At 46.4% G+C, this 142,172-nt stretch overlaps 4 protein-coding genes across 15 annotated transcripts in view; 3 read left to right on the top strand and 1 right to left on the bottom strand.

The window, feature by feature from the left end:
• The first annotated feature begins 2,016 nt into the window (after positions 1 to 2,016).
• On the top strand, positions 2,017 to 20,656 carry GRHL3 (grainyhead like transcription factor 3). Of its 2 annotated transcripts, XM_045546004.1 has the most exons (15): positions 2,023 to 2,078; positions 3,518 to 3,863; positions 4,112 to 4,185; positions 4,650 to 4,803; positions 5,035 to 5,146; positions 6,362 to 6,456; positions 8,756 to 8,914; positions 9,282 to 9,360; positions 9,476 to 9,609; positions 11,183 to 11,217; positions 12,396 to 12,484; positions 13,232 to 13,317; positions 15,784 to 15,848; positions 19,728 to 19,838; positions 19,969 to 20,517. In XM_045546004.1, the coding sequence occupies exons 1-15, from the start codon at positions 2,035 to 2,037 to the stop codon at positions 20,009 to 20,011; spliced, it is 1,626 nt and encodes a 541-aa protein (XP_045401960.1). In that variant the 5' UTR covers positions 2,023 to 2,034; the 3' UTR covers positions 20,012 to 20,517. The 2 variants fall into 2 exon arrangements, with proteins under 2 accessions (XP_045401961.1, XP_045401960.1); XM_045546005.1 differs by having other exon boundaries at positions 2,017 to 2,078; positions 19,728 to 20,656.
• Positions 20,657 to 24,303: 3,647 nt separating this feature from the next.
• STPG1 (sperm tail PG-rich repeat containing 1) lies at positions 24,304 to 70,280 on the bottom strand. Of its 8 annotated transcripts, none has more exons than XM_045545997.1 (10): positions 70,100 to 70,280; positions 66,089 to 66,207; positions 62,784 to 62,921; positions 55,335 to 55,453; positions 46,742 to 46,843; positions 42,805 to 42,975; positions 38,367 to 38,475; positions 34,887 to 35,052; positions 26,355 to 26,545; positions 24,304 to 24,503 (listed from the first exon to the last, which is right to left on the bottom strand). In XM_045545997.1, exons 3-10 carry the CDS (start codon positions 62,851 to 62,853, stop codon positions 24,427 to 24,429), a joined length of 1,005 nt encoding a protein of 334 aa, XP_045401953.1. In that variant the 5' UTR covers positions 62,854 to 62,921; positions 66,089 to 66,207; positions 70,100 to 70,280; the 3' UTR covers positions 24,304 to 24,426. The 8 variants fall into 8 exon arrangements, with proteins under 8 accessions (XP_045401953.1, XP_045401952.1, XP_045401951.1 ...); XM_045545996.1 differs by lacking the exon at positions 70,100 to 70,280 and adding an exon at positions 68,507 to 68,595; XM_045545995.1 differs by lacking the exon at positions 70,100 to 70,280 and adding an exon at positions 68,410 to 68,500.
• Positions 69,853 to 118,140, top strand: NIPAL3 (NIPA like domain containing 3). Of its 4 annotated transcripts, XR_006733907.1 has the most exons (13): positions 69,853 to 69,969; positions 72,948 to 73,295; positions 86,878 to 86,946; positions 88,612 to 88,783; positions 92,391 to 92,450; positions 96,578 to 96,723; positions 99,562 to 99,658; positions 101,905 to 102,040; positions 103,925 to 104,013; positions 105,529 to 105,592; positions 107,941 to 108,035; positions 116,548 to 116,662; positions 117,487 to 118,140. XR_006733907.1 is itself a non-coding variant. In XM_045545993.1 (12 exons), exons 2-12 carry the CDS (start codon positions 73,203 to 73,205, stop codon positions 116,601 to 116,603), a joined length of 1,077 nt encoding a protein of 358 aa, XP_045401949.1. In that variant the 5' UTR covers positions 69,854 to 69,969; positions 72,948 to 73,202; the 3' UTR covers positions 116,604 to 117,439. The 4 variants fall into 4 exon arrangements, 3 of the variants coding, with proteins under 3 accessions (XP_045401949.1, XP_045401948.1, XP_045401950.1); XM_045545993.1 differs by lacking the exon at positions 117,487 to 118,140 and having other exon boundaries at positions 69,854 to 69,969; positions 116,548 to 117,439; XM_045545992.1 differs by lacking the exons at positions 116,548 to 116,662; positions 117,487 to 118,140 and adding an exon at positions 112,010 to 115,701 and having other exon boundaries at positions 69,863 to 69,969.
• A 16,170-nt stretch (positions 118,141 to 134,310) lies between these two features.
• The window catches only part of RCAN3 (RCAN family member 3), a 35,718-nt gene continuing 27,856 nt past the window's right edge, over positions 134,311 to 142,172 (top strand). The window contains exon 1 of the mRNA XM_045545990.1: positions 134,311 to 134,420. The gene's annotated coding sequence lies outside the window, so the exon portion shown is untranslated. The remainder of the gene's footprint in view (positions 134,421 to 142,172) is intronic.

Genomic DNA, 142,172 nt, shown 5'->3' with positions numbered 1-142,172 from the left:
GTTGAGATAACTGGCTCTGAACTTGAAGATTTAAAGCCACCTTGTAAATAAGCTCTTAAACTTACTAGCTCAAGAAGTATTTTATTTTTTATTCACTGTACCACAAGAAGGAAAGCAAGTGCTCTGCATGAATTCAGAGACCAAGGGAGGGCAGCAAAACATGGTTCCAGATAGGAAAAGGCCTCAAACAATCTGCCTGGCTTTGGTTGTCACCCTGGAGTGGTGTGGTTCCCCTACCCTACCTCCTGCCCAGGAGACTAGTAACATCCCGACAGTGTTCAGCCCAGGCTGATAGAAAAGGAATGTGAATGGCTGCCTCAGCTTGGGGCCATGGTAGGAGCCAGAATTCTAGGTCTGGGTTCAAATCCCAGCCTGGGATTTATAGGTTGATGTTGGAGCATAAAACAAAATCCAGCATCATCTCCCCTGGGCAAGAGGCCATTCCCAGGGCCAGAATGGTGGGGACAGGCTCTGAAGGGGACATCTGCAGTATTGGTTCTAGGGAAGAACAGTGTCTTGGTGAGATACACTGCCCTGCCCTCCCCATCCCACAGTATCCGGGATCCAGAGCAGCCCTGTGGGTAGTGAGGGCATGGTCTGATGGAGCAGAAAGAGCACTAAACCAGGAGTTTAGACCTAGTCCTGCCACAACATAGTGCTAAAGGCATCCACTTAATGTTTCTTACTGAATGCCTGGCACTGTGTCAGGCTCTTTCCCTTGTTCTCTCCCATGGGGAATGGTTAAGAGCCCAGGCTTTGGAGTTGCTAGACTGGATTAGAGTCCTGGTTCTGGCTTTATCAGCCTTAGGGACAAATGAGTTAGAAAGTTCTATGTTACAGCAATAGTGCAATTATAATCACAAAAGGGCACATATTTATATATTGCTCTCCATGTGCTAGATGCTGTTGTAAGCACTTCAAACAATTCCTGAGGTTGGTATTTCTATTATTATCTCTGTTTTTACAGATGAAGATATGTGATCCAGAGAGGTTAAGGTATTTGCACAAAGTCACACAGCTAGTACGTGGTTGGTCTAGAAATTGAACCCAAAAATCTGGATTCAGGGTCATGCTCCTAAGCACTAAGACAATAGTCTCTCTGAGTCTCAGTTTCCTCATCTGTATAATGGTGATAATATCAATAGGTAGAGTGGTTGTGAGGGTTAAATTAGAGACTAGAAGGCACTTGGCACAAGGCTCAGTACATACCACGTCCTCTATTAAAAAACATCGAGGGCCGGGCGAGGTGGCTCACGCCTGTAGTCCTAGCACTCTGGGAGGCCAAGGCGGGAGGATCGCTTGAACTCAGGAGTCCGAGACCAGACTGAGCAAGAGTGAGACCCTGTCTCTACTAAAAATAGAAAAGTAGCTGGGCAACTAAACATAGAAAAAATTAGCCGGGTGTGATGGTGTGTGCGTGTAATCCCAGCTACTCAGGAGCCTGAGGCAGGAGGATCACTTGAGCCCAAGAGTTTGAGGTTGCTGTGAGCTATGATGACACCACTTCACTCTACTCAGGGCAACAGAGTGAGACTCTGTCTCAATAACAACAACAGCAACAAAACCAAGGAAACTGAAAAATCTCTCTGGCGTGGCACTCTAGCCAGGGTGACAGAGTAACACTCTGTCTCAAAAAAAAAATCAAGTATTATTTTTATTAACATTCATAATCCCCCTGAAGTAAGTGCTAAAATTCCCCACTTGACACATGAAGAAACTGAGTCTCGGAGAGGTGTAGTCATTTACCCAAAGTCACAATGCCTTTTGAAGTGGCAAAGCTAAAACTCAAGCCAGGCCTGCCTGACCCCAAATTCCATGCTCCTTCTTTTCGCTCCCTAACTTGGGGCTCAGACTAATGATGGCTAGACCTCCTTCCAACGTGAAGGACTTGTGGGTTTTCTCCAAGGGACAGAGGTTGCTCCTTTGCCTGGCCGAAGCCCCAGGAAGGATTGAGGTTCCTACCAGCCAGATCTTAGCCAAGAGCCATACATAAATCCTTCCTTCCTCTCCTCTCAGGGCCCCAAGGAGAAGCGGATGCTGTCCTCCGGCACCGGGGGCAGGATGGACCAAGGAAAGAGGTGAGGCTTGCCAGCGCTACCCCTGCGTCTTTGCCCTGCACCCTCACCTCCTCCTCGGGGCTCTTAGCACAGCGTTACTTATCCATTAGGCACAGGGGGGCAGCGCCCAGGGCCCACAACACATTTTGGGGCCCATGAAAGTGTTTTAATTTCTTTTAAAATCCGAAGAAAAGATTAACATAATATTTATAATTAATTTATCAATATATTAATTTAAAAATTGATATAATGCAATTTAAAAGGTATTTTAAAATATTTTTGAAGGGGCCAGTGAAGCCAGAAAAGCCTAGGGCCCATGAAAGTTATAATGAAACTCTGCTAGAACACAAAACACACACACACACACACACACACACACACACACACACACACACACACACACGCCTGAGTTTACTGAAAACAGACTTCAAAGCCTTAGTAGTGGAAAAGCCCTGGAGGCAGCTTTTCTGTCCCTGCTCCAAAACCCTCCTCCCTGCAGCCTCTTGGGGAGGGGACATCTGGGTTCCCGTATTTCTTCCCCCAGCTTACGGGGCCTCTGCCTGGCATCAGAGCCTCGGGGCACCAATGTTCCTTTCCTTTAGAAAGCAGGCCAGGCCATGCTCATGGCTAGATGGGCACTGCAAGGACCTTGCCCTTCTTTTTCCACTCTCTTCTTCCTGGCCAATTGGGTGACCTCTCAAAAATGACGTGTAGGGCCTCTGGTGGGAAGCCTTCTGGGCCCCTGTCTGCCTTCCGGAAAATCCAAACTGCTAAGGCAGTTGTCGCAGCTCTTCTGGTAAGCCAGCACAGCGTGCAGCTGGCCCGGGGTCACTCCCCCTGCTGCCAGGAAGAGTGGGGGCCTTTCTCAGAACTAATTTTTAGAAATGTGATTAGCTCTTCTGATTACAAAAGCAATACCTGTTTCTTGCAAAAGATTCAAACTTAATACAAATGTATGAAGTAAAAAGTAAAATTTTCCTGTAATCCTATACCCCTGTCTACCTTAACCGCTTGGGGTTCATCTTTCCAGACCTTTTTCTAAACATATATTAACTGCACGCATAGATGCACACTGCCCCCGACCCTGTACGTACCCCCATGGCATGACTCAATACGGTTGTTTTGAAGTGGGAACATTTTGAAACAGGGACATTTGACTGTGGCTGAGAAGTAGATGACTAGACTTTGAGTTTTTTTTAATTAGCAAGTACTATAATGGCTAAATCAGATGTTTCCCCCTAACCCTGAGCCTGTACGTAGTCCCATTCTTGACACCCTCCTCCCTGTGACCCACTGGCCTGCTGCAGTGTCTTGCTTCACACATGCTGGGTGGGCCAAAACATTACATTGGATCAAAGAAGGTCAGAGTGTCGGGATGGGGTCCCCCAGGCTAGCCAAGGACACCCTCGTCCCCCAGAGAGAAGAAGTTTACTCACTCAGTCCTTCCTCTCTCTTTCCAGGCACTACCTTGGCATGGAATATGAGACAGACCTCACCCCCCTTGAGAGCCCCACACACCTCATGAAATTCCTAACGGAGAGTGTGTCCGGAGCCCCAGAGTACCCGGATCTACTCAAGAAGAATAACCTGATGAGCTTGGAGGGCGTCACGCCCACCCCTGGCAAGGCAGCCCCCCTCCCACCAGGCCCCAGCAAGCTGGAGGCTGGCTCTGTGGACAGCTACCTATTGCCCACCAGTGATATGTATGACAATGGCTCCCTCAACTCCTTGTTTGAGAGCATTCATGGGGTGCCTCCCACACAGCGCTGGCAGCCAGACAGCACCTTCAAAGATGACCCACAGGAGGTGAGAGCCCATCCTCGTACCACTCACAGCACGGATATGCTTATGCATGTGCAGGAGAGAAGATGGTGAAAAGGTCAGGGCTTTGGAATCCATGGAAGAAAGAGTCCTAGAGCTGAGGCAGAGCTGCCATGTACTATTGTCCAAGTTGTGTACTGCACAACCTGCGCAGCCTAATATGCAGCCCTGGGCTGAGGCCCCTGCAGCCTGACTGTGGCCCTTTATTCTCTTGTGATTTTGTTTCTCTGCAGTCACTGCTCTTCCCAGATATCCTGAAAACATCCCCAGAACCCCAGTGTCCAGAGGACTATCCCAGCCTCAAAAGGTAAGTTGGCGCCTCTGGATCCTTGGCCACCAGGGCACTGGGCTACAGACGGAGCCCCAAACTGTCCTCAAGCATGGCAGGCAAAATCACTGAATGAAAAATGGGGATAAGAGAAGGCTGATAAGAGAAGAGAGAATGATCTCCACATCCCTTTCCTGGGCTGTGTCAGGGAGCTCAGAGCTCAGCACCCTATTAGGGTTCTGAGCTAATGGTTCTATTGCCATTAGCTTCCCCTGTGGCTTTGTCACCCCTCAGGAGTCCCTCCAGTTTTCATTGGGCCCTCATTCAGCAGGATCTGGCTCAACAAAGCCATTAAATAGAACCTCCAAAATGTGGAAGCTGAGGCCCAAGGAAGTAAAGTGACTTACCAAGGTCACACAGCAAGCCCCTCACATAGCCGCAGGCTTCCTGCCCCACCTCGCCCTGGGAGCCCAGCCTCACTGTCCTCACCCTCTTCCCCACAGTGACTTTGAATACACGCTGGGCTCCCCCAAAGCCATCCACATCAAGTCAGGCGAGTCGCCCATGGCCTACCTCAACAAGGGCCAGTTCTACCCTGTCACCCTGCGGACCCCAGCAGGTGGCAAAGGTCTTGCCTTGTCCTCCAACAAAGTGAAGGTGCGTTGGCCCTGGAGCAGCTTGGGGAGAGGGTGGAATGGGGCAAGACACACCTGCTGATCGGGCCAGCCAGGGCCCCCAGGGAGACACTGTTGGATAATAGCCCGTTGCCATGGGGCAGGGAAACTGAGGCAAAGGGGCAGGGCCGCTGGACCTAGGCTCTGGGAAAGGATTGGGACTGCCTGGGTTTCTCCTGAGGCCGAGGGTGACAGTGACCGGCTATACTTGCAGAGTGTGGTGATGGTTGTCTTCGACAATGAGAAGGTCCCAGTGGAGCAGCTGCGGTTCTGGAAGCACTGGCATTCCCGGCAGCCCACCGCCAAGCAGCGGGTCATCGACGTGGGTGAGAGCCTGTGCCCCTCCCCGTCTCTCTCCTTCTCCCCCCACGCCAGCCAGGCCTCTTCCTTACTGCACCCTCTTCCCCAGCCCCCTGTGACCGCTGTCTCCAGGTCAAACACTGGGGGGTTTGCAGGGATTTGCATCTGTTGACTCTTTTCTGTATTGCTTTGAGATAAACAGGGCCCTGGGCACCCGGGCAGTGTCAGATAAATAGGCCCCTGAGATGCTGGGCTGTGCGTCCCCATCAGGGGGCCGCTGGAGACACAAAGGCACAAGATGGGGGGAGGGGATTTGGAAAGCCTGAGGCTCAGCCCAAGAGCCTTCTGCTCTGGGAGCTGGGACCCTCGGGCTCTGTCCACAGGTAGGGGGCAGAGGAAAGGCTCCCTGTGTGTCCCTGTCCTGAGCCCTGAAGCAGGTGGGAGGCTTAGCCTACTGTCAAGTCTTCAGCTCCTAGCTCTGTCACTCTCTTCCTGGTTATGTGACCTACGTCACCTCCCCTTCCTGAGCCTCAGTTTGTCCAAGTGTCAGACAGAATGACGCCAGCTCCGCTGCCTGCATGCAGTGCTGATTTCTGCTCCAGAGCCATGTGTGCTGGAGAACACGGGACAAATAAGGGACTATTCAGTGACCCATCTTAGGCCGGACAGCAGAGGACTTAGGAGTGTGGGTTCAGCAGCCTGACAGAGCTGAGCCCCAGCCCTAGCTGACTTTAATTAGCTGTGAGACATTAGGCGAATAACCAGACCTCTCTGAGCCTCAGTTTCCTCATGTGTAAACTGAGTATTGACAGCGGAGTTGTGAGGATTAACTGAGGGCTTGCGTGTTACAAATGCTCGGTGAAAGGAAGTTGCCAGTACTGCCACCTTCACAGCTGCCATTGCCACTTCTCCTGCCACTATTATGTTACTGTTCCTGCTGCTGCTGCTGCTGTATCTGGGAGAACTAAATCATAATCCCAGTGAAAAGTACAACCTCCTCCCAAAAGCGATCAGCCCAGTTGTGGCTTTGGGCAGATCTGCTTCCCAGGCTGGACCTGTTTTCCCATCTGCCATCCAGGGTACAACAGTCTCCCATTTTCCTCCCTGGATTGAAGTGTGGCTCTTGGGGGAAGGACGCACGCCCCTGCCTAGAGTGAGGCCCAGTTCCTAAATGCCTCCTCCCCGAAGTGCCCCCAAGTCCCTTCCCTCCTGACTCTCCTTCTGGTCTCCTGTGATTCCAGCTGACTGCAAAGAAAACTTCAACACGGTGCAGCACATTGAGGAGGTGGCCTATAATGCACTGTCCTTCGTGTGGAACGTGAACGAGGAGGCCAAGGTCAGTGCTGGTGGCAGCGTCTGGGATGGCACTGGGCTGCCCGGAATCCCCCATCCTGGGGACAAGGCTTGCCTGGGCCTGGGATTGTGGCATTTGCTCCATCCAAAGAGAGCACTCACGGAGGAGCCAGGGTACAGAGTAGGGTGGAAACAGGGCTCTGGGGCCAGACAGGCTGGGTGTGCATCCCAGTCCTCCCACTTACTGGTCTACGGTGTGAATTTTTGGACAAGTGCTTAGTCCCTCTGAGCCTCAGTTTTCCTGGCTGTAAAACAGGAGAGGAATCAAAGCACCATCTGATAGGTTGTCATGAGGATGAGGCGAGGAAGGTAAAAGGTAGAGCACATGCCTGGCACATAAACAGTGGCTGTGGGCATTAAATCAATCCACCCACTTACCAGATGGCAAAACTGAGCCTTGTGCAAGGTTGCACAGCAAGTCATTGACGGCACCCAGGTTTTCTGACTTCTAGGTCAGTGCAGAAGGTTGCAGGAGAGGTGCTAAGGAACCTGGTGAATGAGGCTCAAATCCCAGTGACCTCACTTCTCTGAGCCCACAAGATAGGAACAGTAATCTGCCTGCTAGGATTACGGTGAAGGTTCCACAAGACCATGCACGTCTTAGAGACCAGAACAGTGGCGGGCCCATCAGAGAGGCCCGAGAGACAGGGCCTCTGGCCATTTGTTCACACCGGTAGTTAAGCTGTGAAGATTCTTCCAGCCTTAGTGCTTGAGCCCAGCTCTGTCTTGGTTTCCTGCCTAGAGGGCTGGCATCATGGGAAGGGCACTGGTCTAGCAGTCGGGAGCCGGGTGACCTTGGGCCTGTCCTTTCTCCTCCCCGGCCCAGGCTTACCTCACCTGCCGGGCTGGGTCCAGCTCATCTGCAGGGCATTTCTGGCCTGGACGGCTGGGAAGCTGGCCCCTGCCTCCCTGCCTGCTTCGGGGGGCAGCGGGCTGCCCAGAGAGAGTGGAGGGGAGAGAGCTCTGACAACACAAAGGCAGGCACCAAGGCAGGGATTATTATTATTCAAACAGATGCCAGGGGCTGGAGGAGGAGCTGGGGCCTCCGGTTCAGGGCGGTGGGGAAGAGTTTCGTGGGAAGGGAGAGGTGGGTTTCGGTGGGGATTTTCTCACAGTCTCTTAAGCCCCCAGGCTTGAGTTTTCTCAGGTGCGGCTGAGCTGGGTGGGGGCTGCGGGAGGGCTGAGCTGGCGGAGGGGAGGTATGTCCGGCATGCGCCTGGGGGCCTGGCCCCCACAGCCGGGAAGGAAGGGGGTCTGCTCAGGCACCGCACCCCACCTCCTATTCGGGTGAGGGTCATTTCCAAGGGAAATGTCCCAAACACCAGGGCCCAGCCTGGAGGGGACGGTCCCATGGAACCCCATGGAGGGGGCCAGCAGGAAGACAGTCACCAGGTGACCTTGCCAGGGCCACCATCAGCTGTGCACAGGCTTTGGGGTGAGACTTGACTTCCAGCTGTCCCTCTCATGACAACAGCACATTAGGTGGTCTCCGTACCCTCACAGCCACACAGATAGGTTCCATTATCCCCACTTTCCAAATAAGGAGACCGAGGCTCAGTGAGGTTTAAAGGATTTGTCCAAAGCCACGCGGCTAGTGAGTGGCAGAGTCTGGGCGGCCTCACCTCCAGGCTCACTTTGTCAGCCCACCCGGCCTGACTCCCTGGGGGACTGTCCCTGCTCAGAGCCTCCATTTTCCCAGCTGTAAAGTGGGGGTGACCGGGAGAGCTCCCTCGCTGTGCATGGGTGGGATTGAATGTGTGGAAAGAACCTCTCGCTAGAGGGTCTGGCAATGCCTGGAGCGGGTGGGTGGGGCAGAGAGGGGCTGTGTCCTACCCTCTGAGTCTCGGGGCCAGCAGGAAAGTGGTCTCCAAAGCAGGGACAAGGGATTGGCCCTTTTCCACCTCCTTGCTCTGAGTTATAGAAAAATGAGGCTCTGGATTTTAAGCTCCTAAAGGACCCTTGATATCCTTCCCAGGGCCCCGGCCACTGGCTGCCCTTGCAGTCTAGGGGGAGCTGCACGCCCAGAGGTGGGGGGCTGGGTTTGAGCCTCGGTTCAGAACCCAGCTCTGCCACACACTGCTGTGTCACCTTGGGAAAGCTGCCCAACCTCTCTGAGCATCTGTTCCCCAACTGTAGAAGAGGGGTGGTGAAGCTTGTCTTCCAGGGGCCGCGTGAGGCTTAAGGGTGCTCACCAGGCACAGAGAAGCCTCAAACAGAGTTGTGGGATGGTGGGGCAGGAGACCTGGGCGGGCCACTTACCCAGCGCCTCCTTCCGTCCCCAGGTGTTCATCGGAGTCAACTGCCTGAGCACAGACTTCTCCTCACAGAAGGGGGTGAAGGGTGTCCCCCTGAACCTGCAGATTGATACCTATGACTGTGGCTCAGGCACTGAACGCCTGGTACACCGCGCTGTCTGCCAGATCAAGATCTTCTGTGACAAGGTGGCTGGGGCAGCAGGCCCTCCGCTGGGCCCTGGGAGGGACAGGAGCCAAGCCCCGACACTCGCCTCCTCCCAGCCACTCTGGGCGTGTCTGTCTGTCTCTGCTTCTCTTTCTGTCCCCACCACCACTCCTCCTCCTCTCTCCCTCTCTCCCTGCCCCTGGTCCCCATCTCTCTCCCTCTCCCCCTCTGTACTAACACCTCAGGCAGGCAGGGCTGGGCCAGGTGCTGGTACCTTCGTATTTGCTGGTCTCGCTCTTGGAGAAAAGCAGGACCAGAAGACTGGCCCATTAAGATGCAGAGCAGCGGCTGTGAATGTAGCCAGCCCCTCCCGGGCCTTTGGTGACCCCATCTCCTTCTCCCCCACAGGGAGCCGAGAGAAAGATGCGGGATGATGAGAGGAAGCAGTTCCGGAGGAAGGTCAAGTGTCCCGACTCCAGCAATAGCGGTCAGTGGGGATGGGCCAGAGACTGGCTGGGCTGGGCAGGGGTGAAGGGCGGGAGACTGGAGGGGCGAGGAGACTGCAGGGACCCCCGGGCACATCGGCTTCCTTTTCCCATCAGGCATCAAAGACTGCCTGCTGTCGGGCTTCAGGGGCAATGAGACCACCTACCTGCGGCCAGAGGCTGACCTGGAGACCCTGCCGGTGCTGTTCATCCCCAACGTGCACTTCTCCAGCCTGCAGCGCCCTGGAGGGGTGAGGGCCACGCGGCGGGTTGGAGGAGAGGCTGAGAGAGGGTCTGGTCCGGGCTGTGGCGGGGGGACCTGCCCTGGCACATAGCAGAAGGGAGCAACCCACCAGTTTCAAACTCAGTCAGTTCCAAAATGAAAATGCCTTTATTGAATCTGAGGGGACTAAATCATGTGTATATGGCCATGTAACTTCAGTGACCTTTGTGTTGAAAAGGAGAATGTTAATGAGGAAATGGACTTTATAGTCATAGAAATGTTCATGCTTAGGGCACACATGGAGGAAGTTCTGCTCTCTGAGCCCCAAATTCGATTGCAGTCTCACCGAATTATCACGACACCACTCGTGAGCGCTCACTGTGCGCCAGGCGCCATCTCCCTTAACCATCACCACGACCCTGTGGAGTCCATGATATTTTCTCCCTGGATCCGTGGGGTAGAAATAGAGGCACAGAGAAGTTAGGAAACCTCCTGAGACTACACAGCTGGTGGCAGAGCCAGGGTGTGGCCTGGCGCCCGGCTTCAGAACCTGCACCCCTGGCCGCCAAGCGGGCTGGGCCGAGCCCTTTGCTGCGTTGTCTCGCTTGCCCGTCACAGCCGGCCTAGGGCTGGGCTTGCTCCCTTTTCCTGGCCGGGTCCCACAGCAAGTCAGTGGCAGAGTCAGACCCCAGAGCCTGTCTCCTAGTTTGCTTCCGTTTGGAACAACCCGACCATTTCCTTGAGGGCACAGCTTGCTACTGTTTTGGCGGGAACGTTTGCAGAAACAGACCTTGGTGTACAAGATGTGTTTAGTGTATTGATTTAGGACAACGAGGTAGATTATGGAGCTGAAAAGAGCAGCCAGTGCTAATGTAGCTCTTGGCACAGCAGAGCACCTCCTACCCCGCCTCCTCTCCTCTCCATGCTGGAAGCAGCACCTCGGCCTCCACTGCACAGGGCCCTGTTAACCCTTCTCTCTGCTCCTGCCACCCTCAGGCCCCGAGCAGGGATGACCACTCAGGACTGAGGCACAGATTGACAGCTAATCCGTGGGGGAAGAGGAGGGACCGTCCCTGCACATGGGAGTCTGGGGGTGGGGAAGCCCAGGGCAGCAGCAGCAGAGAGCCGGGGTTTGAGGCCTGACTCTGCCTCCCCTCACCTCCCAGGACTGTCGATGACTGTACCAGACCACACAGTGCAGGCCACAGTAGTGTCAGAAAGAGCACCTCTTCCCTCATCCCCTTGGCCTCAGCTCTGACGCCTGGTCACCAGCTGCAGGACCAGCTGCAATCGCCAGCCCTTCTGGGCGTGCTGGGGCTCAGGCGGGCTCAGGTGGGCCCTGCTGCTCTGCCCACACAGCTTTCCTGCCTCCCATGTGTTCGCTGGGTCCCTGACTCATCCAGCTCGGGCTGGATGATTCCTCTCCACTCAGATCTCAGTTCACTTAAGGGAACTTGTATGAGTAAAATGGTCTAGAAAGACATCAAAACGCATCCTCTCCTCTCCCCACCAAAGAATGTTCCTCCCAGAAGCCTGCAGCTGCTGAGGGCTCCTCGCCTCTTCCTGCGTGTGACAAGAAAATGTTTTTCTCTTCATTGCAGGCTGTCCCCTCGGCAGGACCCAGTGGCTCCAGCAGGTACGGAGAGAAGGAGCGCAGCAGCCGAGGGCCACCCTCCCTGCCTGTGCCCCCTGCACCCCACCGCCCCCAGCCCCCCTGGCCCCCTTTGCCCCCAGCCAGGGCCTGGGGCCTGAGGAAGAAACCACCAGACTCTGCCCCCGGCCCCCAAGCTAGATCCACGCTCCTTTCTTGCTGAAACCGCCTGGGTTTTTATGAGTTTGTTTTATGTGAAAAGTTGGCGAATCTCTGGCGAGACAGCCGCCTGTAAAAGGGGAACGAAAAAGACTGCGATGGTGCAGATTCGAGACTGAGGAGAGAGCTGAGCTGCAGGACGTGGGGGTTAAGGCCCCATCTCCTTCCCCCAACACACGCCCACCGGACGCCCAGGAGGGGCCTAGGAAGGGTCTTGCATCCTTCCCTCTGCCAGCCACAGCCCTTGTGCCTTAACAGACCCTTGGCCTCTCTGAGCCTCAGCCTACAAACCCGTCAGAGGAGGAAACCAGCCTGGGGAACGAGAGGCAGCCCTGAGGGACCCTTGTGCATGGGAAGAGCTGTGTAAAGACTGAGTGTCTCAATCACCGTCTTCCCTGTAAACCTCATGTACTGGTCACGTGGTGTTTCACACCAAATCATGTCGCTTCTCACCTCACAGCAGCCCTGGTGAGCAGGGGCTGTTGCTCTACTCGATGGACGGGGAAACTGAGGCTCAGAGAAGCAAAGTGCCTTCTCGTCACACAGCTGTTAAGTCACAATGGCAGGACTGGAACCCACATCTGTCTTCTTCCAAAACCCACGATCCTTCCACCTCCTGCTGCCTCAAGCCCGACCAGATTCTCTCAGAAGAGAGCCATGTTGACGGTGATGACGGTCCACGTTCACTGTGGCCCGCCCATGTGTCACACGCTGTGCTGAGAGCAGCCCGTGCCACCTCCTCAGCCTCATGCAGCATTATGAACTGTTGTTGTCATCAGCTTATCATCACCTCATTTCATAGATGGGGTCGCTGGCAGGCTAGGGACTCACCCAGGTCACCAGCGAGTGTGTGGCGGGGCTGGGGGCACCTAGGCAGCCCAGCGGCAGACCCGCTGCTTCACGCCCGTCCCCCTGCTTTGCACCCACCCTCACCATTTCCAGGGCCCCCCAGACTCTGGGAGACCCCTGGGTTCCTCATCGGCCCCTCCCTGCCGTCCCCACAGGCCGCCTCTGAAGCGCACCTGCTCGCCCTTCGCTGAGGAGTTTGAGCCCCTGCCCTCCAAGCAGGCCAAGGAGGACGACCTTCAGAGAGGTAAGAGAGGTAGCAGAGCCCAGCCCGGCCCCCGCCTCCCACGGGACTATCCCAAAGCGCCCCCGGGGAGGGCACAGGGAGCTGCTTTGCTCTTCGGAGCTGGGTTTGGGCCAAGACTTGGAGTGGGGGTAACGCGGGCACCCGGCTCCCTGGGGAGAGAGCAAGGGCCATGCCAGGCAGCGGGCACGGGCACCAGGTTCGTGGTGCTGGCAAGTCCCCACACTTTCTCTAATGGGGGCGTGGGTGGGGTTTCAATGCCTGGCTTTCTAGCCTTGACTCTCTAAATCTGTGACTTCCTGTGGGGGAGGGGACACACCCAAACCTCTGGGGGCTGTAGCTGACCGTCAGGAAAGAACCAACCGGGAGCTGAGATCAAGAGCTTCTGGCAGCTGTGCGTTGAGCTTTGCACTGCACTTGGCGTTTCCAAATATTGTCATTAGTTCCCACAACAAGTCTATGAAATAGGGGGCAGAGCCCCCATTTTATGCATGAATAAAATGAAGCCCCGTGATGTTAAGTCACCTTTTCAAGGTCATCCACTGGCAGGTAGTAGAGTGCGGGGAGGCACACCCCCAAATCAGCAGCGTCTAAGAAGGTGTGTGGGACCTGCAGAGCCTCCCAGCTGGGTACAGACCTCAGCAGACGTTAATCCTGAATTACAGCAGTATCTTTAGCTTCCCCAGCCCCTGAGATGTTCCTGGGCACGTTATCCTCCGTGCACCCCTCAAAGCTGCCTCTGCCTTTCAGTTCTGTTGTATGTGCGGCGGGAGACCGAGGAAGTGTTTGACGCCCTCATGTTGAAGACCCCAGACCTGAAGGGGCTGAGGAATGCGGTAAGATGCCTTCCGGACCCTGCCTGCCCTGGCGACCCCCTCTGCACTCCCCGCTCCTCACCACACAGCTCTGATTTCCCACAGGAAGGGATCTTGGCTTGCTGGTGGCCTACCTGTCCCCCACCCTGCTTAGGGGGCCTGGGGGGCCCGGCTGGTGGGGGTGTGCCTCTGCGATGTTATCTGCCAGCCAGAACCCTGGCTCCACCCTGGGAGTCGCACACACCATAAATCCTCCTTAATCTGATGGCTGCTGTCTGACAGGCCAGGGCTTTTTGTTGGCTTTGCAAACCTGTTTCAGTTTTAATGGGAATGAAACCCAAAAGGCTGGGCCCCAGAGACGCTCTTTTTCTTTCCCAGGGGGCCTCATTCCTCCTGCTTGTGGTTGGCTGGGGGGCACTGGCTGGGGTGGCTGAAGGCGGCGTCTGGGCAAGGAAACCTTCCCCAACCCCCCAAACCACCAGAGAGCAGGAGAAACAGCCCAGCCCCGAACAAAACCCACAGCCAGCTTTGTGGCTCGGCCGAAAACTGAGCAAACAGCCTCCACCAGGCCCGGCCGTGCTTGGAGGCTGAACCACTCGGAAAGGCCAGATGGTGCCAACGTCTCAGGCTGGAGGAGGGAAAAGGAATCAAATAATCACATTAGCTACCTTTGGCTGAAGACCCACTATGTGCCAGGCGTTTGGCCAGGCACGCTGCACTTGCTTCCTCCTCATATTCTAACAACCCCTAAATGTGGGTGCCATTAGTCTCTCCTCGTTTCCCAGGAAACCGCCTCCAAGAGGTCAGATGACTTGCCAGGGTTCCTTGGCTTAAAGTGACAGAGCTGGGATCTCAGTGCAAGCTCTCTCCACTCTGCTGCGCTGTCCTGTCCTCTTTACATATCATCAGCCCTGCCTGGCATCAGCCCCAGGACATTGGGCCACAAAAAGCCATTAATGTCACTTGAATATAGACTCAGAATCTTCCGGTTGGACGGTACATTAAAGGGTCAGCTCCCCATCTGGTGCCTGAGCTCTCTCTAAAAGCTCTTCCAAGTGGGTGCCCACTCTTGATTTTTATATTCCAGGGTTGGAGAGCTCACTACCTCACGGGGCAGCCCATGCTGTCTTTGCACAATCTGTTCAATTTATGGTTAGAAAGTTCCTGAGTTCTTCCTTAGACTGACTTAAGATCTTCTTCCTGGTAGCTTCCAGCCACATCACCATTAAAATAAAACAAATGGTAGTCCAAGAACTTTTTCTCCCTGGAAGGATCTGTGTCAAGGCAGAGAATAACTGAGGCGCTGAACCTGATTGATCCTCTTCCTAAGAGGCCCAGAGAGGGCCACTTCCCCCTGAAACCGGTAGCCTGAGGTTCGCTGCGGCTGCAAGGCAGCCAGTCCTACTGAACACGGACATTACTGAGCTCTCACCCTGGGACAGGCACAGGGGCTGAGCCCTTTACATAATCATCCCCATTCATGTGCAGAACCACCCTGTGTGTACAAGCCATTGCTGTGCCCATTTTACAAATGAGGAAACTGAGGCTCACAGAAGTAAGGTGACCTGTTCAGAGTTCTGCACCTCCAGGTGGTACAGCTGGGACCAGAATGGACCCATCTGCCCCAGAGGACACTCCAGGGGCTCTGGGGAGAAACAGGCAGACTCTGGCCATGAGAGCTCAGGCAGGTCACTCAACAAGCCTTGGAGCTGCCGTCTCGCCATCTCTAGAATAAGCCCTCATATTCTGGGATGTGATTGAGTCAATTAACCTGGGGTCTATGCCTTGGGTGTGTGGCTTATCTTCTTCGAGCTCGGCATGCTCACCCATCAAATGAGATTAATAATTTCTGCCCAGAAGGGGGAAACACTTGGGTTACCCTCGTTGTAGCAGGGCAAGAAGCATCCCTGCTGCTCTGTCCCTAAAACAGTAATGGCCCCTTACTCAGGTCTCAGTGCATGCCAGGAGCTGTCCTAAGTATTTTGCATGGATCAGTTCATTTAATTCTTCCAGAAACCCTTTGAGGTCGGCACGATTACTGTCTCCACACATGGTTTGCACAAAGCCACCTAGCCAATAAATGGTGGCACCTTTAGCACTAGAACAATCCAAATGTCTGACAATAGGCAGAATATGGGAAATGGTAGATGCTTTTTAGGGTATTTTTCAGCCATGAAAATGCTGTTTGCCAAGTGTTTGTAGTGATATGCAAAGGCTTATAATATGATAAGTTTTAAATGTTACATAAAACTATGTGGAATATAAAAATATCTACACTCGTGGCCAAAAGACAGGAAAGCGTACCCCCGATGTTAATGCGTTTGTCTCTGGGAAACAGGATTATGGATGACTACAATTTTCTTCTTAATACTTTTCCATATATGGATATACTTTACTTTTATGATCAGGAAGTAAAAACTGATGGCATAAAAGATGTATAAATCCAGTTTGGGCAGCAAGCAATGAATTCTCTACCTTTCCTTCCAGATCTCTGAGAAGTATGGGTTCCCTGAAGAGAATATTTACAAAGTCTACAAGAAATGCAAGCGGGGGTAAGTGCCCGGTTCGTCCTCGCCCTTGCTGCCTGCTCGGTGCTGAGGAACGTTTGTACTTGGCCTTCGTGGAGAGGCTGAGGGGGCGTGGAGTTGGGGTAGAGAGTCCCCGGGTTAGGCCAGGACCCCCACCTGCAGAGACGTTGATCACTACTGGGAGGTAGGAGTGGGAGGGATGGAAGAGTCTTTATATGCGACCTCCTGGGGTGGAGGGGGAAGTGCAGGGTCACGTGTCAGGAGACCCAGGTTCAAGTCCCAAAGCCCCTGGAAAACCAAGCCATTTGATTATGACGATAATGATTATAGTGGCCACCGTTCACTTGCCCACTTACCATGCTTCGATACTGGGCCAAGGATATCCCATTTACAAACCAGGACACTGAGGCTCAGAGGTATAAGGAGCACTCAGGGGCAGGAGCAGTAGGGACAGGCACAGGCATAAAGGCCCGGCAAAGTTGCTACTGGCGGAGTTGGGGGCAGGAGGGGCGTGGCTGGCGATGAGTCTGGAAAGGGTGTTGAGATTGGGAGTTGTTTGGGGGAGCCCTGTCAGGGATGCACCTCGGGCCTCCTCCACCTTCAGGCTAGACGGGGCCGGAAGGAGTGAAGCCACGCCCTGCCGGGCTGCCCACCATGGGCTCCTGGGGACCACAGCCCCTTGGCCTCTGTGAGGAACAAACAGCTGGGAGAGGGCGAGGGTCCCATGGTCACTGCCCTGCAGGCTTCAGTCCCCTGGTGAGAGCCAGTGAGCTGGGCCTCTGCAGCCCTTAGTGACTAGGTCACTTCACCAGCCTGGCATGGGGCCCCCGGACAGTGAAGAATTGTCACTGCTGTTCCCAGCACAGAGGACCTGGGACAGGGCCCAGGAAATGTGCTCCTGGCACCTCTGCCCACAGCTCAGGTCCAAGCCTCCGCTCTGGACAGTCTCCACCTGCGCTTACTAGTAGCCCCTGCAAGGTGCTCGGCCACTTGCCCCACGGCTACAGTCTGTGGGTTTTCCTTTTTAGAAGACTGCAGAGCGAGGCAGGTTTTGTCCTCAAGCTGTGGCCCCACGTAACCACAGACCCAGCCCTTTCTCCCTCCTCCTCGGTTCCCACCCAGCCTCCCATAGAAGGCTGGGGTCGGGGAGGTGTCCGTCGCTGCAGCTCCTGGGAAGGGGTCCATTTGGTTTTAGTTGTAGACATGTCTAGAGTATTCTCTGTGTCTTTTTTTCCAAGTTTCAGTTTCAAACTGGGGCTCACATGCTCTCTGGAGCGGAATCCACATCATGGCCAAGGGCAGGCTCTGCTCTGCCCAGACAAGTCCAGCCCCACTCCCCACCCCCTGCCCCCCGTGCCAGTGCCCACGCCCCCCGGATCAGCGTGGCAGGCCTCCCCGACAAGTCCCACCCCAGGCTGGGCCGAGAGGCCGAGAAGTGCTTTTGGGTATGATGGGGGGGCGGTGTTGCTTACAAGGATGTCCTCCCACCCCAGCCCCACTGGCTGAGTGGCAAGAGGCTTTCCCTTAAGCCCTAGCCAGCTATTTAAGTCATAGTTACAATGCCTTCTATTTAGGGAGCACTTCCCACTCGCCAGGCTCTGGGCTCAATATCTCCCAGGCATCATCTTCCTGATCCTTTGAGCTGAGTGTCACATCTCTGTTCCTGCAGATAAGGAAGCTGAGGTCCCAAGTGGGTACAAGGTCATGAGTTAGTAGCTGGCAGAAGGCGGCCTCTGTGCACATCCGACTTTATCTCGCTCCCTGCTTGTCCCCTAACCGCTAAGCAGTGTGCAAATAGAGGCTGCAGCCAGGCGCCAGTTTATTTGCCCAGCGCCATGGCCCAGGGCATCGCTCACTGGCCCACACCCCACACACCCCCACAGCCATGGAAGCATCACCCCAGGGTTGTCCAAACGAGAATATTCCCCCAAACGCCTCTTAGGAGAGGACAGGCCAGTCCTCATCCGAGGAGCAGGAAATTCTAACCAGCAGCCTAGTTTATTTTCATAAAACCCTCCTGAAAGTCCTCGGGACAGCAGTAGATACAAGCAGCTTTACGAGCACACCGAGTGCTTGAAAAATTAACAAATACCTGTTGTTGCTGGCGGCTGGCCAGAGGCTCAATGCAACCCAGGACAGAGGGTAGCTAGACGCTGGGAAGTAGCAGCGGTTCCTGACAAGCCCCTGCCTTGCAGGGCCCAGTTGTCGTTGAGCTCCGAGGGGAGGGCTCTGTGGGCCTGTCTGGGATCCCTTGTGTGCAGGTGTGAGCTGGGGCCACTGGCAGCCCTGCTGGGGAGGGCGAGGGTGCCAGCTTTCAAGTTGGTGCACAGAACACACTTTCACAGTGCCTGGCACCTCAAAGCACCCAACAGATGCCACTGTAGGACACATTGACAAAGCGCCCACCCCTCTACCCTGTCCTGGTCTCCTCTGGTCTGTTCCCTTCCTCCAGCCCCCAGACAAAGATCCCTCTGGGAAGTGAAGGAGCTCCAGACAGGACCCGAGGAAGGGGGCCCTATAATCAAACATGGGCAGTCAGCACCCAGGCCTCTGGGAGCCTGAGCCCGGACCTTCCCTGAAAGCAGCAGCTGCTTGGCTGATGCCGGCAGAGACAGCGGGACGTAGGCCGTGGGCATCGGGCTCAGCGCTGTCTCCGCTGCCTCCCTCGTGGGGTCCTCATGAAAGCAGACCCCTGCCTGCCACTGCTGCCCCACTTAAAATAATCTCACCCTGTCTGAGCTGTCCCCCAGCCCTGTATTTTGCCTTCCTTATATTTTCCACTTCCTAACTTGTATTTACAGGGCTTTTTTTTTCTTATGAAAAATGATACAATGGAAAGAGGCAAAGGTCTAGATTCAAATCCCAGCTCTGCCATCTATTAACTGTGTGACCTTGGGCAAGTGACTTTGCTTCTTTGAACCTCAGCTTCCCCGTCTATGAACAGGAGTAATATGGCTATAAGGATTCATTCTCCCAGTCGCTACTAGATTCTAAACTCCTGGAGGGCAGGATCAGGTCTAACTCACCTCTATGTGGTCCTTGTTTTTGGAGCAAGGCCCTGCACCAGGGAAAGGCCTCAGCAAATGCTGGGGGATGAATCGGGGGGATAGAGAACAGGTGGTCGGATGGATGGTGGGTGGGTGGCTGGCTGGGCTAGTGGATGTACTCAACTCCATCAAAGCTCAGAAGACTTAGCAGAGAAGGGGCAAAGGGAAAGCTGATGTGATCACCTCAGGTCACATCTTGGTGGGTCCTTCATCAGGGGCAGCTCTTACAGGGTCGCCCTTTGGCATAAACTATGGCTTTGACTCCCTGCCAGGGACCATAGCCATGCAGGTTCTGTCTCTCGGGTTGGCCCAGGTCCTTGTCTAGGGAGTGTGGGGAGAGAGAGGGCCAAGCCCCGCACGCCTGTTGTACAATCCCCTGAGATTTTAGCTTCATGGGGATGGAGCCGAGAGGAGACTTGTGTGACACCTGCCTCTGGCTCAGGCAGGCATACCTGAGTGACACATCCTAGCCTCTTGTTGAACCTAAACCACTGCACCTCCTGGACTTGAACTTATACTCCATGTCTGAGACCTCAATGTGGCGACTAAGGGAGTGCTCCGTCTACCGCAGATCTGTATATCAGTTGCTCAAAAGTGTCCACGCTCAGGAGAGAGGCAGTCAGCATAGTAGCTGTGCTGTGGGAGCCAGCAGGGCTTGGCCATGAGGCATTGCGCCCTCCCCTGTAAAGGGGCACTGTGAATACCCACCGTGCAGGGTTGTTTTGAGGATCAAAGGATCAAAGTGTATGATGTGCCTGAAACGTTGCAGGTGCCCCCTTGATTTAACCATTACCGTCATCCTTGTGAAGGCAAGGGGGCCTGCCGTATTCCAACTGCATCTCCTCTTCTCTTCCAGAATCTTAGTCAACATGGACAACAACATTATTCAGCATTACAGCAACCACGTCGCCTTCCTGCTGGACATGGGGGAGATGGACGGCAAGATTCAGATCATCCTTAAGGAGCTGTAAGGCCCAAGCACCCGAGCCCACGGCCCCTTGGTATGGGCTCCCTGCAGGGCCCAGCTGGGAGGTGGCCCCACGCCACATACAACCTGTCCACATGCCTCAGTGCCATTACTTGAATGCCTTTCCCAGGGGAAGAGGCCCTGGCGTCACAAACCCACAGATCTCAGGCTGAGGAAGAGACCTTGGAGGCCTCCTGATCTGAACCCCCACGGCATGCTTGAACCTGCTCCTCAACTTCCTGCCAGTGCCTGCCCCTGCCGGACAGTGTCATCCTGGTTTCCTCCTCAAAAGACCCTTCTCTGCAGTGGCTTTCCCGTGGCAGAGGCACACCCTCCCTCCCTCCCGCTGCGACGCCAGCTGACTGGACTCTGGCCCGGCCCCCACTCTCCATCCTCCATCAACTTCAGACCAAGGATTTCTCACCCTTTGGTCAGTTAACGTGAAAACTCTTGATTTTCAGTGCAAGTGACTTTTGAAAGAAACTATGGTGGAAACAGCCTCTTTTCCACAGACTTCCTCAATGCACGATGTAAATAACAGAGCTGATTGGAACAAATGACTGTTGTGTAGACTGCTGCCTTGCCACTCACTGTTGTACACATTTCTTATTTACAATTTTCATTTATGTTATATATATATAAATATGTATTGTATATATGTGCAACATTTTATATTTTTCATGGATACATTTTTATCATTTCAAAAAATGTGTATTGCACATTTCTTGGACTATTTTTTTTAGCTGTTATGCAATTATGCATTTTGTATACTCCTATGGTATTTAGTAATAAAAGTCTACCCGTGTGTTACTTCACATGCTGCACGTGTGCCTTTCCTGAGAGGCTCCTGGGGAGAGGGGATGGGTGAGGCCTCTCCTCATTCTCTCTCCGCCACAGCTCTGTGCTGGGCACGGTTGCCCTGGACTGGAAGGTGACGGAAGAGCAGAGCACTTGTAGAACAGAGGTGCCCGCTCTGGAAGGTAGCAGAATCCCGATGCCCAGATCTTTGTCTTTGAATGTTGTGACTCCAGGATCATTGACTCTGGAGATGGCGTCCTGGGAAGGGCCCAGAATGAGCTTGCTGAGGTGAGGGCCTCACTGCTGCTGTGACACCACCCTCCATGTCAGAGTGAGGTGACGTGCGAAGGTGAAATGTCAGAGGAGTGCAGAGCGACAGCACAGTGCCAGGCGCACTGCAGGTGCTCAGCATGTGTTAGTCTGCCTCCTGCGCTTCCTGCCCAGCCTCCCTCCTGGAGCCAGCTGGGAGGCTGTAATTTGTGCTTCTCAGCCTTGACCGCCCACTGGAATTACCCAGGTAGCTTCCACCCCTTCTGCCCCACCTTCGCGCCCACTGCGCAAACCCCAGGCTGGTCTCGAACTCCTGGCCTCAAGCAGTCCTCCTGCCTCTGCCTCCCAGAGTGCCGGGATTACAAAGCAGGATGCACCAGGCCCAGCCAGAGAAAGGTGGTTAGGGGTACTATTTAAAGTCCCCCAGGTGATTACAATATGCAGGCAAGGCTCTAAGGAGGCCACAATTGCACAGGCCATGAAGCCTTTGTACCCTCTCAGCGTCCAACTGCACAGTGCACATGAGGACTTACAGGAGCCGGCGCCGAGCCTGCTGTGCAGCTCAGGGAAGCTCCTGCCCCGCACCAGCAAAGCCACATGTTTTCCCTCCTCCACCGCCACATAAAGAGACAAGGGCTGTGATGCCTAGAAAGGCCACTTGGACCCCAAGGAGAGCCCTGCGAGCCTTGAGGAAATTCAGCCTCGCCCTTAGAGAAAGTCAGGGAGAAGAGGGCAGCTCCTGAGCCTGGCAGCTGCCATCCAAGATTGCCTTTCACTCCAAAGAGTGAGAAGGTGAAAGGAGTAAAGGTAAGTAAAGGCCTTTCCAAACAGGTGGTGGCTTTGGAAAGGCAGCTGTTGGCTGGCGGAGAGAGCATTACCTGCCAGCAGGGAGCTTTCGCCAAGCAGACATATAGCTGATAAGTGAGGTCAGAAGGGGACAGATGAGGAAAGCAGGAGGGAGGGAATGAATGAATGAGTCAGAGAAGGAGGGGAGGGAGGGAAGGAAAAAATAAGTGAACAAGCAGATGGACGAACAACTGGACGACCAGAGGAAGAGCTGAACATTAAGAGCATGGATGAGACCCTCGCTACTCCAAGTGTGGCCCATGGACCAGCAGTGTCGCCATCACCTGGGAGCATGTTACAAATACAGACTCTCAGGCCCCCCCCACCTATGGAATCTGCATTTTAACAAGATATCCAAGTGAGTTGCATGCACATGAAAATGTGGGAAATACTTTATTAAATTATCAGTGTCTCCTAACCCTAGCTAGTTATACTACAATCACACCAAGAACTTTAATAAAGATAGCAATGCCTGGACCCTGCCTCGGATCAATTAAACCAGAGCTCTGGGGGTAGGGCCTCGGTGTGCTGTCTCCCTAACATGACCTGAGGTGACTGCAATGTCTAGCTGGCTTGAGAATCCCTGGGCTGGACAGAGCTGTGAGCAGCTTGTGACATCTTAAGAGTGGCTGGGTACAATCAAGGCAGACCACCTGGGCTCAGGACCTCAGCCCAGCCGTGTGGCCCACAGAACGTGGACCTGCCTGGCCAAGAGCAGCCCTGCTCTGCTCTCCCGGATCCCCCTTCTTGACCCCACCTGGAGGGGGCTGCTGAGACAGTCTTCCCTTGGCGAAGCCTGTCGCTGTCGTCTGATGCATTAGCACCAGCCCCTGCCCAGAGTGACCCCAGGGCCAGCTGCTTCCAGCCCAGTGGCTGTTAAGGTCACTAAGCAGACTCAGGGTCAGAGGGACCTAAGCACCAAGGCCTCAGGATCTGGCCCCATAGTCAAGAATCTGGGCCCAAACAAAGGTACAGCTTTAAGGTCAGCCTTGGATCTTCCAGAACTTCTAGCACCAAGATGAACAACCGATGGCCTGCAAAAGAATTTCCTTTTGCCCAAACAAAAACTTTAAATGGAAATATAGTTGTCAACATCCAAAATCAAGAGCTTTCATGTTTTACAGATTCTCCAGATTCCACTGAGAAATCTGCATGTGTGGGAACAAGGAGCCAGAGCTGTGCTGGAAGCCCCTGGCTGCAGCCACAGTCCGGAGTCCCCATCCCCGCCTGAGCTGTTCTGCTCAGTGCGCCGCCCGCCCAGCTCCTGGAAGCCTTTGACCTCACAGGCCCTGAATTCCAACCAGCCCTTCCTTTGGAGGAGACGCTAAGGACTCTGCAGACAGGAGCACGAGCTGTCTCTGCCTTCCAGTCCAGAACTCCGCACACTGTTCCAGGCAGGCTCACGTTCCAAAGCCACCCGGCCCTTGGGGGAATCTGAAGTTCACAAAAAGGCCACTTTTGTGTGAAGCAAGAATGCGATTTAATTGGATATGTGACGCCACCTTCTCCTTCCCTCTCCCTCACCCGCCCTCCCCAAAGGGAGAGCCAATCAGTGGCCAGTCCCAGGGGAAGGCCTGGGATGTGACATTCCCTGAGAGAAGTAAAGGCGAGAACTCAGGGGAGGGGAGAGGCTGAGGCAGGAGGGGAGAAGCACCAGAGGCTCCACTTACAAAAGCACAGACAACATGGCTGTTTGGGGAAGCTGGGGTGTCAGGGGTGGGGGATGAGAAGGGAAGGGGATGAGGAGGGAGGAGGACCAGGGGGTCGGAGGTCAGTTCTATTCCTTCTTGGTTCTTCGGGAATCTCTTCCTCTTGCTGAGGGTAAAGGATTTGGCAGGCCAGAAAAGATGCTTTAAAGATTGTGTCACACTCGGTCAATAAGTCTTTTTCTGACACTGGGGCAGGAGGTCGGGGTGGGACGGAGGCCAGGCTGGGAAGGGGAAAGGTCGGGGAAAGTGCGAGCCTGCAGGGCGGGGCACAGCGTGGCCTCCCTGCTCCTTTTCCAGGGCTCTGGCGCTCCCAGGGTCCTGTCCGCATGTGCTGCCCAACGCCACGCCAGTAAGCTGATGTGACCCACCTCTCCAGAGGCAGGTGATGGGTAAAAAGTGACCACGGTGACCGGTTTCCGTGTTCTTCCTGACGGTGAGACACCAAGGCTTAGTGCGGGACAAGAGGCCCAAGCAACCCCTTTGTGTCTCTGTCACAGGTGCCTCTAAGCCGTCCTGGCTCCTGGAACTCAAGGAGGCATCTGGAAGTCGGGGCCAGAGGGACGGGGCCGTGCCTGGGCCCCTGCCTGTGCTGTCCACTTCGCGGGCACGGCCGGGCCCAGAGCTCCGGCTCAGCCTCAGGCTTCTGGGCTGCGGACTGTCCTCGGAGGCTGCGCTTCAGGAGCCCCTTGTGTCTGTGGGGAGGAGTTGTGCCAGGAGCCAGCCTGGGAGCCGGGGGGCTCTGTCCACTCCTCCCTTCTGCTCAGGAAACCGCTGGACTCGGGGGTGGGGTGCAATCTGCAGGGGAAGCTCCACAAGGGCAGTGGCTCCAACGCCAGGTGGGGGTGTGGCCGAGCGGCCCAGCCTCAGCTCTCCCGCAGCGGCAGCACATTCTCCTAAGGAACGTCCTGGGGGAGCTGGGTGGGGTGGGCTGGTGGCCGGGCTCCCCCTGAGCTTGTGTGACATCACTACAACACTGGGATCCATTTGTTGTCCTCGTTGTAGAGGAAGGACTGCTTTCCTGGGAACTCTGGCTTGTAGGTGGCTGTGGGGGGAAAGGGAGCATTAAGACAGGAAAGGGCTTTGCCAGAGTCGCGGGCATCTACCCCAGAGTTGGAAAGGCCAGGGAGCCCTGTTCCAGCCGCTGTGTCTACTTTGCGGTAGGGAGAGGAAGGGACTGGTTCAAGGTTATGCGGCTCTTAACTGGCTGAGGCAGGACTCGAACTCTGGCTTCCGGCCTTTAACTCTTTCTTTAACAGAACAAAATTAGCATAACCATATTCTATGAAGTTTGAAAAACACATTGAGTAAAGCAATGTTCCTAAAGAAGCAAGGTGTTACCTTGGTGGGGTTCTGTTTTGTTTTAGTTTAGAAATTTCCAGAAGAGTGAAAGCCATGACAATTACAGACGTGGTTCTCTAGGAGATGAGCAGCCAGGACCAAGCAGGGCTTGGGAGCCAGAGCCCCAAGTGACCAGAAACCCTCATGTTGACACCGACTTGGTTCGTGAGGGTCCTGCACACGTGCTCCCCACCCAGGTGCTCAGGAAGCTGCTGGGGGAGCCCCGGGAGTCCAGGTATATCTGCGCCCAGTGGAAGCCGAGGAGGCAGATGCCTACACGGAGATGTGCCCGGAAGGCCCCCCAGGGAAGCCCATCTTGACGTGGGTGATCAGAGCAGCAGTAACTGCCCGTCCCTGTGTGCCAGGTGCCTGGCACCATGCGCAGCATAGAGAAGGCTTTCAGACAAAGCTTTTAGAGGATGGGGCCAAACAGGGTTGGACTAGGATCCCCATCTGTCCCTGGGCCTCCTGGAGCTCACCATTGTATGGGGAGTTTGCACGTTTGCTGGCCCAAACTGAGTTCTCCTGGACTGACCAGACGACCCCAGGTCAACCTGTGCAGTTTGTTGGTTCGATTATGGTACATCTGCAGGGCCCAGGCTACGAGAGTGATTCTCCCTGTGCAGTCTACTGTATGTGAGTCCCCCTGTGAGTGTGGAGGGGCGGGTGTCTCCCTACCAGGCTGCAGCCTCTGGGGGCAAGCACAGGGCCCAAGTCATCTCTGCTTCCCAGGGTGGGGGCACCATCACTGAAAGGTGGAGTGGAACTCGGTGGCCCTCATAGCTCTGCCTTCTTCCTCCCATGCCACCTGCCACATCTGTCAGTCCCCAGTGTCACCAGCTCTGGCCACTGTCAGGGAGTGGTAATAACTAAAGGGCTCCACAGAGAGCTACAAATAGGCCAGGAAGCACAGAGACCACCCAGCGGAGCGAGCAAGTCCCTCACGACACTACTCGCAGGTAGATCCCAGGGGTGACAGGGATCCCTGCTTAGGCTCCCCTGTAGGAAGGAGTGGAGCTAGATGGCTTGGAAGAGCCACTCCGTCCAGCAGTCCCTGGTTTGTCTCCTCGTGGACAAGGCACAGAGAGGGGAACACCTGGCACTCTGCCTGCCACTAAGTCACTGTGGGTCTGGGCCCAACCCGCTCTCCAGGCCTTCCCCGTCTGTAAAACGACTCGGCCACACTAGGCCAGTGGTTTAAAGGTTTTTAGGAGCCAGAACTTTTAGGACAATCTGACAAAGGCTATGGCCCCTTTCCCATAATGGCTGTGTGCAACTGCAGAGTCACAGTCCCGAGAGCCCGTCCTTGAGCCTCCTGGGTGTTGATGGTCCTCAGTTATGAATCCCCGGCCTGGATCATCTCTAAGGGCCCTTTTACCTTAAAAAACAAAACATTTTTATACTCTGAAAATGTGAGCTGATAACTCTTCTAAATCTACTTTCAGCCCTGTGACCTGTTTGGCAAACAGCCTATAAATCAGTGGCATTTGATGGCCCAGGAATGACAAACAATTCCAGATTTGCTTTTTACAATCATTTAAAACAATCCTCTGACCTGGGCCAGGCAGGCCTGGCTGGGACGGCGCCGCTGTCCACCGGCCGGTGTTGGACACAAACGATGCACTAGAGATGAAATGCTTGGGGGGGCCCTCGTAGTCCACGATCTCATACTGCCCAGGGCCCGGGAGAGGCGGCTTTGGGGGCAGAGACAACGGCTGGGCAGAGAAGTTTAGGATGGGGTTTTTCCTTCAGAAAAGACAAAATGGGAAGATATCACTAAAGCAGTCTGGGGAAAGGCCAGTTTTTAGACAGCCGAGGCCTGCACAGAGCTGAGCTGTCTGCGAGGGGACTGGACATAGCACCAGGAGGCCTGGGCAAAGCCCTAGCTCCACTGCCAGTGAGCTGGGGGGCCCTGGGCCTCAGTTTCCTCATCTGCACATGGCAATCATAATAGTACCGACCTTGCAGGCTTGTTGTAGGGTTAAGTGAGACGATGCACCTAAAACATGGTACTTAGGACAGGGTCCAGCACATGGTGAGAGCTAAGTGTGTCTTTTTTTTTTTTTTTTTTTTTTTTTTTGAGACAGAGTCTCACTTTGTTGCCCGGGCTAGAGTGAGTGCCGTGGCATCAGCCTAGCTCACAGCAACCTCAGACTCCTGGGTTTAAGCGATCCTACTGCCTCAGCCTCCCGAGTAGCTGGGACTACAGGCATGAGCCACCATGCCCAGCTAATTTTTTTTGTATATATATTTTTAGTTGGCCAGATAATTTCTTTCTATTTTTAGTAGAGACGGGGTCTCACTCTTGCTCAGGCTGGTCTCGAACTCCTGACCTCGAGCGATCCACCCGCCTCGGCCTCCCAGAGCTAGGATTACAGGCGTGAGCCACCGCGCCCGGCCCCCTAAGTGTGTCTTGTTGTACATGCTGTTGTGAGCTAATCAGGAATGGCAGGCAGCATTTATCTCACGTGCCGACTCCGATCACAGTAGAGCCTGGCTGGACCTCTGTGAAAACAACTGAGGCCTCACAAGGGTGCAGTGGGAAGAGGCCTTGGTGATCCACCTGCGATGCCTGCCATGGCCAGGGGCAAGGAATAGGCAGCCACATTCCAGGGATTTGCCAGCCCAAGACTAGTGGGTCTCTCGAGGCCATTCCAGCATTGACTTTGCAGAATCCTACTAAATGTCCTCCTGGCAAGGCAGGCGCAGGAGCGGAGAAGCACTGGGTTGCACATCAAGACACCTCTGTGTCAGACTTCCCACTTACGCTGCAATTGCTTGTTTTCAGCTCTGTCTGCCACCCTCTTCAGGAAAGGGAGTCTACTTTTTATCTCTAGTATTGAGAGATTAAATGAAAGAGAAATAGAACTCGTACTCAAGTCCTAGCTCTGTCCTAGCTCTGTCACTAATTCACTCTGGGCCTCAGTTTCCCCATCTGTAAAATGAGGGAGTTGGACAAGATGACCTCTGAGGTCCCTTCCAGCTGTGACCTTTCATCAGGCCTTGATTCAAAGTTTCCTGGGTTGCCAGGGAGTTCTGGGGCTGTTACAGGAGCCACGCTGCTCTCCCGACCACACCACACACAGGCTGCCTCCTCCTGCCTCTCACTCCAGGCCTCTTCCACCTCTCTCCAGAAGGGAAGGGAAGGTTCTCAGCACTGAACAGCCGAGGCAGCCTTCCCCCACCTGGGAGCCGGCCCATCCACACAGAGGGAGGGACCTGATTCCTGGCCACTGGGATGCCGCTGCCCTCTGGCCAGCACCTTCTTAAACCCAGATAGCTCAAAGGGACCCAGAGAAGTGTTATTCAATCGCCTTAGCTTGCTAAAGAAATTGGTGTCCAGAGAGACTAAGTAACTCATCGAGGTCACAGGGCAAGTTCACGGGAACGCAGCGTAACACTCAAGTCTCTGGTGCCTAGCAACTGGGAGAAAGCATGAGGGCAGAGGGGCCAGGGTTTGAGAGTCACACGTCTGAGTCTGAATTCTAGTCATACCACTTACTCGCTGTGAGACCTCCGACAAGCCCCTCGACATCTCTGTGCCTCAGTGTCAATGTATATAGCAAGGAGCAACGACACCCACTCTCCATAAGGGAGTTATGATGAACAGAGAAAAGGTATGTAAAGCACCTAGCATAGCCCCAGCACATAGTAGGTGTGCAGTAAAAGTAGTTATTATTCTTACAGTGATCTGTGCAGCACCACCATGTACTGCTTGGTGGCAGGGGAGCAACTGAGCCTCAGGAAAGATCTAGGGGCCCACTCACACCAGAGTCACCCTGAGGCAGGGGACACTCCCATTGTCAGGAGGACGTTGAAAGCCATCGTAAATCTGCTCGAGACTCACATCTTGTGATGGAGCAGCAGCTGGCTTGGATGCTTGCATTTAGAACAAAGGCACCCACAGGAAAGGGGGGAACGCTGCCTCCCTTCTCCCGTCCAATCTGCATGGAAGAACTGGTTACAGTGTGTGATCAGCAGCCTCTCCCCTTGTAAACGTAATGAAAGCTGGCTTCTCCTTGTTCTGGCTTGTGGCTCCCCCTTCAAAAAACCCCTAGACGTTTGATGAGTGTGCGGCTGGCATCATAAACAGACAGGTTTGATTCCTGGAAATCAGAGCTGGAATAAGCCAACCATGTATGAGGTCACCCTGTCATTGGTCTGGGCCACCCCAAGCCCAAGATTCCCACCCCACTCTTTGAGAAGACCGTGAGGTGTCTGCTTTCCTAGCTAGGGGCTGCCTGCACGAGGCGGGAGCATGCTGAGCTAACGTCTCACCAATGTTCTCCGCAAGAATGAGTTGGAGAGGTCCCTTGCCCTCCACGCCCTTGATGTGCCCAGGAGAGGCTTGGAACCTTCAGCTCAGCTCTGTGGATCTTTAGTGAGCACCAGCCACGTGTGCGGCTCTGTGCCAGGCATGCTTGGGAATCCAGAGTGTTCTCTGCTAAGATACAGACTTGAATGCCCTTGAGGGCCTGACAATCTACTGCTAGCCACAATCATGACTGGTGACAACTTAAGGCTTTGCACTCAGAGCTGCGTTTGAATCTCCACTTCCCCGCTCACCAGCTGTATGTCCTTAGAAAAGGCTCTTACCCTCCCTAGGCCTCAGTTTCTTCATCTGTAAAATGGTGGATAAAAATACCTGCCACCCAGGACTCTTAGGAAGTTAACAAGTGCTTCACTTGAAATATTTTTTTAACATGAAATCTGTTAGGATAGGTAAAAATTCTGTGCACTGAGGACACAGAAAGAGACAGGCAGACAGATAGATAAATTCCAACTGGGTGAATCCAGAAATCTAGCCTAGAAGAGAGAACATTTACCCTGAAAGGTAAGTGGAAAATCCTCAGGTGAGGGAACAGCAGGGGCAAAAGCATGGACGCGGGAAAAGCTGTAGCCTCCAGGGCAGGACAGGACATTGGGAGACAGAGGCTGAGCCACCTAGACTGCCTGCAAGCCTCCACCCACCCATGATTTCTGGGTTGTTCGCTTAGTTCCGACGCACCCCCCTTACAGACTCTGATGAGGAGTTAAAGGCAAAGCTCTATTATGGCCTCTCAGTCCAGCCTTACCTCCTCTGCACCCCTGCTCCCATTTTACCTTCCTGAAACAACCAACACTGTTCAGCAACTCCCTGCCTTTGCCCGTGCTGTTCCCTAGATCAGGAAAACCGACTTTCCATACAAACTCTGATTCATTCTTCACATTCCCATCTCCTTCAGAGAAACTGCTCTCCCCACCCACACCCCCACCCTGTCACCCCCCACCTGACTGCCTTGTATGTTCCCAGCATGTGGCTCGAGAGGGGAGCATGAGTTTTGGAGGCAGATGGACCTGGATTCCAAGCCCAGCTCCACCACCTCTGCCAGTCTGCACTTCCCTGCAAACTACCCACGCTGGGAGAGTGGGAAGGATGACACCAGGTGGTCTCTGTGAGAGCTCTCAGCTCAGCGTGTCTGGCCCCTCATACACACTGGCTGTTCTTCTTTTCTCTGCACTTAACACGTTAGATTCTCCATGGTTTTTACTTGCCTGGCTCTTTAAGGGAGGGGACTGTGTTTTATTCAGCTTTGAGGCCCCCAGCCCTATTCCGGGGACATTTGCTTAACTGTAGAGAAAAGCAGAGTTGTTGAAGCGAGAAGGGGAGCACGGGCACCTGAGGCCCCCCCGACAGTTTATCCTCACCCAGCGCCGGTCCCTCGGAGTAGAGGTGGGGCTGGCAAATCACAAATGTCAGGCCAGATCAAACCCAGGGCAGCCCATGGTGCATTGTGACCGGGCCTTTTATGAGCCTCATTGCTCAGTTATAAAAGCCAACCTGGTCCTGCCCCGTGGAAAGAAAACATCTATCAAAGCCTCTGAGTTGGCCACAACTGGATTAAGTGTGTTTGCAGCTTCCAATGTGGGCTGTTTGCAAATCGCCCAAGAATAATGAATGTCTCAGAGGACTCAGCAGGTCACCTGGGGAAGGCATCCGAGACCCTTGGGACACTCCCAGGCACAGATTCACTCTGCCTCAGGGATTCCCAGGGTCGGGAGGGATAAAGGGGCAATTTTTCTCATCATTAAAGGGCAGCCGATTGCCTCTGGGGTGGAATGCAGTATCTATTTAACAGGGTAGCGGTGACAGATTACAGCCGCTTGGGAAGAAGCATCCCATATCTAATTGAAAATCCCAGAGGAACTTAAGGTGGGTCCAACGTAATTACCCAAATTGGAGTGGGGCCAACAGGGCTTGATTCTTCAGCTCTGGCTGTGACAGGACGGCATGTCTGTGCAAATCCAGTGGCTTAAAAACTCCAGGAAGTAGACCAAGGGTTAGGAAGATGTCTCTGGGTGCTCCACCTCCTTGCTGGCGAGCGTGCGTTGGAAGGCATCACTAGGAGGAACTATTTTGATCTCCAAAACCCCTCCCCTGACTCACCCTAATTCACTGAGTCACCAGAGTGACGAATATTGAAGACCTCAAGAAGTGAAACCTTGGCTGACACTTCACTTCGCTTCTAAAGACACCCTAGAAGCTGATAAATCCTCTTAGCTTTAGAGTCAGCAAGGTGGCCGTAGCAAAGGAACACCCTGTGACGTGTTCTGCAGCTAAGGAGCTCAGAAATGCCGGTGCTCACGCCCGGCCTGCCCTGCAGCAGCCGCCCCACCCGCGGGGTGCTCGAGAACCATCAGTGAACACAGGACCGGCTCACGGGCTCTGATAAGAATACAAGTTACCAGGGAGTTATGTGGGTTACCTTCTTTTATCCTTGCAAACATATTATGAGGTGTTCTCATCCCAGTTCACCAAGGATGAATCTGAATTTCAGTTAAAGGACCTCCCTTCCCCCAGGCCCACGGGGCTGGTTTGCAGGAAGGTGGAGGTTCCACAGTGGCCTGACTTCAGAGCCTGTGTTAACCCACGACCCACGCTGCCTCTGTGGCCTCTCCAGGATGCGACAAGCACATTCCCTGACCCCCTGGTGGCCTTGCGAGCACTTTGGTCACATCACCCAACCTCTCACCTCTGGGCTTCACGTGTGTTGGTCAGTAACACGGGACTAACGACTCCAGCGAGAATTCACACCTGCCCTGATTCTTCCTGCGTCCTAAGCAGAGCCAGAAGACTCTCTGTGTAAGCTGCAACCCTACCCAGGAATGGGGGCCAAGCGATTCCAACACAAGACACGTGAGGGCAGACCTCCCATCATGTGGCACGTGCGCGAAGCCTGGTGGCTCCGGCTGCGTGTGTTTTGGAGAGACAGGCAGTGACAAGGCTCAGATTCTCCATCCCTGCTCCATGTAGCCCTGGATCACTAAAGAGGATCAGGTCTGATGTGCACAAAGTCTCATGACAGTTACATGTAGATGGGGAGGACACAATGCAGATATTCTCCAGGATCGAACACCCAGAACATGGGCCCCCACGTGGCTCTTGTCCCCCTCTTCCCTGCAGGGACACGGGAGGGAATGGAGCTGGAATTGGAGAGACTGGAGTTCAGATACTCCCTCAATGCTCCGATGATACTCAGCCATATTTTCTTTATATTTCACCATTTCCTACATTATTCAACAGAAACGGATGCTTTTTTAGAAGAGTCCAAAGTACACCAGTGTTAGCTTCTTACTGTTTAAATGAAATTACAGATTTCTCTGCCTCATCCTTCCCATGTCAATTTTAAAATATATAATTTAGACCTTGTCCGTAGGTCCAGGCTGGCTCCCTGTCACTGCCCCCGTGTGCTCCCCTGAATGCCATGGCAAGCAAACCTGGGGTCATGGTGGGTCAGAAATGGAAAGATGCCCTCCCCCCCTTTCACTCAGGGAGAAATGAAGGCCCAGAGAGGTGCTGAGAGAAGCCCGAGACCACAGAGCCAGTTACACAAACATCCTGCTCTAGAGCCTGGGGCACCATTCACTCATCTGGGTACACCTAAGTTAGGGAGATACTGGGTTAACCTTCTCAGAGCCTTTAATATGACTGTGTACACTGCAACACTCCCAGGGGCAGAGGGTTACTATGCAGTGCTTCCCAGACTTTATTAACTAAAGATCTTTTATGCATGTAGTGTCAACAGAGAGCCAGTAAGCCCCAGAAGTCCCCAGACATGCACCACCACTGCACTGCCACACTTGGAAAGACTGTCCCTTGGGATATGCATGGCTACACAACCTTGGGACCCACATGACCCAGCATTTCGTGCATGCTCCTCTGTCTTGCTCTGGCGTTGTTCAGGCTGAAGATACGGTGTCCTGCTCACCTGGGCACCCCTACAGCCTTCAGCACAGAACTGGAAACCTACAGAGCCTGTGACTGACAGATGCAAATACCATATGATGAGAATTATTTCAAACCACCTGGCCAAACTTGAGCAAAAGCCAAAAGACACTTCTATGGGTAAAGCAGTTAAAAACTGAGTGTTCTCCACTCTCCTACCTTATTTTGTCATTTTCCTTGAAGAAGCTTCCAGATTTGCACTGGGGGCTTGAACTGTTATGGCAAATAATGGCTATATCCTATATCCTAATATGTCTATAGGATACAGAATAATAACAGCTATAATAATAATAAGAGTAATATCTATTTTCAACTACTTTCTCATTTAAACCTCATAGAATTCCTGTACGATTCTTATCTCCACTTAATAACATGGAAACTGAGGCTCAGAGAAGACTCTGGAAGGGACAGGGCTGGGATTCATGCCCAGGTCTGCCAACCCCAGCCTCTGTCCTCTTAACCACTCTATTTCACTGGCAGAACAGGTACAAGGTTGCATGTGGAGTTGCCCCAAGTCATCCTGGAGGCAGGAAGTCCCAGGCGTTTGGAGAGAGCCTGTTCCTGGAGACTGGTCTGCCCCGTCCTCAGCCCTGCAGCCTGGGAAGGGGCAACCCGCAGAGCGCAAGTACGGAAGGGCAGAAGGGACTTACGTGGTAGACTCTACCTGAGGTCTGAATCCCTGCTCCAGATCCTAAGTTTGACTTGGCAGATTCACAACTTGCTCCTCTCTCTAACCCTGGCCCCTTGTCCTCAGCTGATGGTTGGACCATGCCCAATACTGCCAGCCTCCCTGGGTTGCCTGGACTTCTGACCCCCCGTGGCTATGGCCCCTGCCACTTGCCTGACCTCCCTGGAGGGACTGAGGTGGCTTTATGCTCAGTCCTAGCCCTGTTGGTCAGCCCTCCCCCCACCAATGGTCAGCCCTGCCTGGGGAAGCTATGCAGGGTTGGGAGCGTAGAGGGTGACAGGAGGACAGCTTAACTATGGTTAGTTTTAGAAATTCTAGAACCATTTGAAGAATAAATAAGCCCTGTGAGTTTCTGAGCCTCTCAGGTGAAAGTAACATTAAATATGCAGAATAGTAAAAATGGTAACACAAATCCTTGTCTTCAGTGTTAAAATCTGTGTTAATATTGAGTCCACATTTGTACCTAGTATATGCCAAACATACACTTTTAATTCTGAAAGCAATCTTATGAGGCATAAATTATCCCCGCTTTACAGATGAGGGCATGGAGGCTCAGAGAGGTTAGAACTCTACCCAAGGTCACACAGCATGAAAACAGCAGAGCTGAAGTACAAATCCAGCAGGTCTGACCAAAGTCTGGGCTTAAATCTTCATCAGTACAAAACTATGAGAGGTTCACTGCTTCTGTATATCCTGTTACCCCAGTGGAAGATTTTATGTTATAAAAATAAAATAACACCACCAGGAGAGTACAGCATCACGGAGAATGTGAAAAGATTCAGACAGTCCTGAGCTAATTCCCTAAAGGGAACCTCAAATCAGCTGTGTGAATTCAGGCAAATCAGCCTCACTGAAGCCCAGCTTCCTCCTCTATGAAGAAAGAATAATAATTCTAACAACAGGATTATTATGATTGAATGAGATTTTAAGTTCCTGGCACATAGCAGTTGCTCAATAAATACTATGCCTTCAACAGGTATTTATTGAGCACCTATTATGTGTCAACAAGGGCCCCTGGAGAGTGGCTCAGCACTGTGCCTCCCAAGCAGTGACACCCCTTCCTTTTCTATCCACATTGAGGTCATTCCCCAGAACCACCTTTCAAAAAAAAGATCAGAATAATTGGGACTCACGGGATAAGAGTCTTTTTTTCAACTTTGGTGCCATCATTTGGATTGTAATAACCGGGTCCTGGGCCTGTTGACGTCAATTTTAATCCACGGTTGGTTTTTGATTTAAAACAAGACATTAATATCTTTGGTGACTGCTTCACAAGGGAATCATCAACATTATAATGCCCTAAGCAGAAAGAAATTTTAAAACAGAATAAGGAACTCGTCTCAAATAAATAAAATGCAGTATCTTACCCCTAAGAATACACTTGATAGCCATAAGGCAATATCACTCCAATACGGCCAAATGGAAGGGCTGCCTGAAAGATACAAAAATAATGCTACTATTGAGAGAACATGTACCATGTGCATCACAGACTTGGATCATTCAGCCCTCACAGTAGCCTGGCAAGATGGGAATTATCACTTCCATTCTAAGCAACTAAGAAACTGGGACTCAGAGATAGTAAATAATGTGCCATCTGAACAAGGACTTAGACAACTCTCTCCACCTTTCTGAAGCCCAGCTTCCACCTATATAAACTAAGAATAATAATTCTTTCAACAGGGTTGTTATGATAGTTGCATAATATTTTAAGTTCCAGGCACACAGTGGTTGCTTTGTAAATGTTACACAATCAACAACTATTTACTGAGCTCTTACTGCGTGGAGACTGGTCAGCCTCCAAAGCCTATGCTTTCCCACCATGCCACATGCCCATCTCAAGAAACTGTGACAGAATAAAATTAATTTGTGCACAAAGCTTCAAGGAAGAAGACCAGTACCCGAGCTGGAGTGAGAAAGCGGTCTCACCCCTAAGTTGTCAGTAGCCCTGTAAGCAGGCAAACCAGCAATACTAGGCCAAAGCCTTGAAGGTGTCTGCACACTCTGACACAGGCTTCCCACTGCTCAGAAGTTAAGCAAATTATTCATCAGGATGAAAAAGTTCTAAGCACAAAGGTGTACACAACAGGAAGCTATAATGCGAGAAAGTATAAACAGCCTGAAGTCCAAGTTCAGAGGCAGAGTCATGGGAAATGCAGCCTGATCTGATGGAATGTCAGCTCTGACAGTGGTAAATAGGAAGACCATAGAGCCGCATGGAAATATTTTTTAAAACAGATATGAGTAAAAAAAGTAAAATAAATCCCAAAAGTCTACATGTACTATGATGACATCTATGTACAAATGGACACATCTGAATAAAAATAGATGGGAATCCAGAAAAGTAGGAACAATTACAGTAGCTGTGGCATCCTGACTGGGGAAAAGATTTCACATTTTTGAAACATTGTAAAGTTGATTTCGTTTTAAATAAAACTTACTTTTCATTGCAAAAGTACTGAAAACAACAATAGGTACATATGAGCAAGTTTTATTGAAATGATAATCTCCAATGATGGCAAAGGTGAGGAAAACAGGCATCCCATAAACAAGAGGATAAATTATTCTTGTGCTAAAGGGCAATTTGGTTACAAATATCAAAAACCTTAAATATTTTACATACCCTTTGACTTAGCAATTCCACTTGAAGCAATTTATATAAGAAAATAATCTTGACTGTACACAGATTGTTAGCTACAGGGATATTCATGTTGAGCTATTCATACAGTGATCAATTTAAAACAACCTAAATTTCTGAGGGCATTTGTTCCTTAATTATGGTACCATCATACAATGGAATACTATATATCCATTAAAATGATGTTCTAGAAGGATTTTTAACAACACAAAAAGATATTCCCAATATTTGCTTAAACTTTTAAAAAGCAGATGTCAGCAACATTTACAATATTGGTATACATCTCTCCTCTCTCTGTTTCTCTCTCTCTCATATATATATATGTGCCTTTCTGTTTCTCTCAAATATATATATATATTTTTTCCTACTAAAAACAGGTTAGAGCAACACTTGAATCACCAACTATGGAAAATAATGAAAAGCAAAAGCAAGCAATAAAAAGCGTTTGTGCTCCACCACCAGACAGCCAACTGCCAGGAAGCCCAGGGGTGGCCGTGGGGGAGGGATGGTGGTCATCTCCAGGTACCAGGTGTCAAGATGGATGGGCCTGGGCTCAAATCCAGCTGTGGGGCCCTGGGCTAGTCGCCTGCTTTATGTATCACTTTTGTCTATAAAATGGGGATAAACTAGTAATAACAACAGCTCACACTTTCTGAGCACATGACTATGTAGCGAGCACATGCTCCCTGGGGTTTTTGGAGCACTCAATGAGATCACGAATCAAAGCACCCAGGAGGAGCATAACAGATGTTAGTGCCCACCCTTGCCCTTCCTGCTTGTGTTACAAGGGGCTGAGGCCCCCTCAGGATCCTCCCAGGGTCGGGCAGCAGGCACATGTGGCTGGCTGTGGAGGTGCCCCCATCCCAGGGCTCACTGGTGGGGACTCTGGCCAAACCCCAGGGATGCCAGCTTTGTTCTTCTGTATAAACAAACAAGGTGGGGTTTTGCCCATGGGCTGATGCAAGGCAGGGGAGAGCCTCCTAATTAGTGCTGTTTTTGTTATTCAGCTTCAGATTGATTGTTTTACCTTTAATCTGGATTTACTGAAATCTGACATGCATTGCAATTTCATCCACACCCCCTCCAAGAGGTATGATTACAGAAGCAAACCTTCCCTACTCCTCCTCTTGGCTCTGGAGCCCAAGGCTGGGGGTGGTGGTGGTTGGGGACCCATTTGAGATGATGTAACACAAAGAGGGCTCCAGGATTGGAGGTCTGAGAGCACAGGAGAGGCGTAACATCTCTCCCCAAGGCCAGCAGGCTCGCTGCTGTGTACTCCTAGATCCTGGAGATTCCAGAAAACACAATGGAACGATGGGGAAACGGGCTCCTCTGGGCTCAGGTCTGCCATTTACTGGCTGTGACACACTGGGCAAGTCACTGCAACTCTCTGAGTCTCCCTTTCCCCATCTGAAAACCAGGGCTAAGTGTATGGACCTGTGAGACCGTGTGGAAAATACTCAGCACGGAGTGGTGTTTCGTGAACAGAGCTACCCTCCATCGTTTTAGGATCAGATGATGAAGTCACCTCTAGGTCTCGGGGAAAAGGAACACAGCAGCTGAATGTTGGGGGAGCAGGATGGACTGTCATACCCTCCAGCTCCCTCCCCACCAGTGGCCTGTGATGGCACCTGGGGTGTGTGAATTTGCACACTCCTGAGGTGAAAAGCCATGTCCCCACCTGGCTGCCCAGAGCATGTATGCCGGTTGGTCGTGAAAGGGGAGGCCAAGAAGGCTGCCTTGGGGCCCTGTCTAGAGCCTTGGGGCCCTGTCTAGAGCCAGCCGTTGTTCGCCTGGATGGGGAGAGCTGGTCTTCTCACTTGCTCCTCTTTGCTCAGTATCTGTCTCCTGCTCCTGCTCCCCCCACTCCCCAAGCCTAACTCCTTCCAGAGAAGCAGGCTGTGAAGAAATGGATGCCTCGCAAATCACATCTGGGGCACTGACCTTAGGTCAAGGCTAGGGCAAGGCAGCTGCTTACCTGGGGCAGGTCCTTTTTCAGGAACAGTGAAAAATCCTCTTTGGGTTTTTGACATAAATCCAGCTCGGGCACAGACGTTGTTTCTCTGCTTGCAGCAAGAGATAGAGGCCTGGAGGAAGAAAATACGCCCGATGTGCTCAGTGCCTTCCCTTTCTTTGTCTTTGTCATCATGCCTGGGCAAGTGGCAAATCTGGGTAAAAAAATCAGACTGAAACCTGTCCTTCTTAGAAAATGAACTGACATGAGCCAGAAAGGTCACACTGTGCCTTCACTGTCATCCCAGCTTGAGTGTTCTATGATTTGTGCTTCCCCAGCAAAAGCCTAGTGACCCAACAGGGCACAGAGGACAGTACCCAAAAGAGACAGCCTTGCAGACTCAGGCTCACTTCTGCGGAGGACAGGCCCTGCACAAGTTGTTTTCTCATCTGTAAAATGGATCTCCACTTGTGGCAGACTACTGCTGGGGATGGGGTGGCCAATAGAGATCATCTATAGGAAAGTGGCTTTTTTTTTTGAATTGTGTAATGCTACATGTGCACATTATTTTCATTATTTTTTCTACTATTTTTATTCTCTTTAGGACACTTAGTCCTACCTATCCCCATCCCAATCCCTTGGTACGTTCCTCACTGTTCAGTCCTTCTATAAGCACAGCATTTGGGCCACACAAGACAATCATATTATGTAAGATTGTCATCAGATTTGTAACCACTCCCTTGTCTCAACTTTTGGGGACTGACCAAAAATTAAGAATTTTGGCCTATCCACGCAACATACATTTGAGAGTGTCCGATGTGTTCGGAACTCTAGAAATAATAGGAAAAAAACCCCCTGAGATCATTCTTCTGTTACACATGAATCACAAATATTTTAAATGCCAATTTGCAGTCTCCTGTATTCATTGGATAACAGAGGCAATACAAATTGTACCTGTGATCGCTGGGAATATTTACTGAATGAGTAAAACTATTTGCTGGGGCCAGGATGGTTTGATTTTCCGTGATACTCCTTTGTCCAAAAAAAAAAAAAATGTTTCTTGAGAAATGCAGATGGTATTTTGATTTTGTGTTTACAAAGGTGGAGGAATTTAGCTTTTCCCAGGGTCCTAATGGCTAGACCGCATGCAGAGAGGGCAAACAAAGGGACCAGATGGGACAGGTTAATTACTGGGCATGGGGAGAGGAGCCAGGTTGCCAGAGAGAAGGTAATAACACAGTACCAGGGAAAAGGATTCGAATATAGAAGTGGAGGATCGTGGTAGCAAAGGCAGAGAAAGGCCTGGAGAGAGCTCAAAGCAGTGTGGCTAACAGGATTATCGCATTTCTACTCCTTGCTAGTTGACTCAACCATTGTTCTCCTGGTCTGAAAAAAAAGCCTCCTGTAGACAAAACAGTACTTCAGCTTTATTCTTCACCCAGACAGAAAAGCAACTGAAAAAGGGAGCATTTTTGATTACACTGAGTGTGTGTCACTGGAAGATTTCGTCATTAGATGAGGAAAATATTCAGCAGGTTAAAAAAGAAAGAAGCAGATTTATTGTATTGCCATGGAAAGAAATCCTAGATATAGTTAAGAAGGCAATGCAGGTGTACCAGGCACAGCATAATCCTAATTCTGGTGGAGGGATGGAGGGAAGGAGAGACTATGAAAGAAATTGCACCTGGTTTTTGGTAGTGGTTTGCTTTGGGGAGTAGAATTATAAGGGACTTCTTTCTAGTTCATGGGTTGCTCTAGCGCTTGAATATATTTTATGATGAGCCTGTATTACTTTTGGAGTCATATTAAAACAATAATGAACAAAAAACATGCACCTAAAATTGATCTATTGGCAGAAAGACAAAATTCTGACTTTGGAAATGGTAATTTCTAGATAAATAACTGTATACTACTGGGGAGTTATTCCTCTGATGCCATAAACATTTATTGCATGCTTACTGCATACCAGGACCTGTGCTGGGTGTTGGACACAGGAAGCTGAGTGAAGGAGCAGGCAGTGGGTTGGGGAAGCCAACACATGAAACTCTCATATGGCACCCTTCGGCTACACCAGGAGGATGCAGAGAGGGGAGTGCATGTGGACAGAGGCAGCACCTGTGTTTGTGTCCCAAGTAACCTGGTTCTCGCTCAAGAATGGCAAAGGGGCAGTAGCCAAGCACCTTCATTATCCCTTTCTCCAAACACACCTTGTCCTCTCTCCTGTTAGTGCAACAGTCTCCTCACTGGTTTTCCAGGAAAACTCTTAACCCACACTGCAGTCCATTCTCCACACAGCAGCTGGTGGGAGCTTTTTAAAAAAGTACATCAGAGCATGCCACCCCACACCTCCTACCCCCTCCTGGGCTTCCCAGTACACAGAGAACAAAATTCTAACTTCTTCCTGGGGTCTTTAGGACCCTGCTGCACAAACTGGCCGCTGCCTATCTACATGGCCCACCCCCTCCTCCCCTCTCCTCCTAGCTCATACTACACTAGTCACTTGACCTGCTTGTAGATCCTCATGGGTTAAGCTCCACGCTGTCCCAGGACCTCTACACATGCTGTTATACCAACTCTGGCACTTCCTTCAATCCTTGAGTCTCAGCCTCAGAACCTTCTTTTACCACCAAATCTAAAGTACAGGGTACTGCCAACCCCTTGGACCCCCACATATTCTCTCTCAGGCTCCAACTGTTTATCTCCCTCAAGGCTGACCACAGTTTGTAATTATGCTGTTTGTCTGTTTACTCATTCTTGTCTGAGTTCCCACCAAGTAGCAACAGGACCCATGATGGGAAGCCTGGCAGGGCCTGAACAGGGTGACTTCAATCATTCCCCAGCTTTCCATCGCAGCCACTCACCCGTGCCCACTGATGCGCAAATGATGCTTTCAATCCGGGTAACTCTGGGCAAATCCTTTCACCTCTCTGAGCCTTGGTTTCCTCTTCTATAAATTGGGAATAAGATAGTCCACTTCATAGATTCACTTGTGAGTATTGAATGTGATGAATACTTAACTCTTAGAGCAGCACCCAGTCATGAAGAGTGCTTCACCATCCTCATCGCCATTGTTATTTTCCAGCTCCGCCTGTCCCAGGGCAAGACTATAGAGGCTGTGCTGCTCATTGCAGCGGCCACAGGCCACATGCGGCTATTGACTCTGGAAATGCGGCTGGTCCAAAGCAAGATGTGATATACATATAAAATATACACTGGATTTTAAGGAATAGGTATGAGGAAAAGAATCTTCCTAAAATACCTAATTAATAATTTTTATACTGATTAGGTGTTGAAATGATAATATTTGGATCTACTGGGTTAAATAAAATGTATTATTAAAATTAATTTCACCTATTCCTTTTTCTTTAAATGTGGCTACTAGGAAATTTTAAATGACTTAGGTGGCTCCATTATATTTCTATGGACAGTACTGGCCTAGCAGGCATTATATCACTTTCAGCATGTTATAATTAATTGAATCAATCATAGGAAGTTGGCAGGATCTTCATAGTCAGAACAATAAATATTATTTATAAATATTATATGAGAAAAAGGAAATTGAAAATGAAGTATTCTAAGACCAAAACAGTTTGAAATATGGCATGATAACATTAATATCTTAAATACAATTCATATCTTATGCATTTCAGAGTGCTTTCACATGTGTGTCTCACTTGTTTCCTACAACCCTGTAGGGGAAATATAATTAATTCCATTTTACAGTTGTGGCTCAGGAGGTAACGTGACTTGTCCAAAGACAGCCCTACCAATCCACATGTATTGTGTCATCCTTGTGTGCCAGGTGCTGTGCTGAGCACTTGGCATAGATTATCTCATCTGATATCTGCATTAACACTATAAGATGGGCATATACCCCCATTTTACAGATCAATAAACCAAGTCCTGAAAAGGCTAAGGGACTTGCCCAAGGCCATATGGTTAGAAAGTGGCAAAATCAAAAGCTGAACCAAACCCTCCTGAATCTGTGTCTTAACTGTCCATACCGTTCTGCCTCAGCAAATACAAAGTGATCATAATTGGCAAAGCGCTACTGTTAAAAAACCAATTTTCTGCTATGGAAGGGTAAAAGATTATTTTCCCTAGGAGAACCTGAAAAGTAAATGAATAGTGTCTGCAGATAAAGTAGTAAATAATATACCCATTGTCACAGATGAGAAAACTGTGTCCCAGAAAGGTTGTATGACAGGAGTGGTTAGAATAAGTATTTCTCAGAGCAGTGGTCTTCCCATGGCCTCATACTGGCCTCCACGTTGCTCACGCTTCTCTCTGGCATCTGCAAATTCCCTAGCTGGCACAGCATTATGCACCCGTTGTGTAGTAAACAAATGCTAACTGGCTTGCCAATTGCATTAAAATGCTATTTCCCCAAGCTGCCCCTTCCTTCTATTTTAGTAAGCCATTCATTCGATCTGTATTTAGCAAGCATATGTGGGGTTCTTACATTGTAATGGTTTGGTGCAGGAGTTTCAGATTTGAGAACTTTTACGAAGCTTGGCAACTGGAACATGCTGGAACAGGAATTACTGAAGTCTTTCTTCGAAATAAAGTCTGATGGGATAGTGTACGCGTTAGCTGCAGGATATTTAGAAATGCTGGTATCCAACCGGGTGCGCTGTGAGGAGAAAGCCAAGGAATCAGCACTGTCCCATAATCCTGCGGCTCTGAAGGACAGATAGCAGAAAGATGGTGCCCAGCACCAGGTCTAAAAGTATTTTCTAAGAGGTGAAACTAGCAGGTCACAATGATAAACCGACCTCAGGCTTTGAGGATTCGCCCTTGGAAAATGCAAGTTCAAACCTGTACCAACTTCTGTAAACTAACTCAAATTATTCATCTTCTGTTTGGGACTTGGCAAAAATAATTTTGCCATAAACGCATTTCCACCCAATCCTGTTCCAGGCCATTTACACTTGACTCATCAGCTGTTGGGTAATTTATGTGATGGGAAGTTTTAGACTCTCTTCCCCTGTCCTAGGCTTTCCTTCTGAGTAAAACTTCACTTCTTGTTTCTAAGGCTAAAGGATCTGAAATGCCTAAACCGCACATCTGCTTCGAACATCTTAAGGGTGCTGTCCATGTGCCCCCACCCCCACCAAACTACTGTTTTCATAAAACCCTGCAATACTTTTGCTGTTTAACAGCACCAATCTCACTCCTTTCAGGAAGCTATGATAAACTATTTTCAGTTAAAAAAACAAACAGAATCAATGTTTGTCAAATGAACGGGGACAAAAGCCATAGAAACTTGGCGATAACATCGCTTTACCCTCAGATAGCATGGCAAGTATTGGAGCCTGATCAAGCAAAAAAATTCTCCTTATTTAATAGTCGAAAGCTTGAGAACATCGCCCCGGGTTTTCTCTGCTTCAGAGGGGCCAATAACTATGCAAGCACAGAGAGGGGCAGGCATGAGGGCCCCCACTTCCCTCTGTGCTTGGTGGTGATGGTCTCAACACCTGGTTTATGGACCACCAGGGGGATGTGAGTGAGTGCTCCACTAGAAGCAGGAGTGCTCTTGTCCAGAACCTGAATTGTTCAGAGCCTAACCTGGGTTCAAGTCCCAGCTCTGCCTCCTCCTAATTGTAAAGATTTGTTGATGTTGAACATACTTTGCCTTTGCATTCTGACTAACAGTTAACCAAGTTCTTTTCATGAGTGGTTGTGTATAATCCTCATAACAACCCTGAGTAGTGGATATTATCATTATCCCCACTTTACAGATGAGAAAACTGATCTTCCTCAGCTAATTAAGTGGTAGGGCCAGCATTCTCACCCAGGCAGTCTGCCTCCACTCTGATACGGATTACATACCCCATTCTAAAGAGGAATGGGTTGAGAGGCATGGCCCCAGAGTAATAGCAAGCTTATTTGATCACAGACTCTTTTCTGGTTTAGAACACCTATTAACATACATTTTGAGAAAAAAAATTATTCTAAAAAAATTCCTAATAGGGGCAAAATTTTATAAAGTATTGTAATAGTAGAATTAGTCTCAGAGTATAGCTAAAGCAACACTCACTCACCAACACTACACACCCCTTGGTTTACTTGCCAGGCCTGTGGTCTCCAATTTGGCCATACACAGGCATTTAGGAACCTCTCTCCAGCACATACCAACTTTTCCAGAACCCTCCCACCACCACGCAAATACAGAAAGGCCATCAAAGTCTCCACCCACCCGCCTCATTTCACTTCCTAGTCAGTCCTGTGGAAAACTCTGGAGCAAAGATTTGAAATACATTAATACAACTCTTTATATCATTTGGACTCAGAGACATGACAGGTCCTCTCAAAAGGTTGGGTATAATTGTTGCAACAGTTATCAGGAAGTTTCTAAAATTTATAGACCCACAGAAATTTTTGGTGAGCCTCACCCAGAATCATAATCTTCCTGGTCATTCTGATCTTTCTCTGATGATAGCTACTTTTAATTCCCTCAGAGTCTTGGGATCCGAAAGCAGAGGAGGTGCTATTAATAATATGAAAGTCACTAAAAGAAGGGTGAAGATAGGAAACTCTCGTCTAGTTCATATAGGAACTAGGTAAGATGTGGGGATTTCCTGGCAGGTCTCGGTCAACCACTTAAGGCTCCCACCCATAGACACAGGCATTTAAGTGTTTATACTTATGTGTAACATAAACATAAATACAAATCCCCACATTTATCAAAGGGAGGAGAGGAGGAAGCCTGAACAACCCAGTGTCTGCCCTCTTTTGGGTTTGGTTCTGAATTTTTTTAATGATCTGAAAGGCGTGGTTAGAATCTATAAAACTCAGATCTTCATTTGGGCCACCTTCTCCTCCTGACGGCCCAGCCTTGCCATCTGGAAAGTTACTGCACAGAGAGCCTGGTAGGGAATCAATCGTGCGCTCTGATTCAGTCCCTTTTTTGGCACCAGAAGGAATGGTGCCCCAGGAATGGGCAGTGCCCCAGGAATGGGCAGTGCCAGTATTTGGCAAAGAAGTTCTCGGAGAGAAAACCTAGATGTTGCAGGAAGTATTGTTTGTGACTCAGGTGGTAACAATCATAATATTTAGCATGTTTATAATGCTTTGCTGTTGCAAAGAGTATTTCACTCATTACAATGTTAATTTGCCCAGTGCCTCCAGGGAGTCTCCACTTTCATGAGGCAACTAGGACACAGAAAGGTGACGTGCTTGAGGTCACATCAAGAATCCACAGCTGAGTCAGGATTAAGTCTTAAGTCTTGTCTCCTGTGCCAAGACTTTGTGAGACGGCACTTCTTTTCCCAGTTGCTTTTGAGTCCTTCCTAGCCGGGCTGGTGGCAGAAAAATAGGTAGAGGCGTGTCTGTTCTGTGAATTCATTGAGGGCATGTGCAACTCCAACTTCTTTGGCAATGGGGAGTTAACTCCAAAGTTGGTTTGCTCCCTGAGTACCCAACTCTGCCAAACTCACATTCCAATAAGAACTGGCTGCGTTCAGTGTGTCTTAAATGGTCCCTTTGCGTGGTTTAAAAAAAAAAATCAATTCCAATGTCAGGCATCATAATACATCTATGCAAGAGACTGTAATAACTTTGAAAGGGTTGAGAAGGCATGTGCATTTTGTTAATGTTGGAGTCTGGGTTTGCATTCTTCTTCATTTTTCTGGCTCAGCTAGTCTTACCCTAGTTTGACTCTATTTTTCTTGGCAATTTATCTATTTTGCTATATCTATTCTTGTTGCTATATCTGTTTCTCTTGACAGTTTATAAATATTTTTAAGAAACAGACTATCAAGAAAGGAAGGAAGGAAGGAAAGAAGGAAGAGGAAGGAAGAAAGGAAGAAAGGAAGAAAAGGAGAAAAGGAGACAGGAAGAAACTATCCTTGCCCAAGTCTGGGTAGAGTCACCGGCACTTCATGTAGCTATTTGATTGTTAGAGCTCTTGACAAAGATAAAGTCCCACATCTTACAAAGAAAAGAAATGGGATGAGAAACCACTAAATTTCAGGTCCATTGTCTGCTTTGTTTTTGGTCCCACTAGATTTCTTAATAGTTTGACAACGCAATCAGATTTAAGCAGTGTAAAACTCACATTAGGGCAAGATGTGTCAGAGTAACAGTTTCCTAGTATGCCTAAAAATCTCAGGAAAACACTTGCTTAGTCCACTCAGTGATGACAAAATTGGTTTTGGATGATCAGGTTCTGAACGTTCCTTTGGCTTCTCTTCCCACCATGGCAATGGGTGACAGTGAGGAAAAAATTACTTAAAGACACGGGGTCCAATTTACCTGAGAAATTTGAGGAGGTAGCTCCTCGCCTAATTAGAACCACAGGACTTTGGAGAAAAGGGACCAGATGTCCAATATATGACTGATGAATGAAGGAAATCACTGACCAGCTAACAGCCCTACTCAAGAGAAGTGGCTCTCACCATAGAGGGGAAAGTGCATGTTCCTTTCTTGGACAATGAGACACTGTTGGACACTGGAGACTGGTGAATGACATTGTAGAACCCAGGACCTGGGAGATCATCCTGAAAGGGAAGAGAATGTGGCATCATCAGGATACGTTCAATTCCACTGTGCTTTTCCACAAGCATTACGTCCATGAACACTAAGCCTCGCTGTTATCCTACGGGACAGGCACCACCACCACTCGATGGACGATAGCCCGGCCCCACCATTTCCTAACTTGCCCAGTCTTTGTCTCAGTTAGCAAGCGGTGGGGCTGGAATTCCAACCCTGGCCAGGACTCCCAAAGCCTTGCTCTTTCCACTATGCCATACTGCATTCCAAAAGAATACTGTTGTGTTTTCATGTCAGTGGAGAAATGAGCATAAAATGGGATACCAAACGTGACTGATGTGCAAGTCAGTGTGTAGCAATTGGGTAAGACAAACCCATGGCGAGGGAAGGGTGACCGATTTCTTGTCAACCGCACCCCACCTGACTCAGCTTCCTCCTCAGTCTTTCAGAAGAGAAATCAGGGAGTGTTTCTGTTTATAAAGCAAAATGAAACAAAAACAACCTTCATCCCAAACAAGACTGTTTCTAACTCTCAGACAAAACGAGGCAAGCTCATGGAGCTCAAGTGCTAAATGATGCAGGTATGTTAGGGAGGAATGAACAACAATAGGGTTCTTAGCCCATGTCTGCTGTTGCAGCTAATTGGGCTCCATCTCATTTCCCATGCTGGTTACCAGGGGGAAGTAAATGTTGACAGAAGTTGGCCAAGCAAGTGGCGTGAAATGATAAGGATGCTCCACTGTCAAGAGAGCTTACTGGGTACCTACTTGGTGCCAGGAGCTTTCCAAAGTTTGTCTCATTTTCACCATTACCCAAGGAGGAAGGGATTACCGTCCCCATTTTATAGATGGAGACACTGAGGTACATGGAGATGGATTTGCCCAAATTCCCACTGATGTAAGTGGCAGTACCTGAAGCCAGTGCAAAGCACGTGGTGTGTGCTGGCTCCCTTACGCCCCACACGAGCCCTCTGCAGTGAGGTACTATCAAGACGACTTTAAGGAAAGTGCAGCCCAGAGACATTGGGCCACAGCTAGCAAGTGGTGAGCTCCAGATTTGAACCCAGGCAGCCTGACTCCAGAGCTTGCTATCTCCAATCTCTGCCACCCAGGCTCATTCTGTCTCCACCGTCCCTACTTCCTTCCCGGGGGAAGAAAGAATGCTCATGGCACCATTAGTGCCTTCTAGGACTTTCCAGTCTGGCTAGGGCAGTGCGTAATTATGGTTTAATGTATGGGATAGGGTCCTAGTGCTATTAACAGGCTCTTCTGTGATGACTTTTAAATGCTTTGACCCTTGCTGCTCAGCAGGTGAGGGCAGGGGAGCTGATTCCTGTTTTATAGGTGATTATGACACCCAGTGAATGGGTAGGGGAACTGACTGCCAGGGACAGTGAGACAGGCAGCAAGAGGCACAGCAGAACCAGCGACACAAGCACCCCAGGCCTGGAGTTCAGAAGAACCCCCGGTGTCATGGATGCAGATTTGAAGCGCTACAGTGAAACAAGGAAGAGATTTTTCTAGAGAGCTGTTTGCAGGGCAAGCATCAGTTTGAGTGCTCACTGTGTGTGCCAGGCACTGTTCTGAGTACTTTGCATGTACTGTTAGCTCATTTACTCTCCATTTTAAAGATGAGAGGGTGGGGCCAAAAGAGATAAGGTCCAAGATCACATGACTAGTACATGTCAGAAACAGAATTTGAACCCAGGCAGTCTGACCAGTCTATTCTTAACCACAAAACCCAACTAACTCTCAAATGAGAGTATAGGATAAAAGGGGAAAAGTCCCACTGGGTTGTGAATCAGAACTTCTAGTCCCAGTGCTGCTACAAGCTAAGTGATCTTGAGCAAATCACCTGTCTGGGTCTCAGTTTCTTGTCTGCAAATGCAAGGTGTTAGGCCTTGGGGTGCTTTTGAGCTTCCAGAGTCCCTGGATCTAGGGAAAGCCGAAGCAGGAAGTGTCACCGTGACTCATCTAGGTTTAAGCAGTGGACAGTGAAGACACACAGCTCCAGCTCCCAGTCTGTCATCACACTCTCAATCTGACCATCAGTTCCCGAGAATTTTCTGAGCTCTCATGTGTCTGAGGAGATAGTGTTGCCAGATAAAATACAAAACCTGTTCCATCTCACCTGCCCACTTAAATTCAAATTTCAGATTAAAAAAAATTAGCTATTTTAGTGTAAGTATATCCCATGCAGTATTTGGGACATACTTACAGTAGAACAGTTGTTATCTATCTGAAATTCCAATTTAACTGAGCACCTTGTATTTTTATTTGCTGAAGCTGACAACCTTACTGGGCCTTAATCACGCTTTAATTCTGCCACATTGTCAACTGGCTTGAGTCCAGGGCAAATAGGAAGAGGGCTGTCACCTCTTGCCTGGAGGAATGGAGTGCGGCCTGTTTGCTCTTAGTGACTGTCCAGGGACAGTGCTCCAGGCAGCAGCACGCTGGAGCTGGCCGGGGCCACTTGTGAGGACAACTGTTAAGAATTTAGAAAGTTTGCTAGTGACAGCTTGAAATTGGCCATGGTTGGAGTATTTGCACCAGCAAAATTGGCAACTGCTAAATCGGAACTTTCCGTTGTGGAAGGGAGAGCTGGTTTACCAGGCAGACCACTGCCTTCGTGTAGCACTCAAGTACACGTCTGCGGGGGCAATGAGCAGTGCAGAGAGTTTAGGCATTCTCCTGCCACTTCCGGAGGCGGATGGATGGCTCTCTGGGAGGGCAGTAAAAATCCAGACCTTTCACCTGTGGGACAACAGTTCATATGACTAACATTTTGTGACTCTGATGAGTTTAGGCCTCTCAGAGCACATCCCAGAGAACAGAAATCCAAGTCGTGAATGGTGTGAACTTAGCCACCCCTTGGTTTCTTGGCCAAGACCATCTCAGAAGGCAAAAGCCAAATAAACAAACAAGAAAAATGGGTGTATGGATGGAGAAGGGTGGAAAACTCACACTTATTAGAGCTCTGCTGCCTGCCTATCGAGTGCCCTATTGAAGCATGGTGCTACATCTCCTCTGCCTGTCTCGTAGTGCGAGGATTAAATGAGTCAATACATGTAGAGGGGTAGAACAGTCCCTATGCACACCAACAATCCTCCTCCTCCTCATCCATCCCTAATTGCATTGCCCACAGCAGCCTGAATGGAGCCAGGGCCCTCCCCTGGGAGTTACAAACAAGGGGTGATTGGCTGATATGTTCCCATCTCCCACGCAACACACATCGGGGTGACCTTTGGCTGAAATGTGTTCAGAGAGCTCCTTTGAAGGTTCAAAGTCCTGGATGGGCAGCCTCTGCATGTGCCAAGAGTGGGACAACGATGCACATGCACTTGACCTTGGGTTGGGTTTGGAGAGGAAATGAGGAGGAGAGGAAGAGAGGAAGCAGGGCTCTTACCTCCTCATGCCAGATGTCTCCATGTGGTATGGGAGGACTTAATATTCCACAGCCTACTGAGACTGGAAAACTTCTCAAAAAAAAAAAAAAAATTCCACAGCCTAGAGCCAATTACATCTTCATACATTCTGGACTTTCTAGTCCTTACTTCATAAATTCTGTCCAATTCACACTTTCATGTTTACCAGATCAGTGGTTTGTCAAACCATTTTCTGGATTGGAAAATGCGGTTTCTGTTGGACCATCGGCTGACAATCATGCAATATCTGCCTTTTGACTCTTCAAAGATGTCCCACCTTGTTTTGGTCTGTCTGGGGAGTGGCCAGCTGGTGTTTCTCCGATGAGCGCAAGATGAATGAAAATAAGTTTGCTAAAGGGCTAGAGGTACAGAAACAAGAGGAGGACATGCCTGAGGCGGAAACAGAGCCCTGGCCTGTGGTTAACTCACTGGCAAACCACACAGGAATTCAGAGTTCCTTATGGAACTGTTTCCTCTTAGAAATGCCACTAGTCTTAGGGTCTCAGGACAACATGTCAATCCACCCTGTTAATTTCATCCAAGGGTAGAAAGCCTTTACTCAGTTTGACTGTGGCCAAAGAGGTGAAGATAGTATGGCCCAGAAGGCAGGACAGCTGGCATCTGTCCCCAGGGCACGCCCCCTCTCCCGGGAACCTGTGAGGAAGCAAGAGGGTGGGCAAGACCTGTGGTTCTCAAACTGCACTCCCGGCCTCCATGAGCTACCCAGGGACAGAGGCAGCTTCACACACTGGTTCCCCTTTGCCTGTTTTACAGATGGGCTCCAGCATGAGATGCTGTCACAGGAAGCGTTCTGGTGTCAGAAGCCCTTCTGGCTCAACTGACCCTGAGACCCGCTCCTTGTAAGATGCCCTTCCTCCGTTCTGCTTCTCACCTTCCCCCCAACACGCTATGCTGGATTTAGGGTCTCTCACCTCTGAGCACAGGCGAAAAGGGAGAGGCTGCAACTGTTCTTCAAGCAAGAAAACACTTTTTTGTTCCGAATAGGAGATGAAGACAGAAATGGGAGGGCCCTTAGAACCCTAAGGGAGCAACCAGGAAAACTAGAACGAGTTCTGTGGAGGAGGGTTTCCTTAAACGAGTATTTCTTTGTCTCCCAGGTGAAGAGCAGGTGTGGGGAAGTGAGGGCAGCTGTGACACTGGCCACCTGAGCAGATGAAAATGGGGACCAGGTTTCTGCCCATCACTGGCCTCGCTAGGTAGGAAACAGGCAAGAGAGGCCAACCCTGCATTTTCAGAGCGCTGGTTAAGACCAGGCTTGTCTCTAGGAGTCCCCATCGTCCTCTTTTCAGTGCCTTCCTCTCTCTTCAATCTAGTACCAGATTATTAACAGCCCTTTGAAATCCCCTGAGTGAGATGGGGGCAAAAATTCAACTCAGCAGATGCTGATTGAAACCTACTGTGCACCAGGGCCTGTGCTAAGCGAAGATACAGGCACACCCTGTTAGCAGCTCACAAGTTCTAGGAATGGGATGAAGGAGGCACATGAAAACAGGGCACAATGGACAGATTTGTGCCTGTGGCCTGATGGGAAATGCATAGACTTGAGTTGGGATTATTCATTCAATCCACTTTTGAGGGGTCTGGGGGTCTGGAAAGGACAGCAATGCCTGCTGCCTAAGCAGTGGTGGAGACAAGACATGCACACGCATTACCCTCACGCCAAGTAGAAGGTGAACGGGGCTGCAGGAGTTACTTCCATGGGGTGGGGTAGGGGGGTGTGGAATGCTGAGGACCAGGAGCTGCAGCCTGGGTTCATGCTTGCTCTACCCAACCCTGGCCGGGCAAGTTATTTCACTCTCTTTTCATCTCAGGGTCATTATCTGAAAAGTGGGGCTAATGATGGGATTTAGCTCACAGGGTTATTACAGGGATTAAATGAGTTTAAAAATGCAAAGGTCTCCAAGGGGTGCCTGGCATGTCGTCAGTGCCAGCCAAGTGTTACCAGGAACGTGTCCTGCAGGCCCCTTAGGAAGGGGTACTGGTGACTGCTATGGAGAAGGTAGGCTTCACAGAGCTGGAAGGTAGGGCAGAGCCCACTGTGGGTCACATATGCAGCTGAGGGCACACTTGGGGCAACTGTCATGGTGACCTCTACAAACCAAACTTCCTCTCACTTGAAGATCCCTGGTCCAGCGTCTTATCAAGGTAATAAGTGAACAGTATTAACTTTGTACGACTCCACCACAAATGAAGCATCGGCCGGCTTACCATTTGGGAGGGCAGATTCACAGTTAGGCTATATGTGGCATTAACGTGTATTTTTAAATTGTGCCCATCAAGAGGGCATGGTGTGCGTAACCTACCAGTTTTCCTTCATTAGAGCCTGGAAGGGTCAGGTTTAGAACCATGGAATAGTAATTCTTGGCAAGGGCCCACCCGTTATATTAATAGTATCCTTATTTTTAAGACAAAGAAAGGGAGATGCAAAAACATTAAGTGGTATCCATAGAGGTACACAGTTTGAGAACCACGATCCTGAGTGAAATGACAGAAACGAGGAGGCAGGGGAAGAAAATGCCCAGCAGGCAGCCGGGCTGTGCTCTGTCACGCAGATTGGGCATGTCCCTTCATGCATGCAAAGTTACCAGCATATCTGTAAATAATTTGAAAATGTTTAGAAAAACAGACTTCATTTCTAGCAGCCAAAATTGCCGGTCCAGACAATGCGCTCTGGGAAGGATTCTTTATACCCAGCAGTCAGATTCTTCTGGGCACTATGAGCTGGGCAAGGAGGTCCCAATATTTCATGGCAAAGCGACCTGTTAAGGTAAGCGCACGTTTCAGAGGCACTGATTCTGTCAGAGATGTGCTAAGTGGGCCACGGGACGAATGTGAGCTCAGGCACAAGGGTGTGTGTGATTAATGCTGTAAGAGGGTGGTGAGGCGCTGCAGATTGAACATCTGTTTAATTTCGATTGCCTCACTAAATTATTGGGTGATGTGAAACAAGATCTTTCATTTCTCAATGCTCATTTCCCTCAGGAAAAATAAGAACGAGCACAGAATTTGCTTTTCTATTTTTATAACTTGAGGAGACCTCAAAAATTACATAATCCGAATTTTATGTTTCTCCAATGAGGAAACTGAAGCCTAGAAAAGTCAAGCAACTGGTCTGAAGGCACACAGCTAGTTACAGACTAGAACACAGACAGTCTGACTCATGGATCTCATGCCCTTTCCGTAAAACTCAATACTTATTTACAAAATGGCTACAAATACTTACATGAAAGTTTTCATGTTGTCAAACTAATGTGACCACATTTTAAAAGTTGGAACCAACTTTCTGAGCTATTTCTCTCTGTTGGACGCTGCCTGTAGTTTTGGTTGGCTGCTACCTTGGTTCCTTCAGTAGCAGATGCTCTGAAAAGCAATGGTCTTTTAAAATGCTAAATTTTTGGTTCTGGATTTGAGTCTTCAGAACTAGAGCATGGAGCATGGAGCACACAGACATTAGTTGACACTCTCCTGGGTCTTGAGCTTGGTCTGTTTTGCTAAGGCCTTTTCAGAAACTTGCTGACTTTCATAGACCAAATTTATGGCTTTGCAGGCCACAAAGGCAGGCGTGGTGCAGTGTGTGGAAAGATCAAGAGGCTTTGGAGTGAGCTAGACCTAGGTTAAGGTCTAATTCTTCCAGTGTTGATTCAGCAAACATTTATTTTGAGGCTCTTATGTGCCAAACCCTGTGTTGTATGACCTTGGGTGGGTCATTTAACTTACCTAATCCTCGGTTTCCTCTTCTATTAAATTAAGACAATAAACCCTTCCTTTAAGCATTGTTCTAAGGATTAGAGGTAAAAATTAGTCTAAAAATGGTTTGACACATAGTAGGAATGAGTAAATGGTGGCTTCTATTATTTTTATTGGAGGCTGGGCAGCAAGTATCCTAGAGATGGACAATATAGTATCATGAAATTGACAAATGGGAAAGCAGACAGAAAATGGGAGACAGACAGTTAAAACACAGAGAAACTAGAGAGAGAAGAGAGAAACTTCTGAGCAAATATGTGTCTTCTTTGAGGAAAACCTACAAGTTGTTAAAAACCAGTATGTGTGTGTGTACGCTATATTCTTTTTTATTTGCTTTGTTAGAGTCTTAAAATATCAGAAGTGGAAGAAACTTAAAACATTCTCTAGTTCAGCGTTCTTGTTTACCAAGGAGGAATCAGGCCCAGGGTAAGGGACGTGCCAAGACCCTCAACTTCATGCCTCACCTGTGCTCAGAACCTAGACCTCCTCATCCCCTCTCGGCCATCTGGACAAGATGGTAGGACGGAAACCATTTCTAGAATGCAGCAAAATGTAACTGAGACGGTGACTCCTCGAAAAGAATGTTATTCCAAAGGTCTTGCTTAAATGAGTGAAGGAATGAAAAATTTAGACTCTAAGGATGCCTGTGGGTTGCTTCAGCCCCCTGCTGGTGAGTGAGGAGAAAGTCAGACCCCAAAATCCCAAAGGTTAAAAATAAGGGCCCATCTGAAAGAAACCAAGCAGAACTTTCCTGATTAGAGAGAAAAAGAGACACAGTGAGATCTGGGGAAGGGATGGAGTGAGGGGGAATACGGAAATAATAACACCACATTGTTTAAGGAAGTTTTAAAAAGGGGGAGGGGTGGGCCATATCATAAAGGTAATTCTAAATCTATCAGAGGCTTCCACTCATGTTATTTGAAGAAAGTCATGTGATTTCCTCTCATGTTATAAAGAGTAGGAGGGATTTTTTTTAACCTTCTACTTGATTGATACACCTGGGATTTTTTGAATGTTTTAGTTTTATAATGATTTTTAAAATATATTTTTTCTTAAAAATAGTTTTGTTCCAGTTCAATACTTTGGGCGCCCTAAGTCTGGACATAGTTGTTTTCCCTGGATGTCACATTTTTCCAGCTTGTTTCTACAGTCCAGTCAGTGCCCCTCAGGCAACAGGCGCTGTTGCTTCTTGGATGACACTGCCCTCCACTGTCCACAGAGAGACGCAGCAGCCAGACAGGACGTGCCTGTCCTGTGAGGCCAAAATCCAGACTAAAACTAAAGAACCTCTAAAATGATGTCATTACCTCCTTATGATAAAATCTCTTGGCTTGACTGTTGAATCCTTTTTTTTCTGATTCTGGAACTACTGAGACTCGGGATTTACAAGGAATGGAGGACTGTGTTGGATATGCAGCAGTAAAACCTAAACAACAAAAATAAAATGAAATGAAAATTAGCACAAACCAATGAATTGACAAATGCAGAAAACACAGAGGTGTATATTCAAGTTTTATTTTAAATGGTATAGAAGAAACACTTGCCTTTTGACAGGAGATAAACATGAAACTGGACTGTAAAATGTATTCCCCACTTTCTTTTCTTTCTCTCTTTAGAGCTGGATGGAGGTTTTTCCCCTTCCAGTTCTGAAAGTATCAAGACACGATCACAGAAAGCTCACTGAAGTGGGCTATCCCAGGGAAAAGGACGGATATGATAGGAAAGACCTTCTTGCCAGGAAGGGGACACGAAAACCATTCTGGGAGCAGCCTGGATGAGGTGACAGGCAGAGGCAGAGCAAGCATCCTCACTGCTCCTCGGCCCAGAGTCACACATCAGCAAAGACCACAAAACCCCAGACAGGTTAGGGAAATCCAGAGTGGGCCTGGCTCTCATTTTCCAGGGCACTGTGTAAGACAAGTATAAGTTTACGTTCTGCTTTGAGTAGGCACTGGGTTAAAAAGCAGAATGTAGTCATCTATAGAAAATCAAAGTAAAATTTTGTACGTCTGGGCTGTGATATATAAATGTCCACATGATATATAAACCCCCCCCACCCCCATCTGGGAGACTGTCCACGGTTGCTAGAACTCTGCAGGCAGCATCTGTCTGCATAACAGGTTGATTACAAACTTTAATCTGTGAGTGTCATGGCCTCTGAGTCTACTTTTTCATGTTTGATGGCTAATAACTCTTAAGCCTCACATCTGCCTCTTCCCCTTCTGTCCACGAATGGGCAAGCTGAGGAGACAGCCCAGTACTCCCTCCCGTGGCGCCAGCTGGAAGTTGAAACCATGCAAAGCCCTGCCTCACTGCAGCCCCACCTCCTCAGCCTGCGGAAAACCCCAAGCTAGTCTCCAGTTCCCTGCTCTCTCAGCCATCATTGGGTCAGATCAGGAAGCCTGTCCTGCTCTCCGCCGAAAGCCTCGTTATGTGAGTAGTGAACCTTTTCATATACTCCTGATGAGCTACTTGGGAGGCTGAGCTGGGAGGACGTAGTGATCTGTGATAGCACCACTGCACTCCAGCCCGGGTGACAGAGCAAGACCCTGTCTCAAAAATAAATAAATAAATAATAAAATTAATAGGCAAGCAAAGAAAGAAAAAAATATACTTCAAAATGAGGAGACAATAATCAGAACCAACTCAAAATGATACAGATGATAGAATTGGGGGTAAGAACATTATATCCACTACACTTAACTGCATTCCATATGTTCAAAAAGCTAGAGAAAAGACTGAAAATATTAAGTAGAGACATGAAAGGTAAAAAAAAGAGCCAAATCAAACTTCTAGATGTGAAAACTAAGATATCTGAGATTAAAAATATACTAGATGACATTAACAGCAGATTAGACAATGTGTGTAGGAAAAAAGATTAGTAAACTTGAAGACAAAGAAATAAAATTATCCAAAATAAAACACAGAGAGAAAAAGGACTAGCAAATAGAGTATCAGTGAGCTGTGTGGCAATTTCAAGAAGCCTAGTATACATGTAATCAGGTCTGCAAAAAAGAAATATGAGAAAAGGGAAAATAGAAAAAATGTTTCAAGAAAAAATGGTTGAAAATTTTTCAAATTTCATAAACACTATAGACTCACAGATCTAAGAAAGCTAATGAACTTCAAGCACAAGAAACATGAAGAAAACTACACCAAGGAACATCATAATCCAATTGCTTTTAAAAGTGATAAAAAGAAAATCAGGCAGAGAAAAAAAGACATGTTTCATACAAAGAAACAAATACAAGAATGACAGCAGATTAATGTTAGAAACAATATCTTTATGGTACTGAAAGAAAAAAACTATCACCCTAGAATCCTACACCCAGTAAAAATATCTTTAAAAACAGAAGCAGAATTATGACCTTTAAAAATATACAAATACTGAAAGCATTAATCATCAGCAAACTAGAACTACAAGAAATGTTAAAGGAAGTCCTTCAGGCAAAAGAAAAATGACACCAATTGGAAATCTGAATCTACATATATGAATGAAGAGCTCTGGAAATAGCAAATATGTGGGTAAATAGAAAATATTATGAGTATAAATTAATCAATTTAAATATAAATAGAAAATTTAAATCATTTTAAAAATAACTATTTAAAGCAAAAATAATAACACTGAATTATGGGGTTTATAACACATGTAGAACTAAAATGTTTGATAACAACAGCACAAAGGTCAAGAAGGGAAAAATAAAAATATACTGTTTTAAGGTTCTTCTACTACCATATGAAGTGTTACAACATCAATTAATGGTAGAATGTGATAAGTTTGAGATGTATACTATCAACTCTAAAGTAAGTAGAGATCAACAAACTTTTTCTATAAAGTGCCAGATAGTAAATATCTTAGGCTTTGCAGTCTATTTAGTCTCTGTTGCAACTACTCAATACTGTTATCATAGAGTAAAATTAAACTATAGAAAATAAATCAACAGACTAAAGGCATAGAGTAAAAGCAGCCATGGATAATGCATAAACAAATAGATATGGTGAGTAAAATTAAACTATAGACAATAAAGCAACAGACTAAAGCCATAGAGTAAAAGCAGCCATGGACAATACATAAACAAATAGGTATGGCTCTGTTCCAATAAAATTTTATTTATAAAAATGGGCAGTGGGTCAGATTTGGCCTAGGGGCCAAAGTTTGCCAACCCTTTCTCTAAAGCAACCACTAGGAAAACACTACAAAGAGTTATTCCTAATAAGCTAACAAAAGAGATAAAATAGAAGTATAAAAAATACTCAACACAAAAGACAGAAAAAAGTAAACAAAGAACCGATTGGACAAACAGAAAGCAAATCTCAAGATGATAGACTTAAATTTACATACCAATAATCATATTAAATGTAAACAGTTTAAATATCCCAATTAAAAGACAGAGATTGTCAGGTTGGCTAAGAAAGACCAACTATATGCTACTTGCAAGAAACATACTTTAACTATAAACTCAGAAATAATTTCAAAGTAAAAGAATGGAAAAAGATTTACTATGCTAATGCTAACCAAAAGAAAGCTAGATATTAATATCAGATAAAGATTTAAGAACAAAATATTAACTGGAATTAAGAAGGTCATTTCATAATGAGATTATTATGAGGGGTCAATTCCCCAAGGGAACATAACAGTCCTAAATGCTAATACACCCAACAAAAAGAGACTCAAAATAGGAAGCAGAAAATGATAGAACTGCAAGGAAAAAAATAGAAAATTCCATAATTATAGTCAGAGATTTCAAAATCCCTCCCTCAATAATTTAAACAGATAGAAAGATAAGTAAAGATATACGAGACTTGAACAATACTGTTACCTAACTTTGCCTACTTGACATTTATAGAATACTCCATCAATTCTATACAAACCATGCCAGAAAACTGAAGAGGAAAAACACATTTCCTAACTCAATCTATAAGGCCAGAATTATCCAAATACCAAAACTAGACAGTCATTACAAGGCCTACTACAGAACAATAGCCCTCATCAATATCAACACAGAAATTCTTAGATAAATTTTAGCAAATCAAATCCAGCAATATGTAAAAAAGATAATATATTATGATCAATTGCAAAGATAGTTTAACATCATGGCCAGCAATGCAAAGAGAGTTTATCATTTGAAAATCAATGTAATTCACCATATCAACATACTAAAAAAGAAAAACCATATGATCATCTCAACAGACCAGAATAGAATCATATACCTGCAGTATGTACTCTTTTTTGGGTCTGGCTTTTTTCAGTCAGCATAATCATTATGGGATTCATCTCTGTGTTGCTTTTTATTACTGAGTAGCATTCCATTGTATAAAAATGTGACAACTATTTATCCATTGCTGATGGAAATTTAAGTTGCTGTCAGTTTTGAGGTGTTACAAATAAAGCTGCTATGAGCATTTGATTATAAGTCTTTGAATTTCTTTGGGGTAAATACCTAGGAGTGGAATGGCTAGATCATATGTTTAACTTTTTAAGAAACTGACAAACTGTTTTTCAAAGTTGTTTTATCTTTGTACATCCCCACTATTAGTGCATGAGAGTGCCTATTATTTCATATCCTCAACAGTATGGAGTCTTTTTAATCTCAGCCATCCCATTAGGTATGTAATGGTATCCCATTGTGGTTTTAACTTTTGTTTCCCTAAAGACTAATGATGCTGAACATCTCTGCATATGCTATTTGCTGTCTGTATATCTTTTGTTATTATTATTTTTTGGTGAATTAACTGTTTAGTAGATAGATAAAAAACATTTTATAAAAACCAATATCCTTTTATGATTTAAAAAAAACCTAACAAACTAGGAATAGAAGCAAACTTTGTTGATCTGATAAGAGGTATCTATAACAAAAGCCTACAGCAAACACGACACTGAATAGTAAAATATTAAAAGCTTTCCCCTGAGATAGGGAGTGAAACTAGCCCAACTGGTATCATACTTGTAGGCAACACTGTACTAAAGGTCTCTAGCCAGTACAAAAGTCTATATAAATATATAAAAATGTATGGATCAGAAAGGAACAGATAAATTTGTTATTCATATTACAAGATTACATATGGAGAAATTTCAAAGGAATCTATAGATAACCTGTAAGAGGTAATAGTTGAATTTAACAAGATCACTAGAATCAAGGTCAATATACAAAAATCAATTCATTTTATTTCTATACCAGCAAAAAATTCAAAATGAAATTAAAATATTACCATTTATAACAGCATAAAAATCAAATGCCTAGAATAGATATAATGAAGATATGCAAGACTTCTACATAGAAAACTATAAGACACTGAGAACAATTTAAGATAAATAAAATAAAGGATATAAATGGATTGAAGAACTTAATAAAGAAGTAAATTTCCTTAAGTTGGTTCCTAGAATCAATGCAATCCAACGTAAAATGAGAGTAAGGATTTTTAAAGACATTAGTAAGCTCATTGTAAAATTTATATGGCTACCCAGATTTGATCACTGCACATTTTCTGCTTATATCAAAATATTACATGTACCCTATAAATATGTACAACTATTATATATCCATAAAAATTAAAAATAAAAAAATAAAATAAATTTATATGGAAAAGCAATGGGGCCAAGAACAGCCAACATAAACAAAGAAGCACAAAGAGAATTGAGGGACTTATACTACTAAAGACTTGTTATAAACTTACAGTAATTAAGACAGTATGATATTTGAACAGAATAGAGAATCCAGAAGCAGACCTGCATATACATGAACACTTAATTCATGACAAAGATAACAACAGCAATACAGAGTAGTAGAGAAAGAATGGCCTTTCAATAAATGGTTCTGGGTCAATTGGATATACATATGGAAAATATTATAACAGAGTTGGGCAACATCTTCATACCATATACAAAAACAATTCCAAGTGAATTGTAGACCTAGATGTAACAGGTAAAATAATATAGTTTCTAGAAGAAATTATCTTGGAATGAGGAAAGATTTCTTAAATAGAACAGACATACATACTAACCATAAAGAAAAGATAAATTGGGCTGTATTAAGAGCTTCTGTTTATTAACAGAACATTAGGAGAGCAAAAAGGAAAATAACAGACCGGGGAAAGATATTTACCTATAGTCAACAAATGACTCATTTTTAGAATGGTTTAAAGAATCTTTATAAATAAGACAAGAACTGAATGGTTTAAGGAACTCTTATAAATAAGAAAAGAAAAACCCAAAAGAAAAAATGTGCAAAAAATTTGAACAATCACATCTCCAAAGAGAATATCCAAAAGGCCAGCCAGCATATGAAAAAGTGCTCAATCTCATTGATCAAAGGCTAATCCAAATTAAAACTATTCTGAGCTAAAATTTTCATACATTGCTTGTAAGGATTAAATTGGCACAATCATTTTGGAAAATTGTTTGGCAGTCTCAACTAAGTTTACCTTAAACATACCCTATGACACAGTAATTAAACTCCTTTGGTCTAGATCCAAGAAATACATAAATATATTTCCTAAAAGATATGTACAAGAATCATTACAGAAGCTTTTATTCATCATAGCCAAAAACTTGAAACAACCTAAATGTCCTTCAACAGAATAAATTTTCATATATTCAAACAATACCAACACAATGAACAAATCACTACTACAAGAAACAACATGCAGTTAAATCTCTCAAACATAAGTGAAAAAAAGCCTGAGAGAAAAGAGTTCATATTGTATGATTCAAATTTATATGAAGTTCAAAAACAGACTAAAGTTATTAATGACATGAGAAGTAAGGATAACCATAGGGTTTATGCAGAAAAGGGTGATAACATCTGGGAAGGGACAAGCCGAGGGCTTCAGGGATGCTGTTCACACTGTATGTCTTGGCCTGAGAAGTGATTCCATAGGTGGCGTTTTCTGAATATTCATAAAGCTATATAATTATAATCTGTGTACTTTTCCTGAATACATACTGTGATTCAATTTAAAGAAATGTTAAAGAAGAAGAGAGTGCAAAATCAGAGGATGGGAGGAAGAGAGAGCCATCTCTGGGTTTGAGAGCAGCAGCGACTCTGGAAGTGCGCCCCCTGGTGGTAATACCCGGAAAGAAAAAGTGGTGGAGCCCGCAGGGATCTCAAAATGAGGTTTCCAGCCTCAGCAATGATTCCTAAACTGCGTGTCTACCAACAGAACCAAAGCGAGCACGTGGACTGGGGCAGTGGAGATTTCACCAGTGTGGATGGTTGGCTTACGACCTGAGTACTCCTTCCCTCCCCACCCCCAACCTCCCACCATCACATCACTTCTTTCTACTGGGAAAAATCCAACCTTGAAAATGAGGAGGTAGGATTTGTGCAGATAATGGCTGGAATTACTCTTTCCGACAACCCAGCAGAATGGGGACTTGTGGCCAGGACTCGAGTTGAGTTTTAGAAAATAAAGATCTCTTACTCATCTAAATTTGAGGACTGAGATTCTTACCAGATATGTGAAAATAACAAGTCTGCTTTTTTGTTGTTGTTGAAGAGCTTCCTCCTTCCCCCTCGTCCTCTTTTTGCACAGTTCCTTCCCAATCATCACACTTGAATCTATCTGATATTCCTTAAGGATGGCCTTATGCATATAACCCAGGATTTACTATATTCTCTTCTTCTTTAATATTTCTTTAAATTGAAGCATAAATATATATTCCATATCCCTCAAATTTATTCTCATGTACTAAAATGAACATGTATCAGGAACTCTGTCCTCCCCAAAAAGACACATGTTACTTAAGTTCACTAGACCTTTCTGTATTCTGTTGGCACGTCTGGGAAGTTGGCCGGTAGGTTCGTCTTCCTCTGCAGAGTTATCCATGTCAGCAAAGTTCTATGGCATGATCCATTTGTTTGATGAAAACCTCTACTGCATGTTCTTCTAAGCACCTGAAAGAGCAAAATACAGCACTTGCAGATATCATTCCACATTGTTGTTATAATAATTATGGTGACTGGATTCTGTTCCATCTGCAGGATAGACTGAGAAATCATGTGGGTGAAGGCTACCAAGTTCTGTGATCTCAAGTCTCAAGCATGTTGTTTGTGCTGTTTATAGTAGGAACTCTGTGAGAGTTTGCTGTTGATATTGTTTGCAGCTTTCTGAATCTATAGGTTTACAGTTTTCATTAAATTTAGAAAATATTCAGCCATTATTTCTCAAATACTTTTTTTGCCTTCTACCCACTAGGTCTTTCCTGGGACTACAATTATATATATTAATGTATTAGGTCACTTCATATTTTCCCATATTTTCCCAAGGTCACTAAGATTCTGTTCAGTGTTATTTTTTCAGTCTTTTTTTTTCCCTCTCTGTGACTAATTTGGAGAGTCCATATTGTTATGTCTTCAAGTTTACTGATCTTCTGAAGTGTTTAAGCTGCTGCAAATCCCATCTATTGTATTTTTTTTAATACTGTATTTTTCATTTCTAGAGGTTATATTTGAGCCCATTTTCTATATCTTCCGTTTCTAGCCTCATCACATTCATGTTTTTTCCCTTACATCCTTGAGCATATTTGTAAGATTTATAATACCTGCTTTAAGATCCTTTTCTACTAATTCTTTTTTATTTTATTTTATTTATTTATTTATTTATTTTTTGAGACAGAGTCTCACTCTGTTGCCTGGGTTAGAGTGCCGTGGCATCAGCCTAGCTCACAGCAACCTCAAATTCCTCCACTCAAGCAATCCTTCTGTCTCAGCCTCCCAAGTAGCTGGGATTACAGGCATGTGCCACCATGCCCAGATAATTTTTTTCTATATATATTTTTAGCTGTCCACATCATTTCTTTCTATTTTTAGTAGGGACGGGTCTCGCTCTTGCTGAGGTTGGTCTTGAACTCCTGACCTCGAGTGATCCTCTCACCTTGGCCTCCCAGAGTGCTAGGATTACAGGCGTGAGCCACTGCTCCCGGCCCTTTTCTACTAATTGTATGAGCTGTCATTTCTGGGACTGTTCCTACTGGTTGGTTTTCTTCTTGGATATGGACTGTGTTTTCCTATATCTTTTCATGGCTGGTAATTTTGTATTGGATACTGAACACTGTGAATTTTACATTGTTGAGAGCTAGATTTTGATGTATTCCTGTAAAGAATGTTGCAGTTTTTTTCCTGGCACATTTTTCAGTAACTCGTAGATCCATTTGATCCTTTCAGGTCCAGGGGAGCTTTTATTATGGGAATAATTTGTCCCCACTACTAAGGCATGACACTTCTTCAGACTCTACCCAATGCCTATCTAATATAGTGTCTCTCCATCTGGTTTATGGTAACATGAAATATTCCCAGTTCTGTGTAAGCCCCAGAAATTGTTCAGCCTACTGTTCTTGTGAGTCTTTCCCCAGTCTTAGTTTCCTCTTGTGCTTGGGAAGATCACTCCTCAAAGACTTAAGGTGACCTTTCTTCAGATTTCTGAACGTCTTCTGTACAGCACCCTCCTTTGGTGTTCTCCTTGTAAATTCCAGCCTCTTTGGCCTCCCTGAATTCTGATTTTAATCTCACCAACTCAGAAATCTGAAATTTGTTTGGATTCCCCCTTCTCTGCAATATGGCCTGGAAACTGCCCCCAGCACTAAGTGGGGGCAATTATAGGACTCACCTTGTTTTACTTCCCTCAGGGACTGCAGTACCACACTGCCTGTTACCCAATGTCTAAAAAGAGTTGTTTAACATATTTGTCTATTTTTTAGTTGTTAACAGCAGGAGCACAATTTAATTTCCATAGCAATTAATTCCTCATGAGCAGACTTGCAGTTCCTTTTGCCCATTTATTTTCCTAAGAAATTTACACCATTTGTATAATAAATACTAAAGAATGAAGGACTGAATACATGATTTTATGCCCTCCTTGCACCCTCTCTATTTGTTCCTTACTTTATTCTATCACTTTCATAGCAGCAATCCTCAACCTTTTTTGGTTGACAATATATACTAAAATTTAATATTTAATAGAATTATTGTCAACGGTCAAGAAATTGAGATTTCAAAACAGAAATAAATCAATAGTGATCACAGCACAATCACCACTCCAGTTTAACAATGTCTTTTAGCGTCTATAAAAGCAATCTGTATTCACTTACCACCCTTCAGTGCCATGTTGTTGCTTTAGTAAGAACCATCTACTGCCCTGGCTGCAATAAAGCTGTTATTAAAAATGAATGAATGTTCTAGAGTTATGAGTGATTAGAAAAAAATTAAGCTTCCTATTATACAGCAGTCCCCCATCCATGGTTTCACTTTCCTCAGTTTCACGTACCCACAGTTGACCACAGTCTGAAAATATTAAATGGAAAATTCCAGAAATAATTCATAAGCCTCAAATTGTGTACTGCTCTGAGTAGCATGACGAAATCTTGTGCTGTCCCAATCTGTCCCACAAGGGATGTGAAATCACCCTTGTCCAGTATATTCAAGCTGTATGTGCTACCCCCGCCTGTTAGTCACTTAGTAGCCGCCATGGTTACTGTCAGGGTATCAAGGTGCTTGTGTTCAAGTAATCCCTACTTTACTTAATAATGGCCCCAAAGCACAAGAGTAGCGATGCTAGCAATTTAAATATGCCAAAGAGAAGCTGTCAAGTATTTCCTTTAAGTGATAAGGTGAAAGTTCTCAACTTCATAAGGAGAGAAAAAAAAGTGTGTGCTGAGATTGCTAAGATCTATAGTAAGAATGAATCTTTTATGCATGAAATTGTGAAGAGGAAAAAAGATATTTGTGCTAGTTTTGTTGTCTCACCTCAAACTGCAAAAGTTATGGCCACAGAGCATGATAAGTGCTCAGTTGAGAAGGAAAAGGCATTAAATTTATGGGTAAAAGATAGAAACATGTTCTGACTAACAGCAATCAAGTTTGGTACTATCCACGGTTTCAGGCATCCACTGGTTGTCTTGAAATGTATCCCCCTTGCATAAGGGTGGGGGGACTACTGAAATAGCAATGTATGCATAGTTGAAATTTTGAAAACATAAGAAATTACAAAAAGTTTTAAAACAATCCATAATCCTACCACCAAGAAGCAACACTTAATAATGCTTTCCAGTCTTCTCATATCATACCTGTGAAGTCAGGATGAGAGCAGGTGCATTCCAGATGTGAACAAAGCACTGCCCAGGTGTGTCTCACTGGTACCCTTGCTTGTACAACTGTTCATGACAGGATGGCATGGGCCTGAAATCTAAGAAAGGGCAGTGAAGGTATAGCACCTTCCTAATCAACAGCGTATGTTTAAGCAATTCCCAGGTGGGGGCCAGTGCAGTGGTCCAGAGTACCCAGTCCTGAATTTAAGGTTATGCCCTGCCACCTAATAGTTCTGATTTTGGATGAATAACTTAACTTTTTGAGCCCATTCCTCCTCCATAAACTGAGAATGATAACAGTACGTTCCTCTCAAGGTGCCTGTGAGTATTAATATGATGATCCACATGAAATAGTTAATGCTGCCTGGCCTACAGTAGGCTTTTATTAATGTTAGGTTTTAATATATGCACAGAGATATTGTATTACAGCTTAAAATATTACAATAGCTATCATTTATTGAGCCCTTACAGTCCTAAATGCCTTGTATAGAATACTTCATGCAATCCTTACAATGGCCCAATGAGGTATTATCACCATTTTACAGATGAGAAAACTAAGTTTAGAGGGAGGCGTTAAGTGACTTGCCCAAGGTCTCATCAAGAGTCGAATTAGGCTTTGAACCCAGGAAGTCTGACTTCTGCTCAGTCTGAATCTCTACAATAACCTCTCAGGCACACATTATATGTTAACATGCTAAATTTTGATATTTATCACCCCTGAGTGGGTATGGTTAGTTTTTTAAAATTAGGATATTACATTAGTTTCTAAAATATAAAGCAAATATTTGACACTGTATTGAATTTTCACAGAATGCTAAGGTTCCCCAGAATCCAGTTTGAAAAGTCCTGAGGCAGCTCACTGTTGTGCAGTTTCTAATTGCTAGAAAGTTCCTTCCTGTATCAAAGCTGATTATTTCTAATTCTTTTTTATTCCTTCTAATTCTAACCCATGGAATCAACTCAAAATAAGTCTGACTCCTCTTCCATATTGGTGATTTTCAAAATGTGAGTCATAGTCTATATTCTCTTGTAAAGTTTGTTATGTGCATGTGTGTGTACTGGGTCACAATATAAAATGCACTTCTTACCATGCATCACAGACAAAATGTTTGAAAGCCACTTCTCAATATGACTATTCTTCAAGAATTTGAAGGCACCTGTCATATCCTACCACCTAAAGACTACTCCTCTACTTCACATTGGCTTCTGCAGTACTTCCTTGTAGCATGGAGGTACCTTCTACTCATGGTACTGGGCATCAACTTCTGGTCCTGTCACTAGATTCACCTATTCAAACCTTCTTGGGGATGACTTCCCTGACCACCCTCTTCTACGAAGCTCTCTCTCTAGCCCTTTACCCTGCCTTACCTTTTCCAAAGCACTCCTCACTACCCAACATTACATTGTATATTTATTACGTTATTTGTTTATGATCCTCCTCAATAGAATGTCATCACTGAACCTTCAGCCTTTTTCTTGGTATATAGTAGTTGCTCGATAAATATTTGTGGAATGTGTAATAAATAATTGGGGAATGAATGAATACTGAAGGTAGACATATTTTAGCAAGCGTGTGTATAGAACTGCTCTTAATATAATTCTTTCCTTTAGGAGCTAGATTCTGTAAGTATTTAACTCACATGATCACAACTACAGGTATGCTTTCATTCTACCATCTCTGTTTTTTAAAAAATGTTATATATGCTACGGTATTATCACATATTTTATACATTTATACATATTACTGTACATGGTATATCAATATATACTAAACCATGTATACTGTTACTTTATGTGGAATTTTACGGGTTTGCATGAGTAGTTTTGACTGTAGGTGATTTTAATCAATTCAGTCATAATGCTATCAGACATCTTGGAAGCAGTTTACATTTTTCAAAGTACTCTCAGGTAAATAACCCATTAGATATTTTTCATAGGCTGAGAAAGTATGTCAGAGAACTGGAAGAAACTTAGCGGCCAGCTAGTGACAGCTAGATTCCAATCTCACCCTTTCATTTGACAGATGGGTAAATCGAGGCCCAGAACAGGGAGGACGCTTGCTGAGGGACACCCAATGTGTTCAGCTCTTTGTCGTTCACCCACTGCCCGGCACCGGAACCCCCAGTCGTCTGTGCTCTCGTGGAGGCTGAGAAAGAGGGGTCAGATGCCCACTCCACTCCGAGCAGCCCCGCGGAGAAGGCACGCCGTGTGGGACACCGAGCACGCAGGGGCACCTTCCACAGTGGCCTCTTCCCGCCCGCGGGACACCACCTAGCTCCGCCCGGGAACTTCACACGCACCCGCAGGCCGGGGGTCTCGGTGGGCAGCCCATGGGGTGCGCCGTGTCCTCCTCCCACGACCTCAGGGACCGGTTCCCCCACGGGAACTGCCTCCTACCTCGTCGAGTCCCGAGGGCTGAATCTGCCCGCCCAACCTCTCCGTCGCCATGGCAACCACAGGCCTAACATTCCAGCGTCCACCTTCCGTCCGCCGCTAGTAACTCTAGCCAATGATATCCCCTGTTTCTCTAGCGTGAAAAGTTGTTGACCAATCCTTGGAGGCGTTTCAAAGCCCGCCAGGAAGCTACCAGAATTGGGGGGTTCAGGTTAATTACGTCAGGACCCGTGGGGAGAGTAGAGATTTGTTTAGGCGACCCCTCAAAAATCTTGTGATAGACCAAAGCCTTGTAATTTTGCCCACTCAAAAATCCTACTTTGAGAAAAAAACCTAAGAGAGTTGACATTCATCCAAGCCCTATTTAAAATAGCAACTGAAAACCAGATTGATAAGGGGCAACTATCGAAGGGCAGCCACGTAGTCTTCCTTGAGCTTCCCCTGCACGCTCCAGAGCGGTCACAGTGACCTTCTCACTCCCTTGCATAAAGTCCTCCACTGGTTTATGGGATTAAACCCTCAAATATTATAAGCCATGGCTAGCCCGCTGGCCTTTGGGCAGTTCGTACAACATGCCAACTCGGTCCTCTCTCAAGTGTTCCCTCTGAGCGCTGCCCGCCCCAGGACCTGAACCCATAAGCGCCTCCCTCTCATTGTCGAGGCCTCGGCCCACAGGACATTTTATCATATGTAAAGCCGGCACTGAGCCGGGTCTCACTCATTGCTGTGAGGCTCTCAAAGGACGTGCGTGCACGTGAAAATGATGAAAAGCTTGTTGTCATCTGTAAAGCTCCAAACCCATGTTAATGATTACAGCTGTCCATTATGGAAGGACCTTCAGTACTGCTGGGAGGTTTGGTACACAGCACGGCCAACAGGTGTTCCGGGAGGGCAGGAAAGGTATGGCCGCGAGTACTCGCCAGGGCTTTGGGGAGCACTGGGTCTTGAAGGCCGTTTAGGACTTGAATATGTGGTGAGAGCGTGGGGTGCGGGGAAAGCAGGAGCAAAGCCCGGGGGGGGGGGCGGCTATGAGGATAAGAAGGGAGGACGCCGGCAGGCAGCTGAGGCCGAGCCCACCTGTCGGGCAGGTGGAGGTAAGCAATCACCTGAGCTCTCTAGCACAGACGGAAGGGGAGGGGGGGCTTCCTGCTAGGTTCCTCCTGTGGCCGCTAGAGGGGACCCCTCCAGGTGAGCGCCGGGTCGGTCCCCAGGTTGCTCCCCTACGCTGCAAGCAAGCTTTGCAGCGGGGCCGGTAGCCGGGGGCTGTCCCGCCCACTCCCTCCTCGCAGCCACCCGCCTGAGCGAAATGCCTACAGCGCCTGACTGGCAGGCGGCCTGGCAAATCAAATCGCGGCCTTTGAAAGCAAAACACTGCAGCACCCTGGCAGCCCCGAGTTGGGAAGGGATTAAGGAGGCTGTGCCTCCGGGTTGCGCGGACAGCTCCGGTCATTTCTCAGAAACGTCTGGTAAGTGAACCTCAGAGGAGACGCCGCCGGTGAGTAGTAATTAAGACTGGGGGAAATTTAACCTTCGTGTTTTTCAGGAAGAGCCAATGCGTTTGTAATCATCTAATGTCCCCCAGCGTGAATACCCTACCTTCTTGCTGTCACCAGCCTTGTTAGTCTGGGTCTCGTTGCCTCAGAATGTTCTTTCCATTTTTGCATCGAGGGTGAGAGGAGAGGGGCCATGGGATTGCCTTAATAAAGGTGATGCCCGGCTTTACCGAACCAGGAAGTGAAATGGAGTCACTTTGCCAAAATTACGTGTCTGCATGCCGGCACGGGTTTCCTGCCAATAGCAGGTGGTGGAGTTAGCAGGAGGGATGAGGGGAGGCATTCTTGGTCTGAGCTGGCTGCTGGAACAGAGGCGCTGTCTCCTCCAGTGTAGTGTTTCCAGCTCAATGGCAGGGGACGGAAGTGTGTAACCCTTTCACGAGCCAAAGCCCAGAAACAGAAAGATCAGCATGTGACTGGCACTCAACTCTAGAAGCCGAATCGTCAGGTGGTGGGAAAGAGCATGTTGTTGTTGTTCAGGTAGAGCTAAATTATAATACAGACCCAACCCTTAGTGACCATAAGCCATGGTTCTCTCATCTGTAAAACATGCCTTGTGGGACTGGTGAAATAATTAATGGAGATAAGGGTGGGGGTGGGAGTGGAAGCAAGCATCTAATGAATTCTCCTCCTTTCTTGGATCAGTGACCACGTCTCTAACTGTGGGGTGGCTGCCAACACAGAGTTGACTACTTGCCTCTTGGACATAAGTTACTCCTGGAAAAGTGCTTTGAAATCAAGAAAAGAGTGTCACCAGGCAAAGAATGTGTGCCTTTTAAGGGAGTACAACTTGCAAAGGGTTCCTCCAAGCCTTTCAGTCCAAACTACCACCCAGCTGAGGGAGAGCCTTCTATCTTTGCAGGCCATGCCTCAGAGGCCTGGGGTTCCGGAGACAGATGGGGAAACTGCTTTTCAAAAGCACATTAAACCACAGCAGTGCTAACCACCACAAACAAAAGCAAAACCAGCAAACCACCTGGACAAACCAGCTGGTCTAAAGGAGGTCAGGAGGCCTGGATTCCCCCCACCCCCCTTGGCATGTTCCCAAGGCCTGTTTGTTTTCTCTGACCTTCTGAGGGTGGGGCTGGGAATATGTTTGTTGTAGCTCTGAGCTGTGGTTAATGAGGCCTGAGTGAGGCATTCTTGACTGTGAAGTGGCCACAGCGCACCTGGTGCCTCACAGGCCTGCAGTTCTTCAGTCGGTAGGGAAGTATGGAAGTTACTGTGCTGGGCTCTGGGCTAGAGGTCAGGAGGGAACAACAGAACAGAGGATTCAGCAAACACCTCACTGGAGTTCAACTACAGGTTGAATGCTTCCTAGGGCCTCTCAGAGGTAGAAAGAGCCCTAGGCCACTCTTAAGGCTCTCATATATTAAAAATGCTGAAACTGGGATACAGAAATTTAATAATGCTTTTCATATGCACATAAAAGTATAGTGAAGGATAATTGTGGAATGTGAGTTACCTGATAAAGTTACCTGATGAGTGCGTACATCTCATGTGTGTATACTGAATGTACAACCCCATCTGGAGGTAGCAGCAATCATTTAATTTTGAGACCCTTTGACAAAGTGAACCCTGGGCCAAATGGTCTCCATAGCTGCCCCTGTACTAAGCCTGCATCTGGTGTCTCTTAGTGGCAGACGTGGTGTTTGCCCTATGACATATGCATGTGCTACTCATACCAGAACCAGAATTCCTGGGCCTAGGGCCTGATAGCAGAAGGAACTGGAAGCTACAGCATAGACAGGAGGCAGCTTTGTGAAGCCTCAGGGCACAACAGAGACTGTGTCTGTTTGGCACACAGTGAGCCCTCCATAAATATTTGTTGAATAAATAAGAGAAAGAAATATGCATGAGTAAATGAAAGAGGTGAAAATACAATTAATACTAATAATGGCTGACATTCATTGACATTCATTTGCTGTGCCCACATTTTGCATATGTTATTTCATCTAATTCTGACAACAGCCCTGTGCTGTACAAACATTATTATTTGTATTTTACAGCTGGGAGAACTGGCTGAAAAGTTAAATGACCTGGCCAATGTGAAACAGTACATGGCAGATCAAAAGCAATTTAAAACATTTTTATATTAAAATAAACATAGACTATACATTAGAATGCAATTTTTTGCTTTTATTATAAGAAGACCTCAAAGAAACCCTTAGCACTTGTCGTAGGGTTTTGGCCAAGCCTCCTAGAATAGAAGGGACGTACTTTCTCTTTCTTTTCTATTTGGTAGTAAATGTTTGAGAAGTGCTGAAAATATAAGTCCGATGAAGTTAACAGGGATTATCATCATTGCTGGTTTTGATGCCACATTATTAACTCCACTTCACAGATGAGGCAGCTGAATCTCTGAGAGGCTAAGTGATCTGGTCACACAAGTTTTCCACCTCCCTGTGTCACCTCACCTGTGTCAGGCTGACCCTCAATTGCAGACCAATTCTTCCATCTTCCATGGAGTTAACTTTTCTTCTCATTCTTTCCTTCCTAAGTTGAAACCCAGTGGTTCCTTTTTTATGGTAGTGGGGTTTTTTGTTTGTTTGTTTTGTTTTGGAGGCCTGCAGAAGTAGATTTAGGTAGTATTCTACTTCTTGTGTTGGGAGCCCGTGGGGAAAAAAAGAGGATTTAAATTAGAGAATGATGGGAGCAAGAAAGCAGAGTGGGAGAGGAAAGGACATGTCTAAGGGCCAGGGAGAAAGCTTTTGAGGTAGATGAGTCATGTCTTTATTAAGGGGGCCAGAGGCATGATAGAATTTTTTAGATGGCCTCACTTCTCATGGCCAGTTGTGTTTTATCCTAATAGTATTCTCTTCTCAGGTAATACAGCTAGGCTCCATGTTCCATTGTTCATGCATTTTTAATGTTCCTCTCCACCATCCTAGAGCACCGCCAGAATCAGAAAACCCACCCTTCTCTGCCTGCTTGGGAGAGACACAGAAGTTGGCACTTCTGAGTGAAACTGAGAAAGCTGTGAATCAGCCCGAAGAGTCTCGAAGGGCTCCTCCAGCGTGAGGGAGCAGAGATGGCTGCTGGAGGGAGGTGAACCCCACAAGGAAAGATGGCTTCTGGCCTGGGCCCGGCTTAGCAGCAGCTCCAATTCCTCCACCAACCTGGCGGGGATGTGCCACTAGGCCACCATGGACGGAGCCCACAGCGCCACCCTGCAGCTGCAGCAGCTCCCGCCCACCAGCAGCGCCAGCTCCGTGAGCGAGGGCTCCTTCTCCTACAAGGCAAGGGCTTTTTTTGGTTTTGGAATTCATATTTTTCTAACAAGAAAGTAACACACCGACACATTGGCTAACAGATATGTCCAGGGTATGTGTACCTATCACTGGCAGAAACGGGCAGGCCCTCCACATGTTCAGGGAAACCTGTGATCAAAAGAAAAGAAATGCTCGTTAAAATACATAAAAATAGAAGATTCCATTTTTTAATTGATCACTTAGAAGATTCAATTTTTTAAAAATCACCTACTCCGTTACTGGAGACGATCTCTGTTCATATTTCAGTATATCTCCTTCTTGTCTTTTTCTGGTGTTACAAATTTGAGGTCACGTTGTACATAAAGTTTTATATCTTGGTTGTTTCACTTAACCCGACTTGTGGAGTATTTCCCCATGTCACTGAGTGGTGAGTGAAAGCATGCTTTTTGAATGATCACCCAATCATCTGCTGTGCTGCCGTATCAAAATTTGCTCAACAGGTCCCCTGTTGGATATTCAGGTTGTTTCTAACCTGGTGTGGCTGTAATCAATGACATCCCAGAGTGCAAATCTTTGTGCTCATCTCTGATAATTTCCTTAGATATAGTCATGTAGGTATAATGAACAGGTCAAAGGGAATGAACCTTTTTGAAAATAGGGGTTTTAACGTCTAATTGTTTCTAAATACCTATCAATGTAGTGTCTGAAGGCTTGGATTTATTGAAAATCATTTTTATGGCTCAATCAGAGACTGCTAATATCCTAGCACTGAAGGAGACCTTAGAGGTCATCTCATGAAACCCTCTCATTTTATGAATTGGGAAAGTGAAGCTGAGAAACAGGAAGAGACATACGATCAGGTAGCAGGTTGAGAGGCAGAGCTAGAACTGTTACTAGGTCTAGGTAATAATTATGATAACAACAATGACCAATATTTCTCAATCATTTATTCAATCCCAGCTAAGTTCTTCACATGCCTTTTCTCAGATAACTTTCACAGTAGCACTCTAAAGTAGGTACAGATATCCTCATCTGTAAAATAGGATAATAATAGTACCTGCCTCCTAGTGGTTGTGAGGATTAAATGACTTCATCCATGTGAAGCACTTAGAACAATGACTCACACATAATGGCCAGTGTTTTTCAAGTGCTTGCCATTCCCATCTTTATCCCCACTGTAGAGATGAGGAAACTGAGGCACAGAGAGGTTCTGTGATGGCTAGGAAGTTGTGCGACTAGAATTTACATCCAGCTCACATTGCCCATGGGACCCATGCTCCTAACCACTGCACTGCCCTGCCTCTCCCTGCACTGGCTCCTCAGCCTGTGCTCACCCTGCTACACCACACCCCACTGGGGATAATTAAACAGATTTCATCATTTTAGTTCCATCTGACCACCCAGGCAGACTAAACATGTGTGGAAATTATGAAAATTTGTCTGGAATTAGACTTGTTCTAGAGCAAGAATTGACTCTGACGTTCACAGAAGACTCTGCCTTACCAAGGAGGACCAGGTAGCTCATGTCCAAAGTCAGATCACTTTCAGGGCCAAGGTGACATGTTCTCATCATTAGCATCTTGCTCCTTGATCTTCTGTTGTTTCCCCTCCGGGTGTGGCTACTCTGTTCTTCTAGGGCTGTGATAGGAAGAGTATCAGACAAAAGAATTGGGAAACCTGGGTTCTTGGCCCAGCTCTGTCACCCCTGGCTGTGTGATCTTGGGCAAGTCTTGTTCCTTCTCGGTGCCTCCCTTTCTGTCACTGTAAAATGAAGGAGTAGAGTTCATGGATGGCCCCCAATCCTAGCTTATCTCCCAAAATATCTGGGGAGCTCTGAAATGTACAGATTTCTAGGCCTTGGACTCATCTTCCCCTGCCTTCACCCTTTAACCCCTTCATCTCAACTCTCTTGCAAATTGTGGTTTAGCACATCTAGGTGAGGCACCAGAATCTGCATTTCATAAAACCTCTTCAGGTAATCAGACAACCAGCCAGGTGTGGGAATTTCTAGACCAGATGATCTACTAAGTTTCCTTCTCCACCCCCAACTCTATCATCCTGAGAAATCAAGATCTCAGGCCACCACGTCTTAGTCATCACTGATATTCAAAGTGAGCAGAACAAAGTCTTCTCAAGCAAGCAGTGTTGCTGTTCCATATTTATAGGTGCCCCTGTGCTTCACAGTGCATTATTCAACATAGAGCAGGGTTTTAAGTCAGAAAACATTTTTCTTAATTAGCTTTTTTATCAAAGTACAGCATACATACAGAAAAGTGTACAAATCATGAGCAATAGATGTTAAATTTTAATTAAGAGAGTACACACATGTAACTAGTACCCAAATCAAGAAACAGAACGTCGCTAGTAACCCAAAATCTCCTCGTGTCCCCTGCTAGCCACTTCCCTCCCCTCAGGGGTAACCAGCCTCCTGTCAAGTCAGAAAACACATCGATAGTGGCACAGTCCTGACTTCAGAGGAGTTTCAGGAGCCCTTGGTCAGCCTGAGTGAGCAACACCAAGGCCTTACATCTTGAAGGTGCTGAGTGCTTTCATTCTGTGAAGCAACCAGAACATGCCATTCTGCTTTTTGATATTCAGAGTCTACAGCATTTATGATGTCATGATAGAAACTGTTCTTTCTGATTAGTGCCCAAATCTTAATTTATGGAGATGACCGAGTGACAGCATATATGGCTAAGGCCATTGAAAGAGATTTTATTACCTACATTTCCTGAGAGGGTGGGGCACACCAGAGCAAAAAGATAAATAAATCATGGTGACTCCCCCAAGGAGCATAGGAATTGAGGACTGGCATGTGAGCACAGGATTGTGAGCTGACCAAAGCTGGGAAAGAGAAGACGATCTGGGTCCTATCCCTGCCGTGCTTCTTCATAGCTGGTGACCTGGGACACAGGGCTTAGCCACCCAGAGCTCCTGCTGCCTCATCTGTAGAATGGTGGTAGTGAAACTTCCTTCCCTCCCACAGCTGTGTGAGTCAATGAAAAAGCACCTAACCCGGTGCCTGACCGTGTGCTAGGCGTGCAGGGGGGCTCTTGACTCAGAAATGCCACGGGCTCACCAGGAGGAACAGACGAAGGTTTGCCGAGTAGAAGGGGAGATGTGGTTAGTTCTGCTTGGGGATAGGGAGAGGGATTTCTGAGGGGAAGCTGTCTCTGTCCTCTTCGATTTTCTTAAGGCTATTTTAGTTGCAAGGAATAAAAACTCATTTTAGAGAAGCTGAAGTAAAAGGGGAAATTATTACAAAGCTACAGGGTAGCTCATGAAACCCAGGAGCAGAGAGGGCAGTGGGGCTTGGAGGGTGCTGGAACTTCGCCACCTTTCAAAAGAGAGAAGACCTGAGTGGCCCAGCGTGGGTCAGGTGTCTACACGGTCCAGCTGTTGATGGCCAGGGGTGGGGCAACCAGCAAACACGGTTTCTGGGACTCTACCTTTATGGGCAGCTCTCAGAGAAAAGTGGGCATGTGGGCTGGGCAGGCTGCCCCCAAATCATCTCTTATTTTTGGGACAAGGCAAATATTGGGAAACCCAAGGTCAGGCTTAGTCAGCAGGATGAAGTCAGGAGCAAGCAGTTTGCCTTTGACTTGCAGCCTGCCCTGTGCCCTAGCTGGCAAGGTATGAATTCTGGTTGTTGGGGAGGGTGCTCTGCTAAAGAGAGACCCACAGGCTGAGCTGCCCAGGAGGCAGCTCCCAGCAAGACCCTGACACCGTGGATGCTTTGCCTCAGCCTGGAAGAGTCAGGCCTCAATTTCTTCTATGTAGCAAATAGGTATTTTACTGAAGCACCTGCAATATCCATGCTTGTGCTGGGTGGGGTGGGAGCTATATAGAGAATTGCTATATATCTTTCCTAGGTTACAGAATAGGAGGGAGGTGGAGAAGATACATTCTACAGTATCTACCTCTTAAGGCAGAATTTGGTGCAAAAATAGAAATACTTCATAGAATATCTTCATGCCAGAGCAAAAAGATAAATAAGTCATGGTGACTGTCCCAGGGAGCATAAGAATTGAGGTGGTGTGAGTTCCAGCACCCTCTAGTCCCCATGCTCCTGGGTTTCATGAGCTACCTTGCAGCCTTGTAATAATTTCCCTTTTTACTTCAGCTTCTCTAAAATGAGTTCTTCTTCCTTGCAAATAGCCTTAAGAAAATCAAAGAAGACAGAGACAGCTTCCCCTCTTCATGCTTTGGAATCATAGGCTTTGGAATCAGAGAGACCTGGCCTCAAATCCTGGTTCTATTTCTTTCTAGCATTATAACTTGGGGAAAGTCATGTAACCCCTCTGCAGGTCGGTTTTAAATGCATCCTATAGGGTAGTTAGAGGATGGCCTGAATATACAGGTGAGAAAACTGAAGCTACCTGTACCATCCCCTGTTTCTCTCTCTGGAAATCCTACCCAGCCTTTCAGCTCAAGTGTCAGCTTTTCCATGAAGCCTTTGTCAGTCTTCCTTGCAATAAAATATAGGTCCCTTATCTACACGTCCATAGCCAACTAACAATTACTATTGTAGTCATAATAATAATAGAAGCTAACATATGTTGAGTGTTTACTATATGACAGGAACTGTGTTAATCCTCACCAAAGCCCCACAAGGTAGGTACTATTATAACCCCATTTTAGATGTGAAGAAACTGGCACAGAGAGGTTAATTAACTTGCCCAAGGCCACACAGTCAATATGTAGTAAAGCTGGGATTCCAATTAAGTCTATGCACTGCCTAGGTTTTTGACTGTATGCCTATGTTGCTGCCTACGTTGTGCCAAGCACTCTGAGGCCCTTTCTGCTCCCTGACACTACTTATTAAGTGTGGAAATGACAATCAGAGGAGAGGTATTGTCTCACATGCAGGAGAAGGTGAGTCTCAGGTAGCTGGCCTGAAGCCAGGTTACAGGTGTAGCAGAGCCTGGCCAGCCAGACTGATGCATCCCTTGCATTTGAATGTGAGCCGTCCTCCGAGTAAGCCAGAATGCAGGAATCTGTGCTTACGTGTTTGCAATTCGGAGCCCAGGGGATTGTGGGAGACAGTTTAAATAGCAGGTGATGACAGGTCTTGGCACCGTGGTGTTTAAATAGAGGCTGTTGCTGACAGATGTAAAGCAGACCTTAAGAATGGCAGCTCTTCGCTGAGGTTTCACTTGGATACCAATATTCACCAAGGTTTCCTGCCTCTGACCTCTGGGTGCTTTTCTGGGCACACTTTTATTTTCTTTCAGAGATGTAGGTGGTCAAAGATCAATTCTTGGACCAGAGACTATCAGAAACAGAAGGGCCCTTAGAGCTGTTGCTAGTGGTAATGATGATCTTAAAAATGAACCATAGTAGGCTGGGCGCGATGGCTCACACCTATAATTTTAGCACTTAGGGAGACTGAGGCAGGAGGATTGCTTGAGGCCAGGAGTTCAAGACTAGCCTGAGCAAGCGTGAGACCCTGTCTTTACAAAAAAATAGAAAAATTAGCTGGGCATGGTGGCACACACCTGTAGTCCCAGCTGCTTGGGAGGTTGAGGCAGGAGGATCGCTTGAGCCCAGGAGTTTGAGGTTGCTATGAGCTAGGCTGACGCCATGGCAGTCACTCAGGGCAACAGAGTGAGACTCTGTCTCAAAAAAACAAAAATGAAGCATAGTATCAGCTAGAATTGTTCAGAATTTATTCCCTGTCTGATGACATTTCACCCTGTGCTTTATTTCATAACACAATCCTCTGGGGTTTACAGTCAGCTTCATTTTTCAGATGTGGAAGCTGAGGCTCAGAGTTAAGCTAATTCCCTGGTGTCACGCAGCAGTAAGTGGCAGAGGCAGGACCCCAGCCCAGGTCTGCTGTCCTCAGAGCCCACGCTGGGAAGCCGAAGCAGAGAGGCGTGCTTTGGGGTTCGCCACCCCCTCCTTTGATATCTGGGCCTGCTGGAGCCATGACTAGTCTGAGCCGGGTCTGTACTCCTGCCGCCTGCACGTAGCTTTCCCTCGGCCCTCTTCCCTCGCCTGTGACACTCCTCGTTCAGAGACAGCACCATGAGTAGAGCGACCATAGTTTCGGTTTGTGCCTGTGTCCGTGTATGTTAAGAGTCCTCTTTCATTCTCAAGTGTCCCAATTTGGATGATATATGGTTACACTAATTATAAGGCCCCTGGTAGTTGGGAGGCCTCCTGCTTCCTCACCCGTGAAATACTGGGACCAGAGTGGTGTGGGGAGACCTATTTTTGGCTCTGGCCCTGCCACTCTCAAGCTCTGTGACTTTGGCGTAGTCTTTGGCTTCTCCATTAACAGGTCTCCACCGGGAACAGTCCCCTTGAGGTGTTTGCCTCCCTCCTCCCGTCCCTCTCGCCTCAGTTGACGGTTCGGACCGAGACCTAGCCTGTGCCCGGTGAATTCTGGAACAGGTGGGAACCTGCTTAGGTGTCACCTCAGAAGAATCAGCCTGATCTGGTGGTGCAGGTGGAGTCACTCAAGGACCAGAGAGGCCACAGGTGAAGTCTCTGGCCTGAGGCTACCACAAGACAGTCCGCACACCTGCCCCTCAGCTGGGAACCGTGTGTTCCAGTCTGCACCTTTTCTCTGCTTAAGGGACAGAGTCACTGATTCTGAAGTGGGATCCCCATTCCGGGTTAACTGTGTGTGTGGACTTAGGCACACCCCACCGTCTATAACCCCAGAGAAAATACCCAGGGTGGCTCTACATTAAAAAGAGGAGCACAATGACTTCAGAAAGCTGCCAGCGAGGTCTGGAGGTGGGAGCGGGCCAGGCACCGCCCTTCCCTCACCTCCCCGTAGCAGAACTGGACACCCCGTCTACAGTTTCCAGTAGGAGGAGTGGGCTGTCAGGAGCACCCACCTCTGGATCGCCCAGGGCTGGGCACTGGAGGTGCCTAATAGGTGTGTGTTCAACTGTGGAACCCTGGCCGGTGGCAGCTTCTTTGCCTGACTTTAAATGCTCAGGAAATTGAGCCAGTCACCACTTCACAAGGGCTTGAGGGCATAATTAGTGTTGATGAAGCCCTTTGAAACGCTTAGATGGAAGGGCATGAGTTGTATCATGCTGTTACCAATCATGTCTGTCTGTACCCTGTTATTATATGTGGAGTTTAATATGCTTGTGGAAGTGGCTTTTGAAAGAGACCTCAGCTGCCTGTGTTGTTAGTGGGAACACTTACAAGGCAGTGGTGTTTTTTTTCCTAATTGACTTTGTCATCTTTGAAGGGCACCTTACAGAGCAGAATGGAGCAGTCTGGAGGGTGACTAGCTTTAGGAGGACAGAAGTCAGATTTCTTTTTTGTTTATTTGTTTGTTTTTGAGACAGCGTCTCACTCTGTTGCCCGGGCTAGAGTGCTGTGGCATCAGCCTAGCTCACAGCAACCTCAAACTCCTGGGCTCAAGCGATCCTCCTGCCTCAGCCTCCCAAGTAGCTGGGATTACAGGCATGTGCCACCATGCCCAGCTAATTTTTTCTATATATTTTTGGTTTCTCAGCTAATTTCTTTGTATTTTTAGTAGAGACGGGGTCTCGCTCTTGCTCAGGCTGGTCTCGAACTCCTGACCTCGAGCGATCCTCCCGCCTTGGCCTCAGAGAGTGCTAGGATTACAGGTGTGAGCCACCACGCCCAGCCCCCAGAAGTCAGACTTCTAGCTTCAAATCCTCCTGTCTGTACCTTCGGCAGTTTATTTCACTTCTTATTTCACTTACTTTGTCCGTCTGTAAAATCCCGCAGGGTTGTTTGCAGCCCTAAGAGGAGGGGTGTGTCTGTCAGTATCAGCCTTTATCATCATAGCAACTGTTGGGGCTCAGAAAATGATTCCCCAAAATGAAAGCCTCAGAAGCAAAAGTTTCTCTCTGACCTTCTCCTGCCCTCCTGTCTCTGACCCCTCATCCTCCCCCAAGGCTAACCATAGGACCACACTCCCTCTTCCCAAAGGGGGGTCCTGGAAACCAGAACCCTTCTTCCCCAAAGCCATAAAACCTGAAAATACTACTCGAATTTTCCCCCTATCTTTCTGTGTAAAAACTGGCCATCAAGAAATTATCTGACCTACCGTCGTATGATTGTAGGTCGTAAGACCCCCATTCCAGAGAGTCCTGCCCACACTCAGGAGGAGGGAATGCTGCTCAGAGAGGCCAAGAAGAATCCAGACAGACAGGCCTTGCTGGGTCTCCCCACTCAGTCTGTTAGCATCAGATCATACCTGTGTGTCCAGTCATATTTCTGCATGGCTGACTGTACTTTGAACCTAAGCATAAAGACGGACAGTTTCCTCTAGCTTTGGGTCTTCACTCCGAAGGTTCCCGTGTCATGTAAAACTATGATCAGATAAATTTGTACGCCTTCCTCCTGTTTGTCAGTTGATTTTCAATGAACCTTCAGAGGGCAAAGGGGAAGTTTTTCCTTGGCCTTAACGTTTTACCCTCGAGTATTCTGGCCGCTTAGATTGGTTTATCCTCGTGAGATTTACAGTTTTCACTTCTAGATCCCACCCCTCCCCGTCCCCTCTCTGAAATAGCATTGACGTGTCGTGTCTGTGTGGCCGCAGCAGCGGCTTCCCTCTCCCCTGCAGCTCTTACTTCCGCTGGTGGCGAGTTGTTGACACATGACAGACTGAATCCCTGTGGATTTAGTGAACATCTTGTCAGAGGCCAGCTTGGTCTCTTGGGGTAAAAATAAAATGGCAGGATGACAGGGGGGCGAGGGATAAAATCTTACCTGTTGGGGACAGCGGACGCTGTTCTGGGGACAGGTACAGTAAAAGCCCTGACTTCGACATTATACAATTCATCCATGTAATAAGAACAGTTGTACCCCCTAGTATTTTGAAATAAAAATTATTAAAAAAGTAAAATAGCAGCTACCAGTCATAGGTTGAACCATATGAAGCTACCATTTCTGTAGGTCAGAAGTGGTTGGATATTGGCAGTTTCATATGGCTCACCCCGATTCTAAGTACTGAGGTAAGTGCTCTCTCCAAATTGTCTCAGGAAGTCCCCAGTACAGTGCTGAGGGGCAGGCGCTGTCATCTCAACTAGCAGAAGAGGAAGAAACCAAGTCTTAGAGGAGCAAATCCCGCCAGGCCACCCTTGGACGTGCAGCTGTGTGGCCCCCCAGTGTCCTCTGAGCAACCATCGCTCAGGTCTCAGGTTTCCTCGCTCTGTACCTTCCACAAGGGCCACACGTAATGCAGGGCTTTCTCCTGGGCTCTCAAACTTGTTCCTCACACATTCTTTTAGTTCTAAAATTTTTCATTACGAGTTTAAATATTTGCAAAGTATGTAATTTCTGGCACATTCAAATACTGATATTTTTAAATACTGTTAGATACTCTTAACCACATGTAAATGAATGAATGAAGTTATACTCCCACCTCATACCATGCACAAAAATTAACCCAAAATGGATCAAAGAGCCAAAAGTATAAAATTCTTGGAAATAAATATAGGTGTAAATTTTTGTGACCTTGGATTAGGCAACAGTTTTAAAATATGACACCAAAAGCATGAACAATAAAAGAAAGCAATAAATGAATTAGACTTCATCAAAATTAAAAACTTTTGTGCATCAAAGATAGAAGTCCAGGCTCCCCTTGTGGTCTCCAGTGATACTGTGGGAGGGAGATGGCTTGTCACTGGCCACTGGCTCCCTGCTTGGCCTTCTCGGGTAGTCCTAGCAGGGGATTTGGGGTGCCATCTTAGTCCATTTGGGCTGCTATAGCAAAATACCATAAGCTGGGTAGCTAATAAACAAATGTATCTCTCACAGTTCTGAAAGCTGCAAGGTCCAAGATCAAAGACACCAACAGATTCAGTGTCTGGTGAGGGCCCGGTTTCTTATAGATGGCGCCTTCTCGCTGTGTCCTCCCTGGTGGAAGGGGCGAGTGGTCTCTCCGGAGCCTCTTTTTTATAAGAGTACTAATCCCATTCATGAGGACTCCACCCTCATGACCCAGTCACCTCCCAAAGACACCACCTCCTAATATCACCTTGTGGGTTAGGACTTCAGCATATGAATTTTGGGGGACACAGACCATACAGGTGCCTTGTTACAGCCTTGAAAGGGTAGAAGTCTACGATTCCTCCTCAGCCTATGCTGGCGCCATATTTTTTTTTCTCTTGTGTTTGTAGTAGAGTGGTTATTGTCTAAAAGTTTTTTCTTGTGTAGCAGCCCATCTTGTGATCCTTTGGCTAGAGAACGCAGGGCTTTTTTTCTGCGCCTGTTGGTATTTCCAGGGTGCTGGCTCCTTTAGCTCCAAGGCTGGGATGCCTGAGGCAAAAAGAAAACCCAGGAAACCCTCCACCATGTTGTTCCTCAGGTCCCAGGTTTCTAGCCTGTCTGCCACCTTCTCTCCACCTTCCAGAGTCTTATGTTTGTTTTATATGTGAGGGCCAAGGTTTTAGTTGTGTGTAGCAGGACGAATGGGGAAAAGCATGTCTGCTCCATCTTCCTGGAAGCAGAATTCTTGTAATTGACTTTTTAAATGGAAAGTTATAACATTGTATGTGAGCAGCATTAGAACATTTAAGAGAAATTAAGGTTCATTATATTCACAAGTGTAATTTGTTAGATTTACAAGAATTACTTAGTTCTGTCATAAGATTTTATTTCAAAAAACCTAGATTTGTGAATTAGTTCCTTTAATAACAAATATATTAATATGTTTTTTTTAAAAAGTAAAAACAGCCTTTTTTGTCCACCCAAGCCACGCCTCTAAGAAAGGGGAGGAAAAAACACTATTCATATATATAAGAAGTTAGGCTAATCATAAACATGCTCCCAAACTGCATTCCATGTAGTGTTGATTCTATTAGGCTTTTGGTTGCAAGTAATAGAAAGCAGCCCTTAAACAAAAGACGGTGGGGCTGCTCCCAGCTTCAGGAAGGACAGGAACCAGGATGGCTCCAGGGTCAGAGGAGCAGGAGCTAATGATCTGTCCAGGCCTTGCCTGGGGCCAAAGCGAGCTGGCGTTTCTTCAGCCTCTCTGTTCTCAGTCGAGATTTGGATCCCAGGAAGAGAGCTTCTGACCTACCTGGCTTGGATCAAGCTGGGATCATAGGCCCATCCTTGTCCGGGGGAGGATGGAGCACTTTGAATGACACTTCCAACAAGACTGTGTCCAGTGAGAAGTGGGGGGGACGGGGTAGTCATCCCCAGCAAAATCAGGGTGCTATTGCTAGAAGAGGAGGAAAGTGATTAAAATTATCAGTCGGGTGAGAATCATAGATGTCTACTGCAGATGCCAGTGGCTGGGTTCCAGGTTAAGAGCTCTAGATCCAAATAGCTGGGAAACCTGAGGTAGACAAAGAGAAGCTCCTGAGAGCCTCCAGCATCTGCACTGTGGGTCTCCAAGCCAGTGGGTCAATGATGCAGTGATTTTTCCCAAGCTTATTTAACTACATGGTGGGTTTTTTTTTGGTTTTTGGTTTTTTTTTTTTTGTCTTGGAACCCCATTTATACATTATCATCTCTGGGAACCCAGTTAGGGAGACCCTGGCCCAGTTGGTCTTCACTGATTCTTTTAGCTCTGAGATGCTGTGATCCTATAGGAAGGACGCAGTTTCTGCTCTCAGGTGGCTCTGTTCTATCTAGCCATGTGTGAACTGAGTCAGTCAGTTTCCAGCACTTTCCTTTTCCAGGCAGGGGACACACAGCCTGACCAGGGGAGGTGACTTGTCTCAGGTTTCAGCTAGGACTAGAACCAGGGTCTCCAGGCTCCCAACTCAGGGTCTTTCACTTGTGCTACATCCCTGTGCCTTGCGGGGGGAGAAGTGAGGGACAGCCCCCCATGGGGATTTCAGTCAGCAGGCCTCTTTCTCCCTGCTCCTGCCCTCACCCTGGCCAACTGCCTCCTCTCTGGGAAGACTTGTCTTCTAAGCGTGCTGCATTCCAGGAGAGGGAAGGTTGACCTTGCCCTTCCTGCTTCCTCTGTCCTGAGGAGGCCAACTCCGGCCACTGTGAGGCAGCTTGCTAGCTATGTCTGTGCAGATGGATTGAACACCTTGAGAGTGGGGACTGTGTTTGCCTTGATCACTGCTGAGTCCCTGGGGCCTGGCCCATACCTTAAAATGGGCAGGATTTCACCAGGGAGGGCAGCCAGGTGGATGAACCGCATGAGCAAAGGAGGAGCTGGGAAGGGCACATCCTGGGAAGAGAGGATTACTATTTGGCTAACACAGAGTGTTCCTTTGGCATTTAATGGTAAGAACAATGCTAGTCAGTGTGTCAGGGACGTAATGTGTGTGACTTAATCCTGGGCTTAAGTACGTTTTAACCCAGCAATTCCACTTCTAAGAATTTACCCCCAGGGACTAATCCGCACAAATGCACAAAACTGTGTATACTAGGATATTCAATCACAGCATGGATTCAGAAAGCAGGAAACAGCCTAGATATCCAATAATAGCAAAGCAATAATATAAAATATGGCACATCCAAACAGTGAGTTATTTGACATTTATTGAAAATGATGAATTAGATATGCCTGCCAGGGGAATGTGTTCACAATATGTTAAGTTAAAAAAACAGGTTATAGGCAGGCGCGGTGGCTCACACCTGTAATCCTAGCACTCTGGGAGGCCGAGGTGGGCAGATCGTTCAAGCTCAGAAGTTCGAGACCATCCTGAGCAAGAGCGAGACCCCATCTCTACTAAAAATAGAAAGAAATTATACGGACAGCTAAAAACATATATATAGAGAAAAAATTAGCCGGGCATGGTGGTACATGCCTGTAGTCCCAGTTACCTGGGAGGCTGAGGCAGGAGGATAGCCTGGGCCCAGGAATTTGAGGTTGCTGTGAGCTAGGCTGATGCCATGGCACTCTAGCCCGGGCAACAGAGTGAGACTCTGTCTCAAAAAAAAAAAAAAAAAAAAAAAAACAACAGGTTATAAAACAGATTGTAACTTTATTTTTATAAGGTAAACTAACATTTCCATTGATGTCTAAATTTATGAACAGGAAAAAATTTGCAGGAATAAGAACCAAAATGATTATAGTAATTATCTCTGGGTTATAGAATTATAGGTGACTTTTCTATTGTGTTGTTATTCTTTTTATTTACCTGCATTTCCTAATTATTCTACAGTGATTATATGTTTGATAATCATTTTACAAAGTTAAAAAAAAATTCCATGCCAAGGACTCTGAACTTTACTTGCAAGGTGATGTAAATTAACTTTTTATAAATTAAATAATTGAAAATGCCCAAAGCAAGTTGAGAGAGTTCACAGAAACATTGTTAAGGTAGCAAAAGTATCCCTGCCTGTATTTCTCTTGTAAATTCTGATTCCCGAATGTCGCTTTTCCGCACAAGACGGTGGCAAGTGAGTACATTAAAGGGACTAGCAGAGCGGGTTTAGGCATTGTCAGGTCATCGTGACCAGGCCTGGATGGTATTTTCTGGAAGTGTCCAACTCAGGGCAGTGTTTTTCAAACCAGCAACACAACCAGGTTGTGGTTAGTAAAATTCCAGTCGAGGATCTGGGTGTGGCTTTGTGATGGATATTGTTTTCCTGGTTTTGTTTTGGGACAGCAAACAGTTTGGGTGTCAAATGTGTCCTGGGACCCCTTGGCTTAGGCTCAACTCACATCTGCTCCTGTGGACTTTCCTTGCAGGAAAATCTGATCGGCGCCCTCTTGGCGATTTTTGGGCACCTTGTGGTCAGCATTGCCCTTAACCTCCAGGTAAGTTTCAGTCTCCAGCACTGTCTAGGACAGGTCCAGCTGCCACCTCTCTGTGGGGCCTTACCTGCTCCATCCCTGGGCTGTACTAGGGACAGTACCTTATGGGCTATTCCAGAATCTCTCTTGATTCCCTCCATTCCAGCCCTCACCCTCCTAGCCTGGTCCTCACCTCTCTCCTCGGTCTGTGCAGTGACCTCCTAACTGGCCTCCTGGCTCTGATTTCATCCTCTCCTCTTTGCCTTGCTCCAAGGCTACCAGAATTGTCATAGTTTTGTCACACCTCTGATTACAGCACTGTCCATTACTTAAAAGTCGCTGGGGCTGCCCTGTGGCCGCCACTGTAGATAAACACCCGCTCCCAATCCCCTTGGCCCATCTGAGTTCACAAGCAGGTGTGTTTTGGAGCAAGTTGGTGGCTTGAGGAGCTTCTCATAGGGGCTCCGGGGAGCAGCTGGGCTGCGTGTTGGCGGAGGGGCTGCTAACTCCACTGGAGTTAGTAGATAGATGCCCCAGGCTCCTGTCCTCTGGCAGAGTGATGCTGGGGTGAATTTCACAGGTGTTTTCAGAGGGCTCCCAGTGAGACTGAGCCCTAGTTGCCCACGGGACTATTTCACTCATTAATGCACGCTTCATTGGTGCTTGTCCATTCCGTGCCTCACTTTCTCCCTCCCTTACCTGTGCCTCCTGGAATCATCTCCCAAACTGCTCCCGAGCCCTTGTCTCAGGGACTGCTGCTGGGAAACCAAACTAAGACTTAACACCTGCTGACACTGTAAATCCCATGGCACGCTGGCTGCCTTCCCCCACCAGCTGCTGCCTGCAGTGAGCCGCTCTCCCTCCTGGGGGCAGGCGTGAGACTGTTGTCCCTGTGGACACACGTGTGTGCCTTGTCCACCTGTGCCTTGTGCATCTCAGCTCCCACACGTGTGTGGAGTGTTTCCGTGGGTTGCTGAGACTGGCGAGGTCTCTTAGCTACTTGTTTGGTTCATTCCCTTCTCTCTGCAGACCAGCATCTCTGCTTGTCTGTCTGCTTCTATGCAGCCCGCATCACGGTCCTTCCCAAATGGCAGACTTGGCCCCCTAAGTCAATGTGACTTTCTAGCCTTTGTTGGTTACTGCCTTGATTTTTATGTCCCAAGTCCACATTTCCCAAAAAAAACCAATATTGGCCATTCTTGAGCCAGGTGTCCACCCCAGGGAGGGCAAGGTCCGCTGACAGCCACACGGCTGTCCAGCAAGTGCTGCTGGCAGAAGGGAGTGTAGCCAAGCGGGCATCCCAAACACGGAGAAGGTCAGCCCGAGGGCCAGGCCAAAGGGGGATCCTTAGACCGTGGTTCCCACCGAGACAGTGCGTGTCCTATGCTGTCTGTTAGGAATGCCCATTTCCGGGCCTGAATCTGAGGATGAGGCTCAGACGTGTATTTTTTCAAAGCTTCCCAGGGATGTTTTAAGGCTTCCCAGCCAGTTGGAGAACTACTATCCTGGGATAACCATCTAGTGTTTAGAATCCTACCGCTTTATTCTTCTCAGAGTAAGGACTCCAGAAGAATTTGACAGGTCTTCCCAATTTATTTTTAAATATGGGGGGTAGATGTAGGATGTGTACATCATAGCATTTTTTTCCCCAAACATCTCGGCAAATTGCATTCTTTCTCGGATTTCCAGAAGTATTGCCACATCCGCCTGGCGGGCTCCAAGGACCCCAGGGCCTATTTCAAGACCAAGACTTGGTGGCTGGGCCTATTCCTGATGCTGCTGGGTGAGCTGGGCGTGTTCGCCTCCTACGCCTTCGCTCCGCTCTCCCTGATCGTGCCCCTCAGCGCAGTCTCCGTGATAGGTAAGACCAGGGCCCCACCCCACCCTTCCCTGGGGCTCACCCACCTGTGTGACCAGAGTGTCACCACCAGGATCAAAGGCACTCATTGAACAAACCAGCTTTTGCTTTGATAATAATAGCCTAACACAAAGGACTTCATATACACCAGACCCTGTTCTCAGTGCTTTACAGATGTTAATTCTGCTAATCCTCCCAGCCACCTTTTAAAGGGAATACTGTTATTATCCCAGTTTGAAGGCAAGGAAACTGAGGCATGAAGTGATGTAGTTACTTTCCCCAAATCGCACAGCTAGTGAGTAACAGGGCTGGCATATGAACCAGGATGTCTGGCTCCAGAATTTAAGATTCAGAAACTTTGTCATAATTGCTTTTTATTTCTATTGCAGGAGGAAGGTAAAACCTTAACCTGTGCATCTTTATACTGTCAAGACAAACTAAGCTTTCCCACGGTTCAGATATCCCGTACCTCTAAGAAGTGCACCTTTAGCTTAGTCTCTAATTTTTTACATCCACTGAAGCCATTTCAAAAACATCATTAACTTTCTCATCTGCCATTTTTTTATGATTTCTGTGGCCACTGAACCAGTGCTTCGGAGCATTTGAACCAACTAAAAGACAAAGCAGCTTTAATGTTCATTAGATCACAAATAAAATAGCATCAGAAGAGAAATCATTCTTAAAGAAAAGTTGTTAGGCCAGGCACGGTGGCTCACGCCTATAATCCTAACCCTCTGGGAGGCCGAAGCGGGTGGATCGCTCGAGGTCAGGAGTTCGAGACCAGCCTGAGCGAGACCCTGTCTCTACTAAAAATAGAAAGAAATTATCTGGCCAACTAAAATATATATAGAAAAAAAAATTAGCCGGGCATGGTGGCGCATGCCTGTAGTCCCAGCTACTTGGGAGGCTGAGGCAGGAGGATCGCTTAAGCCCAGGAGTTTGAGGTTGCTGTGAGCTAGGCTGACGCCATGGCACTTATTCTAGCCCGGGCAACAAAGTGAGACTTTGTCTCAAAAAAAAAGAAAAAAAAGAAAAGTTGTTAGTAGATTAGTGAACAATAGCTTTTTGTACCTAGGAGCTAGGACAAGGAACTTGCTTTGAAATGCTTCCTTCCATTTTGCTGGCAAGCACTGCTCTATTGAGACGCTCTTAATGGAGAAAGTCATATTTCAGGTCTTATTCCAACTGGAGTTAAGGCTTCTTCTGTATCAGGGATGGCTTGTGCATGGTAACCACTCCCTCCAGTGCTCAAGGCAGACATCATTAATCAATCATGGCATTCCTTCCTAGCCAGCCTAGACGGGGCCTCAGGTTCTCAGCACTTTAGGCAGTCACTGCCAATCACCAGGAGTTGACAAAGGAGCAGACGCCTATTTGCTTTCCCTGATCCTGTCATAAGACCTACTTTTTTCCTAACCAGGGTTGGTAAACTCGTAGCCTACAAGGTAAATGAAGTCCTCAGACAAGGTGTGTTTTCTCCCACACTGTATTTTTTTTTTAAATGCAATTAGAATGTCCTCAGTTGAGGCTAGTCGTTTGCCATAGTCTGAACCTTTCCCTGTTGTCTTGCTTCTGGCTCATCTTCTACGTTTATGTTACTGCCCAGCCCTTACAGGTAATTAGATTTATACTCTCATCTCTCTGCTCTGCCCCTTGCTGGCATCACCAAAGGATTCCCAGAACCTTTATTCACCAAGGAATAAGTATCTGGATGATTAGTGATTTAAATATTAGTCTTTGAATTTTTATAAGAATCAAATAACCAAATTCTTTTTTTTTTTTTTTTTTTTTGCGACAGAGTGTCACTTTGTTGCCCAGGCTAGAGTGAGTGCCGTGGCATCAGCCTAGCTCACAGCAACCTCAAACTCCTGGGCTTAAGCAATCCTACTGCCTCAGCCTCCTGAGTAGCTGGGACTACAGGCATGCGCCACCATGCCCGGCTAATTTTTTCTATATATATTTTAGTTGGCCAGACCAGATAATTTCTTTCTATTTTTTTTTAGTAGAAACGGGGTCTCGCTCTTGCGCAGGCTGGTCTCGAACTCCTGACCTCGAGTGATCCACCCGCCTCAGCCTCCTAGAGTGCTAGGATTACAGGCGTAAGCCACCGCGCCTGGCCTCAAATTCTTAAAAATAAGAGGCTGAATTATAATGATGAGACTTCAGATATCAGCCACTAGAAATCAAGGGGTTGTAGAGTTTCTGAAGTCACCCAGTGAAAAATAATATTAAAAGTAATAATACCATTTATTGGATACCTATGACTTGTCTATCACCGTGCCAGCTACTTTAATAATAATAACTTAGGTATTGAGCATTTACTGCATGCCAAATGACTTACATATATTATTTAATTGCCCCTATAACTGAGAGAAGTAGTTATTTTCAGTGGTGTGCTGGTAAACTGACTCTCAGAGAGAAACACACAAAGGAGAAGAAAAAGAAGAGGAGGTGGAGGAGAGGGATGGAGAGAAGGGATGGAAAAGTGGGAAAGAGGGGCAGGAAGACCTGATTTATGGTGTTTACCAATTTACATGATCTACACGTTATTTATTCCCACTGAATAATTTCAAGCTACCAATGATTTCCTGAATATTTAACAATCAGCAAGCTGGTGCCAACTGGATCCAACACACTATTTCATAGACCAGAGAACTGAGACTCAGCTGAAGTGACTGACCTAAGGACATGCAGCCGGAAGAGGCAGCACTGGGATAGTGACCCAGGTCTGTTCACAGTGACTGCCAACCCTATCCTTTAGGGCAGTCACAAGGGCATTTGAGCATATCTGTGAACGTGGAAGAATCAGGGAGAGAAAAGAACCAGGGGAAGGCCGGGCACGGTGGCTCACGCCTGTAATCCTAGCCCTCTGGGAGGCCAAGGCGGGTGGATCGCTCGAAGTCAGGAGTTTGAGACCAGCCTGAGCGAGACCCCATCTCTACTAAAAATAGAAATTTAAAAAAAAAATTATCTGGGCAACTAAAAATATATATAGAAAAAATTAGCCAGGCATGGTGGCACATGCCTGTAGTCCCAGCTACTCGGGAGGCTGAGGCAGGAGGATCGCTTAAGCCCAGGAGTTTGAGGTTGCTGTGAGCTAGGCTGACGCCACAGCACTCACTCTAGCCCGGGCAACACAGCGAGACTGTGTCTCAAAAAAAAAAAAAAAAAACCAGGGGAAATGTCGCAGGTAGGCGTTGCAGTGGAAGGAGCAAGAGCCCTGGCCTCCAGCAGTCTTGGGTTCAGACTTGCCTTCCGCTACCAGATGCATGATCTTAAGGAAGTCCTTCACCTCTTCCAGCTTCGCTGTCCCCGTTTGTCAGATAGGAATAATGATAGTACCCACCTCCAAGGGTGAATGTGCCAGAAATCACTTGTGCAGATCTCCTGTCGCACAGCAAGTACTCAACGTGCGGTGCTCAGAGAGGAGCCTCCCTTTCCTGGATGGAAGAGCAGAGGAATCCGAGGGGCGGAGCTCTTGGGAGCATGAGTGAGAAGGTGGGGAGTACCAAGCTCCCGCGCAGATGAGGCAGCCCAGAGAGCCCGGGCAAAGGGACGCCCCGTAACGGACAGCAGCCTCATTCTCTTTTCCCTGTGCTTTGTTTTTCAGCGAGCTCCATCATAGGAATCATATTCATCAAAGAAAAATGGAAACCTAAAGAGTTTCTGAGTAAGTTCAGTGATTTGAGCCCTGTCCTTAATTTTACACTTATGCTTTTTGTTCATTATGAAACCAGCTCACCCCGATTTAGGGATCGTCTGCCTCCTGCTCCCCTCTGTGGTTCTGTATTCCACCCTCATCAGGCTCCCAGAGCCGAGTGTTTAAATCAGTGCACCCCAAGCGTGGCAACACATCAGAATCATCTGTGAGACTTTTAAAAACAGCCTTGTGTTCATTCTGGTCAGTCAATGGCAAGCACCTATTATTGGGATTTTAGGAGGCCCCGTGAAAGGCACCATCTTTCCCTGGCAAGTTCTAAAGCAACAGGAGTCAGACACAGGAGATCAGACGCTGTGCTTTGTCACTTGCAAAGGCGGGGCTGCATGTACAGCTTGGGTGTGCGGCCAAGTGACCTTGCTCACTCTCCCCCAGAACGCCCCAGCTCCCGGTTAGACCTGGGGCAGGTCCCCCACGGAACCACTTGGGTTTACAGAGTAGAGACACTTGCCCAGAATCATTGCCTCCTATAGTTTGGGGCAGACAAGGAAGAAGAAAGAGCAAAGCTCCCATGTTTAAGATTTTTTTGATAGATTAGCTCTGCCAAGTTGAGGAATGTGGACCAATGGGGGAAGAGGCAGAAGTGCCACCTGAATGGAGGTCCTGCCACATGGAAATCTGTGGAGTGGAGAAGTGTTCCCCCCAAAACACCTGCTAAGTGCCATGCTGTATTGTAGGTGCCAAGGACACAGCAGTAGGACAGAGAGGGCTCCTGCTGTCACGGAGATTACAGCCGTGTGTGTGTGTGGGGGGGGAGGGATGCAATAAACAAGTGAACAACTAAGTAAAAAAATAATGTTAGGTTGCAATGAGTGTTTCAGGGAAAATAGAATGTTTTGCTGGGGCTTGAGGAGGTGAGGACACCTCTTCTAGACTAGTCAGGGTGAGACTCTCTGAAAAGGTGATTTTTGAGCCTAGACCCAGAAGTCTAAGGAGACTGCCATGCCCAGGTATGTGGGCAGAGTGTTCCACGTAGAGGGGGCAGCAGGTGCAAAGGTCCTGAGGCAGGAGTAAACTTAATGTGTCCAGTGTCAGTAAGGCCAGTGTAGCTGGAGGGTGGTGAGTAAAGAAAGAAAGAGGTTGGGGTCACAGAGGACTGGATGATGTAGGCCCTTGTGAGCCATGCCAAGGAGTTGAGGAGTGACATGATGGTGGGCCCAGCCTCTGTCCTGAGAGATACTGAGATCTGGGCTGGGGCTCAGGCATTGGCACTCTTATAAAGCTCGCCAGGGTAAAGTTTATACTGATATCCACAATGTGCTTTGAAATGCACCCAAAAAATAAGAAGGATTAATGAATGGATAGAGGGATGGGGAGATGGATAGATATGTGATAACACAAGTATAATAAAATGTCAATTTAGAATCTAGGTGATGGGACCATCGGTGCTCACTGTACAACTCTTTCAACTTTTTTGTGTCTGAAAAATTTTAAAACAGGATTTCAGTGGGAGGAAACTCCCAGGATGTTGTGGATACACAGCCAGGTTTGGGAACCACTGTTCTGAGTCACTGGTATGGAATAAGATCAGGGTGGGGTCGGGAGGCCAAAAGAAAAAAGAATCTTACTCTGAGAAAAGGCAGAACTGGAGGCTTTGGAGCTACTGCCAAGAGGACCAAAAGCCTTAGACTGATTAGCAGTAGTCCTGATGATGGGGCAGGGTCGGGGTGGGGGGTACCCTGGGCTGGGTCTGAGATGAGTACAGAGATTTGCATCCCTTCCAGGGGCACTCTGGGTAGTCCTGGGATAAGAGCCATGCTAGTTCAGGCAGTATTGTGAACTGGAGAAAGATGGCCCCTCTGGACATCTGTAGCTTTGTAGGCATCTGTAGCCTTGGTGAGCACAGCATGGGCTGGATTTTAGCCCTTCTCACCCCTTCAGCCATGTGCCTTTGTGCAGTGAGCTTGGCTACAGTTCCATTAAATTCAGCAAACATTCACTCAGTGCTAGATCTGTGCTGGACTCCACAGGTATAGAGATGATTAAGACCCATCCCTGCCTGAAGAAAACATAAGACAACAGACTTAGTCTATTGAGTTTAATCATGGTTCATTCATTCATTGAATAATTGAACGACCATTTTTTGAGCACCTCTTATATTTATGGGGCCTTGTACTGAGAATAAAAATAAAAGAACTTTAATATGGTATTATGTTTTCTGGAGACAGTGGGATGAAATAGGTAAAATTAGTTCTATCCCAGAAAAACCCAGAGGCCTGTGGTCATCATGTGTGCAGCTCAGAACTCTCAGCCCTTTTCAGCTTGCCTAGGGCTGAGCTGGACCTCAAGAGGCTTGTCACTAACCCCATAGGGTTCAGTTGGAGAGTGGCTGGAGCCCAGGGAAGAGGCAGCAGGCTCTTGTCATTCACCCAGGAGCATGCCTCTTGGACCACCAACAGTCTCTGACAGGTCTGTGGAGTAGAATATTGATAGTATTTAGATAGTTCCCTTGGAAGTAGGTTAAATAGCCAGTTGGAAAAGAATGAGGTAATTTTTAAAAGGTACATGTTAGGCTCTGAGGGTTTGGTTTTAGTGTTTTGTATCATTTGGTTTTTTAGTTTTCCCATAAAGTGATTCTAGCTGTAAAATGCACATTAAAATCACAATGCATACTAGCATGGCTTAAATGAAAAAGACAAAATATAAGTGTTGACAGAATGCAACCAGAATGCTCATACTCTACTGGTAGGAGTGTAAATTGTTAGAACCACTTGGAAAACCATTTGACAGTAACTACCAAACTGAGCATCCACATATCCTATGACCCATGAATCCTACTCCTTGCTTTATACCCAGTAGAAATTATACATGTGTTTCCCAAATGACATGTACAAGAATGTTCACAGCAACCCATATAACCCAAGCCCGGAGACTCCTTGAATGCCCATCAATAATGGAATGGATAAATTGTGTTGCGGTCACATGATGGAACACTGTACACAGTGACGATGAAGGAACGGCCACTATACGCCACAACACGGATGAATCTCACAAACATAATATTGACTGAACACAGACATAAGAGATCGAACTGTATGATTCCATTTATATAAGGTATAAAACCAGATGAAACTATCAATGATGTTTGAAGTCAAGATAGTGTTACCCTGGGGGTGAAGTCTAGTGATTGGAAGGGAACACAAGTGAGGAATTTTGGGGTCCTGCTAATGTTCTCTTCCTTTTTTCTTTTTCTTTCTTTCTTTTTTTTTTTTTTTTTTGAGACAGAGTCTCGCTCTGTTGCCCAGGGTAGAGTACAGTAGCACAACCATAGCTCACTGCAACCTCAAACTCCTGGGTTCAAGCGATCCTCTTGTCTCAGCATCCTGAGTAGCTGGGACTACAGGCATACGCCACCACACCCAGCAAATTTTTTGATTTTATGTAGAGACGAGGTCTCACTATGTTGCCCAGACCAGTCTCAAACTCCTGGCCTCAAGTGATCTTCACACCTTAGCCTCCCAAAATGCTGGGATTACAGATGTGAGCCACCATGCCCGACCTAATGTTTTCTTTCTTGATCTGGGAGCTGGTTTCATGAGTGTGTTCCCTGGGTGAGAATTCATCAAGTAACTTCTTGTATGCATATTATACTTCATTAAGGCTTTTTTTAAACGTTAAATTTTTTTTTTTAAAAACATAGCATTAAGGAAGAAAATTTATTTTTCAACACATTAACTGCCATGTGAGTTGTATTTAACTCACACTAGTTTTGAGAACGAGGCCTTGTGAAGCATATATAACTCACACGTCTCTTCACCTTGGGAGCCTCAAGAACTATTTTTCAAGTTACATATAACTCAGCAAACAATAAAAGATAACAGATTTTTCATTACATTAGTAAGGATCATTTTGTTTTCAAAGTTTTATTCTTTTTTCATAATGAAACACCGTGGCCCCAAGGAAAAAAATTTTTTTCTAGTGCGGCAGTCAATGTGTTAAAGTAAAGGAAAACCCAAAATGCAAACAGTTAACAGATCATAGTATGTTGCGCAGGAAGCCTATTCTTTCATTGAGGAGGGTGCATACCGCACCTGGCCTGCTGGTTTGGTGAGTCCTGTGACAGTCTCTCCTCCCTGCAGGGCGCTATGTCTTGTCCTTTGTTGGCTGTGGTTTGGCTGTCGTGGGTACCTACCTGCTGGTGACATTTGCACCCAACAGTCACGAGAAGATGACGGGCGAGAACGTCACCAGGCACCTTGTGAGCTGGCCTTTCCTCTTGTACACGGTAAGAGAAGCCTTCAGTCCTTCCATGAATTGTGGCATATGTTACCAGCACTGGTGCTTGTAGTTCATGAGAAAATGTTTATTTTACTTATGTCCTGAGTAATGTCTAAAATCATATATAGTAGGATACCAACTTTATTTTTTAGAGGTATGTATAGATATGTACATCTATGTGTCTGTGAAGGACTAGATGAAAAAACAGAAACTCCATCAGTGGTTGTCTCTGGGAGACAGAATTATGACTCACTTTTTATTTTCTCTTCATCTTTCTGTTTTGTCCAAAATTTCTACAGCGACCATTTAAAACTTTTACTGTGTGGGAAAAAAAAGTTAGAATTTTAAATAATTTAAGAATGCTGTTTTTTTTTTCTCCCGGTATCACACAGCTGGTAGAAGCTGATAGAAACCCGGGAGACGCTAGAAACTTTGCCTCTAACCTCCCAGCCAGAGCTCAGTCCTCTGCCCCAGTTATATCCCATCTTAGGTCTGCAAGTAAACTGATCAAGGGAAACACCTAAGGTATCTTAGGAAGCTGCTGGTATTTTCTTGTTCCCTGCACTGTGCTAAACACATTTTTATATTAAAATATATCATCTCAGATTCTCTCAACATCTCTATAAAGTTGAGGTCATCATTTCATGGGTGAGAAAACTGGGGTTCCAAGAGGTTAAATGACCTGCTCAGGGTCCGTATGAACAGAGCTGCAGTTGAAGGCCAGGACACCTGACCTCAGGTGCCACCCTCCTTCCCCACGACCTGCCGACAGGTGTGTTCACTGTTTCCGCCTGGCACGAGCTGCCTGGGCCCTGATTGAGTCAGAGGCCCCAGAACATCCTTTTCCTCAGGTGGCCTGCAAGGCAGAGGATCGATTTCCCTGAGACTGGGGCTACGTCATCTCTCAGCTGGCAGTCAGCCCCAAAGTTTTCCTGGTGCACGTGGAGAAATGTCCACAGGACAGAACCATAGTCCCGCCTCTTCAAACAAAGCTTTGCCCCAGAGCAGGCCTTTCACTCAGGGAGTCCTGGGCTCAAATCCTTCACATGCTGTGTGGCCTTGGCCAAGTCACTTTCCTTCTCTGTTTCTCTCTCTCTGTAAAATGGCAAGAATCACTGGATTTAGGACTGGTGTTGAGAGATCCAAGAGGTAGCACGTACATCACCCAGAGCATGGTAGATGCTCAGTGAGTGACTCTTACTTCTGTGACTGTGAGGCAATGCTGCCTGCTAGAGAGATTTGGCCAAAACAAATTCAATAAATATTTATTGTTTGCTATATGCCAGACACCGTGGATATGAAAAACAAATGAGACATGCTCACGGAACTCACGGTGTGTCAGGAGGCACGCACATAGGCACAGCCACCTCACGACATGACGCCAAGCGCTGCTCCCATCCATCTGGGAACCGTGGCGGAAACACTGGGCCCCCGGGATGCGTGCACAGTGGTTGGGAATGTTGACGAGTGACTCCACATCTGCTCGGTAGAGTATTCTGCAGCAATTAAAGATAATTATGACAACTTCGTAAAACATGAAGATTGTTTATGGTAACTAAAAACGGCTCAATACAAAATCGTGCATTCACTGTGATGACAACTAGACAAGTACGCGTTCACTGGAACAAAGACAAGGAAGAAACATGGAAATGATAACAGCTGTGTTTTACAGTCTCTAATTAGAAGAAAGTTTTTTAGATTTTCAAAATACTCATTAATGTTTCTGCATGGGTTTTTATACTAAATAAACTTCAGTAGGAGTTTGAGATAGGCAAACTGGGCTATGCTGTTGTCAGAGTTTTCTGCTTTTGTTGCAGTGGGTGCCAGGGCTGCCTTTCCTTCTTGGGAAAGTTATTGCCAAATGTCTGGGCTTTTAAGGGTTAGAAAGGACAAGTTGTTGATACAAAGGGGGAAAGCTTCTTGAACTCGGACTTGCTGATGTCTAATAAATAGTAAGTTTCTGCTGATAAACCACCTTCTAAACACCAGGCATGGGGCCTCATGTCTTCAGACCGTGTAGCCTAGGGGGAAATGCAGGGCCTTGGAAGCTGGACTGTCCAGGTTCAAATCCTGCCCTGGCGTTTACTAGCTTGGGGTTGTGGTAGTACCTACTTCATAGAGTTATTGTGCAGATTTAGTGAGTCTAGTGTAGACAAAATGCTTAGACTCGTATCTGGTGTACAATGAGAGTTCATTAGATGTAAGCTATGATCATGGCCCTGTAAAGTAAGAATTATCATCCCTGTTTCACAGAGGAGGTAACTAAGGTTTAGAGAGGTTAAGTGACTTGCCCAAGGTCACACAGCTAGTTTACAGGCAGATCAAGCTTCAAACCCAGGTCTTCCTGACTCCACTGCCTTCCTCGGTCTGCTCTGCTAAGCCTCACACGTCGGAGGCTTGGTTGGGGGCAAGGGGAGTGTGTACTTGGATTCTTGACCAAAAAGCTGTGAACAAGCATCTCCCTCTTTGACTGACCCCCAGTTTTAATGGGGATAGCCATGGAGCCAGTGGATTGGGAAGAGACCATCTCGGCCTGATGAATCTTGGCCATCCAAGACGTGGACATGAGGTCGGCATGTCACCCTCAGAGCTTTAGCCTGTGGTGAATGGGGAATTGCTCCTCAGTATTACGCAGGGATTAGAGAGATTCCCTCAGTGTTTCCCTCATCCACTGAATATCTGTCAGTATTTGGGAAATGCTGGGTGTTTCACCTCCCTTTCGACTCTGAGTGCCTGTGACTTTGACGGGATCAGCAGCCTAAACTGCAGGCTGGTCCACCAGGGTCTCCCAGGCTGGCCTGTCCCTGTGGTCCCCTACTTACCTCCCGCCTGCTGCTTCCCACAGCTTGTGGAGATCATCCTGTTCTGTTTGCTGCTGTACTTCTACAAGGAGAAGAATGCCAACAACATCATCATCATTCTTCTCTTGGTGGCGTTACTCGGTAAGTGGGGGCCTGGGGGATGGAGTTTTGCCACCGCCAAGCAGCACCAGGAGGAAATGTGGGTTCTGCTTGCAGAGCTGCAGCCTCCGGTACAGAAGCTTCTGGAGGCCGGCTCAGGTGGTTCCATCTCCGTTGTAGCTGCAGGGGGCTGGGTCCGTGCTGGCCAGAGACAAACCCCCGTCCTCAGAGAGCCTCCATTCTAAAGGGAGAGTATGGCAGTAAACACGTAGCCACATTCACAGATGATAAAAGTTTGGGCAGTAAGGAAGAGGGAGGCAGAGTGAGCTGAGCTGACAGGTCATTTCAGAGAAGGCAGAAGGGGAGCACGGAAAACCTGTCTGACGTCAGGAATGAATTCTGTGGTCAAAGGCAAAACTAGATTTGGTGCTTTTTTTTTTTTTTAATTTCCTTTTAGAAGGACAGGTGCTATGGGGGAGAAGGCTCCTGACTCAGGTTGTGGCAAGGGTGTAACTGCACCTGATTTGGTACACTAAGCAGAGCTGCGAGAACCCTGTCCTTCCTGAGAAAGGAGAAGCGGACAGAGGAGGAGGAGCGGGCTGGGGTCAGGGCTGGTGGAGCCTCCTGCCATGCTGCTCCTCCTTACGCAGCCTCAGGCTGGTGGTCCCCTCTGTAAGCCACACCATCCTCTTCCCTAAAAAGGGACAACTGAGAACATCCAAAGGAGATGCGCACAAGTGCCCGCTATGTGTATTTCTCTTCTGTTCCTCCCGTGGCCAGCCCCACCACAGCAACTGGCCATAAACCACACAGGTATCTGTCACTGAGACAGGGTTGCAGGAATTTGGTTTTTTTTTTTTAGACAGCTCTATTGAGATATGATTTACATACCATAAAGTTCACCTGTTTAAAGTATACAGTTCAAAAATAAATAAATATACAAATCAGTGTTTTTTAGTATATTCATAGAGTTGTGCAACCATCATCTAATTTTAGGACATTTTTGTCACTCCAGAGAAACCCTGTGCCCCTTAACAGTCACTCCCCGTGTCCCCTCCCCCCAGCCCCAGACAACCCCTAATCCACCTTCTGTCTCCCCGGATTTGCCTTTCTTGTATGAATGGGATCTTACTGTGTGGCCTTTTGTGACTGGCTTCTGTCACTGAGCGTAATGTTTTTGGGGTCCATTCACATTGAGCATGAATTAGTCCTCCCTTCCTTGGTGACTTTATGTCCCAAGTGGATTGGAAAGATCATAGTCCCGAAATGTCCTCTCCCTGTGAGTCGGAAGGACAGAAGGTTCTGAGGCAGTTGGCCCATCTCCTTCCAACTAACAAGGACGCCCCAATGACAAGTGCTGCTCTTAAATGTTGCTGATGTTTGGAAACCGTAGCCTAATGGGCAGTGGCCCAAAGCCACTGTGGGCGACGGGCTGTGGGCAGGACGAAGCTAAGTAAACAGGCAGAGAGGAGCAGGGAAGCAGAGCAGTCCCGCTGGGACCAGGGGCTTCCTTTGTGTCATTCTTGGGGGTGGTTTCTCTTAACTCCTGTTTGACAGGGGATCTGACAGTCATTTCTGCACCACTCAGAAAAGCAATGGTCTCCATGATGCGGTGAGCACGAGGGCCCACTGGATGTGTAGGAAGACAATATTACAACTTCTATAATTTTTTTCTCTACCTTTTAAATTATATTTCCTGTACAAGTTTTACAGCATACATACCATGTAAGTACAGTGTTACATAACTATAATGTTAAAGTAAATACACATATTGGAAATGTATGTGCATACATATGGCGGTGTATATACCAAAACATTGGAGAACTCTGGTCTAAAGAAATATTTTTAAAAATATGAGTGACTGAATGCTAAAAAAAAAAAAAAAAAAAAAAACACCTCCTCAGCTGTTCACACAGCTGATACTCAGAAGAAGTTCATTTATGCATTCAGACATCCCTTTGGCCTCCTTGCATGTTCGAGGCGCAGAGCTAGGCACTCTGGGGTTCAGAGAAGTGGACTCACTGCCCACGCTTGGCAGAGTTTAGCAGCGACATTTGGAAACACCTGCTTTGGTGTATCCGCACAGGTGGTGAGAGTCCATGGAGGGGGACACACAAAAGACCCAATACAAATGATGCCTTTGCACCGAGTAAATCACTGTCTTGGCTCTACTCGTGTTCCCTCCCTTCTTTCTCAAACCAAGTCTTCTGGGGCTACAAACTGGCTTTCGGGGTCTAACTCCCTCTGTTCCCCTGAGGCTCCCACACGCCCTTGTTCACCATCCACAGGCTCCATGACAGTGGTGACAGTCAAGGCTGTGGCTGGGATGCTTGTCTTGTCCATTCAAGGGAACCTGCAGCTCGACTACCCCATCTTCTACGTGATGTTCGTGTGCATGGTGGCAACCGCCGTCTACCAAGCCGCGTGAGTTGCAAATTCTTTTCTTGCTAGGCCTTGCCATTTGGGTCCCTTCCATCTTGGGGGCCTGATTACATTTGTTTGTGGAGGTGTAGGGAAGGCAGGAGCTCAGATCACCAGGGTTTGACATCCAGCATGGAGAGAAGAGTTACTAATTGGCTGAGTCTTCACGTGGAGGAGAGCTCTGTACCGCTTGACCTTGACCAAGGAAGCCAGGGGTGGGTGTGATTTTTTACCCTCTTCCTCAGAATGTGAGAAATGTGTGGTCAGAGGCAGACTCTCTTCCCATCTTCTCCAAGGCAGGCGTCCATCTCAGGGACCTCAGAAGCTTTGCCATCCTTAGGAGGCACCTACTTGTCCACTGGGAGGAAAATAAAAATTGCCATTTCTTATCCTCAAGTTATTTCCCCTAGATCTTCCCAAGTAGAAGGGCAAGGAGCTCCTTCCTGTCTCTAAGCAGAGCAGTGAGGGCTTGGCCTGTGTCTTGTTCCTGTGTGAGTCCGGTGCCCAGCAGAGGGCCTGGGAGGAAGGAGGCGCTGCAGGAACGCTGCAGGTGACAAGCCCACGTGGGCGTGCAGGACTCAGTGGTGTGGGAGGCTCCCACTCAGGCCTGGGCTCACGATCCACCAGCCACGTGGCTCCAGGGACCACAGGAGTAGCTGCTACTAACTGGTGCTTAGTGTGAGGCTCTATCCTCTGCACTTTCTGGAACCAACTCATTTGGTCCTTACAAATACCCCTTCGAGGCAGTTGATGATATCCCCATTTTGCATATGAGGAACTGAGGCAAAGAGAGGGCAAGAGGCCAGCAAGTGGCAGAGCTGAGATCCGTCCCCTGGCCACACCCTCACCACTCTGCTGCCTCCCACTCAGCTTGTCTGAGACTCAGATTATTCGTCTGCAAATGACAGCAGCAGTCGTCCCCACCTAAGAGAGTCGCATAAAGCCCTTTGGAGAATGTGCCTAGGACGGTGTCTGGTTAAACAGGAGCTCCCTCTATGGTTATTGTCCTTACTATTATTATTTCTAGTCCCACTACGACAGCTCCAGTCCTCACCAGGGAGCCGCTGCCAGTGCAGGGCTCTGTGCTGAGCACTCCAGGGGCTACAAAGATGACTCAGCTGGCCTGCTGGCCTCCCAGGGAGCTTGTCATTCGCCAGTCAGCACAGTGCGGAGGGCCCCAGTACACAGACAGGATAAGGGTAGTCATTGCCCGCAAGGCACTCATCGCCCGGCGATGGGGGGGGCGGGCAGCCAGTAAACAGACCGTTACAATTGAGTGATGAATATGTATGATATTAGCAACCATGCGATGATAACTAAAATACTATGCAGAGAAAGGACAAAGAATATATTCCAAATGGGGATACTGTTTATCATAGATGGAGATAATCGGAATGACTCAAATTTTCTCTTTTTCCTATATTTATTGCAATGATCACATTATTTTCAAATTAAGAAAATTTGTCTAAAAGAACAATTACAACACTAGGCAGAATGAAAAGTGCTACAAGACTTTCTTGGGCAGGGGGTGTGTAAGAGACCGAGGAATGGCTCTTTTTAATGGGGTGAGGACACAGGGGCGAGGAGAAGAGCATTTCAGGTGACAAGAACCATGGGGTCAAAGGTGTGAGACCAGGAAGGACATGGTCCACTTGGGAAATGGGATGGACCTCAAGCTGTGTCTGGGGGAAGAAGGGAGCCAAGCGTGGACCCCAGACCAGGGACACATGGTGCCCTGGAACATGAGGATGGCATTTTTATAAACCCAAGGAATATTCCTTCATGCACCATCCTCGTATTTCAAACCAAACCCTACTCCCATCAGCTTAAGCTTTAGCCTTCCCGACATCCCCACAGCCCACTGACTTGAGTGCTTTTGTGTTGAAGGTTTTTAAGTCAAGCCTCACAGATGTATGACTCTTCTCTGATTGCCAGCGTGGGCTACATTCTGTCTACGACTGTCGCTATCACAGCAGGTAAGGGTGGCCAACTGCTAGATCTCTATCTTCTACCCTAGCAGGGCATTATCCCAGGGTGGAGGGAGGGGGCTCTGCACTGTCTGTAGGCCGAGTCTGCTCTCTTGTTCTGCTCGTCAGAGTTACATGTGGTTTCATGGAGAATGTGCAGGATTTAGAGCCAGAGAGGCTGGGTTTGCAGCCCCACACAGACACACAGTAGCTGTGTGGCTCTGGGAACATCACTTAACCTCTCTGAGCCTCAGTACCACATTTATAAAGTGGAAGTAATAACACTCACCTCCTAGAATTGCAATATATACAATCAGAATGTCTCCTACTCCATACCGTGTGCTCTTTAACAACATTTACCATCATCTGCCAGCTCCACAACGGCCACTGGCCAAGTGACCACACATCTCTTCTGCATAATTTCTAGAGATCATGAGTAGCATGAGAAGCATCTGCAACACCATAGATGCTCAGAAAGCAATCGTTATTGTTCTCCTATTCTAGTCTACCCCTAAATTTTTGTTTTCTTTCTGAGGTAGCTTCAGAGGCTGCAAGCATATCAAAGAGTTTGTTGTTTGTTTGTTTTTTATGAGGACTAAAATCTTCAGAGTAAAAAGTCCCTTAAGAACCAAGAGCTTATCTTTGAAGAAGGCGTGGCTGTAAAGCCACATACTCTGTGTAACACTTTAGACAAGCGGGGCCCCAGTTCCTGTTCACAGAGGTGGGGGCAAGCAGGGTCACAGCCCTCCAGGGCCTGCGCTGTGAGTGGTACCCACTGACCCAGAACAGCCAGAAGCTAAGCTCCCTCACGGTCAAGAACCTTGGCCAGGAGGAGTGCATGCCAGCCAGGGTTAGAAGGAATAGCAAACACCATAGTGGAGTCAGAAACAGAATTCACAGAAGGGAATCAGCAGCTCAGGGAGACAGCACCAGAGCCGTGGAGGTGAAATGACTCCAGACAGAGGCTGGCTCAGGGCAGGGCCAGCCCATGCCACTCCCATGCCACAGGAGTGGACCGAGGGCTTGGCACCTGCTGGCCACGTGAGGTTAGAGAGCTCTAACAGCATAAGCACAGAGCCTTGTTTATCCATCTTAAGAAAGATGGGAAAGGAGTGTGCAAACACTGCTAAATGCCGTCTGCGCTTTAGTTAGTAGCAGTATTTCCTTGTCATTTTCCTGGCTTTGATCATGCACTGCAGTTATATGATATGATTGGGGAAAGCTGGAAGAAGGGTACATGGGGACTCTGGACTATTTCTGAGTCTAATATTGTCTCAAAATAAAGGTTTTAAAAATAATCAAAAGATGCAGATCACTGAGGCCCAAGAGGGGAAAAAAGAAGACAACCTGTTCCCCCAAATGGCTTTTATTCCTTTCTTCTAATATTTTGCCAGGCATAGTCATAATACTCTGTGATCATTTTGGTTTCCTGCAGGGAAGAGAGCGTAGCCAAATCCTAGACAGACTGGCAAGTGGGCGATTTGAAAACAGCTCACGGGTGTTTTTTATTATTTGTCGCTGCAGGCGCAATATTTTACCTGGACTTCATCGGGGAGGACGTGCTGCACATCTGCATGTTTGCACTGGGGTGAGTTCCGTCCGCTGGCTGGCCCCAGGGTGTGGCAGGTAGAATTCCAGGCAGGTCGCCTCCCTCTCCCTGTTACTGCTGCAGCTGCTCCATCCTTTAGAGGGAGGGAAGCTACTGGGCTTTGGAGCTGTGTCCCCAGAGGTGAGCAGTTTACTTCCCAAAGGGCTTTATCTCCTTCCCCTTTCTTCTCTTTTTGGCCTTAATCTCTGTGGCATTTCTAAAATATCACATTTTGATACATGAAAAGACTCTCAACCTCACCTCATATCTAAGAAATGCATATTGAAGCTACATGAGGTACCAGCATTTTGCAAAAACTAACAGTATTCCATGTTGGCAGGAGGATGAGGAGGCCAGTTCGCTACTACACTTGAGCAATAAATACTATAATGCGGGAAGACAATTTGGCAACACCAATAAAAAAAAAAAAAAAACGAGCATACATTTAGATGCAACATTCCATTTCTAATCATTTATTTTGGAGGAATACTTACTTCAATGGGGAAACACAGACAGATGTATGAGGCTATTTATTAATTTTTAAATTAGCTGTATAAGCAAATAATTTGAAGCAACAGAAATGCCCAGCAGTAACATGGGTTAAAAGAAAATCATGGTAAGTTCAGGTAATAACATGCTACGCTGCCATTTGGAAACTCGAGGCCAGCCCATAGGTGCTGACACAGAACCGTGTCTAGAACACATCAATGAAAAAAGTCGCAAACTTTTTTAAAGCATAGCTTACTCTATGATCCACAATTCCACTTCCAGATTTTCACCCAAAAGAAGTGAGTACATATATTGACAAAATGACTCAGATGTGAGTATTTACAGTAGCTTTATTCATAATATGCCCACGTTGGAAACAACCCAAATGTCGATCAACAGCAGGGTTGAAAAAAAGTTGTAGTATATTGAAACAATGGATTCTGCGCAGTAATTAAAAATAATGAACTAATACATACAATAAAGTAGATGAATTCTAAAAACGTTTTATCAAATGAAAGAAACCAGACATAGGCCGGGCGCGGTGGCTCACGCCTATAATCCTAGCCCTCTGGGAGGCCGAGGCGGGTGGATCGCTCGAGGTCAAGAGTTCAAGACCAGCCTGAGCAAGACCCCGTCTCTACTAAAAATAGAAAGAAATTATCTGGACAACTAAAAAATATTTATATAGAAAAAATTAGCTGGCGCATGCCTATAGTCCCAACTACTCGGGAGGCTGAGGCAGTAGGATCGCTTAAGCCCAGGAGTTTGAGGTTGCTGTGAGCTAGGATGATGCCACGGCACTCACTCTAGCCTGGGCAACAAAGTGAGACTCTGTCTCAAAAAAAAAAAAAAGAAACCAGACATAAAAGAGTAAATACTGTATGACTTAACTTACATGAATTCAAGAACAGACAAATCTAATCTGTGGGGAGAGAAGCCAGAGTAGTGGTTACCTCTGGGGAAGGTTGGCATGAATTGGGAAGGGGCACAGGAAACTTTCTGGGGGGGATGGCAATATTTTCTATCTTAACTTGGGTGGTGATTACACAACTAAAATTCATCCAGCTATGTATTTAGGGCCTATGCCTTTTACTGCATGAAAATTATCCCTCAATTTTGAGAAAGCATGCTTGTTTATATATAAGCTATAGGGAAAAGAAAAAACTCCAAAATAATATATGCCTACCTGGGTGAGTAGAACCAAGGAGTAAAGGGACTTTCCAATTTTTACTAATTTTTACTTTATGGGTTTTTTTTTTCTTTTTTGAGACAGGTCTCACTCTGTTGCCCAGGCTGGAGTGCAGTGAGCCCAATCATAGGTCACTTTAACCTTAAATTCCTGGGCTCAAGTGAGCCCCTGCCTCAGCTCACACCCAGCTAATTTTTTTTATTTTTTTCTAGAAATGGGGTCTTGCTCTGTTGCCCAGGCTGGTCTCAAACTCCTGGCCTTAAGTGATCCTCCTGCCTCAGCTTCCCAAAGTGCTAGGATTATGGGCATGAGCCACCACACCTGGCCCAATTTTCACTTTCTATACTTTTGTACTGATTGAATTTAGGCCATTAAAAAATTTTTAATACCATTTTTCAAGGCAAGGTTCTGAGAATAGTGGCTGAGCGGAAGCCAAGAACCATGAGAGTGTGTCCAGGAGAGTCTAATTTATTCTGATTACATTTTATGGCGCGTGTAGGGCTTGGGGCTGCTCAAGCTGTGATTAGTCAGCTAGCGTCTGCTCCTGCTCCTCCAGGCCCAGCAGTCCACAAACCTTCTTTTACCTTTTCTCATCAGCTGGGATTGAAAGCCTCCCTCCCCGACCTCGCTCCTGGCCTTATTTCTCTTCCTCCCTTATCTCATTCCCCAGGTGCCTCATTGCATTCTTGGGCGTCTTCCTAATCACGCGTAACAGGAAGAAGGCCATTCCATTTGAGCCCTATATCTCCATGGATGCCATGCCAGGTAATGTTAAAACCCCATGGGTCCAACTGACTGTCCGTATAGAATGACTGCCACTTCCTGTTTAAAAAGACAACCAGCTGCTGTGCTGTTGGGTGTGACTGTGCTCTCACCGTCTTTTTTTTTTTTGTTTGTGTTTTGAATCTCGTGCAATAGAGGAGGCAATGACTGAGACTCCTCAGCTGGTTTAGGGCACATCTTGCCAGTTCCCATGTCTATTTTGGGACCTCATAAAGGAAATCCTGACTCACACTGGATATAATTGTGACCCGCGGCACCAGGCTTCATGCCTGCCAATGGAAAAATCCATTCATCCAGTCAGAACGGAATGATCAGAGAGGGGAAGGAAATTGGGATGAATGAAATTCAAACACTATAAACCTCACTCCCTGGATTCCACAAGGGAGAGGATTGTTCTGGAAAGCCTAATTTCCCAGGGAGCTAAGGGTTCATACTGAGAAGCACAAACTCAAGTGCCTTTAAGGCTGAAAGTAACATAAACATGTGAATCAGCCAAATATTGTGCAGTAGGGAGTAGTGGGGCCTGTGGAGAACTACAGTGTGCTTGTCTAGCCTCAACGGATGCAGAATAAAAAAGTTAAGACGTTGGACCAGCCACACTTAGATTTGCTGACCTGAATTCTGTAGGTTGCCAGCGACCATTACCTTTCATATGGTAACTCAAAATTAATTTTTATTTTAAAAATATAAGATAGCACCCTCTCCAAAATGTAATCTCCCATCCTTCATGAACACGATTCAGTGAACAAAATATAAATGCATTGATGGCCTAGAGTACTGCTAACCAAGAGCAGTTTTTGTGCTGTCACACTGTGATGCAGGTGTGTTCTCAGGGATGACCGAGGTGCTCCTACATTAAACGGCCCCAGGGTTTATGTGTCTACTTTTATATTATTTCCTCATCTCTTGCTATTGAGCTGTTTTCTGTCATTCTTGCTGTTACCAGCCTGCCTGAGCATAGCAACTCCATGTCAGTCTTATTGAACCCAACCTGTTCAAATTAACATATAAAATCAAAATGAATGAGCTCTGAGTTGGGGACCTAAGGTTTCTCCTCCGAGTTAAATGCATGAGCTTTAGTGCATGGACTTTCTAAACATCTAATCTGGCTGCTCAGATGCCTTTTTTGCTTACTTCCTTGTTTCTCGGCTGTGTTCCGGATAGATGAGGGCGCTGGATAGCTGAATTCCAGATAGGTGAGGTGTCAACTCTGTGTGTGCAAGTATGTGTATGTATATGTGTGTTTGTGCATTTATAAACCGTGTATGTGTATATATCTATATAAATATTTGTATACACATATATACACATGTATTTTCTGGTGCAAAATAGAAGGTAACCTAAGGTAATCTTAGACATCAACATTCTGTGGTCTGTTTTGGGGTGTGGCTCTCAGCTTTCTCTTTGTACCTTTAGACCAGTGGGAAGCCAGATATTGAAAGGAGACCCTGTCCCACTGCGGTACCTTGAGAGTAAACGTGTTCTGTACCATGTGGAACCTGGGCTGGGGATTTAGATGACCTGGATTCAAATCCCAGCTCTGCCACCTACCTGCTGTGTGACCTCCCAAGGCCTCCCATCCTGACCTGTAAATTGGGATTCCTCCTTTCTGGGTAGTGGGATTGTATGTGAAAAGGCCTCTTGCACGGTGCCTGGGACATGGTAGATGCCTGGTTATATTTGGTTTCACTTCCCTTTTGCTTTAAAAAATTTGGAAAATTTCAAACCCTTGTTTGGTGGCAGGTAGGACATGCAGAATAAAACTGCTGGGCAGTCTCAGTTTAAACAGAGACGATTTTCTAGCCCCTTGGCTGTCCTGGTCAGTCAGAGTCAGGACCCTGTCTTTTGTCTACCTAGACTGGTATCTTCACAGTAGACCAGTAGTTGCTATTCAAGAAGTATTCAATTTCCAAAATTCTCTATGTCTCCCAATTTGCAGAGGCTTTAAGTAATTCAAACACCTGAAAGACTTCTTAAAAATGAGAGAGAAAAAACAACCCCTGGGCTCCAGGAGCTGGCCTGACACTCACAGCTGGGCCTTGGCCTTCCCCTGCGGGACGTAAACAATTTCGCAGAACATCAGCACCAGACAAGGCCACTCTGTGACCGTGAAGGATCAGGACACAGACAGGACCACTGCTCCCATGTCCCAACATAGATAAAACATGAACATTGTCTAAGCCACAAAAAATGTCCACCATCCCCCTCGTACCTTGGATAATATGAGAGACCACTGCCACTTTACCAGTCACATTTTTAGCCTTGATCTCCTTGTCTTATAGATAAGAATTCTTAAGATCCCCAATTACAGAATTATCCCTGCTTCCTGACAGCAGCTAATCCAAAGCAAAGCCTCACTTCCGTGAACCCTCCCCAAAATCACCCATCCCAAACCCAAACCCAAACCCAAACCCAAACCCAAACCCCATAAGTGCTTTCTAACACCCTCTGACTCAGGTACCTCGTGGTTCTCGTGGTGCACATCTCTCGCATTGCAATGACTCAGTAAACCCAAATTGTTAGACTGTAGGTATATTCCTATGGTCTTTGGCTGGAGGGCATTGGCAAAATCCAAACCTAAGCCACGCCTGGTAAGCCAGTTCTCTTCCTGAGAAAAGGGCGCCCCCTGAGCTTCCCCGCTCCCCCAAATCCACACCACAGACTCTTAAACTGTGTTCTTCAAAGGACCAGCAGCTAAGTCTTGTGCAATACAGAGGCAAAGGCCTTCCACAGCCCAGGTCTTCCCAGGCCGTTTGCAGAGTGGATAAGTGAGAGCACAGGCTCTGCTGTCGGATCCCACCTCTGTCTCTTGTTCGCTGTGTAACCTTGGGCAAGTTACTTCACCTCTCTGAATCTCTATTTTCTTACCTAGAGAGCGAGGATAGTAGTTCATCTCTGTCATAGGATTGTTTCGGGATTAACCGCAGATGTATACGGAGGCCACACAGCATTCGGTTAAGTGTGGACTTCCCAGTTTAAACCCACTGAGTGTAAACGCTGGCACTGCCACTTGCTACCTGTGTGATCTCAGGCAAGTTGCTTAAACCTCCAACTGCCTCATTCTCCTTATTAGTCATCCTGAGGATCAAATAAGATAAAACTTTAGAACAGTGTCTGCCACCAACTAAGCAGTACACGTTAGCCATTAGATGTTGTTACTATTACTATTTAAAGTGCTTAGCCCCATGCCCAGGGCACATTAAGCAGTCAGATGTCAGCTGTTATCATCATCATAGTTTCATGAAGACACTCTGCATTCAATTTCTTATGACTCAGCCTGGGGACAGGAGAATTTGAAAGGTTTTAATTCCCTGGCAGGAAAAGAGTTGGCCTCAAAAGGAGTTGCCCCCACTGGGGGAATTGCAGGATAACGGCAAAGAAATTAAAGATTAAAGTCTTTGCTGTCAAATGTAAGTAGGGATCCAACATCAGTGTGCCTAGAAGTTATTAGCAAAATTGCACCTTACCCTGTATGTGGACCAGGGATGTTAATGTTCAAGGTCAAAACTCTCCCGCTGGGCACCATGATGCTTCTGTCCCCTTCAGATGTCCATGATGCAAAAATTACCTTCTTTCCTCACCGGTGTAATGAAGTTGCCCGGATCCTGATTTAATTCAGCAGTGACGTGCTGGCATCTACCACGTTCAAAGCACAGTGCCAGTTCCATTCCACCTGGGCCCAAACACGCATTCCCACCTCACTGGAGGCCGGCTGAGGGTTCCTCTCAACAGTGGCTGTCTGTGTGCATACTTCCTGAAGATTCATCCCTTGTTGCTTAGCAACTGTAATATTTCTAATATATATTTATGGATGGTTCTCTTTTAAATCTAAAGCATTCAGGAAGTCGACAGTGCACACGGTTAGCTCCTGAGTACTGTGGTGGGATAGAGGGAGAATGCAGCCTTCTTGGCTCCCTTACCATGTAATGATTTGGGGAAAATGGGTTTCTTTTCAGGTATGCAGAACATGCATGACAAGGGGATGACTGTCCAGCCCGACCTCAAAGCTTCTTTTTCCTACGGGGCCCTGGAAAACAATGACAACATTTCAGAGATCTACACCCCTGCCACCCTGCCAGTCATGCAAGAAGAACACGGCCCCAGAAGCGCCTCTGGGGTGCCCTACCGAGTCCTGGAGCACACCAAGAAGGAATGAGACTCACTCCCTTGATTTATGACTGTTCAAGCCAGGCTGGCAGTGGCTCAACCCTTAATTCTAAAACTTGCCTTTCAAATCTCATTTTTTTTAAAACCGAGAACTGTATGGATAACGATCTTGGAAAGCCTTTGTCTCTGGCAAAGGATGCATTATCTTGGTCTTGGAAATTTCAAATGATGGGGATGATGGTGAGGGGATGAAAGGCTATTCCAGGTGGGAGATATGGAATTCAGCCTCTGCCTGGTTTAGCCCAGTGGGATTTGGAAAGCCACCTTACCATCGACAGGATGGGAACTGAGCTCCCTCGGTCAGTGACCAAAGGTTGCCACATTCTTCGGGAGCTAAGGCAAGACAAAGGGTCCCCTTACTTCTCAGATCCAGTAAAAGGCTGGAGACCTCCATATCTGTCTTCCTCCACCTCGGGTGCATGCCTGATCTCTGCCCGCCTCACTCATGACGCTGTATGTGTGATAACAATTCGCATCTTCCTCACGTGGCAGAGTGGGCCAACCCTGGGCAGGACGTTCTGTCCCTCTTGTGCAGGAAACATACATCTGCCTTCCAGTTGTCTCTGTCCTTCCAATGAAGACATGCTTGATGTGTTTTTATTGGATCTGCTCTGAAAACGAATTTGGTTTTGGGCCTGTGAGCACTACTCGATGGTTTTCCCCCCAAAAGAATAGGGAATTTAAGGGGAAGATTGAGGAGGATAGGAGCAAGGGTGAGGTTACAGCAGCCCGTAAAGGAAGAAGAATCCCTCTTAATCTTACAAAAGGTGATTGCACCACTTGAAAAAGGACAGACAGAACATCTGGCTGTGTTACGTGTTCTTTTTTTCTCTGCGTACCAGTGCCGCCTGGGAAGGCTGGGGGTCCTCATTTCAGAGACAGCCTCTCACACATCCCCTCCGCACTCTCCTTTACAAAGTTTCAACCTGGCTTGAGTTATTGGTCAGTTTCCTTGGAATCAGTAGGGGCTGTGTGGGTCTTCATCTCCAGGCACATGTGTCTGGGAGAAACAAGCATTCTCAAAAATGGGCTCTTTCTTTCTTTCTGAATTTCTTTCTTTCTGTACATGACTGTCCTCCCCTAGACTGATGTATACTTTAGAGAGTGGCAGGTGAAGGTTTGCACACCTTCATGAGCATAAGGACCTCCTAGGAGTCTATGTAAAGTGCAGATTCCCACACTCCAACTGCAGATACTCTGATTAAATGGAACTACATTCTTAACTGGCACCACTGATGATTCTGATGCCAGTAATCCAGGGTCCCACACCTGGAAAGCCTAATAATGGAAAATAAAAAAAGGTCTGCTAAAATCCCCAGGGCCCCATGCACCCGTGTTAGGAGGTTAGAGTTACTGGGTGTTTCCTCTCTGGGGTTCTTTTTGGCAGGTTGAAGAATCCCCATAGGATCTGTGGCATTTCTTCATCCAGTGAACACTTCTTAGAACTGCACTCACTGCTTCCCTAGACAGCCTTCAACGGGCAAGACAACAGTGTTAATAGACCAGTGTTGATAGCTCATTTATCTTTATGGATTGTGCTTAATCCTGATTTAGTACCTTGACTTCAGAAACTCTGACATCTGTTGCCTGTGATAACCACTTCTGTATTGTGTCTTGACCACTTCTGTATTGTGTCTTTAACGCCTAAGAAGGCAACAGACAGTAACCTTTTTTTCACCTTAGGATGGGTATCAACTCAACAATATTTATAAGGCATTTACATGTGTTAAGCACTTGGAGGGCCAAAGCTACAAAGATAAGATGTAGTTCTTGCCCTCCAAGCCAGCAGGGGAGACACAGATACCCAGGAACCTCTGGCAGGTTATAGGTTAAGTGCAATACTGGGCCACAGAAAATGAGTCATGGTTGCCCTGCTAAGGTCAGACCCTGAGCCCAAAGGGCCATTCAGAACTGGAGGTGATTTGGGCTCCACTCGTAGATGGGTAGCAAATCTAGCTAAGATCTGAGCAAAGCATAGAAAGTAGGGTGATCAACCCAGGCAGAGGAGCCAGCATTTTCAAAGGCACAGAGATGGGGAGTGGAGGTTGGAATAAAAAAGGATCACCGGGGAAGGTGGTGAGAGACAGGCCTTGAAAGATGAGCAGTGAAGGCCAAATCATGGGGGGGTGGGGGTGGGTCTTGAATGCCTGGCTGAGGAGTGTAAAGCGTATCCTGGAGGGCATGGGAGCCATTGATAGTTCATGAGGAAGAGAATGGCAGGACCAGCACTCACTGGAAAGGAAGGCTTGTTCAATGTAGAGGAAGAATCAGAAGTGGTAAGTTACCTTTCAAGGTCAAGCTCTGAGCTTGCAACAATAGAACACAAAGGGGAAAATAAAATCAGGTTTTGCTGCTATTCAGATATTCCCCATTTCCCAAGTGATTTTTCTAAGGCTGGGGCTCAGGGCAGAGCGGATAAAGCTGAGCAGGGAGGCTACTGAGATGTGGCAGACCTAGGTGATCAGTAATTCTGGCGTGTGTGCCCCCGTACTTACTCTGCCCCTCCTTCCCTTTGTTGTTATGGGCCTTTTAACGCTGGGGCCAGCCAGCTTTCTTGCGATGAGTAGATAAAAGTGCACTGTAATTTCAGGTCTGCTGCAGATCTTGGGGACAGCACCACCCAGGAACTGCTGCTGGGGCCTGGGCAGCTCCCCTGCCTTCAGTTTTAGGGCAGTGGCATCATTCCACATAGCTGAGCCATGAGAGGGCTGAGCAGCAAGTTATAGGGTGGTTTCCTGAGTGGAAGTCAAGGGTAGGTCACTTGAGCAGCGGGAAGAACAGGTGGTGTGGATCCCTCATCGCCAGGGTTCTGAATCTGTCCTGAGCTAGCTTCTCCCAGTCTTTGTCCCTAGGTGTAAATAGACTGCTCGTGGCAGTAAGCAGCACTGCCTGTTGGGATGGAGAAGATGAACATCACGTTTCCACTCACAACCCTGATTCTTGATTTTTACTCATGGCTCTGACATTCCCAAGCTCTCTCGAATGCTCTAAGCAACATTAAATATCACACCTGCACCTCCTTCCTAGCCAGGTGCCTAAAGCAAGCTCACCAAACTTGGATTGAAACTTCAGTTGCCATCACATCAAGCTTCAAGTTCATGCAGGGTGTCTGCAGTGTGGAGTTGAACGCTGGGTAGAGAAGAGAGGACTGATGTCTGCATTGCTTTTCTGGTGGAAACAGCCAGCTTAATGGCCCGGTGTGGATACAGGACGGCCATCAGGGTAGCGTTGGGGAACCCGCCCTGCAGCTTTGTGAATTCCAAATCTGGTCCAACACTGGCTGATAGGCAAAAAAAAAGTTACTTCTGTGTTTCTCTGAGAAGCTGTGTAAATGAAGTCACCTTAGAATATATTCTATGTGGATGCTTATATTTTGTTAACTTCACGACTAATGTGGCATGTCCTATTTTTCAAAAAAAACATGTGCTATGTGCAAATAACATCATGAAGTGGTATTTAATTAAAAAAAATCCACGCAGTACCTGTTGAGTTTGTCTCTTATGTTTGGCTAATATTTTTTAGAGTTATCTAGAACAACGTGCTGTCTAATAGAACTTTGTGATGATGGAAATAGTCTGTGTCAGTTTTGCCCGGTACGGTAGCCACCATCCACGTGTGGCTGTTGAGTACTTTAAATATGGCTAGTGTGGCCGAGGAACTGAATTTTTAATTTCACTGAAGTTTGATTAACTTAGATTTAAATATCCATGCGTAGCCAGTGGCTGCTGTATTAACAGTGCAGATCTAGAGATACCCATAATTGCAGCTGGGGCTGAATTGAGCTTTTTCCCTTCCCCTGCAGTGGTTAAAAGCATAGACTCTGCAGCTACACGGATTGGATTTGTTTCCTGGCTCCCCCACTTATTAACTGTGTGGCATTGGGCAAGTTACTTAACCTCTCTGTGCCTCATCTATGCAACAGGAATAATAACAGTATCTACCTAAAGGTTATTGTGAGGATCAGATGAGTTAACAGATATAAAGTCTTGGAACTATGTCCAGCATCTCATCAGACATCAGAACATTGAATTATATTGAAGCAATGGTTTTTCTCTTGATTCATTTTTAAATTATATAATGAAGACTTGTGATTTTTCTTAAGCAATTCTAAGCACACATGTCTTTCTTCAGGGTTTGCAATTTACAAAGGCAGGTATGGTATAGTGCCTATATATTTATACACAGTCACCACACAAATGCAGTCATATATACTCATTTATTAAGCACTTCTTATATGCCAGGTGATATATTAAGACTTCATGTACATCCCGTTTCTCCTTTCTAACCACTCCATGAGGTAAGTTTTAATCTTATCCTTATTTTACAGACAAAGAAAGTAAGACTCAGATGTCACAGCTGGTGAACAGCAGACCCAATATTTGAGCCCAGGACTGCCTGACTCCAAAACCTGAGTTCTTCCCTGTGCTATGCTGCCTTTCCTGGTGTGTTTGGGTGACACTTTAGTGGGGGTAAGGTTTGCCATGTATTAGGACTTCAGCTTTGGCTGAAAAGAAAAGGAAGGTACAGTTTCAAGGGAAGATGCAGAGTGGAAGGACAGAAGCTTATTAGTTGGGTCTCTGAGGACCACATTTGCAATGGCCCCACCGAGTTAACCAGACAAGGGAATAAAATTCAGAGAGCTGGAGGGGATTTTAGAATCATCCACGAGTCTCAGACTTTATTTCACGAAGCAGTACAATTTAAAATTAGAGATTGACAAAGGGATACCAACTCTTTATAGTTAATCTTGTTGCTGTTACTTTTTGTTATTTATTCAGTTGTTACTTAGTTTTTATTGGTTTTTACTTTTTGGTTTCATGAAATAGTAAAATTTTTAAATAGAGATTGGCAAAGATTACTATCTGTTTGTAGTTAACCTTGTTCCTGTTCACTTTTTTGTTATTCAGTTATTCATGAGTTTCTATTAATTTTTACTTCTTGGTTTCATGAAACAGTAAAAATTTTTAAATAAATAAAGATTGACAAAAGGTTAGTTTTTGTAGTTAATCTTGTTCTCTTTAATAAGTTTCTTTTTTATTAGTTTTGCTGCAAAATAAATTCAGCTTGCTTTGTCCAAACAAAAAAAGATAAGAATGGAAACAAAGTCCAAGTCCGGTTTGAGAGGAAGATTGTGCTTGGTGCAGCAGCACCAGGGTTCTGTCACAACCTTATTAAATTCCAAAATGCACCAAGCAGAACATTAAAATTATAAATATAAAAAAAAAGTAAGGCGAGAAACAAACATTTCTCATTGTGATGCCATAAGGTACTCACGTAAGAACTTCTGTGAAGGCTGCCCAGGTATAATGAGAGAAGATTCACGTGGCAGTGAGAACATCACCTTCTGCCTTCTCCAGTTTACATTGAAAGGTGAGTCTTCACCATTGCACTCTAGAAACTTATGTGCTTAATTCTCAGGATTCCTTTTTAAGAAGTTCAAAAAACAAAAACACGAAAACCTCCACGCACGAAGCCATTCTTTAACTCTCCTAAAGTCTGTTTGTCTTTAAAACAGCACCAGAAATACAGCCATGCGGTCATCCCTAGCTCTGATCTTACAAACTCTGACTATGGAGGTCTCTAAAAATCTTCTATCACAATTTTCAAGTCACAAATATCTGTCTTCATCTGAATGAGACTGTCTTTGCATATATTTATGTGTCATTGTCATTTGTTTTGCTTTTCTGTGAATTGTCCATGTTCTTTGCCCATATTCTATGGCTTTTGGGGTTTCTTCTTAATTTGAAAATGCTCTTTGTTATGTTAACCCTTTCTTTGATATGAACTATGCATATTTCCCCCCTGTTTATTACTTGCCTTTTGATTTACTTGTGGTATTTTTTTTACTATGAAAATGACTTTTTGATTTTGTTTTATAGATAATTGGATTATTTCTATGTGAATATGTTATTTGCATATGTAAGTGTTTGTATCTACATAATTTAATGTTTTGTCTTTTATGGCTTCTGGTTTTTGAATCATAGTTTGAAAAGTCTTACTCCAAGATTATAAAAGAATTCTCCCATGCTGTCTTCTAGTCTTTTTACAGTTTATTTTATGTTTATATCTGAGAGCCACTTGCAGTTTATCCTGGTGCACAGTGCAAAGTATGGATCCAACTTTATTCTGTCCGGACAGCTAACAGCTATCCCAGTACTATGCATGGACTAGCCCAGCTTTGCCCTAATGAATGCCCTTATATAATATACTATATGTCTATATTTTAGGGACTTTCAACGCTGCTCCATTGAACTGTTTGTGTATTCATTCACCAGTAACACTGTTTCAATTATTGAGGCTTTCCAGTGTGTTTTATTATCCATTAGGGTAAGTCTCAGCTCCTTGCTCTTGTTATTCAAACTTATTTTGTCAGTTAAGGACATTGAAAGGAAAAAGTACCCTACTATCCTTTCATTATAAAAAAAAAAATAAGACAAGCTCTGGGTAGGCACTGTGCTAAGACTTTACACATGTATGTCAACAGCCCTACCAGGAAGGCATTCAAACTCTGCCATACAAATGTGGAAACTGAGGTTCAGAGAAGTTCAGTAATTTGCCCAAGGCCACTTGGTGGGTAAGTGGCAGAGCCTGGATTCCAACTCAGATATGTCTGACTTCAAAGTCTTTATTTTTAAAAACCCAGTCCTTTATATATCAATAGACAATAATTCTATCACCTTTAAATTCTTTTATTAACTTTTTTCAGCATGGAATGTAACCTTCTCTGATTCTGAGTTAGCATGAGAGCATTAGCGTATCAATCTTCTTAAGTTCCCTGGGCCACGCCATCTTTCCTTTCATTGATTTACCTAGTGTATCTCCTCTTAGGCACTCATGTCGGGCAGGGTCAAGTCAGGGGACAGAAACCCCCCAGTCATTGGAACAGAAGATTTAATGTAAGAATTAACTAGGTATATATTTGTTCACTAGCCAATCAGAGGGGTAAAAAGACAATGCTAAGGGATCACAGAGGGAGGCCTGGAAGACGCAACAGCCACCCCTAGGGCTGGGGAAAGACAGGGAAGAGGCTGAGATTGTTAAAGCTTGGGTTCCTGGAGTGGGGGTCTGCAAAGCTGGAACTCAGGCCACAGAGGGGCTGCCCCTCCCTAGCTGATGCTGTATTGCTAAGCTTGGAGGAGAAGCCCTATAAAATGGGGACCCAGACCCTGGAGACCACAGGTGAAAAAAAGACACTTCCTGACCTTAAGTGGGAGAGAAAAAAGTTGTTCAATCATGCCAAGAATATTTGTTTGTGGTTCCTATTCAATATGGCAACCTGAGCGCACGCGCTCACCTACTCTCTGCCCCAGAGTGGCTTTGGGCTTAGAGTCCGTAGGTAAGAAGAGCAAGTGTGCTGCGGGCAGCAGTCAGGACTAATTAGAAGACTATTTATAGCCCCTGTGGACACAGAGCAGCATTCGTCCTGGATGGAGCCCTAAGAATTGCCGTAAGCAGGGAGGACTTGGCTGTGGAGCCTGTGATAAGCAGACTGGGTCACAAGGGAGGCGGAACAGAGCCAAGGAAACACGGGGACCTCCACAGCAACGGGGAGGGAAAAGAAGGAAAAACAGCTGTCTGGAGCCGGAGTCAAGTCCCATTTCCTGCAGCAGATGCCTAGTCCCAGGGCGGCCGGCCAGTAGACCCTGCTCACATCCTCAGAGACAGAAGTCGTCCCTCACTTTCAGGGCGGGGCAGGCCTTTGGGTAGACAAATCCACACCAGCTCTCTGTAGCAGGCAAATGGGCATCGTCCACGGAGAATCGCAAGACACTTGAGGGAATCCAACAGCATGAGAGAGAGCGACTACAATTATTGAGCTGAAACAAGAAGGGCAGTATGATATCCACAAAGAGAGCAATGGCCCATTAAATTATCGGCTCTATTTTTATGTCTGCTTGAAGTTTTCATAGTATTATGAAAAGTGTTATTAAACATTTGCCAGGAGCTAAGCACAGCGGTTGGACCGTGAAGAGAAGCGAGCCATATAACGTGTGAATGTCATCACTGAAGGAGTGATGATAACATTTCACAGTGTCACAACTAAGGACCTGAGAGAACCAAGAAAGGGAGATGGAAGCTGTCGGGAGTGCCCTAGAAGTGACAGAGAGCAGGCAGTGTATCTTGTCCCCAGAGCTTTGGCCTGTTCTGATCCAATCGATGCCCAGGACCCAGTGCAAAATGAAAATGCAGAGGTCCCTTGTTCAAAAATCAAGAAGTCCCATTAAAGAGACTTTTTAAAGCTTTTTTGTCTCTTCCATAGTCTCTCTCTTGACTTTTTTTATTTGCTATTTAATGTCACTCTCAGTAAAAGCAAATTAAAACCTTAAGTTATTATTATAGCATGAATTTTTTTACCCATTCATCTTTATTCTGTGCAATACCTATTTTTAAATGCAAACACAAGAGCACTTAACTCATATTCGCAATCACTGAAAGTATATAATTCGTATCTCGTAACTCATACATGAATATGTATCTTGTTCTTACCAGAACAGTGGGAACCCTGCACAAAACTAACTCAGCTGCTTTTATTTCATTTGTTGATATGCACACATTCTACCACCTCTCTCTGCCTTCAGCTTGCCGACCAGTGAGGAAGGATGAAAGGAAAAGGCTCTGGCTGGGTTGCCCCACCTGTCCCTGTCCTGTGTCATCATTTTCAGCGGAAGTGGCTAACACAGGGAAGGACACAAGTAAGAAGGATATGATGCAGCTCCTTGTCCATTGCCTTCTGTTTGCATTTGAAGAGACAAGCACGGCCTCTCCAGAGTGTCAGCCCTCCCCACACCCACCCTAACCCCCCGCCCCCTGCTGAATCGTAGACATACACACTTACCTTGGCTTCGCTTTGTGCACAAGTGATGAATCCAAAGCTCATGGGGCGTTGGAATGGGCAGCCAAAAATGACAGACACACAGATTACACTACCCTGCTCACTGCTGTGTGGTCCCACCAGACTTCACTTAGAAACAGAAGATATTCCAAGGTGAAATTTTTCAGAATTTCAAGATTTCCAAAGCAGAGCATTAAACCAAGTGTGGGGCCCTGTGCACCTGCACCGTCCGCATGAGCGCAGGAAGCGGCCCCGGGGACAGCTGCCCAGCGGGGCTCTTCCAGGGCACCCAAGTAACAAACCGATCGGTTCTCAGTGTGAAAACCGCTCTGAATCCAGATCCATCCATGCCTTAATGTTGTAGGCTTCTATCGTTATTGAAATAAATCACAGTGATTCAAAGAAAGAAGGAAAATGGATCGGCTCCATGAGCATTTCCAATATACTGCCGGCATTTTAAAAACCGAAGACTTGAACATTGAGAAAAGCGTCAGATGTCAGGGCTCTGAGTCAATTCGCCTCAAGCCAAATCACCTGAAGCCAACAGCTTGATTTGTCTAATGGCCCACTTGGATAAATATGTTTATTTAATCTATATGTCAGTCGGAACCCATATACTCCAGGCCTCACCAGACCACGACTTTGTCTAGTAGTACTTTTCCTTTTTATACCCAGATTATTCCATCCATAAGCTTTTCTCATAGCTGGAAATTAGCCCCCATCAGTGTGACATTCTCTATCCCATCCCCATCTTCTGTTTTTTTTGGAGAGATTCTCAAGTGTGCAGTGTACTCTGCGACATCTCCTGGGCTTTCCACTCTGGCTTTCTCATCTTGCTGTGACCTCTGCAATTGTTGCCCCTTGATACCAGCACACAGTGAGGTCAGCTGCCCACACCCCGGCTGGTGGCCTCTGACTGACACCCTGCCCCCCACCGCCCCCCACCGTGGGCTCTCCCTCCCAGGCATGGCCCAGGCCTGCAGCAGCCCCTCGAAATGGCTCCTTGTGAACCCGCCTCAGGAGCCTCCACAAGCAGGGGTCTCCCGCCGCTCCAGACAGGCCTTCCCACCCCAGGGCCGGCTCTCTGTCCCGTTTCCCTCAGCCGGGAATCTCCCAGATCCTGCCAACCAGGACCTGACTGATCCCACCAGGCCCAGAAAGAGCAAGTCTTTCCTCAAGACCTTACATCTGCTTTCTCAGAAAAGCCTAACACAGAGGGCCCACCCAGAACGGAGGCGACTCGAGTCTCCACACTAAAAGTTGGAAAATATTTCAACCGGTAGATTTTTCCAGGTTGGAAATTGTTGTTAAGGTCTTCACCATGTATCCCGGTGCACTCTGTGGGAGGAAGATGCCCATCCAGTCCTCCAGACAACAGCAACATCAAGGTGAACGCTGGCAGCATTGGAAACCCGCCCAAGTGGCCGCTCATAGCATAACATTCCCCATGATCTCTGGTTTGATCACTTAGGTGGGTTTTAAATGTCTGGATCTTGCAGGATGGTGCTACTGAATTGAAGGAAGAGCACATGGTCTGTCACATAGTAACTGAGAGAAGCCCAAGACACAACACTGGAAACAGCGCAGCGTGGTGGCTAAGGATCCACTCTCTCTGTGACCTTGAGAAAGTACATCACCCCTCCAAGCCTCAGTTTCCTCATTTGTAAAATGGGGATAGTGAGACTGCCTCCCTCATAGGTGGTGGTAAGGACTGAATATAGAACAATGCCAGGCAGACAGTAAAGCCTCAACAATGTTCGCTATTGTTACTACTTTCCTTTAAGCGAGGGAGCACATAAGTAGAGCCAGAGAGCCCTGAGGCGGAAGGCAAAGAGCTCCCTGCCTAGATTTTAGCTTCCTGCACGTCACAGGGCTCTCGAGGCTGGATTCTGCACACCTTCGGGAGGGAGGGGATTATTATTCCAAAGACATTGACCTCAGCCCCTTGTGACTGGATTTTCACAAGTTTAACCTTACCTCCAAAATTGTGAGTATCTTTTTGAAGTCCCCCTTGCAGACGCAGCCTCTGAAATTATGAAGTGAGTCTTCGACCTACTGAAGGATACAATCTTCTAGTTGCCAAGGTGTGTAACTCCTTAAACTGTTTTCTCTCAGCTCCAAACCCGCCCCTCCATGGTTGGTTTCGGAATGCTGGGGCTGGAACCTTGCAGACCATCTCTCTGCCTTACCATCTGCTCCGTGTTAGGGGCCTGCGAGGGAAACTGAGGCCGGAGGAAGAAGAAGGGACTTGCTCTTTCCTGTCTGCTTCCTGTTGCTATGCACATCACCCCAGCAAGGCTTCTTCGCTCCAGCATAGCAGCAGCTGCATCTAGTTGTGCAGTTTTTTCCAACTCTTGCACAACCAGACTCATGACACTCCTCTCAGAGATGATGGCACCCCCTCCTCAGGGACCTATGTCCCAGCGCCCATGGGACCCCTCCTCTTATCCTTTTTCTTACACAGCTTTATTAATGTAATTCATACACCATGCAATTCACTCATTTAAAGTGTACAATTCAGTGGTTTTTAGCATAGTCACAGATACATGCATTCACCACGCCAATTTTAGAACATTTCCATCACCTCAAAAAGAATACCCGGAAAGAAGATAACAAGTGTTGGCGAGGACGTGGAAAGACTGGAATCCCGTGCACCGCGGGTGGGAATGTGAAAGGATGCAGCCGCTGTGGAAAACAGTATGGTGTTTTCTTAAAAAACCAAGAATAGAATTACCATGTGATCCAGCAACTCTTCTTTTCAGAACATACACAAAAAAATTGAAAGCAGTGTCTTGAGCAGACATTTGTACACCCACGTTCGCAGCAGCCTTATTCGCAATCGCCTTGAGATGGAAGCAGCCCAAGTGTCCCTCGGGTGACAAGGGATAAACAAAATGTGGTCTGCACATACACCGGAATGTCATTCAGCCTTAAAAATGAAGGAAATTCTGACGTTATGCCTCGTGAAATACGCCAGACACAGTAGGACACATATTATATGACTCCACTTATATGAGGTACCTAGAGTATCAAATTCACAGAAAGTAGAGCGTGGTTGCCAGGGGACAGGGCAGAGGGAAAGGGCAAGTTAATGTTTAATGGGTACAGAGTTTCACTTTTGCAAGATGAAACAAGTTCTGGAGATGGATGGTGGTGAGGGTTGCATATCAGTGTGGGTGTACTTAATGCCGCTGAATTGTACACTTAAAAATAGTGAAAATGATAATTTTTATGTTATGTATATTTTACCACAATTAAAAACGAAACCCTCTGCCCTTTAGCTATCATTGCCCCGAAGCCCCTAATCCCCCTTTCCCCACACCCTAGTCCCTGGAAACCATGAATCTTTCTGTCTCTATAGATGTCCCTATTCTGGACTTGAACATGAATGAAATCATATAACATGTGGGCTTTTGTCACTGGCTTCTTTGACCAAGCATAATGCTTTCAAGGTTCACCTAAGCTGTAGCATGTACTTCATTCCTCTTTATGTCTGAATATCAGCTTATCTTCTAAGGTTTAATAATTAATTACCACCTCCTCCCTTGGTTCCCCTTGTCCCATGAACGGTAGCTGCTTCCCTATAGTTGCTACCACCATGACCCTTTACCCATTCAGTTACATAGTTAATAACTTTATGTTTAGGTAAAAATGCTTTATATTAAATTCCTTCTGTTTAAATCACTGATACGATTTCTGTCTCCCAACCAAACCCTGGCTGATATTCAAGAAAACTGAGACTCATTCGAATCCCTGGGCTGTTCCTGCAGCTACCCATTTTTAATATTCCATTTTCTCCTTTGCTCTCTGCCAGCCCTTCCTCTGATTATGGTCATCTAGCTCTCGCTCTCTGCAACCCTTCTGCTCTGCAGCTCAAGTTAATCAGGGAATAACGTCTCCTCCCAACAAATTCCAGGATTGCATCATCTGAGGAGCAGCGCCCCCCAGTGTGGAGTGGTAGGTACTGCTGCCCTCCCAGACAATCGCTCTGCAGTTAATTCAGCAGCCTGGGAGTCTGCCGGCGAGTGGAACTGACTCTTTCTCATTCAGAGCAGCATTGCATCCAGGCTTCAGAACACACCGAAGGATGTCTTCCCATGCCCAATCCTCAAAATTATGCAGGAGGATTTTTTTTGAAAGACGTGTCTTTTTAATGAAAATTTAATGGTGATTGATTGGCCACCTTTTCATTAAGATTTTATAGTTTTCCAGAAGCTTTCACTAACAGGTCACATGAGCTGCAAAACTATCTTATGAGGGAGGTACCACTGTTATTTCCACTGAGCCGAAGAGGAACCGGGCTTAAAGAATGTGAGATTTGCCCAAGGCTAAACAACTACTTGCAGTTAGTAGCACAAGCAGGATGTGAGCCTGCGTGTTCTGAAGACTTTTCAGTAAAATGCCTGCAGCTCTGGTGGGACAGGCTGGCTTTCTGCTATGTGCTAAAGGTTGAGGTTATAGGAAGTGAGCAGGGAGGAGACAGTATAAATTGGTAAAACTTTTCTGAAAAGTATTTGGAATTACGTGTACCCTGACATTCCCTTCCAGATAATAAACTATAATTATCAAAACAGTGTTTATTAATAGATCAATGAAACAGAATAACTGCAAATATATATGTATGATCTTTTTCTATAGACAGTCCCTGACTTTCAATGGTTCGACTTAATGTTTCCACTTTACAATGGTGTAAAAGTGACACACATTGTGTAGAAATTATGCTTCGAGTACCCATAGAACCATTCTGTTTTTCACTGTCAGTACAATATTCAATAATTTACATGAGATATTCAACACTTTATAAAATAGGCTCTGTGTTAGATGATTTGCCCAGCTGCGGCCTAACGGTAGTGCTCTGAGCATGTTTAAGGTAGGTGAGGCTAAGCTATCATGTTCAGTAGGTTAGGTGGACAGTATTAAGGGCACTTTTGTCTTAACAATATTTTCAACTTACAATAGGTTTATCGAGAGGTAACCGTATTGTAAGTCGAGGAACATCTATACTAAATTACATATCTACGAAGCTGTGGGTAAAATGGATTCTTCAATAATTACTGTTAGAACCATTGGAAAAAGAATTTAAGTTCGAGTCTTACCTCATATTTTCATAACAAAATAAATTTCAAGTAAACTAAAGCAGTAAAGGTAAAAAACAGAAATCATCAAAAAGAAAATTGTTAGTTCCAGGGGCAAGACACACACACACAGACACACACACACACACACACACACACACACACACGAAACCTCAGGTATAGCAAAATGCTGTTTATTTTGGGCATGTGGGTGCAGATGGGTGGAAGCCAAAGAGCATCCACCCTGAAGGAGGGGAAAGCCTTGGGTTTTATAGAGAGTTTCTTATCGGGTAGTGAGTATCTGGGCCAGAACAGCTGCTGTAATTAAATTTTTTTTTCAAACAACCAATTTCTGGGACCCCTGGGTCAGTCTCATCCTGTAGAGATAAGGGAGGGGGGTAGTTCTCTCTTATCAGGGGATAGGAATGCCACAGCTGTCTCTTACGTTTACCACCTCCGGGGACTCTCCAGACTCATGGGGCTATTGTTTCACAAACCTTGGTTTTCCATTAACCTGCATTCTGTCCCATACAGACTTTGCTAGTTCCCACCTGGAACAAACCTAACAAAAATGAAGGTCACTTTATTTAGGTCACATTAATTAGGCTTCAGCAAGCTAAGAGATCATAAAGTAAAAGATCAATACATTCACATACAAAGTTGTTAAAACATCTGTATATCAAAAAAAGAAAAACTTCAAAAGAGAACTCACAAAAGAAAATTTCCAACAAATATAATCACAGGGTTACTATCTATACTGTATAGGTATTCTTATAATCAATTAAACAGTACTAAAAGCTCAGTAGAAGAATGCACAAAGAACTTGGGCAGTTCTCAAATGAAGTGCATGTGAAAAACATGTTCATTCATCCAGTAATTAAGATGCCATGTTATGGGAGATTTTTTGTTTGTTTGTTTTTTCTGGGTTGTTTTTTTTTTGGGGGGGTCTATCAAACAGGAAAGGCATTTAAAATTAAATACAATACTCAATATTATTGAGGATGTTAAGACATAAATTGAGGATGTGGAAGTGTATGGTTTGTACAACCTTTCTGAAATGCATGTTGTCTCCATGCATTAAATCTCCAATAAGAGATTTTAAAATACTCATGCCTCTTTGCCTAGTAATCTGGGAATATATGCTAAGGAACTAATCATAAATGTAATGATATATTTACATATAAAGGTATTCATTGTATGTTTAGTTATACAAGAGAAAATGTGAATGAAACCTTGATTCCAACAATAAGGGAATAATTAGATAAATAACAGAACACAGTGAAATGTTGTAGAGTCATAAAAATATTTTAAAATAATATGTTAAAGCACAAGGTAATGTTTGCAATATAGTGTTAAGCAAAATAGATGAGAGATCTAAAATGACTGATTCCAATGATAGACCTGATCTTACAAAACAGATTGGAAGGAAACACGGTACACCAAAATATTGAATACTGGTTATCTCTAGATCATGGGATTGTAAGTGATTTTAATGTTCTTATTTAACCTTTTGTTTTCAAATTATCTATAAAGGCCAAGTCTAGGCCGGGCGTGGTGGCTCATGCCTGTAATCCTAGCACTCTGGGAGGCCGAGGCGGGCGGATTGTTTGAGCTCAGGAGTTCGAGACCAGCCTGAGCAAGAGTGAGACCCCATCTCTACTAAAAAAATAGAAAGAAATTATATGGACAACTAAAAATATATATAGAAAAAAAATTAGCCAGCCATGGTGGTACATGCCTATAGTCCCAGCTACTTGGGAGGCTGAGGCAAGAGGATTGCTTAAGCCCAGGAGTTTGAGGTTGCTGTGAGCTAGGCTGACACCACGGCACTCTAGCCTGGGCAACAGAGTGAGACTCTGTCTCAAAAAAAAAAAAAAAAAAAAAAAGGCCAAGTCTAGCTTTTATAATGAGAATATTAAAAATATCAAAAATCTATATCACTCATCTCCCAACCAATGTTGAACGTGGTGTTAAGAAGCTTCACTCCTCCAGCAAACTTTTGGATCGTTTGCAGCTCTCTTCTTGGGGAAATGGCTGGTTTGGCAGGAGTGGGAGACAAATGAGCAGGTTAATTTAAGACTCTTCAGGAAAAGGTACCATCTGTGAGGCAAATCCCATAGGAGATATAGAGTGTGTGACAGATCACGAATTTAAATATCTAGGACACCCAGATGCACATTAATGAGCCAGAGAGAAAGAGAGAGAGAGAGAGGGAACGTGTGCCCTGGAGTTAAAGCAGGCAGGCTTCTAGTTTCACCCTCTTCCTTTCTCACTACGTACTTTCTCCTGAGATGAATTTTCTCCTAATCAGAAGCAGCTGTTTCCTCCCTTCCTTTCTCTCCTCTACATTTATCGAGCATTTACTATCCACAAGAGCCAGATATTGTTATAAGAGCTGGAGATACATCCATAAACAGACTAGTCTCAGCTCCCATGGCACTGATATTCTAATTGGGTACTTAGCCAATAATTTAGGCATTAAACCAGTAATTGCATAATTATTCTCTTAATTACAACTGTGATAGATGCTATGAAGAAGTACTACAGGGAGCTGTGGGATCACTAACAGGGTATATTATTGGGATTACAGTTGGCTGCAACAGACATCTAACAAGATACAAGAATATTTCTCTCCCAAGTAAAGGCAGTCTGGATGCAGGCAACCCAAGGCTGGTATGGGAGGCAGCTCTACTGTCACATGGATACAGGTTCATTGACTTTTTGGTCCACGATCATGACATGTGGCTTCTATCGTCAAGGTTACCTCCTGGTCCAAAATGGCTGCTGGAGCTCCAGCCATCATGTTCACACTGCAGGTTAGAAGAAAGAAGAAGAGTAAAAGGCAAATAGAGCCTCTCCTAGCCAAGTCAGCCTCCTTCTGCTCATGTGTCACTGGGCAAAAATTATAGTTTACATGTAAACTGATTATAAACGAACTAATGTTTACTGAGTATCTTCAATGTGTCTGGCACTTTATAAAACAATAATCCTGCAAGGTAGGTATCATCAGCTCCATCTAACAGATGAGAAACGTAAAGTGTAGTGGGTTTAAAGAACTTCCTCAAAGTTCACACAACTAGTTTGGTGGTAGAGCAGACTCCCTGAAGCCTATGCTCTTTCCACCGTATTTTGCTGCCTTCTCATCAACAACTAAAAAAGTGAAGGGAAAAGAAAGTTCCTTAGACTTGTCATTCGGTATATTTAAAGAAATGTCACTTTTTTTTCTATTTAAAATGCATTAAGCTATACAGCCAATTAAAAGGCCTGAGGTAGATCTGTATAAAAGCAGGGATTTGGTCCGTTTTGTTCACTGCCATATTTCCAATGCCTAGAACGGTGTCTGGCAAATCGGAAGCATCCAATATATACATTGGCATAGAAAGAATATTTCCATTATCCCTGAATCTTCTCTCGTGTCCCTTTCCAATTAATCCCCATCCCTTAGAAGCAACCAACATTCTGATGCTTATTACCATAGATTAGTTTTACCTTTCCTTGAATTTCATATAAATGAAATCATATATCTGTACTGTTTGATGTCTGACTTCTTTGGCTCAACAATTCTTTTGAGATTTCTTTATGTTGTCATGTGTAGCAGTAGTTATTCCATTGTTTGAATATACCATAGTTCGCTTATCCATTCTTCTTTTGATGGACATTTGGAATATTTCCGATTGGGGGATTTTATTTTATTTGATGTTTTGAGACAGTCTTGCTCTGTCTCCTGGGCTGGAGTGCAGTGGCGTCATCACAGCTCACAGCAACCTCAAACTCCTGGGCTCGAGCCATCCTCTTGCCTCAGCCTCCTGAGTAGCTGAGACTACAGGCATGCGCCACCATGCCCGGCTAATTTTTCTATTTTTTGTCGAGACAGGCTCTTGCTTTTGCTCAGGCTGGTCTTGAACTCCTGGCCTCAAGCGATCCTCCTGCTTCAGCCTCCCAGAGTGCTAGAATTACAGGCATGAGTCACCATGCCCTGCCCCAGTTGGGGGATATTATGAATAAAGATCTTGAGAGCATTCTTGTACAAGTCCTTTTTTTTCTTTTCCTTTCTTTTCTTTTCTTTTCTTTCTTTCTTTCTTTTTTTTTTTTGGTTAACATTTCTCTACATTTCTCTTAAGTATACATCTAGGAGTGTAGCAGCGGAATTTCTGGGTTGTAGAGTAGACATATGTTTAGCTTGATAAACTGGCAAAGTTTCAAAAAAACAGTTGCATCCTTTTACATTCCCCCAGCAGTGTATGAGTATTAGAGGGAGATCTTTTGCCACTTGTATTACTTTCAAAGCGCAAACCTAACACAAACCTACTAAGGACTTTATTTAGAGTATTGGCTGTTAAATCTACTCAAATAAAAATAAGAAAATCTGAAACGAAATCACCTGTCTGGAAATTCTCCTGAAAGGTGAGAGATGCACTACTCGGATCTGCGGCATCATCTGGCAGGTTCTACTTTAGTTTTCCAGGACAGCGAAATGTTTATCAACCTCGCCACAAGTTTCACTGGCTTAAGCTACGGGGATCAATTTCTCTCTCTCTCTTTCTCTGCCTGTAACTCAAACCTCACAATGAGGAGAGGGAGGGGGTGTTAGAAATGTGAGACCGCGTCAGGTTCATTCATAACAAGCATTTATTACACACTGTGTGCCCGTCGCCTTGCTAGACACAGTGGTGCAGAGACAGGATGTGGAAGATTCCGTTCTTGTGCTCAAGTTCTTGAGTTGCTCACAATCTAGATAACAGGTACAGGATGGCAACTCTTCCTCTGTCCACCGTGGAAAGATTGGTGTTGTTCTGGAGTTTGCCCTTTGCCCTCTTTGTATCTATTCCACATGTTCTCCCTGGGTCATCTCATCCGAGCCCATGATTTCAACTAACCACTACACCTCCCTCCCAAATCGCTACGCCTGGGCTGAGCTCACTCCTAGGCGCCGGGTGTATGTTTTCCAACTGCTTCTGTCCCCAACTCCCCTCTACTGCACAGAATTCACATTTAACTCATCAGTAAATTTTGTTAACTCTGCCTTTGAGATATAGCCAGAATCCTAATATTTCTCACTTCCACCTTCATGACCCTGTCTAAGCCACAGTCATCTCTGGTCTGCACTATTGCAGTACCTTTTCCAAACCAGTATCACTATCTTACTGCTCTTTATTCATTTCCCTTTCTTTTAGTAATAGAAATTTGAATTTCCTTTGGTGAATGTGACCATGAGGGGCCCAGCAGATGATTAATCTAAGGAGAGTTTAGCAAAAATTATATATAAATGCATGACAGGGTTGAAGGAAACAAGCAGGCAACGAGGCTGGCAACGGAGAGAAGCCATCATCATCTCTAGGGCAAGAGAAGGGAGAATTTACCAGAACTAGGAGAGAGTACCTGTATGAAGAAGGTCACTTGACAGATGCTTCAGTAAATGTAGTAACTAACCTGCAGCAACCTAGAAGAGATAGGACCAGTGGAATAACACCCTTACTTCATCCTCCGACCCTGATCTTGTTTCCGATGTCTTCTATTGGATGAATTCAACTGCAAGCCAGAGGACAAGGGACCTATTGAAGCAGTCCATGCTGGTTGGCCTCTTCAGGCACAAATCAGGAAGGAAAAGGGTAGAGAGTAGATCTGCAGAAACCAACAGAAAACACCTAGCACAGGAAGCCACCTCTCCCCAGTCCCAGTTTGTGAGATTTGAGAGGAGCTGACCTCACTCCAGCTCCAGAGGTGAGCACATGACCCAGACCTGGGCTGTCAGAATATTCCATGCCCGTTCTCAAGAGTATGGTTTAGTGATGCACAAATAACCTAAGTTAGACCAATGAGATGCAGTCTTGGGACTTTTGTTGATAGCACGGGGGAAAAGAAACTGTCTGCTGGTAACAGTGCGATTTGAAGTTGTAAGCAGCCATCCTGCCATCTCATAGGGAAATGCAGCCTGAGAATGAAAAGTCAACACAAAAGGAAATAGAGTCAAGAAATGGAGATAAAAGACTAAATCCTGATGTCATAGTTTAAACCCCTGGATCCAGCTACGCCTGAAGCCTTGAACTTTTCTGTTATGTGAGTCAATGAATGCCATTTGTTGCTTAACCCAGTTTGAGCGATGTATATCATGCAGAAAAAGGGACTCTTGAATAATAGTTGATGATCCTTACTCCAAAGACCAACCCAAAGATATACCTATATGCCTCTAAATACGCTGTTATTTCCACAGAATGATCTGTTTCATTTCTTCCACCTAGAAAACTCCTACTTAAATATCCTCTTAACTGCAAAGCCTTCCCTGACCTATGCAGGTAGGATTGCTCACTTCCTCTGCTTTGCCAGCACTTTGCAAGCGTCTCTATTGTGCAGGTATACAATTGTTATCACAATCACTGTCCCCCCTACCTGTGAGCTCCTCAAGTGGCAGATTTGTATGCGTCTTACATTTGCAAGCCCAACACCCAACACGGGGCCTAATACCTCAGGGAAACTGAGTTAAACAAAGCTAAATTGGTCTTTTGACTTAGGACCTCTCGGAGTCTCATTTTTTGTGTTTATATCTTCATGGATCCCCAAGCAGGGGTACAGAAGCAGTAGCTTCCAAACTCATTTGCCATAAAAACTCAATTTTTGCAGAAGTTGCTGTGTTAGAAAAATTTAGAGAAGAAAAAATTACTGCAGCTTTTAGGGAGACCTTGACAAAGAAAGTGGCTTGCAGTCAATACTTGTTAAATGAATGAAAGTGAAGAATTTGGTTAAGCCAAGGTGAGGAGCAGGAGAAGGAGGAGCAGGAGACAGGAGGGGTGACCTCTTGGACATATCTCTGCAGCTGCTAAGGAGCCATTGCAGTCATAATCCAACCCCGTTTCCTTGGTTTAAATCTAACAGCCATTAGACGTATTCTGCATAATTTAGTCCATTTTCCTACCCCATGAGCAGGTGCTGAGTGCATGAGTGGCTTTGATTTTAACCTTCACTTTGCCCTAGAGGGGGCCATGAGTGAGTGATCAGAGCTGATTTTCTTCTAACTGCACATCCTTAAAAATGGGCGCTGAGGCAAGCTCCTTTCCTGCTCTATGTCCCTCTTTCCCTCCCCTTGACCTAAGGAAAGAGACACCAGCTCCCTTCCAAGTTGGGCTCAGGTGCTTTGTAAAAATAATAACAACAAGAACAATAATAATACCTGTCAGTGTAAGCATTGGTCCTACCGCTGTAATTTTGGATAACTCACTGAACCGCTTAGACCCTGGCTCTTCCCGTGCACGAAATTGGCATAACGATGTCCCATTGCCTCCCCAGGCTTCTGAGACAATCAGGCAAGACTGTGCGCTAAAGTGTTTTGTAAACGAAAAACAAAGCATTAAAAAAGGTAAATATCATTACTATTGTGCATAAGGCATAGAGTGACGAGTAGTGACAGAAAGAGGAGGAAGGGGAGGAGGGTGAGCAGAAGGGGGAGGAGGCGACAGGAGGAGCAGAGCGAGCAGGAGGAAGAGGAGGAAGGAGGAGAGAGGGAGAGGAGGAGGGAGAGCAGGGGGAGGAGGAAGGGGCGGCGGCCCGGGGCAGTCAGCCACCAGGGCTGAGTCCCGGATGTGCAGCCCACACTGGGCGCCGCCTACAGCTCCGCCGCCCACTGGCCGCCTCGCCCCGGGCCGTTAAGCACAGGGAAGCTCCTCCTCGTCCACAGGGCGGGGCAGTAATATCCGGCTCGCTGGTGACTGTGAGGTGAAACGAGGTAAAGCTCACAGAGTACATGGTACCTGGCGCTGGGTATATGTTCCTGATATTCCTGTTAACTACTCTTGTGACCGTCAACATGGGGCCAGTAGGGAAAGGAGATAAACTGTTTCTGGTCACGGTGGAAAACAATAAGGTCACTAAAGCCTTTGTTTTCTGGGGTACCCAGCGCCCCCGTCTCCGAGGCGCAGCCCGGCCCCTTTTGAGGGGAACGAGACTCCGGCAGGAGTGGGCGGAGCGCGCGTGCCCGAGACGCCCCCGCGCGCCCCCGCCCACGGCCGGCCTCGGGCGCCTGCGCCGGACGGCGGGGGGCGGGGCAGGGCGCGCGGGGGCGCGCGGGGGCCCGGGAGCGCGCGCGGGGCCGGCGGTGTAGCTCGGTGCAGGCGGCGCCCGTGTCTCCGCGGAGGCGGTGGCTCCCACGGGCGTCGAGGGCGTGGCGGGCGAGCTGCGGGCGGCCGGCGCGGCTCCCGACTCTGCCCGGCCCGGGCCGCCGCGCAGCCCGGCTCCCGCTTAGCCCCGCCGCCGCCAGGCCTCTCGGCTCCCCCTGCTTCCGTCCTGCCGGGCAGGGCGCAGGTGAGTCTCCCTTCGCAGGCGGGGCCGGCGACTCGGAGCCGGTTTGCGGCCGGCCGCAGTGGGACCCCGGGCGGGGGCGAAAAGTTAAAAAAAAAAATAAAAAAGAGAAGCCGCCGAGATGCCCGGGAGGGGTGGGCTCCCCCGAGCCGCGACCCCGCAGGTGCTGCCGCGACCCTGCCTCCCGCCCCAGCCCCGTCGCGCCCAGGCTTTTCTCCGGTAGCCTCTGGGGTGGTGTCCTGGAAAACAAAACCAAAATTTAAAAAAAAAATGTTTTCTCTCTTCCGCCAGCAGCAGTTTTCTCCCACCAACTGCTTGAATCTTTGACAAGCTGCCAGGCCCAGCCCACCCCTTAAGGCAGGCAAGGTGCAGTAGGTAAAACGGGGACGGCCAGAGGTGGAAGCCCCTCTCTGTCTCGCCCCCTTCCTCCCGGGTGCAGGGAGAGCCGTCGCGTCGGTTATTCCCCAACTTCTTGAAACTTGTGTATCTGCTTCCGTCCACTGCCAGGACAGGTAGAGCAACAGGGGTCTGTTTCCAGGGTGCTTCGTGCCAGCTTCCGTGCAAAATCTGATCATCTTCCTTAGAGATTAGGATTCAAGCGTGGGAAGCAGCAGTGCAGATTCGTGTTTCAGATGCAAACTAGGATTAAAGTAGTGTTTTCGTGGAGTGCTCAAAGTCAAAAATACTCGCTCAGCTTTTGTCGAAAGCTACCTAGTACACCAAATTAATCTGAACTTTTCATAAAAATCTCTGATGCGCTATGTGGCAAGAGAAGCAACTGATTTGTCTGTAGCTGTGATTACATACGACTTAAAATAATTTATTTTAAGGCCATTTCCTTAGCTTTGGTTCAATATATTGAACTGTATAAACACATAATGTTAAGAGTCAGGATCTAGATATTTGTACATCAGACAAATTGGTTGGTTTTGATGGGGATTTTGTATTGGTATTCTAGAATGTGGACTTTTCAATGCAGGAAGATTGTGAAAACACTGAAAACCAAGAGCCCCTTCTTTAGCCATGTCATCATCTTTACATTTTATTGCATTGGCAAGCCTTTTCTTTCTTCACCTGGGAGATTTCAGTGCTTGCAGGGTAAACGAGATTTTTCCTGCTATAGAAATGTAACATTTGTCAAGCTTTTAAATATATGAACATTAGGTAAAAAAAAAAAAAAAATGAGGACATATTTCGTCTGGTGTCAGTGGAGTTGTTGGTCAAAAAACTTAAACATCATGAAAAATATTGTGACTTGGAAATCCGTTAGACTTGAAACCTGTGAAATAGTAGAAGCTCTGAAGTTCAATACTGTTTGTTACTTAGACCTAAAAAAAAACACAGAAGGTGAGGGCAGACAGTGCTCCACTTTTTCCCTAGAATGTAGAGGTTATATTGAGAGGAAATGAGTTATGTACAGCAAAACAAAGAGCATCAGTCTTTTATATCTCTGCTTCAATTATTCTTTTTTTTTTTTTTTTTTTTTTGAGACAGAGTCTCAGTCTGTTGCCCGGGCTAGAGTGCCATGGCATCAGCCTAGCTCACAGCAACTTCAGACTCCTGGGCTCAAGCGATCCTCCTGCCTCAGCCTCCAACTAGCTGGGGCTACAGACATGCGCCACTGTGCCCGGCTAATTTTTTCTACATATATTTTTAGTTGTCCATATAATTTCTTTCTATTTTTAGTAGAGACGGGGTCTCACTCTTGCTCAGGCTGGTCTCAAACTCCTGAGCTCAAACAATCCACCCACCTCGGCCTCCCAAAGTGCTAGGATTACAGGTGTGAGCCACCATGCCCTGCCTACTTCAATTATTCTTTAAAGCCTATTGTTTTCATATGTTCTGACAGTTGATTTTTGTTGTTTATTTCTATTATCTATCTCATGCTAACAAATACCACTATTCCTGGTGTAGCAGGAACTTTGAATAATAACGGGACCAATTCTAGATTATTTATGAAATCAGGGCATACATCATTGAAACATACAAAATACAAAAATTGAATTTTACCTCTTTACTGTTGCACCAATTTTTTTTTTTTTTTACTATAGCTACTAAAAAATAGTAAAATTCTACCTGGAAGTGGTGAATCAGGAGAGAGTAGACGGTAGGGGCTTCATAGTAGCCCTTCAGAACCCCCACATTGACCATCCTGAGTGTTTATCTTTTTTTAAAAATTAGTTAAAATTTATAATTTAGAAGTTTTTAAAAGAAATTTAGTAATTCAGAGCATCTTTGAGTATTTATTTTGTATATGAGAGAACAAATACGGAGAAGCCGAGTGATTTTTCCAAGGTTATTCAGCAGGGCACTTGTAGAGCTGAAAATGGAGCACTTGTTTGTATCCAATATTGCTCAGTAGCATATTGAACACATCAAAAAATTTTAAAATGCATCTAGCTAAGATATTAAAATGTTCACCAAGTTGGGAATCGTTATTTTGAAAAATTATTATTTTTAAATCCTGGAGGAAAATTTACCTTTTACTGATCAGAATGGAAAATGCAAAATCAACTCCATGTGCTTGACATTTTGCCTTGATGGATTACTTTTGTCAAAGGGCTTGTTGTAGCAGAGCAGATGGTCATGCTACTTGGAGTTTTTCCACTCATTTGATGTTTCCATGAAGAAATAATTTGCCAGAAGCCAGTTCGCTAGAGATGATACTAAACCCTGATTAGCACAGACCTTTGCTTACAGAAGCTGGTGCATATTGGTTCAGCCCTTTCTGCTGGGCCAGTCGTGATTTCCCTCTATCGGTAACAGAACAGCTTGGTTTGCTAATAGTGGGAGTGGGGCAAAGTTAGCAACAACTACAGTAATAACAGCAAAGAACCAAGGTACTTCTTTGCCCTCGTGAAACCGAGTTAAGTATGAGCTGAGTTGCCTTATATGCTCTTCTTACATATCTCTTCCTATTCAAATCTAACTGCATTTATGATGTCAGAAAATTAGTGACAGTGTTGACTGAAGTTGTATCTAAAAAATCCTATGACTTGTCTTTAGCAAGAGAACCATCATATGAATGATAATGTCTCACACTGTATGCATTGCATTAGGACGTAAAATTCTGTAAGGTCCACAGAAAGGCACCATGGCCTGTTTCACCTAGCTCTCTGTTCTTAAATCTTTAAGTGTTTTTATTCTGGAGCCGTATTACTACCTCCAATGGTTGCTCTAGAGCTCATTTTATTGACACACCTGCTACTGAATAATTTCCTTGAAATGATACAAAGTGTTAGTTTTATTTTTGTTGCTTGGAACTAGATCATTTGGGGATGGGTTTTTCTCATTTTATTGTTTAAATATCAGTTCCACCAATGGTTCTGGTATTCTTGGCGTCCTGTCAACCCAAGACTGCATTAACATAGATCATGCCTATGTAAAAGTAATTATTGAGCACTAACTATATGCAAAGCATAATTCTGAGCACTTAGCATGTATTCTCACGTTTAATCCTCCTAATATCCTTATTGCGTAAGGATTATTATTATTATCTGCATTTTATAGTTAAGGAAACAGAAAGAGAGAGGCAAAGCAATTTACCTAATATATAGGACTCGGGGAGCCAGAGTTCAAATCTAGAAAGTCTGATTATGGAGCCTGAATCTTTCTGAGGTATGCATAAGGACTGTTCAGACTTATTTGCGTTACTGTGGTATTTCAGCAATCTGTCCTTTTGAAGTGTATCAAATATACAGTGATGTATATGTGAAGAAAGCATAGCAATACCATGAGATTATTGAAATATCTTAGAATAAAAGGCAAATAATTTAACGCTAATATGAAACATTGGAAGGCAAAATAGCTATATAGGACATTATTGGGATAACTGATAAAATCTGAATATAGATTATGAATTAGATAACAGTATTTATCAATGTTAAATTTCCTGCTTTTGGTAATTATATTGTGGGTTGTGTAAGAAAATTATCTTGAGGCCGGGTGCGGTGGCTCACGCCTGTAATCCTAGCCCTCTGGGAGGCCGAGGCGGGTGGATCACTCAAGGTCAGGAGTTCGAGACCAGCCTGAGGCGAGACCCCGTCTCTACTAAAAATAGAAATAAATTATCTGGACAACTAAAAATATATATAGAAAAAATTAGCCGGGCATGGTGGCATATGCCTGTAGTCCCAGCTACTCGGGAGGCTGAGGCAGTAGGATCACTTGAGCCCAGGAGTTTGAGGTTGCTGTGAGCTAGGCTGACGCCACGGCCCTCACTCTAGCCCAGGGAAACAAAGTGAGACTCTGTCTCAAAAAAAAAAGAAAAAAGAAAATTATCTTGATACTGAAGTATTTGGAAGTAAAAGGGGTGTGCTCCATCGTACTTTCAATGGTTTAAAAAAATGCACATATATAAAAGTAGAGAATGATAAAGCAAACGGGCAAGATATAAGTATTAATAATTGGTAACTGGGTAAAGAATACAGCATACAGGGGTTCCTTGTACTATTCTTATAACTTCTGTTTGAAGTTACATCAAAAGAAAAAGGTACTCAAAATTGAAGGTAGAAAACAGGAAGTGAAGGTGTGACATTCTAAGAATTTTTTTTAAGTCAGGTAAAGGATTGTTTCTTGTACTCCCTCTCTCTTTTTTTTTTTTAAGGGTTAGAAGAGAGAACTTGAAAAAACAAAAAAACTTATCAAAAATATGTTAACTTTCTCAAAGTCTCAGAGCTCCCCAACTTGCCAACCTCCAAAAAACCAGGCACAGTGTTTTCCTCACTTCTTTTTAGTTGGCTGGGGGAAATGAGATAGAAACATTAGTGCCTCTGGACAGCCCATTTTTAGTGATACTGACAGTTAAATTGAATTGATTTTATGAATTCCCTGCCTAAAAATCTTCAGTGGCATGCTGATATTGACTGGTTTTTACATCAGAATTCTGTAACTTTCTTTTCTTGGCATCCTGGCCCACACATACCTTTCTGACTTTGTCTCATGCCACTCCCACCAAAGACATTGCGCTGTAGCCACACCAGATCACAAGGCCTTGTACATAGAGATCTTTTTGTCTTCATGCCTTTGTTCATTATTCTGTTGGCTTTGCCTAGAATGCTCCCCATTCTCTTCCTGCTGAAACTTTTTTCATCCTTGAAGTGTCACCATAACCTCTTTGGGGACTCTGTCTCTAATCCCATGCAGAATTAAATTTTCCTTTGTCGGTGCTGACATATCAGGGGGGTAATCACAATGCTATCTGCTTTTATTCAGCAGTCCTTATTATAAGGCGTATACTGTGAGCTGGAAACTATGCCAGGGCCTGGGGATTCAAAGACACTCACAGTTTGGTAGCTAGGAGTGTTTTATAAACAAATAATCATAATGTAACTATATAACAGAAAAACGAGCAAAGTGCTGTAAGAGCTACAAAGTCTACCTGACAATTTAGTCTTGAAGAAAAGATTGTAATGAAAGCCACAATGAGGTACGATACCATTCCCTCCCCCACAACCCCCTTGCAGATTAGAGATTTCTGGCACAATAATTAAAGGAATAAATTAAAAAACAATTATAGTACCTGTAGGGTACCCAGGTAGATATGTTCAATAGAAAGCTGAAAATATAAGACTAGAACTCAGGGGAGAGGTTGAGGCTTGGTATGTAAATTGGAAAGTAGTCATATATGTCAGTGACTTCCTGCCTGTGTAGACAGGAAAGACCAAGAGGCAGATCAAAATCTCTTGGGGACCTGGTATGTTTTCCAAACTACCCATCCTCTTCGTCGTCCAAGATTCCGCTCTTGCTTCTCCCTCAGCTGTGGTCACATTCTTCCTGGCTTAGGAATTAGTGTGTAAAATAGAGACAGAATTGACCGTGTGTGTGTGTGTGTGTGTGTGTGTGTGTGTGTGTGTGCACGCGCTGAAGGGAGGTAGAAACTAAGTTGAGAACCACTGGTGGTTAGGCAGTTAAATGCTCCAATGTGGATAAAACCACCCTGGAGAGTAAGATGAGGAAAAGGATAGGGATGAAACCTCAAAGAGAGAGGAGCCAGTGGAAAAAAACAGAGTGGCTGAGGAAGATACAGAAAGGACCAAGCCCCAGAAGGCAGAGGCACAGAGAGGTGTAAGAATGAACGGAATGGACCAAAGGTCGTGTGCTGCAGAGACAGGCTGAGACCTGAAATTAGGTTCCAACTACAGACATACCTCAGAGATATTCCAGGTTTGGTTCCAGACCACTGCAGTAATGCAAGTCATGAATTTTTTGGTGTCCCAGTGCATATAAAAATTATGTTCACACTCTATTGTAATCTCAAGATATGCAATAACATTATGTCTAAAATAACAACGTACATACCTTAATTTAAAAATACATCATTGCTAAAAAATGCTAACGATCGTCTGAGCCTTCAGGCAGTGGTAATCTTTTTGCTGGTGGAAGCCCTGCCTAGATGTTGGTGGCTGCAGACTATCCGTGTGGTGGTTGCTGAAGCTTGGAGTGGCTAATTTCTTAAAATAAGACAATGAAGTTTGCTGCATTGGTTGGCTCTTCCTTTCACAAAAGCTTTCTCTGTAGCATGCAATGTTGTTTGATAGCATTTTACCCACAATAGAACTTCTTTCAAAATGAGAGTCAGCCCTCTGAAACCCTGCTGCTGCTTTGTCAACCTAAGTGTATGCAGCATTCTAAATCTTTTATTGTCATTTTAACAGTGTTCACATCATCTTCACCAGGAGTAAATCCCATCTCAAGAAACTACTTTCTTTGCTCATCCATAAGAAGCAACTCCTCATCCACTCAAGTTTTATCATGAGATTGCAGCAATTCAGTCACATCTTCAGACTCCATTTCTGATTCTAGTTCTCTTGTGGTTTCCACCACATCTGCAGTTACTTCCTCCCCTGAAGTATTGAACCCCTCAAAGTCATCCATGAGGGCTGGAATCAACTTCTTCCAAACTCTCGTTAATGTTGGTTATTGGACCTCCTCCCGTGAATCATGAAGTGTTCTTAATGGCATCTAAAATGGTTAATCCTTTCCAGAAGGTTTCAGTTGACTTTGCCCAGATCCATCAGAGGAATCACTATCTATGGCAGCTATAGCCTTACAAAATGTATTTCTTAAATAATAAGACTTGAAAGTCATAATGCTTGAACCATGGGCTGCAGAATTACTGTGTTAGCAGGTCTGAAAACAACATTAATCTTCTTGTACATCTCCATCAGAGCTGTTGGGTGACCTAGTGCATCATCAGTGAGCAGTAAGGGATCTTTTCTTCTGAGCAGTAGGTCTCAACAGTGGGCTTAAAATATTTAGTAAACCATGCTGTAAACAGACGTACTGTCATCCAGGCTTTGTTCCCATTTATAGAACATAGAGTAGATTTAGCATAATTCTTAAGGGCCATAGGAATTTTGGAATTGTAAATGAGCATTGGCTTCAACTTAAAGTCACCAGTTGCATTAGCCCCTGGTAAGAGAGTCAGCCTGTCCGTTGAAGCTTTGAAGCCAGGCGTTGACTTCTCTCTAGCTATGAAAGTCCTAGATGGCATCTTCTTCCAAGAGGACTTTCATCTACACTGGAAACCTGTTGTTTAGTGTAGTCACCTTCATCAGTGATTTCAGCTAGATCTTCTGGATTAACTTCCTGCACTTCTACATCAGCAGCTCTTTGCTGCTTTACCTTGCACATCTGTGTTACAGAGATGGCTCCTTTCCTAAAACCTCATGAACCAACCTCTGCTAGCCTCAAACTTTTCTGCTGCAGTTCTCTCAGCCTTCATAGAATTGAAGAGAGTTAGGGCCTTGCTCT

Source organism: Lemur catta, chromosome 3, assembly GCF_020740605.2.
Source record: "Lemur catta isolate mLemCat1 chromosome 3, mLemCat1.pri, whole genome shotgun sequence".
Taxonomy (NCBI): Eukaryota; Metazoa; Chordata; class Mammalia; order Primates; family Lemuridae; genus Lemur; species Lemur catta.
This window is presented reverse-complemented; position numbering and strand designations above follow the sequence as displayed.

Bases quoted from the DNA above. Each gene is read 5' to 3' on its own strand.
- GRHL3 (XM_045546004.1), top strand. From the start codon at position 2,035: ATGCTGTCCTCCGGCACCGGGGGCAGGATGGACCAAGGAAAGAG. The intron at 6,457-8,755 runs GTCAGTGCTGGT...TTCCGTCCCCAG, and splicing joins ACGTGAACGAGGAGGCCAAG to GTGTTCATCGGAGTCAACTG. The intron at 11,218-12,395 runs GTACGGAGAGAA...CCGTCCCCACAG, and splicing joins GGACCCAGTGGCTCCAGCAG to GCCGCCTCTGAAGCGCACCT.
- STPG1 (XM_045545997.1), bottom strand. From the start codon at position 62,853: ATGGATAACTCTGCAGAGGAAGACGAACCTACCGGCCAACTTCCCAGA. The intron at 35,053-38,366 runs GTAAGCAGCTGC...CTTTCTGCTTAG, and splicing joins TGAAAAAGGACCTGCCCCAG to GGCATTATAATGTTGATGAT. The intron at 24,504-26,354 runs GTCAGAGGATTG...TTCCCCCCACAG, and splicing joins GCCAGGCCTGCCTGGCCCAG to CCACCTACAAGCCAGAGTTC.
- NIPAL3 (XM_045545992.1), top strand. From the start codon at position 73,203: ATGGACGGAGCCCACAGCGCCACCCTGCAGCTGCAGCAGCTCCCGCCC. The intron at 105,593-107,940 runs GTGAGTTCCGTC...CTCATTCCCCAG, and splicing joins ATCTGCATGTTTGCACTGGG to GTGCCTCATTGCATTCTTGG. The intron at 108,036-112,009 runs GTAATGTTAAAA...GTTTCTTTTCAG, and splicing joins CTCCATGGATGCCATGCCAG to GTATGCAGAACATGCATGAC.